The sequence below is a fragment of the Sphaerodactylus townsendi genome, linkage group LG11 (assembly GCF_021028975.2).
Source record: "Sphaerodactylus townsendi isolate TG3544 linkage group LG11, MPM_Stown_v2.3, whole genome shotgun sequence".
NCBI lineage: Eukaryota > Metazoa > Chordata > Lepidosauria > Squamata > Sphaerodactylidae > Sphaerodactylus > Sphaerodactylus townsendi.
In genome coordinates, this window is record NC_059435.1 from 59576999 (window position 1) to 59721177 (window position 144179).

The 144179-nt window shown below is 46.1% G+C and overlaps 1 protein-coding gene across 3 annotated transcripts; it reads left to right on the forward strand.

Moving 5' to 3' along the window:
- Positions 1-12179: 12179 nt before the first annotated feature.
- Positions 12180-101383, forward strand: JCAD (junctional cadherin 5 associated). 3 transcript variants are annotated; one of them, XM_048511278.1, is made up of 4 exons: positions 12180-12423; positions 88816-89173; positions 91431-95107; positions 99265-101383. In XM_048511278.1, exons 2-4 carry the CDS (start codon positions 88875-88877, stop codon positions 99297-99299), a joined length of 4011 nt encoding a protein of 1336 aa, XP_048367235.1. In that variant the 5' UTR covers positions 12180-12423; positions 88816-88874; the 3' UTR covers positions 99300-101383. The 3 variants fall into 3 exon arrangements, with proteins under 3 accessions (XP_048367235.1, XP_048367236.1, XP_048367234.1); XM_048511279.1 differs by lacking the exon at positions 12180-12423 and adding an exon at positions 57016-57185; XM_048511277.1 differs by lacking the exon at positions 12180-12423 and adding an exon at positions 57268-57439.
- The last annotated feature ends 42796 nt before the right edge of the window (positions 101384-144179 follow it).

Genomic DNA, 144179 nt, shown 5'->3' on the forward strand with positions numbered 1-144179 from the left:
GTGTCAGTGATCTTTTAGAAATGGAGAGCTAGACAGCTCTAATTTGCACAGTTCTGCTCTGTTGATTAATCTTGCTGGCTCAGCGGTGTGACTTTTACATCTGAAGCTGAGAAATCCTAAATACTGGGTGTCAACCATTCTGTTGCTATGCAAGGGAACTACAGAAAGTGGAAGAGAGGTGTGAAGCCAGAAAGTGGAAGAGACCTGTGAAGCCAATTTCTTCCTGTCTTAAAGGGACTGACCACATTGCTCTGATCACCTACTTGCTTCTAGACCCATTTCAAAGTGCTAATTATTACCTTGAAAGCCAGGGTGGCCACACCTCAGCCAGCAATCTCTAGGAGGAATTGGGGACAAGTCCTGCCATGCTACAGTTGTGCCCGTGTGCCTGTGTCACTTCTGGTAAAAACTGCAAGAGACATCATCACCCATTCCTGGAGTATTGCTCTTGCCTGGGCAGTACAGTATATGCACTCTTTCTCCTCCATGACCTGGTTATGGGGCCAACATTAATGCTTCATCCCTGTCCCCACCAATTAGCCCCAGCCCCTGGCCCTGCCCCTATGGCCAAAGCCATTATCTAAACGGGAAGAACCAAAGTCCCAGAAATAATGTTTTATCACAGTCACTGTACGCATAAGGGTCTTAAAGTGGAAGTGCTACAATTCCGGATTCCACCTGTTAATGCAGACTCTTGAATCCCAAGCAAAAAAGGGAGAATCTCATGGTAGCCACATGCCAACCAAGGCAGAGGTCTCCTGAATTGTTGCGAGTGTAGGCAATATGATATAGCAATGTGTAGCAGCATAGAATTCCAATCCATCCATCCAGAATGTATTTTGTGATAGTCCGCATTTTTGGGAAATCCCTTCCTCAGTTGCATCCCTGTTACCTTGTACAGGCGCCCTTTAGACCCCTTCCTTTTGAATCACCATTCAGAATCAGACTCCATAAAATGGAGGTGCCACTTGGCCCAGCGAGTGATCCTTCAACAATTCCTGTGCCCACTAGGTGGCACTAAAGGGCACCAGAGGCTGAAATTTAGAACAGGGTTGCAATGGCCATTAAGTCTGTCTATGCCCTTACCGTATTTGGAGTAAGCTGCTCAAAGTCCCAAGCAAGCATACCTAGGTAGGCTTATGTTAGTCGAGACTGGCTCTTCTCAGCCGTGTCATTAGCCTTGACGTGCTGGCCCAGTTCCAGAAATGGTAATTACAATCTCCTCAGCTGCCCTAAATCCCCCCTTGTGGTTTCAGCAGTATGTGCGATCCTTTGCTTCGTACCATGATGGTAGACTGTTGCCCTGCTTTTCACTAAAGAGATCCCGGTCCTTCAGGGGTGGGACAAATTATGCCTCTTGCTGACTGGCTTTCATATGGCAGTTATTTATAGGTCTGGGGTTTGTTCTAAACTAAGTTAAGCCCCGGTGGTTTTCTTTCAAAGGATGGGTTCAAGTTGATTCTTGGCTTCTGTTCCAATTTTAATTTTCCTTCTGTCTCAAATTCAGGGCCGGGGTATGTTTTATTTTCAAAAAGTGGCATTCATCTCAAAAAGACAGAGAGAGGGTTGTTAGTGGTGGCTTCTAACCATTGCCTCTGAGGTGTTATATACAGAAGACTGAAACTATATCTGCATGAAATATAATGGCACCAGGTATAAATTATTATAACCCTAGGATCTAAACACAAATGTTCCAAACCAGTTTTACAAGGCACTTATTTCACCTTTAATTGTCCCTGTAATTATTTCTAGCATAGATGCTTGTGTTCAGACATGTTAGTTGCTTCCTTTTTCTTGTATGCTGCCTACATTTTCATCTGGAAATCTGTCTTTTTAAGGGCCAGTTCACACAACTAAAGGGACTAATGCCACTGGGCTCTAGTCTTTTAGCTGGCTTTTACTGGATCCATTTTATTCTAGAGCTCACTCCAACACTTTCTTGTTGATCAGATTTGGTGTTATTGGCTCCATGGATACACAGAAAGATAGCCTCCCACTGTCTATATATAGGGAAGGCTTCTCGTCAGAAGTCCATGCTTGCCTGCATACACATCGGTTTAGGTCTCTGTTTGCCTGGCTGTCTGTCAGGGTCACACCTTTGTATATCTTTAGTATAATGTCACTATTGCTGTTTGAATTGGATTCACTGCATCCTGTCTTGACCTTGTAGTCGACCCACGTGGTCAGCGCAAGAACGAGACGAGACGCGGAGATAACATCTGGTGGAGATCGCCAGCAGCGGGAGCGCGGAGGTCCGTGTTCCTAGCGAATCTCCCGCGTGCTGGTTCCTGGCACCTTTTATTGTGATTCTATCGGGGGCGTGTAGAGGGGAGGAACGGAGGGAGTTCCGGGAGGTCGGGAGATCATCATGTGATGCATGATCTCACCTGGCTACGTCGCGGAGAGGGCGTAAAGCGTCTGAGCATAATCCTCACCTGCGGGCCAGACCCTTGTCCCTGCCCCCGGTGACTGAGCCCCACACTTCATGACCCGTGACCCATAGGGGGATGAGGTGAAGTGCGGTCTCGACCAGAAGGCATTAGGTCGCTGGTGTGCCAACGTTTCACCACGGTGCTGCTGGGTCAGCAGTGCATTACTACATCTCCTCCTTTTTACGTTTTAAGAGGAAGGCGAAATGCAGGGAAGGCGATTTAGGGGGCGGCTTGTCTCCTCCGGCTGTTTGGTCGAGTTGACCGAGCTGCTTGTGCAACATTAGAACTTGGTTGCAGGGCAGGGGAAAGTCGAGGGGCTTCTTACACAGGTTACAGGCAATATTAGATACACATTGAACGAAACAGGACCCGGCGATGGAGGCATACAATCAAACGACTGCAGAGCTGTATGATAGCACTCAACCATCCTCCCGGCAGCCAGTTCAAGAGCGCTGACCACCAATTGGTCAATCCAGCAGACTTTAGGCTGGATACAACTTTTTGCAATTCACGCACTTTCATATGAATCAATTGGGAGTTATCAGAGAGATTAAAACAACACATATTATGTACATTTTCACAACCTTGGTGATGCAGTAATAGCAAGTAGTCAATAGCGGCACGATTATCTAGAATCGCTTGACGAAGTTCCTGCTGCTCGGAGGCCAGGGCATCCAGAGCGGTGGAGGTGGAGTTGATAGACTTCGCAAGGGCACAGGCCAGGACGGCTGATGGTCTTGGTGCTACAGGAAATAAGTCTGGGGACTCCCACAAGGGAAGTCGCGAGGAAAACATACTCCGCCTTGGCTAGAGTCACTGGCGTCATCCCGGCAAAGGGGCGAAGGGAAAGGGGAGCCGTGGCGTGGGCTTCCGGGGTGGAGCCTGAGGCAGAACGATGGTGAGGCGGCAGCAGAGAGTTCCGGCAGACAGATGCAACAACAACAAATAACATAACTTCTAAAATTAAAGCATGCAATAACTTCCATGATCAGCTGGGTTACAGTACTCAATAATTCCTTTGGAGGTCGGCTCCAAAGGGCATCATGTAAATGGAAACAATAAACATAGCTAAACAGTACATAGGCTAGATGTAAGGAAGGAAGGCAACCCGTGGTTGCATAATTGTCCAATGCATGGCTCTTGCTGTTTGACTACCAAAGCTACAGAGCGATGGCGTTAGAGTCCATGGGTTTCTCAGAGGCGTAGGAGAGCTACTGATAGTCTTTAGCATTGCAGGTTCAGTGACTCTCCACGAGCAAGGTTGTGAGAGAAGGCGTGTTCCAACAATTATTCAAAGCTGAAAACGAGGAGAGTTCCAAGGGTTAATCTATCAGGAATGTTCCTGGCTGCAATTCCAAGTTTCAGCCAGGGGGCGGCAGAGAGGGAGAGAGAATGGCGGCTGTAGATGAGGAGCAGCGACACACAGCGTCAACCTTTGAGCCATTCACGATCTCCGTGGAAGAATGGGTGTACTGGTTCCAGAGGTCCCTCCCATCTTGGCCCCAGGCTGGGGGGTGGTCGGGCTCTCTCTCAACAGCAGGCGTGCTGGGTCGGGATCCTCCAGGAGGCCCAGCTCCATCTCCGGGATAGGGCTGGCCTGGCATGGCGAGCTGGACTCCTGTATGGAAGAGAAAAAAACAAGCGGCACGCTTTTCCCCAGGGTTTTCGCGTGCTGGCTGAGTTAGTTCTTATAGATGACAATGGAAAGCCCGAGCCCTGAGTGGGGGGGGCGGGCAATTTTTTGATGGAGAATAGAGAAGAGTACTTTGGACATGGTCTGCTGGATGAGACCTTGATTGGGTCAATAGGGGGGACTACTCCCCTTTCTTTCGTTTGTTTTGGCCAAGCTTTCCTTAGGTGCAGTTGGCCCATTCCGACAACGATCACTTGCAACACGCAAGGCGTACACAAGGCAGAGAATTGCCCAAAGGCTTAGGAGACGGGAGAGGTCACATCCAGGTCGGGTGTGGGTTTTGCAAAGCAACTTAAACAAGTCACAATTATAGTCATATCGTATTATAGCATCCATACAGGAAAGATGTAGAGAAGATGCAAAGAAACAGTTCCTGGGCTTGAGGTTTGATCACAGGAACAAATTGAGAGGGTTTGCAAAAACCCGCTTTATCAGATCCTAGATCTAGAGGTGGGGTCGTCAGCCCATTAGAAAGAGGGAGGGTGTGCAGAAAGGAGGGCAGGGGGGGAGGGTTTGGAAGTCAGCTCTACCTTCCCTCCTGTAAAGAGGACTTTGGCCGGTTGGGCTAAACTTCCTACCTTCACAGCTGAGGCTGTTAGCCAAGATAGGTAATGGCTGAGAGACCCCCCCTTGGCACTGTGACTAGCCAGGGGAGAGCTCAGCGAAGGGAAATGTGGGGTATGAAAAATGATTTTGGCTTCATATGTAAACTTAGCCCGCGCCAATGTGGCAGTGTAGGCCCAGATGGGCGAAGGAAAAGGTTCTCAAGGAAAGGTTTGAAGAGTTTTGAGGGTTTAAACTAAGATGGAAGGCGGCCTGAAGCAGGTCCCATCGGCCTCCTAGGGAGCATGCGAGCTGCGTCCTGTTTAGGGTTGATGCTGTAATGGGTGAAGCCTTTCAAGGCATTGGCACCACATAGTCAAGGAGAAACTTTTAATTGAAGCATAAGAGCATAGCTTAGAAGCAATGGACAAATCCCTCTGATGAAGGGAAAATTTTAGGGGTCTCTTGAAGGGGTAGGACATACAGAGCATATATATAGGCATACAGAGTATAGTAATGAGGGGAGGATTGCATCTCTGATTTGAGGTCTTGCTCTCTGGATCTTGCGGTCCTTGCAGGCTGTGATCCTGCTTTCCCTGAAGTACTGGCGACTTTGCTGCCACTGGGAGCTTTGAGCTTAGGGCTTTGCACAGGCACCGAGGAGACTCTGAGATCTGATTTGATCCTTACAGCTGCTTGTAGTTCAGTGATTGTGGACTCTGCAGAGATTTTGAAATGCGTGCCACTCTGTGGCACTGGCGGAGGCATGGTGACTTTGGAAATAGAAGGGGCTAGCAGAGCAGGAAGTATAGACATAGGGGGCAAGCAGCGAGATTTAGATTAGCTGAACTTAGATCAGACTCGAGGTGAAAGCATAGGGGCAGGATGATCGGATGAACTTGGCAGTTCCTGCGGGATGTTTGTCCACACCTGGATGTGGATGGCTCCTAGTGCGTGGAGTCGATGACCCCTGGGATGATGAACAATCCCTGTTCAGCGGCAGAAGCTTTTGGGCAAGAACCAGCCTAATGGTCTCCGTGGGGATGGGATCACTATACTGAGCTGGAGAGCGAAGATCGTGGGGAGCTCTGGGGAAGGGTTTGAATGCGGGCCTTGGTTCGGGCTGGAAAGATGCCGAGTCTTGCGGGCCTTCCAGCAGGCTTTGGGAGACACCGGTCTTAGACCTCCCTGGGGTCTTAAGCCCTCTGGGGAGACCCCCCTCCTTCCAGACTGTAAATTTCGCCGAACGATCTACAGTCCCTACGGAGGTGTCCTGGCTTGTTGCCGAATTCAAACCTTCGTCTCGGGAATTGTCTCAGGGCGGAGAGAGGGCTGTAGCTAGAAGGCTGGCTTGATGGGCGAAGACCCGATGTCCTGGCAAGCTTTGAGCATGTAGGCGTTCAGGGTTCCTACCTAAGCCTGGCGGCTGCTGCGGCACTCAACCCGAGGCGTTCTCTTTAGCGAAGCAAGGAGTTCGCCCTGGGCCTCCCTGGTTGTCAACCTGCCTTTTGAGCTTCCTGGAGCCTGTTCACAAACTTCGGCATAGGGCTCTTGGGGTTTGCGGATGGTGGGAGAAACTCTGGGTTGGCTGGCGACATTGGGAACCTTGATAAGCGTAGCAAGGCACTCAGAAGCGACCGTAGAGTGGCCTCGGAAGCAGGACTAATCTGATGGATTGGGGTTGGTGAAGGCATGTCGAAGCCGTAAAGCTGCTTGGCCCGGCGGTGTGAGGCGCCGCCAGGGTGGCTGCCCTGTTGAAGCACTGCTGGCGGAACTTCGCTTTCCCAGATCACAAATTGTGCAGGGCTCAAGAGCATCGCGGAAGGTGGTTTTCCAGTCGTCGGAACCATTAAGTGATTCCCTCGCGATTGCCTCCAGCATGCCTCTCCGCGTAGGGGCTAGTGATTCCCTACGTCCGCGCCAAACTCGCGGAGCTCAGTGAGATATTATAGCTCAAGGCATTTTCGACAACCAGCGAACTATGCCATCCTCCCTACGGTATCCGTGAAGTGGAGCGGGGCATAATGCGAGGATATCGGCTCGTCTTCCGTCAGGAACCTTTGCAGATCGTGGCCTAATACGTTCTGCTAGAGTTTCGAAAACCAGCGCCATTACGATGGCTGGCGGATCGCGGTGAAAACCGGAGAAAAATGAAGCGAACAAAGGAGGCTGAGCCGGAGCGGGAGAAATTGAAAATGGGCGGAGGAGGAGCAAGGGGGGCAGAAGAGGAGGACAGAATCCAATTTAAGCGGATAGAAAATTCGGGGTTGAAATTGAAGGTGAAAGATCGAAAGGAGGCCCTCACGGCAAAGGGAGCCATAGGTCTGCAGGCTGATGGCGACATAACATTGTCTCCCGCGTCCAGTAGCAGTGACATCGTAGCGAGGCTCTGTCGCGAAGAGTGCGCCGATGTTTTCCAGATCCTTAAGATTCAATGTCCCCCCTCTGGGTACCATGGACGGTGAGCTTCAATCTCCTCAACCAATTTCGCGCTCCCTTCTCTTTCACGGGGACCCTGCATTTCAGCTTCGCAGCTTTCAGTTCGTCAGCGTGCTTGTCATAAGCCTGCTTTTGCAAGCTCCCCATACTCACCGGTGTTCGATGGGATGAGAGAAATGTCCTAGGGCAGGCGTGTCTCTGGATGCGCCGATCCAGAGGACGAAGGCGATACTGGTCCCTGGATCGCCGATCCAGCGGACCGGTATCGCTGACCCTTTCGAAGCGGCGGTGAGCAGGGTGGAGGTTGAGGATTCCGGGTTTACGGCACCAGCTTGTAGTCGAGCCATGTGGTCGAAGCGCAAAACGAGGCGAGCGGAGATAACATCTGGTGGAGATCGCCAGCAGCGGGGTAGCGGAGGTCGATGTTCCTAGCGAGTCTCCGTGCTGGTTCCTGGCACCTTTTATTGTGATTCTCCGGTGTAGAGGGGAGGAACGGAGGGAGTTCCGGGAGAGCGGGAGGTCGGGAGATCATCATGTGATGCATGATCTCACCTGGCTACGTGCGGAGAGGAGCGTAAGCGTCTGAGCCTAATCCTCACCTGGGGGCAAGACCATTGTCCCTGCGCCCGGTGACTGAGCCAGACAGTTCATGACCCGTGACTCATAGGGGGATGAGGAGTGGGGGTGCGGTGCGACCAGAAGGCCGTAGGTCCGCTGGTGTGCCAACGTTCTACCACGGTGCTGCTGGGTCAGCAGTGCATTACTACAGACCTACCCTGTTTCCCCGAAAATAAGACATCCCCTGAAAATAAGACATAGTAGAGGTTTTGCTGAAGTGCTAAATATAAAGCATCCCCCGAAAGTAAGACATAGCAAAGTTTTTGTTTGGAAGCATGCCCGTCAACCAGACCATGCAGCTGTGGAGCGGAAAAATAAGACATCCCCTGAAAATAAGACATAGCGCATCTTTGGGAGCAGAAATTAATATAAGACACTGTCTTATTTTCGAGGAAACACGGTAAGTTTATGGCTTTCTTGCTTCTTCTAGACAACTAGGCCTCCCGTGCCATGCCAGCATCCAGGGAAAGAATAATTGTCATTATCTAGTCTCTGGGCTGGCAGCCAGGTGGCTCTCTGTAGTTATCAGCTTTTGATAGAACAACCTTCGTACTGTGTACAACTGAAAAAAGTTCTACTCTGGGAATTTGTTGGGGATAAATGGGTGCCAATTAGCCAGGTTCTTTTGAAACGGCTTTTGAACGTGTATACCCAATCTGTGTATCCATAATAAAAGCTACTAAGCAATATACCAGAGTCTAATTATTGAAACAAGATTCAGGGATCTAACACTCTCCATCCCTGCTCGCTCTCTAGGAGTACCCAACTTGACCTGTTTGATCTACCCAAATTTCTTCCTTCTATGTTTATCGTCTAAAACTGTGTATAACGAAGTGTTTGGAGTTCCATTCTTGGCTTACCTGCCTCGTATCCTGGGGCATCATTTGAGAGCTGGCCTAAAACAAGGGTGCCCAGCCTTTCTGAGCCTGCGGGCACCTTTGGAATTCTCACAATATGTGATGGGTGCAGTCACAAAAAGTCCACTGGAAGAGGTGCCACCTTCAGTCTTTTAGGAAAGATCCTTGTTTTGTGGGGGCGGCCACTGCTGTGAAAACAACATTTTTAAAGATCTGCACAGCCTATCAAATCTTCAGTGGCCAATTAGAAGACTTGCTGGGCAAAAAAAACCCCACCTGGCCCAACTCACTTTCTAAAAATACTTGACAGACTCCAGAAAAAGGTGTTGGTGGGTGCCAAGGTACCCTACTTTGGGGACCCCTGGGCTAGAATATCAAAACTTGGATCTGGAAGTCCTAGGATAAGGACTTGGACCTCTTGCAGATAACACAGATAAGAGACCTTCTGCCCTCAGCTTTCTTTTTCTTATTTTGTGAGTTCAGCAACTGGAAAAAGCACAGCAGGTAAACAGATTTAGAAGTTAGTTCTGTTTCATATATTTTTTTCAAACCTGTTGGTCCATGTGTTGTTTTATGCTTGGGACATATGATTTTATATGTTCTATGCTTCTTTGCTAGGGTCTGTTTTCTGTAATATAATAGTATACGCTTTGGGATTTTTCAACTTTTGTAATATTTTCACTCATGCTCTTCCATTCTGATTTATTCAAATGTGTTTTTAATATCTAGTATTTTGATTGTTTTCATACGATTGTATTTATGTTGTGTTTATATTATGTTTCAGATCTGACAAAGCTGTGGTGAAACATGTAAAGGCCTTTTAGTATTCTGTCAATAGATTTTCACTTTCCCACCACACTCTCACATCAATTGTTTTTTGCCTTCTTTTGTCTTGGTGACCTGTGCAACACCTAGGACAGTGGTGGTGAACCTTTGGCACTCCAGATGTTATGGACTAAAATTCCCATCAGCCAATTGGCCTTGCTGGCAGAGGGGCTGATGGGAACTGTAGTCCATAACATCTGAAGTGCCAAAGGTTCACCACCACGGATCTAGGAGAACTGGGTTTGAGCCCCCCATTTTGCCATGGAACTTGATGAGAGACTTCGTGCCTATCATACCCCCTCAGCCAAACCTGGTTCAGAGGATTATTGTTGCGAGGATAGAGTAGAATAGCGGAGAATCATGTGATAAGCTGCTTGGATCTCCACTGGGGAGAAAAAAATGGGATATAAACAAAGAATGGATTGGAAGATACACTGGAAGATACACTGTTTGAGTCTTTCCTTTGTGTTTTGGACCCAGTATGGCAAACATGCCCCTGACTAGTGGCCTGGTATTTTCTGTTTTACTTTTAACTTTGCCAGAACCTTGCATTCAGTGAACAGATAATCTGAAGCATCCCGCACAACTGCAATCTATGATTTTGCACAATGCATCAAATTTTTCAAATGTGACATAAGCAGAATGTTCTAGTGAGCTGGCCATTACTGTCATGCCCCCACAGAGGCTTTTGTTATTTCCTCATTAAGCTTTGGTTTCCCCATAGTTAGCATGGTTTTAGTTCTTTGTTAAGTCTTCTAAGGGAGGGTATTTTAGTTAGCCCCTGTCCCTTTAAGACATTTCCCAATAGGCAGTTTCCTTTTTTTACCCAGCAATCCCCTGTTTTAGTTCTAGCCAGTCAGTCAGAGTGAGGTGCTAAGAGTAGTTGGAGATCGGAATATTCGTGACGTCCATATTATTGTATGGTGGTCCTTATAGCACAAGTTAAGTTTAACAGTAATTAAATCTAGACAAAGACTGAAGGAACTGAAAGGAAGCAAGACACAGTGGACTTTCTTGAAAGCAACCAAGAGAAGACACAGTCTACAGTTGCAAACCTGCTCAAGACAAGCAAGTATTCTGATTAGATAGACCCAAGGGAGGAGTTAGGGTCTTGTTTCTCTCAGGTAATAAACCCATTGTAAGAACTGTTGAACCTGGCTTGTGTCTCCCCCACTCTGTCCCAGGCAAGTACAGAGCACCTCAAATAGATTCACTTGGGGGGCAGAACAATTACTATGTCCTGTTATATAGATTTTGGGATGTTGTGATGGGGAGAAAATCCTTAATTTTCTAGGGAATTCTTCCTTGATCCATTAGAGCTTCCACATTTTAATCTGATGTATTTTGAAATGTGGAGGAAAATGGAAGAAAGGGGAATGAAATAAGCCTCTTTGGGTTCCCTCTTTGGGAAGAAAGGCAAGGTATGAAAAAATTAAACATGTCAGTAAATCCGTTGATGTACCACTAAAATGGAGACAAATGAACAAATGAATAGGACTTCAAGGCACTAATTCTGAGCACTGTATCACCACCTTCCATGACTACATTTCCCAGTGGGAGACATGCACTCCGGAATCTTCTGCAATGCATATAAGATGTATGGGGGCATCTCTTGGACATGTTGTTTATTCATTAGCATCTCAAGCCCCTTCTAGGGTTGTTTGAATAGGTATGCCAATCCTGCTGATGACTGTACAGTCATGCCTATCTTGCCACCTATTTTTAATTAACCATTAAAAGCAGAGTTGGCAAATGGTCACAAAGACAGCCCAATTATTTCTGCAGCTGGAGCGCATCTCAACAAAGGGTAGCTCCATCCTCTGTTTTGTTATTCATGCAAAATGTATCATTTTCTCATTGCGATTTTCTTCCTGAGGGGCCACTAAAAAGATGATTGAGCTTTGTCCGTGCTGACAATGTGATCCTAAGAACACTTTCCGGAGAGCAAAGTCCATTGAATACATCTAAGTAGAATTCCAAATAGACCTGCTTTGGACTGCTCTCTAAAAGTTATTGGGGCCAATCTCCCAAAATGTTGAATGGAAGGCATATTTCAGAACATTTCTCCCAAAACGTTGAGTGGAAGGCATATTTCAGAACAGCATGGAACCAGGGACCCAGAAGGACACACTTGGTGGGGCCCATCAGTCTACTGGAGCCCTCTTTAGCAGGTGCCGTGAATGCTACTTGGTGAGACATGTTTTGGTATCCTCGCAGAGATTGGTTCCTTGCAGAGACTGGTTCCAGCCAGTGTGGTGTAGTGGTTAAGAGCAGGTGGATTCTAATCTGGAGAACCGGGTTGGATTCCCCACTCCTCCACTTGAGTGGCAGAGGTTTATCTGGTGAACCAGATGTGTTTCCGCACTCCTACATTCCTGCTGGGTGACCTTGGGCCAGTCACCGTTCTTCAGAACTCTCTCAGCCCCGCCTACCTCACAAGGTGTCTGTTGTGGGGAGAGGAAAGGAAAGGAGCTTGTAAGCCCACTTGAGTCTCTTTACAGGAGAGAAAGGTGGGGTATAAATCCAAACTCCTCCTCCTCTTCTTCTTCCACAGAATACGTTTTTACTCTGCCTCCCATGTGTCCATCTCTGGCATGAAATTCCACACATGCCTTTTATTTAGGAAAGAACACAAGCCCATGTTATCTTACTCCTTTGGAATTTTGCACCATCCTATTGCCTGTTAGTTTAAGCATAATTGGTGGGGGGGGGGGTGTCTCGTGAAATGTATCTCTCAACCCCAAGTCCTTCTTTCCATCAGACGAGGAGCTGTTGGCTTCTCCTGCGATGAATGCAAAGCATTAGATTGCAAACGTACCTAATCCATCTCTCCTCCCCCATGACTGGAAATCCTGCGGTTAAAATAACACAGCCTCTATTCAGAGCACAAACTTAAAGCCACTAGCTGAAGCGCGATTGAAAGAACTCTCCGGTGGACCGGTCTGCTAGGTGGCTGTTTATCCTCCTCCTGCCGATCCACGAGAGGAAAGCACAGTCTCTGCTGTTTGCGATCAAGGTAATGCTTTTTCTTGGGCTCTTTATGTGTGTGTGTCTGTGAGCGAGAGACAGAAGGTGGCTGCAGAACTGTTGCTATTAATATCAATTGAGTGAAAAAGGCTTTGGGGCTTATAACTGTTCAGCCAGCCTTACGGCAATCTTTAGACGTACAACCTGAGTGAAATGATGGCACGATTCTCTTACACTGTCTTGGACCGACGGTAGCGTACAACACTCGGGAAATCACATGGCACAGGGCAATGTATTTTGGAAGCTGGGACAGAAACTCAGAACAGTGGCCAGACTCGATTTGGTTTTGGGGAACTCGGTCTGATCCTCCTCCACAGCTTGATTCTCCTCAGCTGAATACGAAAAAGCACCAACTCTGTGGGTTTGTCCATCTCGTACAACCCCTGTGCCAAAGGCGAAAGCTGTGCCTGACTGGATCACACAAGCTCTGTTTACAGTGTCAGTCCTAATGCTGTTATAGTAACAAGACAGCCCTGTGTTCCAGCGTAGTCCTTGAAGGCAGCCTGGCCGATAATTAAGCACCTCTCTGTCCACCAAGCTGCTTTCAAAGACTCAGTGAGGGATCGCTCTGAATGAAAACCTCTTTTATGCTGAAATGCAAATAATAAAGCCGTGTCACGCAAAGCGAGACCATTGAAAAAGAACTCTATACATCGTGTTCAGTTGGGCAAACACTACGAAAGTCCTCCTAGCCCCTCGCCCCGCTGTGCAGATAATGAGAGGGAGATCTTGAACCCCAAGTAGAAAATCTGACGCTTAGTGCAAACCGGTGGCCACAATTTAAATATACATACAAGAAGGGAATTGCTTTGTTGACATTTTGGATGTGGGTGGCACATTCTCCAGAGAATGGGGTCCACTCTGTGTCACGTAGAATTGTGGGTTGATCCAGATCACTTCTGGAAGTCTTTTGAGAAGTTTTTGGCTTCAGCCCATATGGGATTATTATTCCTTTATTGCAGAGGATCCAAACTTCCCCCATCACAACCGAGCATTTTGGTTGCAGGCATATGACATATTCTCATATGATTGAGTGCTGGAGGAAGTACAATTCTTTCATCAGATATTTCATCAGATTAGTGGGATTTCATTTGTTGCCATGTGGTGCTGCATCTATATTTGTTCCTTTATTACATTCATATTCTTCCTTTTCCCCATAATACCACTTGAGCTGAAATGTCTCCCATCCAGACATTATCCAGACCTGGCCATGGTCAGTTTCAGAAACATTCCTGTTATCAGGTGCCCTCAGCCACAGCCTAGGTCCAAAGTAGGCCACAAAGTCCTATTAGATCAGGGGTGGGCAATTATTTTTTCCATGGGGCCGCATAAGAAACAGAAAATATTGTGGAGGGCCAGGCCAAAAGGCAGGGGGGCGAGGCGCTTTTGAAAGCCCCGCAGAAGCCAGCAGCCAAGGCAACCGGCTTCTGCGGGGCTTTCAAAGGCGCCTCGCTCCCCAGCACGGAAGGGGGGCCAGTCAGGGTCATCCGGTGGGCCGGATATGGCCCTCGGGCTGTATAATGCCCAGGTCTGTATTAGATAGTACTTGTGACGTAGATGGTGACTGAAAACCTGCACACGCTTGGGGAATTTTGCAAGCATCTCAAACCATTTCTTTCCAAGCGGTCTCTTCAGTTTCAGAGAAGTGCACTTCCATACATCAGATGCTGAGAACAAACATAAGGGGAAGGGCTGGAATGCCTTGGAAGCTGTAGTAGTGTGGTGCAGTAGTTAGAGTGGGGCCCCCACCCCCCACCAGAGGCGTAGCTCCAAGGGGCCAGGCATGAGCCCCTGTGGGGGTGTGGCAGGACGGGGGAGGAGCAGGGACCGGTGCACCAGGTGCTTTCCCCCCCTTCCTACGCCTCTGCCCTCACAACTTTGCTGAGCAGATGTGCTCTTTTGGAATTTTGATAAAATTTAGTTGGTGCCACTCCAGCATAAAATTGCTTGCGTGGTTCTGGGGCCAAACACAAAATGTCAGTGGGTTCCACAAATGTTGGGAGGCTCTAAGCCAAGTGTCTTTGTGTGATTGAGGCAATTTTGTTCTTTTCAGGGGACAAAGGGGTTCTCTCTCTTTCTTTCTTTCTTTCTTTCTTTCTTTCTTTCTTTCTTTCTTTCTTTCTTTCTTTCTTTCTTTCTTTCTTTCTTTCTTTCTTTCTTTCTTTCTTTCTTTCTGCAACTTTTTCACCAAGGAGGCAAACAGAAGCTAGATTGGTTCCTTGCTTTTCAAAGAAAGGGGAACGTCACTCCAAGCAGGGCCACAGGTTTCCAAGCCCAGAGACAGAACATAGCCTGTGACTATGACCAAACTAAGGAGGCACGACCCTGATGCTCTTACCTGGGAAGAGGTAAGCCAGAAGACCCCAGGAAGAAAAAGAATGGTTTAGAAGAAGAAGAAGAGTTTGGATTTATATCCCCCCTTTCTCTCCTGCAGGAGACTCAAAGGAGCTTACAATCTCCTTGCCCTTCCCCCCTCACAACAAACACCCTGTGAGGTGGGTGGGGCTGAGAGAGCTCCGAAGAACTGTGACTAGCCCAAGGTCACCCAGCTGGCGTGTGTGGGAGTGTACAGGCTAATCTGAATTCCCCAGATAAACCTCCACAGCTCAAGCGGCAGAGCAGGGAATCAAACCCGGTTCCTCCAGATTAGAGTGCACCTGCTCTTAGCCACTGCTCTTAGCCACTACACCACTGCTGCTCCTGGTTAAGAGAAGCAGAAGTAGTTAAGAGAAGCAGACTCTGATCTGGGAACCGGTTCCCCCACTCTTCCACATAAGTGGTAGACTCCTATCTGGTGAACTAGATTTGTTTCCTTTCTCCTGCACATGAAGCCTACTAGGTGACCTCGGGCTAGTCACAGTTTTCTCAGAACTCTGTAAGTCCCATCTACCTCACAAGATACCTGTTGTGGGGAGAGGAAGGGAAGGAGTTTCTAAGCTGCTGTTTTGAGGGTATAAAAATCAACTCTTTTTCTTGTTAAGTCAATTGATACAAAGTGCCCCCAAACTACGTGTTTCTTCTTGCCCCATGCAAAGCCCCGTAGATTTCACCCCAAAGACTCACGAAGCAGATGAGTGACAGGGAGCACCATGGTGGGGCCATACATTACCAAACACTGAGTTTGTGTGCTGGACTGGGGTCTATGAGACCCAAGCTGAAGTCCTCAGTTTGCCAAGAAGGGTTGTTGTGAGGATGAGGATGGCAGCCCTGGGCATACTTCTCTGAGCTCCTTGGAGGAAGAGAAGAGTAAAAATATCCTGGAGAGATCATGGCTGGCTGCAGCTGGAAAAAGCAGAGGGCTCTTTTATTGATCCATCAAGGCTCATGTTCTTTGCTTTATCAGCAGTTCCCGCCTTCAGCGCAAGAGTGCTCTTCTGTGTCATTCGTTGTGAAATCTTATTCAGCTGTTGCAGCAATCCAAGTAGCCTTTCTGAAAGGAACACTTTGGCAGGGAAATCTCACGTCTAAATGCATTATTGAGCTGTGCATGAAAAAAAAATTGCAGTATAAGCTAGATAAGATGATGTCTGCAGTTGGGGTTGCGCAGTGTGGAGCGTCGTTGCACAAGGAACAACGGCAGAGGCGGAGTGCTCATGAGGACATGTAGGGTCACATGTCTCCAGGCGCATGCAAGCTGGTCACATGGGGACGGAGAATCGCCGCCACACCCTTCCCCTCATCCCCGCTGAGCTCGCCGCTTCAAACCAGCGGGCCTCCACCAGCCAAAGCAGCCAGGAGGAGTCGCGCCAGCAGCGCCCTTCCCCTCAACCCCGCCAGACTGCTCCTTCAGCCGGCGGAGCCTCCGCCAGAGCAGCCTGGCGGGGCGGGGCCAAGGGGCGCCTGGTGGTGGCTCAGCCAAGTAAGTGGGGCACAGAGGGGTGGGGGGCATGGGAAGATGGGGGTGCCTGGAGCAGGTTTTTTTCTCGGGTTGTTCCACCACCAAGTGCCCTTGCTTGGCCCGCCCGCCCAGGCCTGCTCTGGCCCGGAGGCTCCGTACTGACTTTTAGAAGGAGCAGTCCTGCTGCCAGCGCGGGGTGTTTGTCGAGATTGAGAAGCGCTTAACTTCCGGTTCAGTTTTCTTTTTGAATTAAACTTCACAAATTTGGATTCCAATAACATGAGCTTCTCCAGGGCGCCACCATTATTTTAAAAGAAGGGTGTGACGCTGGCACTCCAGATGTTATGGACTACAATTCCCATCAGCCCCTGCCAGCATGGCCAATTGGTGGGGCATGCTGGCGGAAAAACTGATGGGGGGCCAACCAGTGCCTCTGGAATATAGCAGGTTTTTCTCCAGGTGCCATTTCCCCCCCCCCCATCTCTAAGTACTGGCACCCCTTGGATAGGGCCCAGAACATCACCTTGACAAGCAAGACTCTGTGCTTCATTAGTTTGTAGCCCAGGAGCACTGGACTGGGGCTAGCAGCATTCCTCTTTGAAAAATGTTTGTCAGGTCATTGTTGAAAGAAGCCAGCTTAGGAACTTCAGTGGAGTCTGGCAGTGTTGATTTCTTTTGGGTGCAGCACTCCAGCCTTCTAAAATTTAGCATTCACCCAGCTGAATAACATATGTAGAGCTATCAGCCCCAGAGGGCCGATGACCATTGTCGGAGTTCCAATGAGGAAGTGCAGGTGAGTGAAAGGGAAACAGACATGTTCCATTTGGCCTCAAGATGTGTATGGATGCCTCCTGCTGTGCTGGTCATCTTTTCCTCCTTGTGATCCTTTAATCTATGGGCGTCCAACTCTAGCCTTCCAGATGTTCATGGACTATGATTCCCATCAATTGGCCATGCTGGCAGGAAGACTGATGAGAATGTAATCCCATGAGACATCTAGGTGTGCTAGGTTGAACACCCTGTAACCATTCTGTAAAGGATTCAATGGTGTTGATGTATGCAGACCAGCCGCCCGATATGACTACATTCCACAGGCGGAGGCGGCGAGGCCGAAAGCTTCTTCGACGGAGACCTTATCTCTCCGAGGGAATGAGGCCTCCCGTTCCATGAGAATCGGGAGGGGAATGGATGCGGTAGTTATAACCTGTCGGTGTTTTTTGGTGAGTCTCATTCCTGCCACTGCGTTATAAACGTGAGCTTTCTAAGATGTCTTAATAAGCGGTCTTTTACCCAAAACCCGCGGTCTCGCTGGTACCACTCTATCCCGTCCCTCTTAAGATCTTGTGCACTGTTTCCCTAGTGTACTCACGTCGACGCGAGGGGCGAAGCGTCATGTGGACTTACATGGAAGTCGTTTGGAGGCTATCTATGGATGAAGCCTGTGGATCGGATATCTGCCCGTTTCCATGTGGATTACAAACCTCGGGTGCAGCCTGTCGCGGAGGAAGGCGGGTCTGACCGCTTTCATGCGACAGCGCAGGAGTCCATTGAGCGATTCCTGGACTGCGTACTTTGGTGATGCCCCTAAGAATCCGTGGCCCCAGATCCCGGATTAGCAGCTGGATCTGAAGTGTCGATGGAGCCACGGTGGGCTTGACGTCCTCGCGGTCAGAAGGAAGAGGAGTCGGAAGAGCCTGCACTCGCCTTCGGATCTATTCCTCTCCCATCGAAAGGCTGGGGGGGATGAGAAGTGGGCTACTTGAAGATGCCCAGAAGCATGGGCCGTGAGCGGCAGCTATGGGAAGAGGAAGGAGAACAGCTGCAGCAAGAGCGTGAAAACCTGCAAAGAGACCGGGATGCATTGACTCGCAAGGAGAGAGAGCTGGCTGCCTTGGAGAGGGAACTGAAGCAGCAGCAGAACAGGACAACCCAAGTTGGAGTCTCCGCTGTCACTGGCACAGCCGGCGCCAGAGGGGCGACGCTGCTGGGTCCTGCCACCTTCCAAGGACCGGCTTCCGCCAGAACGCCAGCGGCACCGGCGTTGGTACCTCCACCTCCACCGACCTGGCAGCCCCTGCGCAACCACCGCCCTTGCGGGCTTGGCCATGGAGAGGGGATATTCCAGCCCTCCAATACCTGCCCGTTTCGATGGGACCGCTTCCAACCTTCCCTACTTCATCTTGCCCCTCGATGCCCACATGCAGGACTATGACGATTTATACCGGTCTGAGCGTGAAAAAATACGGGACATCGGCTCAGTCCTGGATGGGGCAGCAGCCGACTGGTTTGTGACTCTTTTGAACCTGCAAGATGAGGATACACTCAAGACGGTGCCCGCATTCCTCCAAGCCTTCAAGGGCTCGCTTCCAAGATCCGAGGTGCTGAAAATGAAGCTATCCTCGCACCATCAAATCTATCCAGCAAGGCAACCGGCTTCGTTTGCAGAATTTGCCCGTGAATTGTGCAGCGCGCCGCTCGACTCCTCCTGAGTGGCCTGAGCGCATGAAATGCTTAATACTTCTCGGATGCTGTCGACGGCAAGTTGCGTGAAACAGTGTTTTTAATTCGGATCCCACTATTGCTGATTGGATCGAATTGGGATCCCCAAGTGGCGTCGGGGAAACCCGCCACTACGACCACTACTCGCGACCACCAATGAAGCCCAACCCGCTTCACCGAGACCACCTCGGCGTGTCGCCCGGCTGGGATTGTGTCTTTACTGCGGAGGACCAGGTCATCTAGCAGCCAACTGCCCGAAAAACAGAAGCCAACCGCTCCGGCTTCAGCGCACCCCATCTGCCAAGCCACCATCCGGGCCGCCCCCAACAGGCGCGTTCAAGGCAGTTATTGAAGGCTGAATTCCAGAGGTGGGTGCCTTTCTTCAGCCCCCCCCATGGACATGGGTTCGACAGACGCGGTGAGTGAAGGCAGCGCCCTCATCACAATCCAAGCGTTTCTGGCCAACCTGCTAAGCATACTATTATAGCCTCAGCCCTTGTAGATTCTGGCTGCTCCCATTGCATTAATGCCCCAGGTGGCGGAGGAACTGGGTCTAGACTAAGTCCCCATTCACCCAAATGGGCGGCAGTCCTCTCGGGGGAAGCGAAGGACTGGCCCAGTTCAAAATGCAGGTCCTCCTCCGCTGCGCCGACCATTGGGAGAAAATTAGTTTTATTCTGGCAGCCAGTGGCCAAAACACTCCATAGTTCTGCCATGGTTGTTGTTGCATGAACCAAAATTCATTTGGAAAGAAAGGATCTTTAGAATTCACTGACCCCTGCGGTGAACACATGAATTGTTCGGCTTCTCCTGGGACACCCCCCTGGCTTCATCAGCGATGCTCGCTCTAACTTGTTCTCCGATTCTACCGACATTCCACCAGCTTACCAAGATTTGGCCAGAGTATTTCAGGAGCAAGAATGCGATCAGCTGCCACCCCATAGAGACATTGACTGCAAAATCGTAATACAGCCAGGCGCAGCTGTCCAAAGGTAGAATCTACCGCATGAGTCCCAATGAGGGAGAAGGAACTTCGTGCCTTCTTAGACAAGAACCTGGGTTCATCTGGCGGGCTACCAAACACACACACACGCTGCTCCTGTATTGTTTGTAAAAGAAAGATGGCTCTTTTTACGGCTCTGCACCGATTACCGAGGACTCAATGCAGTCTCTCTGTCCAATAAATACCCTTTCGTCGTTAATCAAAAGGACCTTCTAGGACGCGATTTGGGCAAGGGACTAGCATCTTCACTAAGTTGGACTTGAAGCTTACTATAGAGTCAGAATTGCTGAGGGGCTATGAACACCTGACTGCATTTAACACGAAGTTTGGACAGTTTGAATACTTAATAATGCCATTCGGGTTAAGTGGGGCCACTGGAGCTTTCAAGTGGTCTCTTTATCAACTAAGTTCTCCATGATTTATTTTGTACAAGGGAGTAGTTGTGTATTTAGATGACGTTTTAATCTATTAGCAAACCATGGAGGAACATGGCGTTGGTTCGAGAAGTATTGAAACGTTTGCTCAACAACTCCCTCTTTGCCAAACTTTGAAATGCTGTTTCCACCAAACCTCTATTGACTATTTGGGTTACCGGATCTCGCCCGAGGGCCTCAAGATGGATCCTGCTAAGATTGATGCAGTCCTCCAGTGGCCTGCCCCTACCAACCGAAAGGAGCTCCAATCTTTTCTGGGTTTTGCTACTTTCTATCGTGACTTTATTCACCCAACTGAACTGACTCTCCCACTCACAGACCTCTATTCGCACTAAGGGTAAAGATCGATTGACTGCCAAACCCGGGGCCCCTTTCCTGGTCTAAAGAATGTCAGACAGCCTTTCAGCTTTTAAAATCTGCTTTTACTGCCGAACCTATCCTGAAGCACCTCTGATCCGGATCTCCCATTTGTGGTTCACGTGGATGCCTCGGACAAAGCGCTTGGGGCAGCCCCAGAAAAATAAAGATGGTAGGCTGGTTCCGTGTGCTTATTTATCCAAGAAATTCTCCGGTGCTGAGCTCAACTGGACTGTAGGGGATAAAGAGACTGCGGCCATCAAAGTAGCAGTTCCACTTGGCGCCACTGGCTGGAAGGGGCTAAACAGACATGTTCAAGTTCTGGTCAGATCACAAGAACTACGCCCTCTCCACCCCCCCAAGATGTCCAGCGAAGCAACTTCGTTGGGCGATTTCTTTTCTCGTTTCTCTTTCACGGTCCACTTTTTCCCCGGAAAGGCCACCCGGGAGGGGTGGAGCTGCCTCACGGGACATTCCACGCACTGTTCTCTCCCCTTCCCAATTAGGGCTGGCTGTCACCCGATCTCAGACATCCGCTCCTCCTTCTCCGCCCATTCCCAGCCTGGTCTCTCCTTTCCTACGGGAACTCGAGGGAGGCGAGGGCTCGCGCGAGCCTCCGACGGAGGAAGGTGACTCCCAATTATAGCGTTTGGAGAATGGCGTTTGGCGGGGATTGTTGGTACGATGTCTCCTCCGTGAAAGCAGGTTCTCGAGGCCTGCCATGACGCCTGCTTCGGCTGGACATTTTGGCTTTCTAAAAACTCTGCATTTGGCCCGCCCGTCAGTTCTGGTGGCGGCGCTACGCGCAAGGACATTGAGACGTATATTAAAGGTTGCTCTGTTTGTGCTGAAGCCAAGAGCGTTCGGGGAAAACCCCATGGTCTGTTGAAACCTCTCTCCGGTGGCCTCCCGCCTCTGGGAAGTCATCTCCATGGATTTTATTACAGATTTGCCAGAAAGTCATGGCAACGCGGTCTTGTGGGTGGTGGTGGACTTATTTTCTAAACAAGCCCATTTTATTCCCTGTGCTTCCATCCCCTCCGCTCCTAAGTTAGCTCGTCTGTTCATTCAGCATGTTTACCGTCTACACTCCGCCCCCGTTAAGGTGGTCTCCGACCGCGGCCCCCAATTCATTTCAAAGTTCTGGAAAGCTTTTCTAGGGTTGTTGGGGCTCGCTGTCGCCGCCGTTCAAAGTGACGGTGAGTCGGAGAGAAACGAACAGAACCCTAGAGCAGTATTTGCGTTGTTACACCAACTATCACCAAGACAATTGGTGCGAAGCTGATTCCGTTTGCAGAGTACGCCTATAACAATGCGGTTCATAGCAGTACAAAAGCATCTTTGAAATTGTGTCCCGTCAAGGCTCCTTCCATGCCACAACTACCTGCATGGAAGCATTGGATCCTCGGAGTTTCAACAATGGATTTCTTCTCTGGCCGAGGGGTGGAAAATGGTCCAGGCTGCCTTACAACAGGCTAAAGACTCCCAAAAAACTTCAAAGCGGATAAGCACCGCCCGGATTTCCCTCTGCGTGTGGGCGCCTGGGTGTATTTGTCTACCAAAAACCTCAGAGACGTGCATAAATTTTCAAAATTAGGCAAAAGATTCATGGGACCTTTTCAGATTACTAAAGTAATTAATGATGTCACTGCCCGATTGGACTTGCCTAATTCTCTTAGTAACATCCATCCTGTCTTCCATTCCAGTTTACTCAAGGAGGCTCCCATTTCCGATGCCTGGCACGACCCGCCAGAGAGGCCCCCACCGACTATTATTGATGGTCAGAGATTGACGCCATCCTGGACTCTCGCTTTAATCGCAAACGCTTACAATATTTGGTCTCTTGGGTGGGGTATTCCTCTGGGTATAATCAAATGGTCTACTCCGAAAATATTGACGTCTCAATTTCTGCTTTCCATCGGGCCTTTCTGGAGAAGTCTTTAAGGGAGGCAGAGTGTAAAGGATTCAATAAAGGTGTTGATGTGCGGGCCAGCCTCTACCTTGACTACATTCCACTGGCGACGCAATAGCTTCTTCGACGGAGACCTTATCTCTCCGAGGGAGATGAGGCCTCCGTTCCCATGGGAATCCGGGAGGGGGAATGGGATGCAGTGAGTTATAACCTGTGTTTTTGGCGGGAGGTCTCATTCCTGCCACTGCGTGTACGTGAGCTTTCTAAGATGTCTTAATAAACGGTCTTTTACACCCAAAAAGCCTTTTATTTCTGCTTCTATGGAATTCCTTACACATTCCTTATACCGAAACTCTTGGTATGCACTGAAGTGTATTCATTTATGCACTTATTTGTTTATATCTTGCTTTTCTCCCCGATCGGCTTTCCAAGTCACTTCTTGGAAATGAATCCACAGAAATGAATGGGCTTAGACTGGAGTAACTCTCCTTAGGATTGCATTATAGAGTGTTGAGAACATAAGGAGAGTCCTTCTGGATCAGACCAGTGGTCCATCTAACCCAGCATCCTGTCTCACACAGTGGCGAACTAGTTCCTCTGCAGGTCCTACAACTGGGCATAGAGACACAGGCCTTCCTCCTGGTGCTGGGATTCCAAGGTTGATTGCTTCTGAATGTGGAGGTTCCCTTTAATCATCAGGGCTAGTAGCCGCTGAGAGGCTTATCCTCCATGACTCTCTAATCCCGTTTTAAAGCTGTCTAGGCTTGTGACCATCGCTTCATCCTCCGGCAACCAATTCCACATATTAACCTCTCACTGTGTGAAAAAGTGTTTCATTTTGTCTGCCTTGAATCTACTGCCCATCGGCAGCCAGCGTGGTGTAGTGGTTAAGAGCAGATGCACTCTAATCTGGAGAACTGGGTTTGATTCCCTGCTCTGCCACTCGAACTGTGAAGGCATAGCTAGTGAACCAGATTAGCTTGTGCACTCCAACACATGCCAGATGGATGACATTGGGCTAGTCACAGTTCTTTGGAGCTCTCTCAGCCCCATCCACCTCACAGGATGTTTGTTGAGGAGGGGGGAAGGGAAAGGAGATTGTAAGCCCCTTTGGGTCTCCTTACAGGAGAGAAAGGGGGGGATATAAATCCAGACCCTTCTTCTTCGTTGTCCTCCCCTCCATGTTTTCTCACAACAATAGCCCTGTGAGGTTATGATGAGAGGGTGCAGCCGGTCCACCTAGCAAATTTCCCAAGATCCTAGTCTGATACTCTGTCCATGAGGCCTTGCTAGCTCTGGGAGACAAACGATCCATAGCCACAAGGCACTTGCACAGAGCAAACTGGTCTGCTGTATTATATAGGGCTTGTTCAAACTCCACTCTCCATTGAAACTCATTTTGGGCCAGTCACTTCCTCTCAACTTAAGCTACTTCATAGGGCTTCTGTGAGCAGAACTGCCAACCTTCAGGTGATGCCTGGAGATCTCCTGGGATGACAACTGATTTCCAGGCGACAGAGATCAGCTCACCTGGAGAAAACGGCTGCTTTGGAAGGCAGACTATGTGCCCCATTGAAGTCCTTCCCCTCCCCCCCCAAACCTCCCCCCCCTCAAACTTCAGCCCCCAAATCTCCAGGTATTTCCTAACCCAGAGCTGGCAGCCCTAATTGTGAAGATAAAATAGGGCCAGGAGTAGTAGTTAAGATGGGATAAAAATGGCTAGGTCAACGGAGGTAGTCAAACCAAAGTTGGTAAGAAAGTCACACAGTGAGTTTGTGTGTGGAAAAGTGTCTGCGTCTGCCTTTAGCTGGCTCTTTAACTGTCACTGGCAAGAATGTAAGAGGCCAGACTGGATGTAATCTCTGAGTTGTCCAAGGTTCACATGTTCTTCAAGCTCACAATACTCCCAGGCCCTCCTGGAAGGAGAAAATGGTGCTTTGGGCAGTCTCTGAGTCTGTGGTGTAGAAATCTGAGTTACTCCAAATACAGACGGTCACTTTTTAATCCCATCCTATCCACAATAAAGGCTGTACAAAAGATGGAATCCCAAGCCAGTGTGTTCAGAACAAAGAAATGTGGTTAGGTTTCAATATAGACAGTAAAACTGATGTCATTTCAAATCCACACAATAGTGCCAAGAATTCTCTAAGTTCCATATCAAGAATTAGGTTTGTTTGCATTGTGTTTTTTTTTTTTTTGCACACACACACTCACGCACATACTCAGAGTTTGCTCATGTGGAAAAATGAACTTTTGTGGAAAATATTTATGGGAACCTGCCAGAGAAGTATGTTAGGCTTTTTAATATGGATTTGGATTACATATATAGAAGAAAACAAAGGGCTTATGCGATTTTGCTTTCTAGTTTGCAAGAACTCCTTGTTTCCACAGTGTCTTGCAAGCTTAATTAGCAGTTTAAGGAAAATGCGCTCATTCTTTTTGACCCAGGGAACAGATCTTCGGTAATGTGGTCGTCATCAGAGATCCAGTGGGGCCTTTTGGATTTGGGCCAGATGAGGGACACATGAGTTAAAATGGAATGAATTTGGAAATGAGCTAAAATCCCTGTAGTGATGGAAGGGAATGGCAGTATCCTACCCTAGGGAACAAAGCTATTCCTCTCTAATTTTTCATGGCCACTGATAGATTCCCCAGCTCTTGCATTTTGCTTCTGCATTGTACAAGGATCCCAGGCTATTCCAGCACCTGAACTTCATACCCTCTTGCTTGTTGTTAGGATTTTGCAAGTGCCTGTCACAACTCAGTCATACAAAGGGTTAACTGTGTTTATGTAAACAAGTCGCTGAAGTCTCTTGGGTGCTGTGTGGTTTCCGGGCTGTATGGCCGTGTTCTAGCAGCATTCTCTCCTGACGTTTCGCCTGCATCTGTGGCTGGCATCTTCAGATGGATCTGAAGTCTGAAGTCTCTGTTTATGTTTATTGTTGATTAGCTATTGGTCAGTCAGATAGCCATTGCTTACATATTAGTGAGCACGAATATAAGGAGTTATATAGTTAACTTGGTTTCTTCGCTTGAGGTGGATGAAGACGTGAGAGAAATGGAGCCATGTGCTGAGACAATAGGACAGCACATAGTTAGCAAAATGTAACCAAATACATAGTAATGTTGACAAGTAACAGGAAAGAAAGGGTTTCTTATTTTGTCTCCATGTAACCCTCCCTTATAGTTAGTAAACTTATTTAAAAACCAACTGAGAATCTGTCTCTTTTATTCTGCTCTGCTTAGTATATGATTGGGGTGTCTTGCTGGAATCAGCTCCCCACGCTTATATATCTTCCAAACACTCGCCCAAGACCGGACCTTGTTGTCTGATATGCTATTTAGCATGGGAGGATCTAACTAACTAACACTTGTAAATTCACTGAAGACTATGAGTTTAGTTTTTTCTGCCTCTGTCTCATTTGAAGATAATAGCAAAGGCCTCCAATAGCATTTAGACATGTCCAGAGGTTAATGAAGGAGAATTTGTCCATTTCTAGGTCTGTCTACAGACCTTTCCTGACATTATATCCACACATTCCGAGAGTCTGGCAGCCATGCACAGATCCTCTCTCCCTCCAGCCTTCTAGCAGAACTGTGGAGATTAAAAAGAGCCTTTTGGGCTCACCCTTTGAAAACTGTTTTGTTTTAAACTGTGTATGCAATGCGGTAAGCCACCTTGGGCGCCAGTGTTGACAGAAAGGAGCAGGGAAAACATGAATGAAAGAATAAACTATATCACCCTGTCCTCACTTCCAAAGGCTCTCCTCCATTGCGGGAAGACTAACATTGGACCTGGCAGTTAGATCGAAGCCAACTGGAATCATTGGGACACCCATCAGTTTCAATCTAAATACTTTGACAAAAGGGAAATTGCAAGTTAGGCAGTTAGACACATTTCCCCCCACGATTTAATTTCTGGTGTAGAAAGAACTCTTCATCTGCATCAACTCGCCGAGCGCATTGACCTCGCAGGTACGCTTGTAGCCACTGCCTAGCCGTCGCTCATGTTCAGCCGAGCATCTTGCAATTCTGTCAGTGTTGATTATTTTAGTTTCCCCCTTCTCTGATGGCAGCATCCATGGGCGGACCTGCGACTTCAGATGAACCTGGCTTAGCCAAGGGGATGTTCTGGGTCAAACCCTTCGGGCTTTGTACAGTTGTGATTCTGCCTTTTTCTCTGGACACCTGCAGAAGGAGCCATTGGTGATGACAGTAAATACATGAAGGCATGTGCAGGAGGTATTCAAGAGCAGAATAATGTTAGGTGCCACATGGTTCAAATGTTTGTGTGGGGGGAGGGGGGTGCCTTGCTACTGGATTACCAGAGCTGCTGGCTGAAGGAAAGAATGTTAGGCCATTAGAAGTGGGATATGAGCATCACAGACTGGAATCCTCCTGATTTTAGGAAAAGTGATTCCAGAGAATCAATCCTAGGCCAAGGACGTAGGTAAGGGGGGGGGGGGTTCATGGGTTCAAACCCCCATTACATGTCCGATGTTCCGCCCCCCCATTCCCCTAACTGCTCCCACCCCAACCGACAGGGCTCCCAGCCGGCAGTCCCTTCTTCCCTCCCCTCCGGGGAGAAGAGACTGCCATCCCTTGCCTCGGAGAACTGCTTTTATAAGCACTGAGACAGGGGGTGGGGTTTGGAAGGCGTAGCCCCGCCCCCGGCCTCAGTGCTTATAAAAGTACCTCTCTGAGGCTGAGGACCACAGTCTCTTCTGCCTGGAGGGGAGGGAAGAAGGGACTGCTGGCTGCAGGCTGGGCTTCCAGCTGGTGGAGAGGGTGAAGGGGGTGGGGGCGGAGGCTGATCGGGCAGGCGGGTGGGTGGGGCAGGGGAAACTGCCATCCTCTGCCTTGGAGCACTGAGGCAGGGGGCGGAGCTTGGGGAGGTGTGGCCACACCCACAGGGATGGATGGGAGTATGGCCACGCCCCCTTACCCACCCCATTAAGAATCTATAGCTACATCACTGTCCTAGTTCATTGCTTACTATAAACATTCTCATTCTACTCAAGTCTGTCAGCATGAGGAACTTGTCTCAAAGGAAGACCTTTGTCCTGGTCAGCTGACTGATTGCTTACCTGTCTGCCTACTCGTCAGATGCTCCACTTTGCCATCAGCCCTTTTGGAGGGTTGGTATTAAAAAAATCCCTATTCCTGTCTGTGTGGTATGGGGCAAGTAGAAACATGGGAACACATCTTACTATGTAGCCCAATTTAGAATTACCTGCATAGTAAACGGATCTCTCCAGTGTTCAATAAATTTCCAGGCCGAACTGATTTTGAGCTGAATAAGAAGCTCTTAAGTGATGAAAACTCTCAGGCTGCTGCTATTGCTGCTAAATTCCGTGTGGCTGCAGTTAGACTTTGTAACAGTATAGCAGGGTGACACAAATGAATGGCTGATTACTCACTGGAGGGTGTTCCCTGCCCTCGCTCTGCTCTGGAGCGAAAAGTCACGCCAGAAATGCTCTCATTTTCCCTGCCGAAAGTGAATAGCACGTGCAGGGCAGGAGGAAGTGAATTGGGGCAAGAAATCTTGCCCCAACACGCCTCCTCTCTCAGCGAGGCACAAAGAGGAAGCGCGTTGGGCCAAGATTTTTTGCCCTGATGGATCTCGTCTCTCAATGTACCACAAGGAGGAAATGCATTGAGACAAGATTTCTAATCAGCCAATGCTTTTACTACATTTTTGGTGGACCTTTTACATTGGGTACATTGGTAAAGTTTTATCCACAACTGCCGATAAGCATTTTAAGCTTTTTTGGTTTAGATTTTAAAATATTATATTATGATACACACATACACACACCTGTGTGCCTACCAACCAGATAGTCTCAGAGGTTCCAGATGACTTCCTTCCTTTTGCTGGGCACAATCAACAAAGCTTTCATGCTCAGAAAGTCTCTCAGAATTGAACAGAATGGTTTAAGATCTGTTTTTCTGTACTGCGCTATTTCATTATGCCCTGAAAACTCTCCCACAGTATTCAAGAATAATTTAAAGACCAGGTGAATACTGAGTGCTGAACAACACGAACTGGGTCACAAAACAATCACTTTCCATGCATGTGCGCTGTGATCAGCATGGCCGTCCTCCTCCTCCGCACTGAGCACAAGAATTAGTCATGATAATCTCTGCCCACCAAACGGCTGTTGTGTTAGCTGCCTAGCTCATGCCCAAAGAACTTTCCGTAGTTTGGTAAATAAACATTTTGAAGTTGAGAAATCCATAAGTGACCCACGGTTGACAAGGGGGATTCTGGATTTAAAAAAAACATGTTGGCTTTCTCAAAGTCATTCCCCAAGCCAAGTCATTCCCCAACCAGCCACCAAAGACTAAAATTCACCATAAATGTCTCTGAGAGTCAAAGCTTTTAACAGTGAATAGCTCTTTCAAAAACATGGGCTGATAAGATTTTTTTTTCATTTTTGTGAGAAGAGACAAGAATTACTTCCAGATTTGAACTCATAAAGAAACACAGCATCAAGGTCTCACCGAAGGCACCCTGGAAGAGCTATCTTCAGATCCGCCAGTGTTTTTCAAATCACTTGTCAGATACTCTGATACCTGGTTCAGGTCAGGGATGTAATGAAGTGGAGAGTTTAAGTGTCTTACTCCCCTTCGCCAAAGTAATATGGCCCCAGAGAAGCCACTGTGGGGGGAACCCTACCTGTACACTGTTCAGTGTGTTTTCCCAACAGGATAAACAGCAGCTCCTCAAGGCTATTTTAGATGGTAAAAACAGCAGAGGAGAATTAAGCGCTGCCTTGTGCTGCAGTCCCATTCATGTCTGACCGGTGTGTTGAAATTGAAACCTTTAATGGTATTTTGATAAGTGTATTGTAAAAAATGTTGGGAGCCCCAGACCTGAACTTCTACAGCTCACCTTGTTCATACAAGTGTTTATTCCTCCAGTAGACTTGTGTACTGCCGATCTTCTTTCTGTGCTCACGTTTTCATTTGGGATGAGGCAAGGTGACCATATTTACAGGCACTGATTGATTTTTTTTTTCAGATGGGTATCTGCAAAAGGTTGGTATTAATACTACTGGGGGGGAGGGGGAGGACGTTCCCATGAGTTAAATTCCCTGTGGTGCATGTGTTAAGCACCCTCAGGCAGAGGTGGGATCCAGCAGGTTCTTGCAGGTTCCCGAGAGTAGGTTAATAATTATTTGTGTGTGCTGAGAGGGGGTTACTAATTGGTGATTTTGCCACGTGATTCTTGCCTTAGTTACGCCCCTCCTCTCAGCAGTAGTGTGCAGAACTTGAAGCAGTCTAGCAGGAAGTGCACTGGCGTGCGTGGCAGCCTGCGTGCATTCGTTTCCCGCCCAAGGACCGGCGCAGCAGCTGTGTCCTTGCCACAGCCCCGCCCAGGAATGCCCCGTCCCCGGAACGCCCAGCCATGCCCCTGTCGTGCCCCGCCCAGCCCCATTGGCGCTATGCCACAGTTTGAATCCCACCACCATGGGAACCTGTTACTAAAATTTTTGGATCCCACCACTGCCCTCAGGTCTCAGCTGACTTATGGCAACCCAAACAAGGGGCTTTCAAGGCAAGCGAGAAGCCAGAGATAGTTCACCGTTGCCTTCCTCTGCAGAGGTCTACCTTCCAGAAATTGATCCTGCTTATCTTTGGAAATCTGACAAGATGGGGCTATACCATGCTGCCTTCCCTCCCAGTTGCTTGTAGTCACTAGTCCCTCTTCTGGGAATGGGGCAAGCACATTTCTCCTGGCTCATGAGTGGCCAGGGCCGTTTTCATCAGTATAGCAATGCACACCCAGCCAAGCATGAAGCAAGGTGATACGTCCACTCAGCAATCCTTTCTTATTACGCAGCAGTGTCGTTCCATCATTCTACAGCCAGCTGTCATTTGCCCACACGTTGTTGACAGGTGTGCTGCTTTCCAGACACCTCATTTACATAATGGGCTTCAAGCCACTCCCACATTCCATACCTATCTGCCTTAGAGAAAAGGAGAGGAGAACTCAGATATCTGTCGATGAAAATGATCAGATCTGTGAGCCCTGAAACCAAGTGTGCCGTGCGCTTCTCAGAAATTCATGGCATGATTACTACGTGTAAGAACTTGGCCTTAAATATGTTGCAGGGAGAAAAGCCAGGGTCTCATGACTCCTTAAAGACTAACTGGTTTATCATCATCAGAGGTGATATTTGGCTGTGGGATATGTTGGTTCAAGCATATGAGAGGTAGCGTAAGAGATCAGTTTGGTAAAAAGACACACACAATAGAGCAATTAACATAGCTAAATCTGGCCCATGCTTTAGTATACAGCAGTGTAATTTCTCTTCCCACCTCTGCTAAATTTCCATTTCCCAGTTGCGTGTCTGTTGGAAATTCCATTCCTGCCAAGGAATTCTTCTTATCTATAACTCCAGAAGTGGTTAGCGCAGGATTAGCATGTCCCTGCCTGCATTTATCAACTTGGGCATTAAGTAATCTGGGGTGAGCTGACCTTTCCGAGACCCAAATAACTCCAGTCTGCCCTCCAGCCCTAGAGAGTGACTGGAGCTAATTTCCACCATCTGAGACGTGCTATAGTGAAGAGCACAGCAGATGACCCTATTGGCTCGGGAAGGATTCGAGCTTCTGATGCAGAATTGCTTTCTCTGTAACCCTTCCAGATAGACCGAAACAAATATTTATCCATTCATTTATATCCTTCCTCTCCCCAAATAGCTCATGGATAGTTCACACTAATTAACATTATTTTTGTAAAAACACGTGAACCCGTAAAAAACATCAGACAAATCAATAAAGGCAGGCGCAAAAGGACCTCACAGGAGAAGAACTCATCGTATGTAAGATTTGCATCTGATCTGTAACCTTCGCCCAAATAGAATTAGAAAATAAAGCCCGTTTAAACTGCTCCCAATTACAGCGCGGCCTTTCATCTCGATCCAGAATGTTTCCTGGAATCCAATCTTCGGTCTTGCTGCACACAATGATTGAGTTCTGTTCCATCCCTTTCATATGAAGTGTTGCAGCCGCTGCCTTCCCTACCCTCGCTTGTCAGAAATGCGTTTCCAAGCCGTGAAGCCAGGAACCCTGGACAGCAGATCCGTGCGCTTGTTGATTACCCTGCCCAGCAGGATCTGAGGTCTGCCAGCTGCCGGGGTTCACCTGTCTGGGGGCGGGGGGAGAAAGTCACAGGTCACAGAAAGCCAAAGGAATCCAGCTGTGAGCTCCATTATCCTCTGGGCTTGACAGCCTTGTGGGATTTTGGCAAAGGGAAAGCCCCTCAGCCTTGGGTGGCTTCTGACACCGGCATTTTTTGATCTGCAGTATGACTTTCTGTGTTGCTTTTATGAGCAATCTTTAATATCTCCCACTATTAATTTTGTTTCTTTTAAGTTCAAGGTTCACCTCCCTGGCTAGAAGGATATTGTATTACAGCTAGAAAAGCTAAAGTTAACTGCATTGATGTTTGTTTTGAAATAGAGGAGGGGGCGAAAACCAGGGAAAGACCACCAAGGCTCTTCCTCCGTTTATATGTATGTATGTACGTGTGTGTGTGTATTTCATATATGTATGTGTGTGTGTATATGTGTGTGTGTGTATAGTGTTTCTTTGTGTGTGTGTGTGTGCATAAATATGGATTGATTAGTGGCATTTTTAAATAAAATATTTTGAAAGCAGATTATGCAAAATAAAAACAAATGTAAGCAATCTAGTGCACAGGTGTCAAACTCGCGGCCCTCCAGATGTTATGGACTACAGTTCCCATCATCCCCTGCCAGCATCCATAGTCCATAACATAGTCCATAACATCTGGAGGGCCACGAGTTTGACACCTATGATCTAGTGCAACAATTAGAAAAACACAATACATTAAAGATACTCTCATTAATAAATAAATAAATAATAGCACCCCAGCTCCCATTAATGCATTCACCGGACGATTGGCAGATCTGGCTGGCTGGAGGATTCTTCACTGTAGGGGCCATAGCATGGAAGGCTATGCCGTATCTTTGGGGCCATAGCACGGAAGGCCCCAAAGGCCCCTACATAGCACTGTAGGGGCCATAGCACGGAAGGCGTGCTGTATCTTTGCCCAACTCAACTTGATGTTTTGTAGGGTGTCCAGGTAATTCAAATAAGTGGTTCACCAGTGGTAAATGGACAGTGTGAACACAATAATAGACATTAGATTCATGTGTGCTGTACCATCCCTCTGAATTTGACAACTGTGAGTGTGAACTTCCTGTGCTGACTTTGGAACTGGACCTGACTACTGCGTATTGCGTCTTTGGGTACGTAACGGAGGTTCTGCTGGGAACTGTGATGCCCACATGAACAACAGCCACATAAGGGGACTACAGTGAGGAAGGAAACTGGGTGGAAAAGCTGGGAGGATGCCACCCAAAGATTCCAAGGTACACTGAATGTACAGCTGATTCCCATGTCACATCAAGATCTCAGTTTCTACTCTGAATATCCCTTGGTATGATCAGCGCCATATGGGAGCAAGTTAATCACTAATTTGGGTGTTGCAACATCTCCCACTGCCAGCTTTCCAATATGCAATGGGATCGCATGTTATGTTCCTCACGCACTATTCCTGTGAATGAAAAGGGGGTGGGGGCAGAATACCTGAAACAGATTTGAAGCTTGCATGCTTGCAGCACTGGAATCAGGGGTTGGCATCGCTGGGCAGTGCCAGCCCCTAGAGCCCTCCTAGGCGTGCAGTATCTACTCTGCTTTTCCTTCCCACGGAGAGGAACCAGAAGAAGGGGGCAGCTACTGCTGGCCACTTCATCTCTCTAGATAATAGGGTGGGTCAGGCCATTGGGAAAAGGAAACAATAAACATTAGAAAGACTGTGGGTCCTCAGGAGGGAGGGCCCAGGGAGAGCATCGTATCTTGCCTCAAAGGAATAACAGGAGCTGGTGCTGCAGAATTCGGCCAAATACAATGAAGCCAATTTATGTATGGGATGGATCATGGATGCATGCAAGCAGAGACCAATTGACCATGCTGGCAGGGGATGATGGGGAATTGTAGTCCATGAACATCTGGAGTGCCACAGACAGAGGTGGGATCCAGCAGGTTCTCACAGGTTCCCGAGAGTAGGTTACTAATTATTTGTGTGTGCCGAGAGTGGGTTACTAACTGGTGATTTTGCCACGTGATTTTTGCCTTAGTTACGCCCCTCCTCTCAGCAGTAGCGCGCAGAACTTGAAGCAGTCTAGCAGGAGGTGCACTGGCGTGCGTGGCAGCCTGCGCCTGTTTGCACTCGTTTCCCGCCCAAGGACTGGCGCAGCAGCTGTGTCCTTGCCACAGCCCCGCCCAGGAATGCCCCGCCCCTGGAATCCCCGGCCACGCCCCCATCATGCCCCACCCAGCCCCATTGGCGCTACGCCACAGTTTGAATTCCACCACCATGGGAACCTGTTACTAAAATTTCTGGATCCCACCACGGGCCATGGGTTCACCATCACTGAACTATACTCTCAAACCACTGCGGTTGTCTGCAGGCCCACTGACAAGCTTATATTTGCGAGATGTCGTCAAATCACAACTGACTTCTGGCAACCCTAGCAAGGGGCAAGTGAGAAGCCGGAGTGGTTTGCCATTGCTTTCCTCTGCAAAGCCCGCCTTGACCCTCTCCCATCCAAATACCAATTCTGCTTAGCTTCCGAGATCTGGCAAGATCCACTATATCATGTCACCTTCCCTCCACAAGTAAACATACAAACTTCAACCACAGAACTCCAACTCTAACAGGAAGCACTACTGTGAAGGTGAATTTAATCCCCAGGATTAAATTAATTAATAGTGCTTCCTGTTTGGATTCTCCTGCAGGTGCACTGTTTGTTCTCTTTGGAGATTAAACTCACCTTCGCAGTAGTGCTTCCTGTTTGGGTTTGTATGGCTGAACCTGCCCTCCACATTCATGATTGATATCTTTAAGATACTTAAACTGGAGATACGCTGAAAATGTTTTAGGTGTTCACTGTAAACATATAATTATGAAATGGTGTTTCAGGAGCTACATGTTTTGCTTAACTACTGGAATGGTTCTGGATAATTTTTGCTGAAAGGGAACATGTAATCCAGGCTTTATTTTAAAAAAAATCAAGAGCAACTAGTCATAAATTAATTCGCTGTAAAATACTATATATGATTATACAGTAGTAAAGATAGCTGCTCTGCCTCCAGCTGCATAACAAAGATTTACAGAGCTCCATTGGCTGCTCAGAGCCAGATGTGTATTATCTCACCACATATATATGCTGGGGGGGGTGGTGGTGGAGAATGGCTGAGGATGAGATATTCCTTCCCTACTGAAGAGGCATGACTGGTACCACCAGTTTGTACTGACATAAATAACAACCTGTCCAGCTATCTCCCATCTCATGCTGTGGGAGGGATTGGTGGGCACCCGTTCCAGGTAGAAACAAAAATAGAGATCGCTCATCTGGCATTTCACTTACGTAACTAATCCCTTTGAGAAATATGTCAAGTTTTCAATGTCTGTTTACGTTTCCATGGCAAATGCAGATGGGAGTACAGGTATAAAGGTGCATAAAGTATGCAGATGTGTGTTTTGCTGTTCCCTGGCCAATCTGCTTGACAAGGCCGTATCGAGCAAAGGTTGTAACTGTGTCGCAGGGAAAGTCAGGAAGGGACTACAGCTCAGTTTGCATGCTGAAGGTTCCATGTTCAATCCCCAATATTTCCAGTTGATGTGAAAGAACCCTACCTAAGGGCCTTTCCCCACTTACCTTCTGCTGTGCGCTTCTCTGGCCAAGTAGCGCGGGGTCCCGCGGGACTCCCCACTACAAGGGCGGCGACAATGCAGCTGCCCTGACGCTGCTGCTCTCGCGCCCCCTCAGCGTATGTCATTCCTGGCGCTCTTCAGAACGGCATCTTTTGATGACCCCGCGCAGAGGGGAAGCCTGGAAGCACACCAGAAATGCTGCACGCAGTGAGTAGCACGCAGCGATGGTGATAGAAGGAAAAGTGGGGAAACGGCCTAAGACTCTGAGGCCCCTCCCGCACAGCAAATATCAGACACCTCTGGACTAGAGAGTCGAAGAAGAAGAAGAAGAAGAAGAAGGAGAAGAAGAAGAAGAAGAAGAAGAAGAAGAAGAAGAAGAAGAAGAAGAAGAAGAGGAGGAGGAGGAGGAGGAGGAGGAGGAGGAGGAGGAGTTTGGATTTATATCCCCCTTTCTCTCCTGTAAGAGACTCAAAGGGGCTTACAATCTCCTTGCCCTTCCCCCCTCACAACAAACACCCTGTGAGGTAGGTGGGGCTGAGAGAGCTCCGAGAAGCTGTGACTAGCCCAAGGTCACTCAGTTGGTGTGCGTTGGAGTGCACAGGCTAATCTGAATCCCCCAGATAAGCCTCCACAGCTCAGGCGGCAGAGCTGGGAATCAAACCCGGTTCCTCCAGATTAGAATGCACCTGCTCTTAACCACTACGCCACTGCTACTCATAACACTGGGCATTCTTTCTCCACTGTTCTTTGTGTCTGAATTGTTTAAAAATTCTATTTTGCCACTCCTACTGACGCTGAACACACTTTGTTCTTGTACCAATATATGTGCACAGCTTCTTGAATTATGGGTAAACATTTCCAAAGAGCAGTTCTTAGTGTCCAAAAGGTTCTTAAAGTGCATTTTGCCACTTCTGCTGATACTGTACACAGTTTGTACTTGGAATCAAAATATGTGTACAGTTTCCTGAATTACGGTTAAACATTTCTACAGTGCAGTTCTCAGGGTCCAGGAGGTTTTTAAATTCTTCCAGAGTTTCCATCCTTTCTGTGCCACAATCCCATTTCAAGAGAAGTTTAATTGCTCCTTCTTTTTCTCTTGCCAACAGCGCATACCTGAGTGCCTTTCTTTATTGACCTCCATGATTAAGTTCAGGGTGATTATGTGTTTTTCAATGTGGAAATGCTGTTCCACACAAGAAAGTTCTAAGAACCCTTTTGGCTGGAAGACAGTAGTGGGACCAAGTTGAAAAGGCTTGCTAATGTCACGTCCACCTGAGCTGAGGTAATAAACAGCTGGACTTGGAGAGGGAAAAACGGGCTGAGTGAAATTTTTCAAACCATTCTAATGGTGTATTTGGAAACCCATTAGCTACTAAAGCAGTTCCCATCGATACTTACTTGACAGACAAAAGAGTATATTGTCGTTTCTCAAATTTATGACTGTTCTTAAGTGGGAGAGTGGAACTTGTCACACAGTTTCAAGGCCATGCGTAATATTAGGATTGCTGGGATGGAGCCCAGAGAATGTGGTTTTGCCTTTGCCTTTAGAAATGCAGTGGAAGGCCCACCTCCTGTCGTTTTCTTAGTCCTTCTGTCTATCTTCTTCTCCTTCAGCTGTTCTAGAAAAGGAGGTCATGATATGGATTGGCAGGGGAGGAGAGCAGGCAGAAGGACCACAGAAGGACTGGGTGGGAGGTATGGCAGCAGTCCAATCTCATTGAGTGGCTAACAGTAAAACAATATTCTCTGGGTTGTACCCTGGCAACTCAACTCTCTGACAGCCATGCATGGTGCCCAATTAATATGTTTACATCTGACAGCAATCTATGACATCGGTCCAATCACTCTTTTGTTCTGTAATTACAAGCCCTGGAATTATTTCATGCATTAATATTCATTATTTAATGACTGCAGTATCTAGTGATGACCCGCCTCCTGGCTGTCCCAGGTGAAACACCACAGAGAGAACTTCTATAGCGGAGTGTTGTGGGGTTTCCAGGCTGTGTGGCCGTGTTACAGTAGCATTTTCTCCTTATGTTTTGCCTGCATCCATGGCTGACATCTTCAGAGGAACCTCCGAAGATGCCAGCCACAGATGCAGGCGAAACATCAGGAGAAAATGCTACTGGAACACGGCCATAAAGCCTGGAAACCCCACAACACTCCAGTGATTCTGGCCGTGAAAGCCTTCGACAACTGCTATAGTATCATCCACTATAGGATGGTTGGAAGGCACCTGATACATCAACTTTGCGGAAGATAAACGGATCTAAATGCAGTCAATGTCTGGCCAGGAGATTTCCCAGGAACCCCTTGAGTTTCTATGATGGACAAAGGAAGGACTGTAAATGCAGTTAATCAATCACCTGAAATGCCACATGTTTCACATTGCAAGCTGGAAGTCATCAATAGAGGAGAAACCAAAACAATGTACAATGTACCTGTATTTGCAAACCAGCGATCAGAAGCAGCAAGGCCTACTCTGTGTCCAAATTCCTACCTGCCAGGCAATACAGCACTTTCATAACGCATCACATTCTAGTGGAATCCTTATCTTGGTCACAGGAAGTTTAATAGATTGATGAAGCCGTTATACTAAAAAGCTGAGCCGGTTCCATGGTAGTCTTCAGGAAACAGAAGCAAATACCTCTTGCCTAACAACTTTGACTTAGAACCATTCCAATCATGTATTATGTACTGTGTTCCAGAGACTGCTGAAAGGTGAAATCCCTGTAGGGAATGATTTGTGAGATTCTGCAGGAAATTGGTATTATATGTAATTTTGTCCTGCTGAGAGAGATCTAAGAGAAGGTTGAAGGAAAGCTGTTACACTTTTCAACAATTGCCTCTTCAGTGTAGATCGAAAATAGGTTTCACTAACTGTGTGCCTTGAATATGGCAAAAATGGCTCATGGAATAAATTTTTACTAGAAAGCCATTCAGTTAGTTACATGTATGACACAGGTGAACTGCAGAGTTGTATTACATTATCATGTAAGTCACACATGTTTTGCATTTCACTTAAGCAAGAATGTGTGATAGCGGTTATTTCTCAGTTAGCATTACCTGATAAGAGCTAATGTGAGAACGTTTACCTAGAAAGGAGGAAAAAAAGATAACTAAAAGTGCAAACTAGAAAAACAAATCAGAGTAATGTACATTTAACTCCTGTTTTCCTGTAAATTAGGTTTCTGCATCTAGGAGCTAAACTAAACAATTTTTTTTACAAGTTGAGTCAGGTAAACCTCTCCCCCGCCTACCCTGTCCTGTGCCATTTTCCCAACCTGAAATGTGTCCAGGTCATTGAAGCCTCTACTCCCTACTGTACCGTAGTCCTAATCTGACCCTGCAACACTTGGAAATTAGTTCTTAGCAGGTGTCCAGTATTTGAGGAAGAAGAAGAAGAGTTTGGATTTATATTCCCCCTTTCTCTCATGTAGGAGACTCAAAGGGGCTTACAAACTCCTTGCCCTTCCCCTCTCACAACAAACACCCTGTGAGGTGGGTGGGGCAGAGAGAGCTCCGAAGAACTGTGACTAGCCCAAGGTCACCCAGCTGGCATGTGTGGGAGTGCACAGGCTAAACTGAATTCCCCAGATATGCCTCCACAGCTCAAGTGGCAGAGCGGGGAATCAAACTCGGTTCTCCAGATTAGAGTGCATCTGTTCCTAACCACTACGCCACTGTTGATAGTCTCCAGAAAACATAATGATAGACTAAAAAAATAACAACATAATGTTGAGTTGGCCCACGTCAGATCTGGTCTGATTCTCCCTGGTAGATTAGGTGACTAAACCATTTGTTCTTTCCCATCCTTCATGTATGATGATACCAGAGCCCTCCATCATCAATCTAGATTTCCAGTGGGGCTTTTAAAGGGGTCGGCATCTTTCTTCCCCTATGAAAGTAAATAAAAATGCATAACCATTTTTCCTCCGTCTCAGAGCTGGTTTTTTACCAAGCTGCACTGCTGCTTGTGGGCTTGCTGCAGTGTGTTCTTAACCATGGAGGTGTTCTGGTACAGTCTGGCTTCCCCCAACTCCCTGCAGATGAGCTAAAGTAGGCCATTGCTAGCTGACAGTAAGGGTGCCCCTCCTTGTTGAATGTAGGTCTTGTATTATTTATCTGTGGCTGTTCTAAACTGGAACTCAAGAAAAAATAATAGCCTAGCACTGCTATAATTATCACAGACATAAAAAAATATTCTGTTTAAAAAACAACACTTGTTTTCCTGCTTCCAAGCTATGCCAGATCTGTGTGCTTAGATCTCAAAGAAAATTGCTACTTGGACCTCTTTCATGTGGACATTCACTCCCCCCAAGCATGCGAGCTGGCTGTGTTTCTCCTGGTAATTTTAGAAGGAATGATGGTCCCTTGGAAAGAGGGATTGTAATCCTACCGCTTGTTGAAGGAAATAAACCATATCACACAAAGACAAGAGCGCAAGGCTATTAAGTCTTCAGAAGTTGTTGCTGTCATGCTTATTATTATTATTCCATTATTATGATGATGATTATTCCATTTCCCTGATACTTGCACATAGGATGTATTTCTATGTCAGTTAGCATAGAAGTTGCTGAAGCAGAACATGATGATTCACGAGGAAAGGCAATTTCTTTTCCTACCCCCCTTGTTCCCACGTCAAGCCTCAACTACTGTGCCATGAGAGGAGAGAGATATTTAGACAGAGATGTATAATGAAAACGTTGGGGTGTTGTGTGGTTTCCAGGCTGCATGGCCATGTTCTAGTATCATTGTCTCCTGACGTTTCGCCTGCATCTGTGGCTGGCATCTTCAGAAGATCAAATGTTGAAAATGAAAATGTTGCTGTTGTTTCAGAAATGCATTAATTGGATGATTTGTGCAGGTAGGGCCCCTTCCACACATGCAGAATAAAGCAATTTCAGTGCATTTTGTAGCTGGATTTTACTGTGTGGAACAGCAAAGTCCATTTGCAAACAATTGTAAAAATTGGATTGAAAGTGCATTATCCTGCATGTGCGGAAGGGGCCTAGGAAACCCATTTGTTAGAAAGTACTGCAAAAAAGATCCCCAGATGGATTTGGTCTGGCAGGAATATATGAAGTTGCCGTCTCCTGAGGCAGCCCATGGTCTCTCAGAGTCAGTCTGGTCTATTCCAAGAGATAGATGATCCAACGAAAGAGCTTCATGTGTGAATCAGTGCTAAGGACTGGGAGGGCCTTTCTAAAACTTTAGTGGTCGAATCCCCACTACCGTCTTAGCCAGGTTTCAGAACACAAACTAAACAGGTTTGAGGGATGACCTCCCCATTGCTTGCGTGGCAGATTCTGTTTCTGGCGCTCGTTCTCCCTATTAATCCGCATTTTGGCAGGACCTGGTTGCAAGTGGCATAGACCCCATTAACACGGTTCAGAGCTGATCCAAGGGGAGGGATGAGGGTTGAAACCCTGACTCATTTCCCGCCCTGGAGTGTGACACAGAATTTGGGCAACCAATCAGCGCTGTGATGCGCGCGCAGCCTTTCCTTGGTTTTGTTTCCGCTTTTGCGATTGGCCAGCAGAAGTGGATGCAAATGTTAAACAGTCAAACATGTAACTTTGAATCTTTAATGGTTTACACAGGTAACGATTAACTGTTTGCACAGTTAAACAGTTAAACGTTAAACTTTTACACGCTGGTTTTTTTAATCACGCCCCTACAATGTACGTTTCCGCAGTGGGAAAAGGTCCCGTCCCATCAAGGCATGCCAGCCAATCAGAGGAGACCAGCGAAGCGAGATCGCCTGGTAGTGGGGATTGCTAAGAGTTCTGCAACTGGGTGTGTCTGCTGTGTGCTCGCTGCGGTGGGGAGGGAGAAACTCCAATGAAGAGGACACGGTTTCACAACGAACAGGTTTGGATCTGCGTGCAAATTTCAAGTGGGGATTCAACCAGTGTGTATTTAAAGAAGTGGCACTGAACGATTCCCCAATCTAGAAAATTTACAGTGCTATCCTAAACAGAGTCACTCTCTCCAAAGCCCATCGATTTCAGTTGTCTTAGAAGGGTGAAACTCTGCTAAAGATTGCACTGCTAATGACTAAAACATATTTTCCAGGCAGGGTCTGACCAAAGGCAAGTCCCTGAAAAAGTCCAAGAGTTGCTGTTTCATGGATCCCTAAACGCTTTATCATATGGGCTGAGAAATCTGGCACCACTTCTACAGCAGCCTATGAACTCATTCGAAAGGCTTCTGTCAGATCACCCAACCAGATAGTCAAATTCCAGCAAAGAGGCATGGCCACGGGGACAAAGAAATTGCCTGCATGAATTTCTCAACTATCCATTCCTGCATGAGACTCAAATAAAGGGAAATCAGTCCCTGCCCGCTGTCCCCACCCCAACACACACTCAATGTAGCAAGAATACAAGGGAGTCTCTTGGGTCTTGCTAATGAGAGCTGTGTAAGCTCTGTCCACAGGATCAGGAACTCTACAAAAGACACGTTCCCTGATAAGGCATATAAAGGATTGAATGTGAAAAGGATTGTATTTACATGTATAAAGGATTGAAATGGATTTCATGCATGCCTGAACACATACAAGGAAGGAGCGGAGCTGGCCACTGTAGACCTGTTTCTCCCTCCCTTGTATTCACTGCACATGATTTGAATGTGTGTGTGCGCATGCACATGTGCACGGACAGAGATAGATTTAGGTACAATAAATAACCTCCTCCCTGATCACCTGTGGACAACAAGTGTCTTTGCCAGCCAGGTAAACAAGCAATGAAATATTTTTTTAAGTAGACTTTCCTATGAGACCCAGCGTGGTGTAGTGGATTCTAACCTGGAGAACCAAGTTTGATTCCCCACTCCCTCCACCTGAGTGCCAGAGGCTTATCTGGTGAACCAGATGTGTTTCCGCACTCCTACATTCCTGACAGGTGACCTTGGGCTAGTCACAGTTCTTTGGAACTCTCTCAGCCCCACCTACCTCACAAGGTGTCTGTTGTGGGGAGAGAAAGGGAAAGGAGCTTTTAAGCCTCCTTGAGTCTCCTTACAGGAGAGAAAGGTGGGGTATAAACCCAAACTCTTCTTCTTGTTCTTCTTCTATGTTTTAGTCTCCCCAGGCTAGACTGAGCTCCTCAGATCTCAGAAGCTAAGCAGAGTTGACCCTGGTTAGTACTTGGATGGGAGACCATCAAGGAAGTCCAGGGTTGCTACTCAGAGGCAAGCCATTGGAGACAACCTTTTGCCTCGAAAATTCTGTGGGGCCACCATAAGTCAGCTCCCCCTTGACGGCACTTTCCACCACCATGTTTCAAGCCAGAAATTACTAAAAGATGTATAGTGAATGGGCAGGCTGGGATTTGTGTGTGTGTGTGAGTTAGCAATTGTTGACTTGTTTGAAAGTATGATTTTGGATCCTTTGCAGTAAATTCTCCACTTCCTTAGCTGAAAATAATGTTATAAAGTTCAAATATTTAATTCCAAAAATATTCCTAAACATATGTATATGATACTTCAATAAACGGCAGATTTAGGGATGTCGGGGGACTGCCAATGAATTCTGTTTGGCTGCTACTGACCTATTGTTGACGTCACCTGCTTTTAAAAGGGAAACAGAGGTTGGTCAGTGCATTTATCTTAGTAGTTAAATATTTAGCATTAACCATAGGTCAATTCAGATAACTAATCTGGTTGCCCCGGATTCAGAGCCGTGTGGTGTAGTGGTATAATGGTTAAGAGCAGGTTGGATTCCCCTCTCCTCCACATGAGCGGTGTACTCTAATCTACTGAACCAGGTTTGTTTCCCCACCCCCACCAATAATGCCTCCTGGTGACCTTGGGCTGTAGTCACAGTTTTCTCCGAGCTCTCTCAGCCCCACCAACCTCGGTTGTGGGGAGAGGAAGGGAAGGAGTTTGTAAGCCGCTTTGAGACTGCATATGGTTAAGAAAAATGGAGTATAAACCCAAGCTCTTCTTTTTCTTCATTGTGATCTATAGGGGCTAGATCCCAAGGATCCACTTTGCAGTATTCAGTCCTGTAGTAATGCACTGCTGACTCAGCAGCACCGTGGTAGAACGTTGGAACGCCAACGGACCTACGGCCTTCTGGTCGCACCGCACCCCCACTCCTCATCCCCCTATGAGTCACGGGTCATGAACTGTCTGGCTCAGTCACCGGGCGCAGGGACAATGGTCTGCCCCAGGTGAGGGATTAGGCTCGGCAGCTTGCAGCTCCTCTCCGCCCGTAGCCAGGTGAGATCATGCATGCATGATGATCTCCCGACCTCCGCCTCCCGCTCTCGGAACTCCCGTTCCTCCCTCCTACCGTGATAGAATAACAATAAAGGTGCCAGGAACCAGCAGCGGGGAGCTTCGCTAGAACCACCGGACCTCGGGCTCCGCTGCTGCGTCTCCACCAGATGTTATCTCCGGCGTCTCGTCACCGTTCTTCACGCTGACCCGTGGAGTGCGACTACAAGCTGGTGCGAAACCGGGAGATCCTCGACCTCCACCCTGCTCACCGTCGCTGGGAAAGGGCGATACAGTCCGCTGGATGAGCATCCAGGGACCACCCCGTTTCGGTATACGCCTGTCCCTCCCCTGGATGAAGCGCATCCAAGAACCAGCGTCCTAGGACACTCTCTGCGTCGGCCGGAACACGGTGAGTATAGAGACTTCACAAAAGCAGGGCTATGACAAGCACGTTGGCGAACTAAGCGTTAGCGAAATCACGGCAGGAGTCCCGTAAAAGAAGGGAGCTCATAAAATTGGTTGGAAGATTGAAGCTCAGTGTCCATGGTACCCAGAGGGACATTGAATCTTAAGGACTGGGAAAACATCCGAGCACTCTTAGCACAGAATTTCAGCGGCGCGATGTCACTGCTATGGCGTGGAGACAATGTTATGTAGCCATCAGCCTGCGGGCCATGGCTCTCTTGCTGTAGACGCCCTCCTTCGATCTTTCACCTTCAATTTCAACCCGAATTTTCTCTATCCACTAAATTCGGGCGCCTGTCCTCCTTTGCCCTTGCTCCTCATGTTTCAAATTCTCAGCGGCTCAGCCCCTCCCCACTGCTCCGCCTTCATTTCCGGAAACCACCGCACCTCCGTCCAATACGTAATGGCGGGTTTCAAACTCTGCTTAGGCGTATTATTACGCGATCTGCAAAGGAAAGAAACCTGACGGACGGCGATGCGATATTCGCATTGTGCCCGTCCATTTCACAGATGCCGAGGGATGGCGTTGTTATTGTGAGGTTGTGATACCGCCCTTAAGCTATAACATCCTCACTGAGCTCCATAAGCGATGCGGGGCGGTAGAACCATAGCCCCTCGTGAGAGGCATGCTGGAGAACTTGTCGCGAGAATCACCTAATGGTTCCGGACGACTGGAAGACCACCTTTGCATGCTCCTGGAGCCCTGCACAATTTGTGATCTGGGAAGGCGAGTTCCGCCAGCGGAGTGCTTCATGGGGGGGCAGCCACCTCTGGCGGTAGCCACCACGCCAGCGCAGCTTTGCGGCCGATGCCTTCACCAACCCCAACGTCAGATTGTCCTGCCTGGGGCCACCTTCGGTGCGCCTCTGAGTGCATACTACAAAGGCGTTTATCAAAGGTTCCCAATGCCCGGCCAGCCAACCCAGGATTTCTCACCATCGGCAAAAAAACCCCAAGGAGCCCTATGCGAGTTTGTGAACAGGCTCCAGGAAACTCTCAAAGGCAGGTTGACAACGAGGAGAGGCCAGGGGCGAACTCCTTAAAAGCGCCTGCCAAAGAGAGCATACTCTCCGGCTAGTGCCGCCAGCAGTCACAGGCAGAGTAGGAACCTGAACTGGCGACTGTGCTCAAAGCTTGCCAGGACGCCGGATCTTTAAGCCCATCAAACCAGCCTTCTAGCTGCAGCCCTCTCCGCCTGGGGCTGGCCCGAGGCAGTGTTTCGAATTGCAACAAGCCAGGACACCTCCGTAAGGACTGTAGACTGCCCGGTGAGACCTGCAGCCGAGAGCAGGAGGGTCTCCCCAGAGGGCGAAGACTCCCCAGGGAGTCTAAGACGGGTGCTCCCAAAGCCTGCTGGGAAGGCCCGCTTCCCGGACATCTCCCAGCCGGAACCAAGGCCCTTTCCTCAAACCCTTCCCGGGCTCCCCGAGATCTTGGCACAGCAGCTCAGTATAGTGATCCCATCCCCACGGAGACCATTAGGCTGAGATGCGCCCATCCGCCCGCTGGACAGGGGTTGTTCATCATCCCGGGTCATCGACTCCATGCACCAGGAGCCATCCCATCCAGGTATGGACAAACATCCCGCCCAGAAACTGCCGAGTTCATCTGAACACCCGCCCTGCCTCTATGCTCTCACTGAGGTCTAATCTAGTTTAGCTAATCTAAATCTCGTTGCTGCGCTCCCCTCGTCTATACTTCCTGCTCTGCTAGCCCCTTCTATTTCCAAAGTCACCATGCCTCCGCCAGTGCCACAGAGTGACACGCGTTTCAAAATCTCTGCAAGAGTCCACAATCACTGAACTACAAGCAGCTGTAAGGGATCAAATCAGATCTTGTAGCCTCTGAACCCTGTGCAGACCTAATCAAAGCTCCCAGTGGCAGCAAATGCGTCAATACCTCAGAGCAAGATCTCAAATCAGAGTTGCAATCCTCCTCACATTACTTTATCTGGCTCTGTATGCCTATATATATGCTCTGTATGTCTTACCCCTTTCAAGAGACCTAAAATTTTCCCTTCATCAGAGGGATTTGTCCATTACCTCTAAGCTGCTCTTATGCTTCAATTAAAGTCTCTCTCCTTTTGATTATATGTGTGCCAATGCCTTGAAAGGCTTCACCCATTACAGCATCAACCTGTAAACGGAACGCCTTCGTGCATGCTCCCTAGGAGGCCGATGGGATTCTGCTTCAGGCAGCCACTCCATCTTAGTTTAAACCCATAAAACTCTTCTTAAACCTTTCGCCAGGAACCTTTTCCTTCTGCGTGCCAGGCTGCACTGGTGGCGAAATCGACATTGCTCCCGCACGGGCTGTGGCTCCTGGCCTGATCACAGTGCAAGAGGGGTCTCTCAGCCACACCTATCTTACACAGCCTCCCGGCTGTGAAGGTGGGAAGCGAGCTCAAACGACCAGAAGTCCCTTGGGAAGGTAGAGCTGACCAAACCCTTCCCCCCCCACTGCCTTCCTTTCTGCACCCTCCCTCTCTTTCTAATGGGCTGGCCTTTTTTACCTCAGATCTAGGATCTGATAAGGGGTTTGCAAACCCCTCTCAATTTATCCTGTGATCAAACCTCAAGCCCCAGGAACTGTTTTCTTTGCATCTTCTCTACGTCTTTCCTGCCAAATGCTGCCTCAATGCGATATGACTATAATTGTGAATTGTTTAAGTTGCTTTGCAAAAAACCCACACCTTAGATGGTGATTGGGATTGTTTTACAAACAAACATCCGACCTGGATGACCTCTCCCTTCTCCTAAACCCAGCGGGCAATTCCCTGCCTTGTATCTCTTAACGCCTTGAATGTTGCAAGTGATCGTTGTCGGAATGGGCCAACTAAGCCCTATGAAAGCTTGGCCAAAACAAATGAAAGCCTTTCAAAGGTCTCATCCAACCAGACCATATCCAAAGTATCATTCTCTATCAATCATTCCAAATTGCTAAGCCCCTCCGGGACTTAGGTCCTCTATTGTGCATCTACTAACCCAGCCAGTGGCAAACCCCTGGGGGGAAAAGCGTTGCCCGTTTTCTCTTCCATACAGGAGTCAGCTCGCCATGCCGGAGCCAGCCCCATCCAGGAAATGGAGGCGGGCCTCCTGGAGGGATCCCAACCCAGCGCCCTGTCGGGAAGGGGCCGGTGCCCCAGCCTGGAGCCGAGGATGGGAGGGATCTCTCCTGGAGCCAGCACACCATTCTTCCACAGGATCACAGGCCCCGCTGCATGGAGGGCGGCAGCCCTGGAGCCGAGACAGGTGGGAAGAACAGGCATGGTGGAAGCTTGGAGTTGCAGTAGGGACATTCCTGATAAATTAACCCTTGGAATATCCATTGTTCTCAGCCGGCTTGAATATTGTTGGAACAGCCTTCTCTCTAACCTTGCTTTCGTGAGAATCCACTGAACCTACAATGCTAAGACTATCAGTAGCTCTCCCTCGCTCTTGAGAAATCCATGGACTCTACGCCATGGCTCTGTAGCGGTAGTCAAACAGTACAAGAGCCATGCATTGGACAATTATGCAACCACGGGTTGCCTTCCTTCCATTACATCATCAGCCTATGTATCGTTTAGCCATGTTTTATTGCTTACTGTGAACCAACTATTGCTGGTATTGCACCTTAATTCTAGAAGTTATATTTATTTGTTGTTGCTGCATTTCCTGTATCTGCAGACTCTCTGCTACGCCCTCACATCGTTCTGCCTCAGGCTTCACCCCAGAAGCCCAAAGCATAGCCACAGCTCGCCCTTCCCTCGACCCTTGCGGAACTCCAGCCAAAGGCGAGTGTGTTTCCCTCGCAACTTCCCTTGTGGGAGTCCCGGACTTGTTCCTGTAACACCAAGACTATTGGCGGCTGGCCGTGCCCATCTCGCGAAGTCATCAACTCTACCTCCATTGCTCTGGATGCTCTGGCCTCGAGGCAGCAGGAGTTTCGTCAAGCGACCCTGAACAATCGTGCGCTATTGATTACTTATTGCTATTACATCACCAAGGTTGTGAGAATGTACATAATATGTGTTGTTTTAATCTTTCTGATAATTCCCAATTGATTCATATGAAATGCGTGAGCTGCCAAAGAAGTTATCTAATCTGAAATATGATGTTTTGCCCATTGGTGGTCAGCCCTCTGGAACTGTGGCTGCGGAAGGATGGTTGAGTGCTATTGTGCAGCTCTGCATTGGTTTAATTGTGTGCCCTCGTTATGGATCTTGTTTACGTTCAGTGTGTGTCATATTGCCTGTAGCGATGATAAGAAGCCCTCAATTTCCCTTACCCATAGCCAAGTTCTATTATTTTAAACAGCTCGGTCAGCTTGACCAGGCGGTGAGGAGGACAAATGCTTAAATCACCCTTAGCATTTGGTCCCCTTCTAAAATGTAAAAAAAGATGTAGTAATGCACTGCTGACTCAGCAGCACGTGGTAGAGCGTTAGGCATGTGGACCTACAGACCTTTACAATTGCTTTGCTTTATCCTCATCCCCTATAGTCGCCGGGTCATGAACTGTCTGGCTCAGTCACGGGCAGGGACAATAGTCTTGCCCCAGGTGAGGATTGGAAACAGGCAGCTTCGGCTCCTCTCGCCGTAGCCAGGTGAGATCATGCATCACATGATGATCTCGACCTCCCGCCTCCGCTCTCCGGAACTCCCGTTCCTCCCTCCTACTGCACAGCCCGATAGAATAGCAATAAAAGTGCCAGGAACCAGCGGGAGACTACTAGGAACACGGACCTCGGGCTCCAGCTGCTGATCTCCACCAGATGTTATCTCCGTCTCGTCGTTCTTATATGCGCGACCATTAGATTCGACTACAAGCCCTATGTGATTCTTTGTTGATATCAGCAAAGTCTTGATAGTTCCTTCTCAGCAGATTATCGCTGAGGTGTGGTGAATCATTCGTTCAGAGATACGCTCTGCCTATGTTCTTGCCTGCTGGAGAGTAAGTGATTTTGCTTAGAGAATATCTATGCTGTCTCTCCAGAGACCTGCTTGACACGTCTATAGCCAGAGTCTGACATCTCCACTGGGAAGTCAAGCAGAGGACACAATTTATTACTAAAGAGAAAGTTGACATTTCCTTTTCATATATGTTCTAATGCAAAACAAAAAAAACCCCTGTTATCTCAAACGATGCCTTTTTATGCAAGCTAGCAAAACGCCAGGTGATTGTACCAAGGGATGTCTCTGTCTGAGTGAGTCTGTGGATTAAAAATTCAACTAAATGAAATAAAGACACCTCCTCCAAGCAGACAAAAACAGAGAAGGCAGGGAGACCTGCTTCTTCTCTTATAACCAGCAATTCTAGAGGCAAGCTTCCCCCCCCCCTTTCTGATATATGGAAATAAGCCAAGGGCACATTAACTAGAATTAATAATGTATTTAGAAGACAGTCTTATTTAGAAGGATGTCTCATTTTACAGACATCCAAGCTATTTCATGGTGGTAACATACATGACATTATACTGAGTCAGACCACTTTCTAAGAGAGCCAGCGTGGTGTAGTGGTTAAGAGGAGGTGGATTCTAGTCTGGAGAACCAAGTTTGATTCCCCACTCCTCTACCTGAGTGACAGAAGCTTATCTGGTGAACCAGATGTGTTCCTGCACTCCTACATTCCTGCTGGGTGACCTTGGGCTAGTCACAGTGAACTCTCTCAGCTCCACCTACCTTACATGGTGTCTGTTGTGGGGAGAGGAAAGGAAAGGAGCTTGGAAGCCTTCTTACAGGAGAGAAAGGTGGGGTATAAATCCAAACTACTACTACTCCTTCTCCTTCTTTTCCTCCTCCTCCTTTTCCTCCTCCTCCTCCTCCTCCTCTGGTAGGGGCTCTCTTGAATTTCTACCTCTCTTGAGGCTCTCTTGAGTTTCTACCACAGTTGTTCCTATGCCTGTTACCTGAGGTCCTTTCTGAAGATGCCACAGCTTAAACTCAGGACTATGTGCATGCAAACTATATGCTACTTAGAATTTATATGGCACTTTGCAGTACAATAGACATTGTGTTAAAGGCAGTACCTGCCTTATAAGGGATCATTTATGTCATTCCCAGCATACCGCAGGCAGGGTGCTGAAGGAAGTGGTTTGCCTAGCAAAAAGCTGCAACTTCCCAGTTGATCCTGTTAGAGTCAAACAAGGGAAGAGGCTGGAACTTGTGAGTTTGGTGTTCCAAACGTTGGTGCTCCAGTGAGGTATACTGGTTAAGATCGGCGGACTCTATTCTGGACAAATGGGTTCAGTTCCCCACTCCTCCACATGAAGCCTGCCGGGTGACCTTGGGCCAGTCACAGTTCTCTCAAGAGGGGTCAAGGCACTGGGCATCCTTTCTCTGCTGCTCCGATACTATCCCTTTGATGTGTGGAGAGCAACTTTCAAATAAACCCTTCCTTCCTTCCTTTCCTTTCCTTTCCTTTCCTTTCCTTTCCTTTCCTTCCTTCCTTCCTTCCTTCCTTCCTTCCTTCCTTCCTTCCTTCCTTCCTTCCTTCCTTCCTTCCTTCCTTCCTTCCTTCCGTCCGTCCGTCCGTCCGTCCGTCCTCCCTTTCTTCCGTCCGTCCGTCCGTCCGTCCGTCCGTCCTTCCTTCCTTCCTCCCTCCCCTTCTTCTGTCCGTCCGTCCGTCCGTCCGTCCGTCCGTCCGTCCGTCCGTCCGTCCGTCCGTCCTTCCGTCCGTCCGTCCGTCCGTCCGTCCGTCCGTCCTCCCTCCCTTCCTTCTTTCTTCTCACACCTCCACTTCCACACAGACTTCTGCATCTTGCAACCATGAGGGCAAGACACAAGTCCTGTATTTCCTTCCATTCTAATTAGTTAAATTAGATTGGGATACTATATTTATTCTATCCTATCTAGAAATGGAGTTCATACAATAAATTAAGTATATTAGTTTGAATAGATTAAAAAAGCTGTGAGTAATTTTGTTCAGAGATGGGGCTCTGCTTCACACACTAAAACCTTGTGCGCTCTACTAAACCACCCGTTTGGAATCTAAGGCTCATTCCGCACATGCAGAATAATGCACTTTCAAACTGCTTTCAGTGCTCTTTGAAGCTGTGCGGAATGGCAAAATCCTCTTGCAAACTGTTGTGAAAGTGGTTTGAAAACGCATTATTTTGCGTGTGCGGAAGGGGCCAAAGAGTCTGAGGAGCCCAGATTCTCAATACGTATACCAACATTTGGCAGAAATGTACAAGCAAGAAGATACAGAATATCCGTATGTTTGCCCCATAGATCAAATAGTTGCTTCCGGAAGCCATTTTAGATTGTGAAAAGGAGGGAGGTGGGTTAACCCCTTTCCCCTTGTGCATGCCCCAACTGGTAAAGCTGTAGAACTGCTTGAGAGCGCTGAGTGCAAAACCTATTATGTTTTATTTTGAAAATTTATACGCTGCCTCTCCAGAGACCTGCTTGAGGTGGCTCACAATAATAACAAAGCCATGCAAAGTCATTTTTTTTAAAAAAGGTCTTCCTTTCAGAATTATTAAACAGACACAATGGGACATTCTGGAGCAAATGGCTCGTGGATTATAACCTAAGTACTCCTTGCAAAGGAGCAATGAATAAAGCATGTGTATCGTATCATGGAACACCTTCTTAAAAGAATTCCTTCTTGGTTTCCCTGCCACCCAGAGACATCCACAAGCTGTTATGTTCCACATGTGAAACAATATTAGGAAACTGTTAAAGCTGTTAAGAAATTTAATCATTGTATGACCAGGTCAAAAATGTGCTAAAGAATGAGCGCCACAGTTCCTTCTCTGCACACTGCCTCAGTGAAATATTTGGAGCTGCTCGGCTTCAAACACAAAAATGGGGCGCGTGTTTTCCTAAACAGGTGGCAACTCATAGGGGCATTTTTCTTGGGAAGGGAGAACACAAATTTTGTTTTTGAACAGTATCGGTGGAGCATGTAATGTATTGAAGCTGTAATATCCACCATGAGGAGCGAAGGGGGAAACCACTGGGGATTTAATCTACATATGTGACGAGTTAGTTATGGTAACCTTCAGGTATTTGGCGGTCTCAATATGTGCTCTGAAATGTAAACCAGGCCTTGAGGGCAACAGAGAAAACTGTAAACAGTTTTCAATGAAAAATTAACACACTTATTAACTGTGCAAAGTGAAAACGGCTGTGTGGGTTCCCAAAGATAGTTGAGACCTTCTCTCCTGTCCAGCTAGTATGGACGACTCATACCGAAGGTCATTTCGAGCAACAAGGTGCGAGAACGTTAATTAGCAGCAAAACTAAGAGTATGATTGTTCTAGTTCTCAGCTGACATAGTGCTATAGTAGGTGCTTTGCATTTCAGATATAAATTCCCAAATGTCTTGAAGTCAGAAGGAAATGACACAGTTGCAGTCTTGTATGCATGTGATACAATGGATAACTGAACAGGTTAGGCCAGGGGTCTGCAACCTGTGGCACTCCAGATGTTCATGGACTACAATTCCCATCAGCCCCTGCCAGCATGGCCTCCTCCTCCTCCTCCTCCTCCTCCTCTTCTTCTTCTTTCTTCTTCTTTCCCTCACCTTGGGATTTGGGGAAATCTTAAACTAGCTATTCTTTTGCAAAATCCTGGGTTGGAGCGTGAATGGCCAGGCGCTTTATTTCCCTCCCTTCTGCTGCGCCATCCACAGTCAAGGAGAATCCACCTGCCACAGCGATACGTGCATTATTGCCCTGTCGTTGCAGGGAGGTCCTTTTTTCTTTTTCTTTTTTGCACGTTGTACCTGTGCAGTTACGCAGGTGCAGCCAATCATATTGTGGGATGATCAGCATGGCTGTGGATGGTCATTTCCGTGTGCCTGCGCAGCTATGCATGTGCTGCAGGAAAATAAGAAAAAAGGGAAGCATCTTTGTGCAAAGGTGCGAAAGCAACCCGTATTGTTTCCATGGGCTCCAATCGCTGCCTGCACAGCATGCACGTGAACGGCAAAAAGGAAAACGGGTTCCTCTATAACGACTGCAACCCGTTATACACTTGCTGTGCGAAATCCACCTCTGATGTGTCTTCCCAGGGATTTTGCAAGTAGTTGTTCCGACAAGCCACTGCCCATGTCCCCTTCCTGCCCAGGCTTGCAAACTCCTTTGATGTTGCGACAGATGGCTGGCGGGTGTCATTTCTCGACAGACTTGGGACCAGTAGGACCTTGGAGACCAACAAGTGTTTCAGGATATGAGCTGTTGAGAGTCTCTTCTTCAGACCCAGCAGTCAAACACAGCCGTGCTCAAATCTAAATGTCCCGCTGCTACCTTCTGAAACATTGGCCCCTTCCGCACACGCAAAATAATGCGTTTTCAAACCACTTTCACAACTGTTTGCAAGTGGATTTTGCCATTCCGCACAGTTTCAAAGAGCACTGAAAGCAGTTTGAAAGTGCCTTATTCTGCATGTGCAGAATGAGCCGTTGCTTGACGGAGTCACTTTTTCAGGAACGGGGGCTGCTGTGTTCCAAAGCATGCCCCAGTCAGCTGCTTCCAGCCCATTTTGGAACATCCAGCTGTTCTTCTTGGTAGAGATCAGGGCTTGAAGCTGTCCAGACCACAGGGGTGTTCACTTGTGTTGAGATGCTCTGGTGTGGAGGGCTGTCTTCCCCACTTAGTGCACTCAAATCTTTTGCCAAAGAAGCAACTCTTTGAGGGTTTTTTGACTCAAGTACTGGCTGTTAATGTGCCTCGGCTGACAGGAAACCCATAAACCTCAGGCAGAGAATTTGCTCTGCGCTGATAACACCAGTCAAGATGTGAGTCGAAGGGTGGAGACGCCGTTCCTAGGAAATGATTCCATCATGGCCAGGAAATCCAAGGATGTGGGAAGACGAAGATAGCAGTGCTAGGGAACGGAGCGAAATATTAACCATGGCCAGCCTGATGCCTCTGGGCAGCTGATAGTCAGAGCTTGAAGACAACAGCCCTTTCCTGCTGTCTGTCTACGGCAGTGGTTATCAACCTGCGGGTCGGGACCCCTTTGGGGGTCGAACGACCCTTTCACAGGGGTCGCCTAAGACTCTTTGAATCAGTGTTCTCCATCTGTAAAATGGATAAACGTTAGGGTTGGGGGTCACCACAACATGAGGAACTGTATTAAAGGGTCGCGGCATTAGGAAGGTTGAGAACCATCTGGTACTCAGAGATTTGCTGTTTCTGAAGATACAAGATGCATTGAGGCCGATACAACATGCAATGGCCTGGAAATCTTGATAAGTGGGGACCTACGGGGACGTACGTGCGGGCTCCATTTCCCACTCTCCTGGTTCTGTTCTCCCCATGTCTCTAATCCCTCTCCCTTTACCTGCTTCCAGAAGTGTATCTAGGGAAAATGTAGCCTGGTGCAAAATCTAATTGTACCCCCCCCTCGCATGGGCAGCATCCCTCCCCCACCATAACCAAACAACTTTTTTTTGCAACAGGTCTTGAAGTCAGTGTGTGGACCTGGGGGACAGAAGAGGTGTGTGGGGGCGATTTTCCGCCCCCATGTGACTAAATGGCCACAGCCTGGGGTCATTTGACCTATCTGTCCCCCTGGGCAGTATGCCCCACCTGCTTCTCGTGGTGCTTGTGGCTGACTCAATATTAGGGACCCTTTGGTCCCATTTCCTCTTATTCCTGATGCCTGTGTATGTTAGGGAGGGTCCGATACTCCTCCCTCCCCCCACTTTTTCAACAAAGGTCGCACCTATATGGAGAGATTTCCTGCACTGCTTTCATTGCCACCACAGATGCCTGCGTGTCGACCACAGAGCTCCCAGAGTGAAGATTTCCCTTCTATGCGTACTTCAGAGTCAAACTTGACATTCCATTTTAAAAGGACTTTGGTCCAGGAAATCTGCTTGCCCTGAACTCACACAGCGGCTGCAGGGAATGTAATTTTTTAAAGAACTGCAGGGTCTGGATGTGGATTGGGACCGTGATGCAAGATGAAGGCCCTTTGCCTCCTCCCCTGCTGTTTTCCTACACCAAAACAACTTCATCTTGTAACAGGAGGTTCCATAGATGTGTGCATTCATTTAGAATGTACTGAACAAACATTGCCAGAGGAAGGTTCAGCTGGAATCTTTCCCCTATCATTTTGTTTCCTGTGTGGAACATATCTTTTGAATCAAGGGCTGATTCCACATGGGCCAAAAACAGCGGTGTGAAAACGGTATAAACCCTTTTACAACAGGGGTGCTGTGTGGTTTCTGGGCTGTATGGCCGTGTTCTAGCAGCATTCTCTCCTGACGTTTCGCCTGCATCTGTGGCTGGCATCTTCAGAGAATCTAGAACACGGCCATACAGCCCGGAAACCACACAGCACCCCAGAGATTCTGGCCGTGAAAGCCTTCGACAGTACCTTTTACAACATTTTAATCCCTTTTACACCATTTTCACACCGTTTTCACACTGCTGTTTTTGGCCCATACGGAATCAGCCAAGGATCGTTGAGTCAGGGGAGCCCCTTTCCTTGCAGACTGAGATGGTAGATCTTCAGTTAGTGTTGCCAACCTGCAGGTGCGGCCTGGAAATCTCCTGGAATTGCCACTACGGAGATCGGTTCCTCTGGAGAAAATAGCTGCTTTGTGGGTGGTCTCTGCAGCATTATACTTCAGAGGTCGCTCCCTAGGTTCTATTCCCAAAACTCCCGGGATTTCTCAACCCAGAGTTGGCAACCGTATCCCCAGGGCAGGTTTATGATCTCACTGAAATCTTAGCCATGGTGTGTGTGGAGCAACAGATTCCACGAACCGATTTATACATTTGTGACCAAAAACTGTCACTTCAAAGTTTCAGTACGTCCTCCAGCCAAATTGCTTGATTCCGTACCAGGGTTTTTTTTTAAGGTCCAGCCAAATAAGGGAGGAACGGAAAGCTCTATAATAGGCATCAATGCAGAACACAATAGTGTATAATTATATAACTTTCAGTGGGTATGAAAGGAGAACAGGATATATTCTAGAATAGTTTTCCCAAGAGTTCTGATATCTTGGTACAGAGATGCACATTTTGCAAGCTGTCACTGTGGAATATCTCAATTAATACTGACTCTTGATACTCCTCCGTTCTCTTTGATGCGTCAGTCGGGGCTGAGGCGTTGAGTCATCAGTGCCATGATAAGAGACCAGGGGTTCTCCACGCCTGCCAGGAGGGCGCCCCTGCCAATGCGTGGCAGAGGAGGGAACACACTCCCTTGGATCATGTGAGGATAAAGGGCTGGCAAGTCGCAGCCGACTGATGGCGACCGTTCTTAGCAAGGGGCTTTCCAGGCAAGGGAGAAGCAGAGGTGGCTTGCCAATTGGCTTTTTCTGCAGAATCCTCCTTGGTGGCCTCCCACCCAAGTACCAACCCTGCTTAGCTAACAGGATCTGATGAGATCAAGCTGTACCATTTGCTGCCCTCCCCCCTCCCCCCCCAGTGAACGTGGTGGTGTAGGAAAGTGCCACCAAGTGGCAGCTGACTTGTGATAACCCTTTAGGGTTTTCAAGACAGGACATGTTCAGAGATGGTGATCTGTCTTTGCCTGCCTCTGCATAGCAACCTTGGGTTTCCTTGGTGGTTGGAGATTATGCAGTGCCGGAGATTATGTTATATTATTGTTTTAATGCTGTTTTATCATAGGAGCCCATTGGGGAAGGGCGGCCTCAAAATCAAATCGATCCCCAGCGATCCCTGCTTGCAATCCTTTCCGCTTCAGCTCCGCTGCATTTAGCCATCCAAAGGTCCCCCCTGTTCTCCCAGCCTGCCCCAAACCCCTGAAACTGCCTCTGTCAACAGTGTGGGCCATTCTGCCTTCTCCTCTTGCATCCTTCAAGTCCCCCCTTTCCCGAAAAGCCCCGGGAAACTTTATCCCTGTTGAAAAGAAGCCTGAAGACAGGGCACTGCAATGAATGCAGAGTCTTCCTTGTTTGAGACCCGGTGTGGGTGGTTGGCGTACTAGGATCTGGGATCCGTTTTGCTGTGGGTGACCTTGGGGGCTCTCGGTATCTGGCCTACCTCGCAGGATTGTTGTCTAGACACAACAGAGTTGGCAAAGACACAAAAGTAAACCAGGCAAAGTTCCACCCCCCGCCCCCGCAAAGCTGAGCCGATGGCCTCGAGCGAGCCGTGCTCTTTTCCCTCCCCAACGCGCAAAAAGAGGTCGCCTCTGCAAACCATCCTTCGGCTCCGCGTCGCCGCCCGACGATCAAGAAGTTTTTACCCAAAGACTCCCTTCAGCAAAAGTGATCTCGGGGGTGGCAACAGAGCAGGAACACACCGGCAGGATTATACAACCGTGTCGCCGGGCAGGTTGTCTTCACGGCAGAGGTTGGTTGTTCAAACGGGGGGGACACCCAGGGCGGTGTTCCAGGGGGAGGCGGAGGGGGAAGCCTTTGGAAAGTTGCAGGCAGAGGCGCTTCCCAGCTCGTTGCAAGCCCTTGCAGCGCCGGAAAGGACGGGGCGGGGGGCGAGGGCGCGTTTCCACCAGGCATGCTCCGCATAGTTTACTTCTCGCCGGGCGCCCAAGCGGAGGAAGCGGAGCCAGCCATGGGACGGGAGCCACCCAGCCCACCGCGGAACTGGTACTGCTCTAGATCGGGGCGGGGAGGCGAGGAAGGCTCGGTTTTCCTTGCAAAGGCACGCAGCCGCCGATGGTTCAGGTTTCTGCTCGGAAAAACTTTCTGCTGTCCCCAGATCGGGGCGTTTGGGGGGGGGTGGGGATGGTTTTTTCGCCCTGGCTCTTGGCGAAGTGAGGATCCTGCCGCACGTGCAGTGGAGGGGATTCCTGCTTGTTTGGCAATGGGGCGAGGCTGGTGTGTGTGTGTGTGTGTGTGTCTTTCTGTGTGTGCGTCGGCTCCTTTTCCTTCCTCCCCACCACTCCCGATTTGGTTTGCTTTTGCACTTCGTCGGTGCCCGCCCGCTCCGCAGGCTGGCATTTTACGCACAGGGTTTGGGTTTTCATTCTTTCCTTGATGGGGAGAGTGTGAGAAGGAAGTCCATCGGGGTAGATGTGATCTGTTTGGGAACTTTGTTGTCGGCACGCTCCAAAGTAGTCAGGGGTACCGCGCCCCAGAGCATGTGCAGAGAGTGCCTTCCCGTCGAGCACGAACCGCCCCTGTTCAAAGGAAGGGCGTGACTGTGAGGCAGCGCGGGGCCCTTGGATTTCTAGAGGTCCCCCTTTTGCCTTTTTTCCCTCGGAGAGGCAACGAGAGCTGCGAGTCCGTGGAAGGGATGGGAAAACGATGCAAGGTTTGCTAGATCCCCTTCCTTCCTGAGCTTGGGAAACGGGAGAAGCAGCCAGTACTGTAATGTCCTTTCTGCAAGTTCTGGCAACCTAATGGGAAATGCGCGGCTGGTGATCATGCGAATTTTTCATGGGCACTTAGGGCCTCTTCTGCAAATGCTGAATAATGCACTTTCAATCCACTTTCAATGCATGTTGCAGCTGGATTTCACTGTGCGGAACAGCAAAATCCACTTGCAAACAATTGTGGAAATGGATTGGAAGTGCATTATTCTGTATGTGTGGAAGGGACCAATGTATAAGGGGTTAATAGCCAGCCTTCAAGGGGAGTATGCCCCGCGTGGGTAACGATGCCTACAAAGTGACAGACTGCCATGCTAGAAAGAGACCTTTAGGAGAAAGCTTTTGCATTTCCTTCTTTTGGGTTTGGGATGAAATTCATTGGCATCCTTTATAAAAAAAAATACCTATAGGCTAGAGATGAACTGAGGCTGTTCTGCTTGGGTCATGTAATGACGTGATGTCATGGTGATTTTATGCCCATAAGGCAGGCTCTCATGGGCCATCTACTATGAGGTGATGACTTTAATTCATAATAAATGCATCAGTGTTTTTGCTGTACAGCAGCTGTTTATTTAGCTACTTATTTATTTGGCTATTTATTTATTTAGCTGTGTATTTAGCCCTGGGCTATTCTGGACCTTTTGGGTACTTAATTCACATTATGAGAAGACAAGAGTCAGTGGAAGAGACAATAATGTGAGGAAGAGGTGAAGGCAGCAGGAAAAGAGGAAGGCCCAATGTTGAGGTTGGATTGGCTCTATGTGTAAAAAAAGGCACTACCCTCAGGCTTTGTAGTATTTCATTCTGAAGCTTTTGCCCCTCAGGGTGTGAGGAGATCAGTTACCGACTCCTCTTTCCTTGCTTTTCCCTCCACTTTTCCCCATCATTTGCTGTGGGGCAGCAATTACTCTCTGGAGGGGATTCTGGTTCTGATGGACCAGGTATCCGCCTAGTCCCCATGACGTTGATCATGGAGGCGTTTTGTTTTACTGTTTTTCAAATTTGCATGCAGTTGAACAATCGCATCTGCGCGGCTCTGAAACGACGCTCTCGCATTGGTTGCCAGCACATGCGCGCAAGAAGAGTGAGTAATGGCCCCTCCTTTCTTGGTGGAGAGAAAGAGGGGGAAAGTGGGGAGGGAGGAGTCAAACGAACCTGAGGCAGGCATGGCACACCTGTGCAGGTTCAGATTTCCCGTCAAATTGGAGGGAAACATCCTGGTTTGCCCGAATCGGGAAAACCCGTGCTTTCGCCCATCAAAGCACAGCGGCTTTGGGGCCATTGTGCAAGTGAAAATCACACCCAGATAGTGTAGCGAATACGTTACGTAATTGAAAATCTGCCCCAACAAAAAGATAGGCTTGCTGCGTGGAGAAGCCCTGTGCGTAAATGGCCTCAGTTTACAAAACCTGAGCAAGGCGATTAAGGATAGGATGTCTGGTTTATGGGGTCGCCACGAGTCAAGCCGCAGAACATCCACAGGGGCTCATTCACACTTACTTGGAAATAGTTGTTTTTGAACCTATTAGGACATACATCCCCGTAAACATGCAAATTTGTCCAAGTTTTTCAGTGATGTCTTTAAGATTGCCACCGTATTTCTAGAAAATGGATACTCAGTCATTATTCATGTTAGCAAAGCTTGGAGTACGACGAAGCCTTGGACATTGTTGGCTATAAAAGTGCCCGCTTACCCTAAAGGGACAGCAGCTCTTTTGAATGTTTTGGAGAATGCCATCCCTTACTAAGTAACTAGGGAGGGGGTACTCAGGAAAAAGACAAATTGTTCCCGTGTTTCTTGGAGCCCTGGCAGCAGGCAGCCTTGAAAACATTTCTGGGAAGACAACGCCCTGCTTCATTTCTACCACTTTTTCCTCCCAGCGTGGTATTGTGGTTAAGAGCAGGTGGATTCTACTCTGGAGAACCAGGTTTGATTCCCCACTCCTCCACCGGAATAGCAGAGGCTTATCTGGTGAAACAGATGTATTTCCGCACTCCTACATACCTGCTAGGTGACCTTGGGCTAGTCACAGGTCTTTAGAACTCTCTCAGCCCCACCTGCCTCACAAGGTGATTGTTGTGGGGAGAGGAAGGGAAAGGAGCTTGTAGGCCACCTTGAGTCTCCTTACAAGAGAGAAAGGTGGGATATAAATCCAAAACCCTCACTCCATAGGGAGAATCCAAAGTGGCTTACAAGAGCATTTTCCTCGCCTCCGTTTTTTCCTGAGAGATAGAATGTCTTGCCTGAGGTCATCTAACAAACATCAGTGGCCATGTAGGATTTTGAACCTGGGTCTCTCTAATCACAGTCTAACCGCAGCACCACATTGGCTGTTAGCCTTGAGCCATCCCTTCATCATCTTGATAGACAGGGAGGGTGGTCCTTTCATACTTCTTCCCTGTTGCTTCACTGGTCCCTCCCTTCTCCCACTCTTGTTGTCCTGCCTGCAGTATGGAGCTGAGGAAAGAGGCTATGGGTGGGCCACTGATGGTCTCCTATACATTCCTCCTAATGTCTGCAGGATGCTAGGTTAGGACCTGGGAATTGGGGATGGCTGGGTGTGAGGGAGAACCAAACAGGCCTTTGCTGACATCAGATGTAACTGGAAGAATGTACTTGGGTCCCCAGGAGAAGCAACTGTGCTTTCACTCTGATTTTTTCTTGCTGTCACCCAGGAGTAAAAACTGTTGCTGAATCCTTATGACTGAATGATTAGAGATGTACATAAAGTCCTAAAACAACATCAGCTGACTTGAGCCAGAGTTGGAAAGACTCTGCTTTGAAATGTTTCTCTGCGCATATGATGTTCTTCTGTATTAATGAGCATCTGAGTAGTTTGTGTGTACTTTGTGCATGTGTACGTACGTGCAAGGTTTCCAGTATAGTTTGAACACTGACACAACTCCCCCCACCCACACACCAGAGAAACAGTAAGTCATCCCAGACTTCCACAGGGCTCTGTGATAATGTTAGCACATAAGCACATTTCTTTATTTATTGTTCAGCTTGATGGTAAATATCCAAATCAGCAGCTGCAGCAGCTTATATATGAGACAGAACATTCAGCCAGATATCTTGACAGTGGTTTTAGTAGGCCCCAGTTGGATTCCACGCATTAAGAATCTTCAAGAAGTTTAATGAGTCTGTTTTATCTCTTGGAGAAGACTGACACATCTTTATTGTGTCATATACAGAGAACCAGCCAGACGATAAGCTAGAGAACAGGGTTTGATTCTCCACTGCTCCTCATGAGGCCTACAGGGTGTCCTTGGGACAGTCACAGCTCTCTCAGAACTCTCTCAGCCCTCACAGGGGCAACCAATGGCAAACAACCTCTGAACATCTCTTGCCTCGAAAACATTGTGGGTTCTTCAGAAGTCAGCTATGACTTCATTACACACGCACACGCACACACACAAACACACACTGTTCTTTTCACAGTGAAGAAAAAATTAGATCTTCCTAATTACATAAACTTCTGAAATATGCTGTTATCAGTTCTCTGCAGTCCCTTTCTACCTTGCACTGATTTCCTTGTTATTGTCTTGAACTAATCGTAGTGCTCTGAGGTCTTACTGCTTCCTTTCCGTGCAGTTTTAGGTTGGTTTCATGTGCTTTCAAAGCACCTTCAGGTTTGTGAAGCTGCTGGTGTTTGCAAAGGCTGTTGGTCTTAGGACCTTAGTGTGTGACGGTGTCATCCTAAGCAGAGTTATCCTTTTAAGCACACTGACTTCAGTGACTTTGGAAGGGTGTAATTGCTTGGAATGGCACTGTTATGGGCATGGAAAGTCTCCTGGATTTAGCTACTGTTGCATTCTTAGGGCATTTATTGTTCATCATGGACTAGAAAATGCCGTCAGTCCTCTGATTTAAAAGGTTGTTGAGGTCTCTGGTGAATCCTGGAACTCTCCAGGCATTTCTCCTAAGATGTAATCAGTGTCAGCCATAAAATGCCACATGCTTGTTTTCTGGTGTTGGCATTTTATAATAGGGAGAGGGAACTGGGAGTCTTCAGGAATCTCACTTCAAAAGACTTTCTTCCAATTGTCTTGAGGAATAAAGGAAAAGTCCAATGGCACCTTAAAGGCTAGCAAAATATCTTCTATCACGAGCTTACCAGCTATTTTTCAAAACTTCAGTGCCCCTGTATGTTGCAGGTCCTAAATTCATTGTACTTTCACCAAACTTTCTACTCGAGATAAAAGGTACTACTGGCAGACCTAGAAAGCCCACAGGACATGGCATCCCAGCTACCCCAAAGAAGCCATAAAAGCAGTACAGAACCCAAGTAGTGATGAACCAACACTGTTGTTCTAGTCCATCATAGGCCATAGGCAAGATACATGTAGAAGAAGAAGAGTTTGGATTTATATCCCACCTTTCTCTCCTTTAAGAAGACTCAAAATGGCTTACAAGCTCCTTTCCCTCCCTTTCTCACAACAAGCTCCCTTTCCCTTCCTTTCCTTTCCCACAACAGACACCTTGTGAGGTAGGTGGGGCTGAGAGAGTTCCACAGAACTGTGACTAGCCCAAGGTCACCCAGCAGGAAAGTAGGAGTGTGGAAAGACATCTGGTTTACCAGGTAAACCTCCGCCACTCAATTGGAGGAATGGGGAATCAAACCCGGTTCTGCAGATTAGAATCTACCTGCTCTTAACCACTACACCACACTGTAGGAGTCACCCCATTTACAAAACTAAATGCAGCTATATGGGGTGCAGCCCTATAAACATTTTCCTGGCAGTAACCCCTACTGAATAAAATGGGACTTACTTCTGAGTAGATTTGCTTAGGATTGATGCCCAACAGATCAGTCCTTTGCAGAGGTACTCCATTCTAAGCCCATTTAAATGAATGAGTTTAGATTAGAGAAACTCTTTTTAGGATAGAAATGTGTATCGTATAAATTTGCCTTTTTTCGTCTTGTGGCATCCTGTCGCTGACCATAATGCGGGAGGGAGGAGTCCAAACAGAATTCCAGGAAGATTCGCAGAAAAAGTATTTGTAGCCTTTAGGCTGCCATTCTATAAGAACTTACTTTGGAATAGCTCAGTTGAACTAGTGGGACTAAAGTGATTTGGGGATTTATTTTGACAGATTACAGTGGCATATTGTTCTGAAGATATATAATTGGACTCGAATCTCGTGACCTAAAGAACACCCAGGGGAAATAAACACAGGACCTTTTGTTCTGTGGGAATGGAAGGCAAATAATATCTACAAAACAATTAAGGCAGGATCACTGGACAAATAATGGGGAGGGGGGCGCTGCCCAAGCAGCCCCCTGAACAAATGCAAACGTCATTTTGCCCAGAGTGTGTTTATCTTTAGTGGGATGTGATTCTGAAATTCCCAGGAGACTGATCTGCTCGTTGCGAAATGCTGCCCAAGTTTACCGTATTAAAAGCTTTGGCTGCAGGCCACCCTAAATTAACTTTGAGATTGTGTCTCGGTGTGTGTTCATGTGTGGAGGAAATGGTGCAATGTGAAGTAGTTATGTTTTTATTTTCTTTGCCTAACTGTGCTAACTTATCCAGTCCTACACTTCCCAAATCTTTTTGGGTGTCTTACAGTCTCATCAAAGACTTCAGGTAGCCAGTCGGCTGCAGCGCCACAGCTACCCCTGCCCTCTGCTCCCAAAGGGGCTTCCCGGTGGCACGGAAAGGCTTCGCAAGGGTGAAATACTCTTTGCTGCCCCCCCCCCCCCGTTTAAGCAAGGCTCCCTTTAAATCCTGCGCCCCCATCCACCCCAAAAGGGCAACACTTTCCACATTGTTTAAAGGGAGGCCAGAGACTCTCTTTAAATCCACCCCCTTGGGGCTCCCTTTAAACATCCCAAAATCCATTTGAATGCCCGAATTGTGATTCGGATTCGGGCATTCGAATGTATTTGGATTCGGCTTGCATTTGGTCAGTTTGAATTTGGCCTGAATGCAAGCCGAAAATGGGCCAATTCGACTTTTTTGGTGATTCAGCCATGCCGAATCGCCAAGCCTAATTTTGATTGATGTGACTGCTTCAGTGCTTGGTTTGTGTCTCTCAGGTTCCTTCTATGCAGCAAATGTATAGCAGGTTGCAGGTGGGATGAAGTAACTTGTTTTCCTGTTTTCACGTTCACGTGCATCTGTGAAGGCTGCGATTGGAACCCACGGAAACAATGCGGGTTGCTGTCGCGCCTTCACACAGAAACGTGTCTTTTTTTTTAAACTTCCCACCGATGCTTAGCTACGCAGGCATGCACAAATGAACCCCCACAGCTATGCTGATGTCTCACAATACGACCATCTGTACCTTTGTGGCTATGCAGATGTGAGCCGCAACATTTTTAAAAGGAAAACGGAGGCAAATAAAGCGCCTCCTGCCCAGCTGTTCTCTCGCAAGCAGCTGCAGCTCGGGATTTTTGAAAATACTCGCAAATAGCGCGATTCTCAAAAAACCTGGTTTGGGGAAAATAACATGGGGCAAACTCAATTTAAGGGAAGGATCTGTGCAAAATTCTTTCCCAAAATGGTTTTTTTAACCTTTCTAAACCCGTGTGTATTGGCCCATGTGGAGTGGGCTCCAGTGTCTCCCTCTGCTGTGTGTGAGGGACTTTAATTTGCACCTATGGCAAGCACTAACACTGTGGCCATGTCCTCCTGCTGGCGGGTCATATACCTTGTTGCTGGCTCAGGGCAGCAGGAGCCTAGTCCCAAAGCTTGGCTCAGCATGGGGCAGGCATGGCATCGCCAGTGGCTGAGTGGTGCCAAGGGTCCAGATGGCAGGTGGAATAAGGTGAGGCACTTGGATGGGGAGACTGCGATAGGTGGGCAGACAGGTAGGGATGGTGGCCCTCTTCTAGTGGCCCTCAGGGCACATGCCATACGTGCCATGCCTTAGATACATGTTTGGTTGCAATACCGTACCTGTCTCTTAAATAGCTGGAAGAAACTGTGGGAGAAAATATATAGAGCACCTTTACTGCCAAGCCTCAGTTCACATATATGCCCTGCTGGTGTTTAATCTTAAGGAATATGTAGGGCACAGGTGTCAAACTCGCAGCCCTCCAGATGTTATGGACTACAGTTCCCATCATCCCCTGCCAGCATCATGCTGGCAGGGGATGATGGGAACTGTAGTCCATAACATCTGGAGGGCCGCAAGTTTGGCACCTGTGATGTAGGGGATCCGGTCATGCATTTCGCACATAGCTGTACTGCAATAATTCATCCATTTTGGAGAATGTTTAGCTGAGTCACGTTACAACTGGTTTGTTCAGTACCTTTCAGTACATCCTCTGTGGAATCCCTGTTAATAATACAACTTCAGAATCCTCTTTTCTGCTGCTTGTGATCTAAAATGAACTCTGGGATGTCATTATTTCCTCTAACAGTGAAATTAAAAGCCAAATGCCGATCAGCACGGCAGCAAAATGGGGTCATCCACTGATGTGTTTGGGGTTTCAGGATGCTTGGCACACTCCTCAGGAATGTGGGGAAACATTATTTTGTCATTGTTTTTTTTTTTAAAAAAAGATCCTGCCCATCAATGGCCTAGTGAGTATTGATTCCATGAACTGAAGAATATTGAGGGGAACTAGCCTCAGTTAAAGAGAGGGAAGGAAAATGGAGAAGAGGACAAGTTGGCCTACTTGAACACCTAATAAGTTGCATTATCTTGGGAGGAAAAACTAAAGTTGGTACCAAAAGGAACAGGTAAACATTCCCCTGTCTTGTATAGCTGGCACCTGCCGGGGAAAATTGGGGGGCGAGAAAATGTGATTGATACTGCACCAATGTGTGATATGTTTTCTAGATGTGACAATATCACATTGGGGTGACACTCAGAATTTTGGGGTGAATCCTAGAGCATTGCCCCCCAGTAAGATGGCATCTCTTCCCTCTTTTGCTCCAGAAGTTACGTCACACATTGTTGCAATGGCCAAGACTCACCTTATTTTCTCCACCAGCGCGTAAATTGACAGGGGGGAACAGGGGACCACAACACTGAATTATTCAAGAGAGCTTTTCCATGCAGTCAATAGAGTTGCACTGTCCTCATCCTTCACAAAGTTACTTAGAAAAGTTATCAAGGACTGTGATCTATTCTACTGGGTTTAGCTCACAGAAACTAGGATCCTCTTATGTAATTTTTCCATCATCTAATGTGTCATGCTAAGCATTAGGCTTTGCTTCAATGCTGTTTTTAGATTTCTGACTGGTTCTGGATTGTATATTGAATACCCCATCCTGTCAATTGTATTGATTCGCTCTGTGTCTGCCTTGAGTCCAAGTGAGAAAGGCAGACTATAGATGATGTAAATAAACAAGGCACAAGACATGACCCACTAGCTGGAGATGATTGGTCTCCTGCAGTCAGGCCTGTTGTAGTACAGAACTATACTCCCAAGGGTCAAGGCTGAGATGAACAGGAAGCCTTCTCACCTAGCACCAGAGTTCATCAATGCCACTAAGATTGTGGTGAGGGAGGGATAATATCCGCCTACAGATAAAGTAGGTGATCCTGCAGGGGGAAAATTATCTTGCTTATTTCACAAAGACCTTTTGTTTCTTTTTTGATCCTCTGAAGATGCCAGCCACAGATGCAGGTGAAACGTCAGGAGAAAATACTACTAGAACTAGAATATGGCCATATGTAACGAAAAGCACTTATATATAAGTTCTGCTTTCTGCGCTGCCACCAATAATATTTTTACTAATCGTAGTGCTCTGAGGTCTTACTGCTTCCTTTCCGTGCAGTTTTAGGTTGGTTTCATGTGCTTTCAAAGCACCTTCAGGTTTGTGAAGCTGCTGGTGTTTGCAAAGGCTGTTGGTCTTAGGACCTTAGTGTGTGACGGTGTCATCCTAAGCAGAGTTATCCTTTTAAGCACACTGACTTCAGTGACTTTGGAAGGGTGTAATTGCTTGGAATGGCACTGTTATGGGCATGGAAAGTCTCCTGGATTTAGCTACTGTTGCATTCTTAGGGCATTTATTGTTCATCATGGACTAGAAAATGCCGTCAGTCCTCTGATTTAAAAGGTTGTTGAGGTCTCTGGTGAATCCTGGAACTCTCCAGGCATTTCTCCTAAGATGTAATCAGTGTCAGCCATAAAATGCCACATGCTTGTTTTTTTCTGTTGGCATTTTGCAATAGGGAGAGGACTACAAGGAGGTCTTCAGGAATCTCACTTCAAAAGACTTTCTTCCAATTGTCTTGAGGAATAAAGGAAAAGTCCAATGGCACCTTAAAGGCTAGCAAAATATCTTCTATCACGAGCTTACCAGCTATTTTTCAAAACTTCAGTGCCCCTGTATGTTGCAGGTCCTAAATTCATTGTACTTTCACCAAACTTTCTACTCGAGATAAAAGGTACTACTGGCAGACTCTAAGCCCACAGGACATGGCATCCCAGCTACCCCAAAGAAGCCATAAAAGCAGTACAGAACCCAAGTAGTGATGAACCAACACTGTTGTTCTAGTCCATCATAGGCCATAGGCAAGATACATGTAGAAGAAGAAGAGTTTGGATTTATATCCCACCTTTCTCTCCTTTAAGAAGACTCAAAATGGCTTACAAGCTCCTTTCCCTCCCTTTCTCACAACAAGCTCCCTTTCCCTTCCTTTCCTTTCCCACAACAGACACCTTGTGAGGTAGGTGGGGCTGTGGTTCCACAGAGCTGTGACTAGCTAGGAGTCACCAAGCAGGAAAGTAGGAGTGTGGGAAAGACATCTGGTTTACCAGAGTAAACCTCAGCCACTCGAGATTGGAGGAATGAGGGAGATCAGGCCGATTTCTGCAGATTAGAATCTACCTGCTCTTAGCTTACTACACCCACACTGTAGGAGTCACCCCCATTTACACAAAACTAAAATGCAGCTATATGGGGTGCAGCCCTATAAACATTTTTTCCTGGCAGTAACCCTACTGAACCAAATGGGGGGACTTACTTCTGAAAGGTAGATTTGTAGGATTGATGATGCTAACAGATCAGTCCTTTGCAGAGGATTACTCCATTCTAAGCCCATTTAAATGAATGAGTTTAGATTAGAAGAAACTCTTTTTTAGGATAGAAATGTGTATCGTTATAAATTTGCCTTTAGATCTTGTGGCATCCTGTGGCTGACCATGTCTTGGGAGGAGGAGTCCAAACAGAATTCCAGGAAGATTAAGCATAGAAAAAAGTATTTAGCAGCAACTAGGCCTGCCATTCTCAGAACTTACTTTGGAATAAGCTCTCCAGTTGAACTAGTGGGACTAAAAAAAGTGATTTAGAGATTTATTTTTGACAGATTGCAGTGGCATATTGTTCTGAAGATATATGGTGGACACAAAGTCTAAAATGACCTAAAAAAAGAACACCAGGGGAAATAAGCTTTAGGACACTTTTGTTTCATGTGGGAATGGAAGGCAAATAATATCTACAAAACAATTAAGGCAGGATCACTGGACAAATAATGGGGAGGGGGGCGCTGCCCAAGCAGCCCCCTGAACAAATGCAAACGTCATTTTGCCCAGAGTGTGTTTATCTTTAGTGGGATGTGATTCTGAAATTCCCAGGAGACTGATCTGCTCGTTGCGAAATGCTGCCCAAGTTTACCGTATTAAAAGCTTTGGCTGCAGGCCACCCTAAATTAACTTTGAGATTGTGTCTCGGTGTGTGTTCATGTGTGGAGGAAATGGTGCAATGTGAAGTAGTTATGTTTTTATTTTCTTTGCCTAACTGTGCTAACTTATCCAGTCCTACACTTCCCAAATCTTTTTGGGTGTCTTACAGTCTCATCAAAGACTTCAGGTAGCCAGTCGGCTGCAGCGCCACAGCTACCCCTGCCCTCTGCTCCCAAAGGGGCTTCCCGGTGGCACGGAAAGGCTTCGCAAGGGTGAAATACTCTTTGCTGCCGCGCCCCCCGTTTCAAGCAGAAACCGCTTTAAATCCTGGCCCCATCCACCCCAAAAGGCAACACTTTCCACATTGTTGTTTTTAAGGGAGGCCAGAGGCTCTCTTTAAATCCACCCCCTTGGGGCTCCCTTTAAACATCCCAAAATCCATTTGAATGCCCGAATTGTGATTCCGGACCGAACTGACCAGATATGTATTTCAGGTCGGCTTGCATTTGGTCAGTTTGAATTTGGCCTGAATGCAAGCCGAAAATGGGCCAATTCGACTTTTTTGGTGATTCAGCCATGCCAAATCGCCAAGCCTAATTTTGATTGATGTGACTGCTTCAGTGCTTGGTTTGTGTCTCTCAGGTTCCTTCTATGCAGCAAATGTATAGCAGGTTGCAGGTGGGATGAAGTAACTTGTTTTCCTGTTTTCACGTTCACGTGCATCTGTGAAGGCTGCGATTGGAACCCACGGAAACAATGCGGGTTGCTGTCGCGCCTTCACACAGAAACGTGTCTTTTTTTTTAAACTTCCCACCGATGCTTAGCTACGCATGCACAAATTATCCCTCACAGCTATGCCGATGTCTCACATTACGACCATCTGTACCTTTGTGGCTATGCAGATGTGAGCCGCAACATTTTTAAAAGGAAAACGGAGGCAAATAAAGCGCCTCCTGCCCAGCTGTTCTCTCGCAAGCAGCTGCAGCTCGGGATTTTTGAAAATACTCGCAAATAGCGCGATTCTCAAAAAACCTGGTTTGGGGAAAATAACATGGGGCAAACTCAATTTAAGGGAAGGATCTGTGCAAAATTCTTTTAAAATGGTTTTACAACCTTTCCTAAACCGATGTGTATTGGCCCATGTGGAGTGGGCTCCAGTGTCTCCCTCTGCTGTGTGTGTGAGGGACTTTAATTTGCACCTATGGCAAGCACTAACACTGTGGCCATGTCCTCCTGCTGGCGGGTCATATACCTTGTTGCTGGCTCAGGGCAGCAGGAGCCTAGTCCCAAAGCTTGGCTCAGCATGGGGCAGGCATGGCATCGCCAGTGGCTGAGTGGTGCCAAGGGTCCAGATGGCAGGTGGAATAAGGTGAGGCACTTGGATGGGGAGACTGCGATAGGTGGGCAGACAGGTAGGGATGGTGGCCCTCTTCTAGTGGCCCTCAGGGCACATGCCATACGTGCCATGCCTTAGATACATGTTTGGTTGCAATACCGTACCTGTCTCTTAAATAGCTGGAAGAAACTGTGGGAGAAAATATATAGAGCACCTTTACTGCCAAGCCTCAGTTCACATATATGCCCTGCTGGTGTTTAATCTTAAGGAATATGTAGGGCACAGGTGTCAAACTCGCAGCCCTCCAGATGTTATGGACTACAGTTCCCATCATCCCCTGCCAGCATCATGCTGGCAGGGGATGATATGAGCTCCGCTTTATCTGAGAACACTAATTGGCACCTGTGATGCTCAGAGATCGGTCATGCATTTAGCACATAGCTGTGTACTGCAATAATTCATCCATTTTGGGAAATGTTTAAGCTGAATCCCCGCGTTACAACTGGTTTGTTCAGTACCTTTCAGTACATCCTCTGTGGAATCCCTGTTAATAATACAACTTCAGAATCCTCTTTTCTGCTGCTTGTGATCTAAAATGAACTCTGGGATGTCATTATTTCCTCTAACAGTGAAATTAAAAGCCAAATGCCGATCAGCACGGCAGCAAAATGGGGTCATCCACTGATGTGTTTGGGGTTTCAGGATGCTTGGCACACTCCTCAGGAATGTGGGGAAACATTATTTTGTCATTGTTTTTTTTTTAAAAAAAAGATCCTGCCCATCAATGGCCTAGTGAGTATTGATTCCATGAACTGAAGAATATTGAGGGGAACCTTTAGCCTCAGTAAAGAGGGAAGGAAAATGGAGAGGACAAGTTGGCCTACTTGAACACCTAATAAGTTGCGTGGCAGGAGGAAAAAACTAAGAAGTTGGTACCAAAGGAACAGGTAAACATTCCCCTGTCTTGTATAGCTGGCACCTGCCTGAGAAAATTGGGAAAAAATGTAGTTGATACTGCACCAATGTGTGATATGTTTTCTAGATGTGACAATATCACATTGGGGTGACACTCAGAATTTTGGGGTGAATCCTAGAGCATTGCCCCCCAGTAAGATGGCATCTCTTCCCTCTTTTGCTCCAGAAGTTACGTCACACATTGTTGCAATGGCCAAGACTCACCTTATTTTCTCTCCGCAAATAAATTGACGAGGGAGACAGGGGACCACAACACTGAATTATTCAAGAGAGCTTTTCCATGCAGTCAATAGAGTTGCACTGTCCTCATCCTTCACAAAGTTACTTAGAAAAGTTATCAAGGACTGTGATCTATTCTACTGGGTTTAGCTCACAGAAACTAGGATCCTCTTATGTAATTTTTCCATCATCTAATGTGTCATGCTAAGCATTAGGCTTTGCTTCAATGCTGTTTTTAGATTTCTGACTGGTTCTGGATTGTATATTGAATACCCCATCCTGTCAATTGTATTGATTCGCTCTGTGTCTGCCTTGAGTCCAAGTGAGAAAGGCAGACTATAGATGATGTAAATAAACAAGGCACAAGACATGACCCACTAGCTGGAGATGATTGGTCTCCTGCAGTCAGGCCTGTTGTAGTACAGAACTATACTCCCAAGGGTCAAGGCTGAGATGAACAGGAAGCCTTCTCACCTAGCACCAGAGTTCATCAATGCCACTAAGATTGTGGTGAGGGAGGGATAATATCCGCCTACAGATAAAGTAGGTGATCCTGCAGGGGGAAAATTATCTTGCTTATTTCACAAAGACCTTTTGTTTCTTTTTTGATCCTCTGAAGATGCCAGCCACAGATGCAGGTGAAACGTCAGGAGAAAATACTACTAGAACTAGAATATGGCCATACAGCCCAGAAACCACACAACACCCCACCTTTTGTTTCACCTGCCCAATAGACATTGACTGGACCAGTTGAGTACTGGTTAAAAGGAGTGGGGGAAGAGAAATTGGCTTGATTAAGCCCCTGAAAGTCTATGTTGTCCTAGAGGCAGAGATCTGGATCAGGAGGATATTCCCAATTGTTCATGTGCCTCCTCCATTCCTTGCAAATGCCTAATTTTAGGTTGCCTATTTTCCATCCTTCTGTCACAATTTAGTATGACCAAAATATTGAGGATGGGAGAGGAAGAGTTGGGGATGTATAGACTTGAAATTAATAAGAACAGTAGAGTAATTCTTGAACCTTCTCTTCACAGCTAGGCAGATGCAAGAGGAGTTTGGATTTATCACCCCCTTTCTCAACCTTTAAGGAGACTCATACAAACTCCTTTTCTCTTCCTTTCACCTTGTGAGGTAGACGAGAGAGAGTTCTGAATTAACTGTGAGTAGCCCAAGGTCACCCAGCTGGGATACAGGAGTGGGGAAACTAATCTGGTTCATCAGTTAAGACTCTGCCACTCAAGTAGAGGAGCAGGGAATCAAACCTGGTTCTCCAGATTAGAGTGCTTGCTCTTAGTCTGCACCATGCAATTCTACTCTTAATGACTGAGCCTGCTGGAGTGACACTTAAGCTTTCTCAATCCCAGTAATATTGCTTTGGTAGGATGTTCCTGATGCTTGACGGCTCACTGATGGTGATCCACCAGGGACAAAATGTACACAGACCTTGCCAAAATGCTCTGTATTGTAACCAGAAATCTTTGCAATATTCAGGCAAGGAGATTCCCAGATTTTCCAGCAATATCACATCCATGGCTGTTTTTCTAGGACAGTGGTGGCAAACCTATGTCACGGTTGCCAGAGGTGGCACTCAGAGCCCTCTCTGTGGGCATGCGTGCACAGAGTTCGTCATGTGGGGGGGAAATTGCCCCCCCCCACACACAAACATCTAGGCTGCCCTGGGCTGCTGGACTTGATGTGCGTGCACCTCAGTGAGCATGGAGGACTCGGCTGGCAGGCCTGGTGCCTGTGCTCCAGGTGGCTGCTGCCTGGGAGGGGGGCGGGCAGAGATGGCAGAGAGGCGCAGAGCGGCGCATGTGGGACTTGCTGGAGTCTACACCAGGCTGGCCCCTGCTTGAGGGGGTTATTCAGGTTAAATTGCCACATTGGCACTTTGCGATAAATAAGTGGGTTTGGGGTTGCAATTTGGGCACTCAGTCTCAAAAAGGTTCACCATCACTGTTCTAGGAGCTCAGCATAAGGAGTGTTTAAGTGCAAATATGGTTCTTCAGAAAATCCTATGACAACGGCAACATATTTATAACATCAGAGGGATCAGTGTCATCCTCATTTCATAGTTGTGAAACCTGGGTTTTACCTTCCCAGTCTCTCTTTATGTAACTTCAACACAAGTGGGCGTGTTGCCTTAACTGGATCATATCTTTAAGATCCTCTATCTTGCGTCTCTTTGCTTAGTGAAAAATATTTTAAGTAGCTGGAGTTTATCATTCTGCAAGTCTGAGGAATCGGATTATTTCTGGGCTTGTCTTGCTGTATCTCGTTGACAGAAGGGAAAAGAACCTGTCTGGCTCTAGGGCGAACTTTAAAACTCTATTTTTAATTAAAATAATTAAAACATTTATATAACAGAACCGCAACTCTTAATCAACAACAAAAGCATACATATCATAAATAACAACAACAATAAAACAATGAATAATACACACACAGGGGGTCCCAAATACAATAATATCAAGTCTCTGAAATACAGTTACTACTTTGAAAGAGATCCACTAATGGTGTAGAAGTGAATTTAGACCAGAATTGATGACCCTCCCAGGTTCGATCTGTCCCATCCAAGTTGTGTCTCCTCTTCTTTCCCTCTTCTTTTCACCAATTGTGGTTGATAGGTCTGGCTTCTGTTCCTCTCCCAACTACCTCTAGGTGCTTCCTTTTTGGCCCTGTCTGACTTCTCCAGCTTCAGTTTGGTATTGCCCTGCATGAACTTTCTTTAGGCTTTCCCTCACAGGTTCTTTGGGAGCTCTGTACGGTTATTAGCATTTAGAAAACACTCACAACCCCTCTGCAGAGGCTTGCTAGAGGTGGTTCAAAAGGTTTAAAAAGCAATCGAATTACACCAATCCTATACCATCTGCACTGGCTGCCGATTGAGTTCTGGATTATGTTTAAAGTGTTGGTTTTGACCTTCAAAGCCGTTTGCGGTCTCGGACCTGCATACCTGAGGGACCGCCTCTCCCCATATTGCCCCAGTAGGCCCCTCCGCTCCTTGGAGGAGGACCTACTCGTGATCCCTGGCCCAAAAATTATCAGGCTAGCCTCGACGAGGGGCAGGGCCTTTTCAGCCCTGGCCCCTACCTGGTGGAACAGGCTCCCTAGGGAGATCAGGGCCCTGCGGGACTTACAGAGTTTCCGCAGGGCCTGCAAGATGGACCTGTTCCACCAGGCGTTTGGCCAGCCTGGTTAAAAATACATCTACCATGTCATCTGGCCTCCCGTGGGCACAAGGGGGGGGGGTTAGGGGGGTAGCCAGGCGCCATCCACATTTTTAAATGGGTTCTATTTTTATGTAATTAATAGTTAAATTATGTTTTAATGTTTTAACCTTGTTGTAAACCACCCTGAGCCCTCAGGGGGAGGGTGGTATATAAAATTAATAAATGAAATGAAAACAATGAAAACAACCACCAAAGCAATGACCAATATCAGAATACGCCATTGACATGTCAAGCAATTCATCTTGGTGATCATCTTGCAGCTGTGTGTATGTTTGTAAAATGCCCTCAAGTCACAGCTGCCTAAGGCGACCCCTTATGGAGTTTTCAAGGAAAGACATAGCCTTCCTCTGGTATTCCAGCAAGTCTAGTATTCCTTGGTTGTCTCCCATGCAGTTACTAACCAGGGCTGACCCTACTTAGCTTTCAAGATCAGACTAGCCTGGTTCATGCAGCTGTGTGGTGTCCTCTAGTGTTTGGCCTAACCCCTTTACAGAATTTGTGACCTCCCTTGGCCCCAATCAAGGAGAGGTGGGATATGGTCAGCTCTGCTCTCTGTTGGTTATTGCAAGCCAGGGCTTGTGTTCGAGGAAGATAAGTAGAGAAGCCTGCCATTATTTTAATTTAGTTAGTTAGTTTTTATCCCGGTCATCTTCCCTTCCATTCATGATTCTCCCTTCCTCTGTTTCATCCTCACCACAACTTAGTCTAAAAAACTTGGTCTAAAAAGAATGACTTTCCAAAGGTTACTTAGTATGGTTCATGACAAGCAGGGATTTGAACCAGGGTCTCTCAGCACTAACCACTACACAACATTGGCCAGATGCTCACAGATCTGGTCATCCTGGCTAAGTTGATATTTTTCTGCATAGTAGGTTGTCTTGGGACAATCAAGGTGTGATTTAAAATATGTTGAGCAGGGAAATTGGGTTGCTTAAGCCCATAGTATCTTAAGTACCCTGAAGGCAGAGCAGAGGTGGGATCCAGCAGGTTCTCACAGGCTCCCGAGAGTAGGTTACTAATTATTTGTGTGTGCCAAGAGGGGGTTACTAATTGGTGATTTTGCCACGTGATTTTTGCCTTCGTTACGCCCCTCCTCTCAGCAGTAGCGCGCAGAACTTGAAGCAGTCTAGCAGGAGGTGCACCGGCGTGCGTGGCAGCCTGCGCCTGCGTGCATTCGTTTCCCACTCAAGGACCGGCGCAGCGGCTGCATCCTTGCCACAGTCCCGCCCAGGAATGCCCTGCCCCCGGAATGCCCCGCCATGCCCCCGTTGTGCCACGCCCAGCCCCATTGGCGCTATACCACAGTTTAAATCCCACCACCATGGGAACCTGTTACTAAAATTTTTGGATCCCACCACTGAGGCAGAGATTTGGATCAGGGGGACATTCCCAATTCTTCATGCACATTCCTTGCATATACCTAATTTTAGGTTGGAACAGGGAAGAAACATGGAATTCACTGTAGAGGGAAAGACTGATCTAGTCTGATGGAAAACAGTATTTAAAGTGAATGGATGAGGAGGAAGTGGCCTGACACTTTGGAGAACTTATTTGGGGGTTGGTTCACTTCTGGATGGTTGGATCGAATCACTTTGAAAGGCGCCGCAGCCAGGCACACAAACAGGTCTTGAAACCTGGTAACTTTTCTGTTCACGGTCTCTGAGTCTGTCCTGTTGATTTGACGGCAAAGCAAATTCTGTCGGTGGTTGTATTACACCAATCCAAATCAAAACAATCCTTCCCTCCCTGACCCCCTCTAAAGGTTGTGTGAATCAGCCCAGAGGCTTTTGAAAGAAAGCAAAATATTTATTTGTGTGAAGGATGTGCTCAGAATATCCTCCCACAAGTGTATATGATCTCTGCTTCTTCACCCAGTTGGTAATCTGTTTCAGCTCTGTCTACATCCCAGCCATCTAATGCCTTTGAAAGACATCCGGAAAGTATTTGTTTAGGTCTCTTCTCCTCCAAACATCCACTTAAATCCCAGCCTGAATGGCGGATCAATCCTGCTGTGGTTAGTAGAATGCTAATGTGTACGTTCCTTTTGATCAGAGAATCTAGGCTTTGTAACTCGTGTTACTTCTCGTCTCAAAGAAGTGAGTACTTCATGATGGATCCTTTATTAAATTCTTGTACTTTATGAGTAAAGTGCCAGTATTCTTGTTTGCAGCTTGCAAAAAACAGGAGTGAACTTTTCAAGTGCTTGTTGGGGGAGAAATGCAATCTAGGTATTTCCATTAGTTCTCAAAGGCTTAGAAGAATTTGCAAGTTCCACTAGTGTTAATGGGCACTGTTGTACTTTAGAAATGACTGCACCTCCACTACCTTGCCTATTGTGCTTTTGTTGTGCTATAGCAATCAACTGCAACTGGACATTTCTACGTAGATGAGAAAATCCTAGGGCAAATAATTGAAGCAGCGCAAGAGCCAGTGCTGAGTACGGACAGCCAACCCAGCAGTGACTGGAGCAGTCGAGAACGTTGCTTCAGCAAGCATGTTTAGTATGGGAGGAACAGGGTCAATATATCTTCCTAGAGTTGGTGGTTGGCAGCAAGTTCTGCCTCTGAGACTGCAGCCCTCAAGCGTGCTTACTAGGCAGTAAATTCCATTGAACTCTATTCATTATAAGTCTTGTACTGTCTGTAGTGTTATCGGTGCAGGTCCTCTTGTGTGTGTAAAATGCCATCAAGTCACACCAACTTATGGCAAACCCAGAGGGTTTTTAAAGGAAGAGACCTATAGTTTGCCCTTGCCTTCCTTTGCATAGTAATGCTTGAATTCTTTGGTGGTCTCCCATCCAGTTACTAACTGGCTGATTGGCTTGCTGCTGAGATCTAAGGACATCGGGCTAGCCTGGGCCATCCAGGTCAGGGCACAGGTCCTTTTAGGAATGTGGAAAGGAGACACCTCACAAGTCCTTCCTCTGACTTTCTGTAGCATCTTAAAAGCTTGCTTGGCAAGAAGACCCCATTCACTAGTTTCCCCCATTTCCCTCAATTTCCTTTAAAGGCTGTACGTTCACACTGTCAGTGTTTAAGCACATGCTGGCAACACATTTTCTTTGAACCAGCTCCTGATGTAGCCAGGGTGACTTCCTGCAATGAAAATAGCCTTGCCTCACTTCCTTTCGGCCCATGGAAATAGAGACTGCTGCTCCAGGAAGCCAGCAAGAAGCAGAACTTCTGTAGTAGTCACTGAAGGAACCCCCCCCCCCCGCCCCATTTGAAGGCACCTGCAGCTTTCATTTAGTCATCATGCAAAGAAAATGAAATTAGAAATACCTGGAAAAAAATGAAGCTTTGTGGGGTATGTGGAGGAAGCCCCCCTGAGTGATTTTGTTTCGATCAGATCTTCTTGTATTGTTTTCCTTGTTGTTATTTTGCCATACAGAAGCTTCCCGAAGGCACTTTCTTGGCAGTACGAACGCCTGGTACATATTGTCGAAAGCTTTCACGGCTGGAATCACTGGGGTGCTGTGTGGTTTGCAGGCTGTATGGCCGGGTTCCAGTAGCATTTTCTCCTGACGTTTTGCCCGCATCTGAAGATACCAGTCACAGATGCAGGCGAAACGTCAGGAGAAAATGCTGCGGCAACATGGCCACACAACCCAGAAAACCCACAACGCCTTAAAGCCTGGTATGATTGGTTTGGTGGGTTGTAGTGCCGTGGAAGCTTGCTGAGTGACCTTGATCCCGTCACGTATTCTCAGCCTCGATCCTGGCAAGTATTTGAATGGGAGACCTCCAAGGAAGACCTGGGTCGTGATGCAGAGCCAGGCAAGGCCAGGTCATCTCTGAACATCTCTTGCCTGGAAAACCCTACAGGAGTTGTTATCACTCAGCAGTGGCAAAAACAATGTGGGTATGCTGAGTCATATGTTTACACTGCAGTCAGCGATACCCTGTTTCCCTGAATATAAGACATCCCCAGAAAATAAGACGTAGTAGAGGTTTTGCTGAAGTGAGAAATATAAGGCATCCCCCAAAAGTAAGACGTAGCAAAGTTTTTGTTTGGAAGCATGCCCGTCGACCAGAACGCCAGAGCATGCAGCTGTGGAGCGGAAAAATAAGACATCCCCTGGAAATAAGACATAGCGCATCTTTGGGAGCAAAAATTAATATAAGACACTGTCTTATTTTCGGGGAAACACGGTAGTAATCAGAAGCTGTGAATGGGAGGTTGTTCGTGGAGGGAAGGTGCGGTGCCCCTGCCAAGCACTGGAGGAGCCCGTGGCATCTTCAGTGTGGAATGCCAGTGTCCTTCCTCCTTCTCCTCCTCCTCTGCAGGAACCAACTTGGACTGTTCTCCCAATGGGAATGCCAGGCACTGTCACCTCTGCCAGCTGCAGGAGTGTTTGAAAACCCCACTGAAATGGATGGTGAAGCTGAAGGCTTCATTTTCCAAGTGGGCAGAGGTTAGAAATGGTTAAGTTTTTTCTCCTGACATTTTTTCTCTCTCTTTTTTTTCATGGGATCTTTAAATGAAAAACAAATGCCCAGACCGTGCTTTGAAAGCCCTTTCCAGATGTTTTTGCAGGATGTTGGGCTGCTGGGGTGGAGGGAGATGAGCAAGGGCTTGGACAAGGATGCCAAGTTGGGTTTGTGGGGTGGGGGATGAATAAGAAGAAAAGTGTTAGCAGGGAGTGCTGAGGGTGTGGAGAGAAAGTGAGTGGGATGGGAGCTAGCCACAGCCTTTCTGCAAAAAAAGGAGATGAGCTAATGGGTTGAATTGAACAGCAGAGAAGGTGACTCAGCTAGGCAGGGGAAGCAGATGGGAATTCAAAGCGGCTCTATTTTGGAGGGTTATGGAGCGGGTAGTCCATTTGGGAGCTGTCGTTCAAAGGCTGCTGAATGACTCAACCTGAGCCAGTGCTCACGACTTTGAAACACCCTGGAATCCTTGCAAAACCAACCAATGTGGCGCAGTGGTTAAGAGCAGGTGCACTCTAACCTGGAGAACCAGGTTTGATTCCCCACTCTGCCACTTGAGCTGTGGAGGCTTATCTGGTGAACTAGATTGGCTTGTGCGCTCCAACACATGCCAGCTGGGTGACCTTGGGCTAGTCACAGTTCTTCTGAACTCTCTCAGCCCCACCTACCTCACAGGGTGGTTGTTGGGGGGGGGAAGGAAAAGTAGATTGTAAGCCCCTTTGAGTCTCCTTACAGGAGGGATGGGGGGATAGAAATCCAAACTCTTCTTCTTTTGGGTGCTGTGTGGTTTCCGGGCTGTATGGCCGTGTTCTAGCAGCATTCTCTCCTGACGTTTCGCCTGCATCTGTGTCTGGCATCTAACGATTCTTAGCAGAGGTGGATTCCAACAATGCGAGCACAGCTTTCTTTTGCCCCCTGGATTTTGCGCTTGAAGAAGTATCGTAGATCCATAGAGTTGGAAGAGACCCCAAGGACCATCAAGTCCAACCCCCTGCAATGCAGGAACACATAATCAAAGCACTAGTGATAGGAGTGGTACAAAGTAAAGTCTGACTCCTGAAACTCATGCTGGAATAACTGTGGCTAGTGTAAGATGGCACTGCAAATAATGGGTCTCCCCTAGGGCTTTCTTCGTTGGGTGTATGGGATTCATCACCCTCCGTCTACTAGGAGTTTCATCTCACATTGATGCCAATGTAGTGAGTCCTGGTTGTGGGTGTTCATATAATGCTTGATTCAGAGCTCTCAAACCACAGGCTATCCTTTTACTGTTAATGGAGTGGGGCTGGGGGGGTGGGTCAAAAACTTTCATTCCAGGGTGGGATTTTTTTGTTTTTTGTTAAATGGTATTGGCTACAGTTGACTTATTTTTTTAAAAAAAAATCCCACATCTTCTTCTTCTTCTTCCCCTGTCCTTCCAATAATATTTTTGTTGTGTGAAAAATGAGAAGGTGGCGCTTGCGGATAGAAGTTACATTGTTTTCATTATGTTCCCAGTTATTTATGCAGCTCCAGGGGCATATCAATGCGGAAGGTTCGTGGGCCGTGCATTATAAATTAATGTTCTGTTCTTTCACTTCAAAGAGTTGGAAAGAAATCTCATGTTGCTTGCCTTCAGCTGGGATGGAAAGAAGAAATGTAGGACATGAAGTAGCAATTTGGACTGAACACCTTCCCATGAGGAGGGATCCTACTTTGATTCCCAAAGATAGGCTTTGTGTTTAATTCTGCATCAGAGAGAAGTTGGTTCTGCAATCTGGAAAAGCACACAAGTAGCATTTTTAAAGTTCTGATCTGGGCCTGTCTGATGAGGGTGTGGTTGAAAGATTTCCATGGAACATACTGTTTATTTTTGTTGAGTTTCATGGAAGCAGAAGAAAGTTGGAAATAACTGTCAGTAAAGGAATTGGGTTTATTTTGTTTCCCCGAGTCGCAAGATGGTTGATACAAAGCATTAAGCTTTTGCCCTGTGGCTGTTGCAGCCGCCAGTCCTTTTCTAAAGTATCACTAAGACCTAAGAGCAGTGCTCAAACAAATTTCAAAAGGAAATTACAAAGCAGTTTGCTAAACTGGAGATAATGCACAAGTTCAGAACAATTGACTCCTTCCCCAGGCTGAATGAAATACAGGATTTTTATATCATTACAGGTGCTAATTTTCTGCCCCAAAGCATTTCTCCTGTGCTCTAATCAAACTGATAACAATATTCATTGTACCTTTGCATCCTTTACAAGCATTCTTTGCAACATTCCTCCCACCTTCTGACTAGGATGAAAGGACCCAAATCTCTATTTCTACTCTACCGTGTCTGACGATAGCAGCTTTGACTCTCAAAAGTTTATCCTGTGAAATTCTCGATGTCTCTAAGGACTCAAGTCTAATTATTCTACTGCAGGCCAACATGTGAAGTCCATAAGAGTAACTTACTCTTTTGCTATAGACAGTTTTACTAAATCAGGGGTCTGCAACCCACGGCTCCGGAGCTGCATGCGGGTCTTTCAGCCTTATACTGCGGCTCCGCATGGCCTGGAGGTTGGAGAGTAGGATGGGCGTGTCCCTCTAGGAAAGGTGAGTGGAGGGGCCAAACTAGAGGCGGCACTGTGTGGAGCCACCTCTCCGGCTCGGTAGATCTTTGGGGCCGTGGAAAACGGGTCCAAATGGCTCTTTGGGTGGTAAGGGTTGCTGACTCCTGTACTAAATGGTACAAGTTTACATTGGTACAGGTATCAGTAGATGCATTGTTTCCTCACCTTCCCACAGAGTTTTCCCCCACTTCTTCTGCCAAGTGGAGTTGAACACATCACTTGTATACATGTTTGATTTCACTTTACATACTAGGTTGGAGCAGGAAAAACCACACCCTGTTTTTTTAAAAGCTGTTGCGCTTTTTCTGTTTTTTTTCCCTGCCCTTTTTCTGTTTGTTCATCATCCGCTTTAGTTTCCTTAGGATGATCCTCAGGAATAACACTGTTGCAGAATGGATCATTTGATACAGGGATGGGAGAACGAGCACCAGGGATCAATCTGATTATCTCTTCTGATTCTGATGAACGTTGTGATGGTTCCTGTGGTGCTTGTGGAAGAACAGATGCTTGGGTTGTCATATGTGATGAGCCACGTCCACTCCATATGCACACAGTATCCTCCATGGAATAGACTGGCATGTCAGAAAACTGGGTCATGGGGAAGCAGTTTTAAAGAATACAGTGTGTTGGGATGAATGATGCAGCAAAGAAATTTTGCAGTTGAGGACAGTGAGCATTTTGTTGGATGTTCTTCTCCAGGCATCTCATTTTTTGCTCACATAGAAGAAGAGTTTGGATTTATACCCCACCACTCTCTCCTGTAAGGAGACCCAAGGTGGCTCACAAACTCCTTTCCTCCCCCCACAACAGACACCTTGTGAGGTGGGTGAGGCTGAGAGAGTTCTGAAGAACTGTGACTAACCCAAGGTCACTCAGCTGAAATGTAGGAGTGCAGAAAGCCATCTGGTTCATCAGGTAAACCTCTACCACTCAGGTGGAGGAGTGAAGGATCAAACCCGGTTCTCCAGATTAGAATCGACCTGCTCTTAACCACTATGTCATGCTAGTCGAGAAGTGAGCAGTTGCCAGAAATTTATAAGTTGAGTGCTGCTCTAATAGATTTACCTTCAGTATCATGCCTGACTGCACTCTTCTTGGCATTCGGCCTGGTGAAGCTGGGTGCAAACTATGCATTCCTTCAGTCCAGAACACCTCCTCTTAAAAATGTCATATTATGGTGCAGAAGAACCAGCGTGGTGGGGCACCTAAGAGTGGCAGACTCTAATCTGAAGAACAGGGTTTTATTCCCTGGTCTTCCCCATGAGCAGTGGACTCTAATCTGGAGAACCAGGTTCAATTCTCCACTTCTCCATATGAATCCTGCTGGTGACCTTGGCTAGTCACAGTTCCCACAGAACTCTCTCAGCCCCACCCACCTCTCAAGGTGTACGTTGTAGGGAGGGGAAGAGAAGACAGTTGTAAGCTGCTTTGAGACTCCTTAGAAGCAGAGCAAAGCAAGGTATAAAAACCAACTCTTCTTCTTCAGATGATGCTGTCTTCCACTAAGTCAGAGGATTGATTCAAGTACATCATAGTCTTCTGTGGGATCTCAAATGCAGAAGGATCTTTCCACATGCTTGATGCTTTCACTAGAGGTGACCACGGACTTAGTCTGAGACCATCTGCATAAAAAACATGGACTCTGCTGAATGTGCCTATTTATGCGTGTTATTATGGTGTGGTGAAGGAAGAAAGATCAGTAAGAAGAAGGTGATCTCATTGTTTCCTCTCTCCCATTTTTTGACAAAGCCATGCGAGCAAGTCTTCTAATGTAAGCACGTCTGACGGTGCTTGGAGAGAGCCCAAGAGGGTCTGGCTCGTGTTTCCACTGATCCACAGCGCTAGTCTGGCTAAATTTTGACAAGTCGGAAACTCTGGGGAGATAACAAGCATCCTGAGGAAGCGAAATCTATCTGACATCTGTGATGTCATTGGCAAGCAAAACAAAGGAGCTCCGGGAAAGCATGTTGGCTTCCAGGATTTTTACTGCTGCGTTGAGTTAGGAGGTCTGCATATTCAATTTCTGGTGGGAAGAGTATTTTGAAAGGCAGACGTGGCTGACTGTAAGCCCTTTGCTTCTTGGATGGCGTTCACTTTTAACGGAGTGCCTTAATTACTTGAAAGTAAAGTCATAAACTGTGGAAAGGGGTGCACAAGATCCAGTGATCTTTCAGCAAAATATACTGATGGGTGGGATCTTCCCTTCCCCCAGCCCTCCTTTCTGACTGGCTTGTTTCCAGCATCTATCTGATACCTGTTAATTTACCAATGTACTTTGATGGCTCACACAAAGGAACAAGTTTGTGTCATCTTTCTGTTGCCAGCGAGGCTGCCAATTCAGCCCAGTGGCAACAGGGTTTCCACATTGCAGATTTCCGTAATGTTTCCTGGTCCTCGAGCACAGCCATCGCCCCTCCCTGACCCCCTAAGCTGTTGAGCTAGCATCTTCCACTAATTTTAGAAATATCAACTGACCAAAATTGCCCATAAGCAGGCAATTCAGTATGTGACAGATAGTCCTTCCATCACTTGATACAGGCCAATGTAATTTCATTTACACCATAATTGAGACAGCTAATATTATTGGTCTCATTTTCACATTGCTTATATAGCAACTTCGTGATCAGAAAAGACACAACTGGCCCTGTTCAGGACAAAATTCTGGTCAGGGGATCCAGTTGTCAAGAGATCGATCATTTTGTTGAAGTCTTCCCAAATGACTGTAGAAATTAGACTTGAAAAATAAGAAGTTGGTATGCTTGTCACTTCCTCATTTTCAGTTCTTAATGCATTTGCTATCTGCTCTTTGGGCCTAATTCTTCATCGGATGCAATTTCTTTTGATAAAAATAACTGAGCTAAGATGGTTCTAATGTATAAAAGCCAGGTCCGCAGTTTGAAAAGGCTCATCTTGGCCTCTAATGTTCAGAAGATATGCATTGTACTAAAATTGATGGTTAGTTTATCCCTCTGTCCTTTGCAGCCTGTAGACCAGCAAGAGTGGCAGTTTTTGTGAAAGATAACTGTGTGTGTTTTAGGGAGAGGGTCATATGTCACTTCTACTGAGGTTGCTACCTGTATGCATTCTCTGCTTTTAACATTGCCTTGCATGTGTGCATGAAGAACGCTGTAATTTTATATATTTTAATGATGTCAATTATTTTAATTTTATTGTTATTGTTATATTGTTTTGTAATATTTGTTGTTCACCGCCCAGAGCCCTTAGGGAATGGGACGGTTTATAAATGCAATAATAAATAAATAAATAAATAAAGATCCCACTCTGCTTATACCAAGGTCAAATGTAACTGGTATAGATGCCCATATTTACTCAAAAGCAAAGGGTTGAATGTAAGCTGTTTGTCTTAAATTACTGTTCATAACTAATTCATATACAAATTTAAGACTGTCCTTTCTTTTTTACAGCTCATGTAAGGGAAAAACTCATCTTCCTTTCACGTAATAGGATTATCTTGATTTCAAAGGGCTGAAACTAGGTTTTGACTCTATTAATGTATGTTGTATCTTGTGGAAATAGATGTATGTTGGTTTTAAAAAAACCAAATAAACCCCATTGATTGTCTGGTGTAATCCTATGCTTTGTCATTTCTGCTGAGAATAGGAACAGGGAGAGGCATATCCCCTGTGGTTATTCTTTTATGAAATTTTGTGGCAGCATATCCTACTTGTTAGTACTTTAAATAAACAGATTTAACTGCCATGTTTTAACTGTCATTCTCCCCCTTCTTCAAGACACTTATAGTTCTCTGAGCAGGATATGGATTTCACAGAGAATTCTTGGTTTCTATTCTAAAGTAGAGTTCCCAGTGTCTCCTTGTGGTAAATAGCAGAAATGAATGCTGCTATTAACATTATTATGCATTCATATTCCATCCCATATGTTGTTATAGTAATGCTAATGACTGTTGATGTACTTCAGGGTTTATATTCATGTTGCCTATTTGGAACCAAGCATATTTTCAGATGTCACAATTTTGTATTCATGATGGGCATGAATCTGGTTAACAGTTAAACTTCTGTGTGCTGTCTTTCCCTCTCTCATAGAGATTTCAGCTGACTCCAGTTAGTGTGTTTCTCACAAACCATACCTTTAGTGAAGCTTCATATTTACAAGATTGTTGTACTATTGTACTATTCTGATATTCTATTGATGCTCTGAAAACAGTGAGCTAATGGCAGGAAAACGGATGTTGCTCATGCACCGCCTTGATCATTAGTCTACGTATAACTATCAAAAATGCATTTCTTCCTTGCATCTGTGACCTGTCAAATGCCATGCTGTTGTTTACAATAGTCATAGTAGATCTTCCTTGAAAAGGGTGAATTGTTCTAGCAACCAGCTGCTCCATGTTCTGTGCTTACGTGCTCCTCACACAATCCCAGGTGTTTCTGCTAAAAAAAAAAATTGAGAATGGAATATAAATGATGGTGGCTGAAGCCAACCTCCCCTTCTGTTTGAAAATGGTCTCAAATGATGCACTTCCCATACTGCTTCCTTTCATGAAAGCGATTCCTGTCTTTTGTTAATGCAACTTCTGTTTATTTCACCAACCCACCTGAGGGAAGAAATTATAGAACCTGGATTTGTTAGTGGGGAGGTATGTGGCAAAAAACAAACTAGGGATGCTCCCTACACACTGCCCTCTGCTTCTAAATGGGGGGTGGGGGGAGGGAGAGGAATGGGCAGAAGGCAAAATGAAAAAAAATAATTTCACAAATAACATCCAGACTCTCTAATTACCTATAACCATTCTCGAGTAAAAAATAAAATACAGGTGAAGAATCAAATCAGAACACACATATGTTAAACTCAAACGTAAGAAGAAGAAGAAGAAGAGTTGGATTTATACCCCCTTTCTCTCCTGTAGAGACTCAAAGGGGCTTACAATCTCCCTTCCTCCCTCACATCAAACACTTTGAGAAGTAGGTGAATCTGCGAGAGCTCTGAAGAACTGTGACTAGCCCAAGGTCACCCAGCTGGCATGTGTTGGAGTGCACAAGCTAATCTAGCCCACCAGATAAGCCTCCACAGCTCAAGCAGCAGAGTGGGGAATCAAACCCGTTCTCTAGATTAGAGTGCACCTGCTCTTAACCACTATACCACGCTTAGGCAACACAACTTAAAGTGTGAACCCATGAAGGGAGTCTTCTATTCCCTCTCTGAGGCCTTATACTCTCATTTTTGTTGCTGCAGCTTAGCTGGCTCTGGGTGCGAGTGCTGCTTCAGATCCCTGAACGCTGCAGCTCTCTCAGGGCGCCTTCTCCGGCATTTCTGTTATCTGCCCCAAGACCCAAGTGACTTCCCTTTCCCCTTAGAACTCCCTCTTTCTCCCTCAGAACCCTCTTTTTCCACAGAGCTTATCTTCTTCTTTAGCACCCTCCTATGGCTCCCTCTCAGGGACAAAATACCTCCCCCCTAAATACTGATAGAGAGCCAAACCCTAAGGGTTGCACTAGGTATCTGGCAGTTCACAATGGTATAGTTCTATACTTGTGGAGATTAAGTATAGCTTACTCTGTCTCAGGGCAATGGCTCCCAATGTAGAGTATGTGTACCCCTGGGGATACATGCCAGAGTGTGTGGAGGTACGCAAAAAATACATAATGGGTTTGCTAATATGGGTTTTAGGGAAATGGGTTGCCAAGGGGTACGCAAGTGAAAAAAAAGTTGGGAACCACTCTCTTGGGGATTGTTTTGGCCAGATGGGAGAGGGAAGCTTTTCCCAATCTAGTAAATCACATCATAAGATATGACTGAGATGTTTACTGCCTTTAGTTACACACAAGAAGTTGGGAAGAGAGTTGCCTTGCCAGTGTGTCTTTTGAGTCCTTTTCAGACATCACATTTTCGTTGCTCCGATCTCACATAGCATGGGAGAGTTGTACACAATCTTCCCAATGTGCGTGGTCATTGTTTTATAGGCATAGGGCAAAGCATCTGTTTTCACGCTTCAGTACAAGTGAATGCATGCCTGCAACAAACTGGACGTTCAAGTTGTGTGTACTGAAATTGGGAAACACATGCATTGCCCTGTTAAGACAAAATGGCTATTGAGAGCATCACATCTGTCATAATATTCCCGTACGTGTGATGGCGGGGTCAAAAAAGTAATAACTTGATAGGGCTTGTGTAATTTTGAGGAGTGGGATGGAGTTCTGACAGATTCAGTAGGTGGAGCTCATTGACATTGGGGTGCCAACTGAGTGTGTTAATGTCTAAGTGTGATGCGAGAAATCTACGATCAGGATGCTATGCTTTTGACTTTTTAAAAACTTCAGAGTGGTTTTTTGTTTACAGAAAAAGTCTCCGGGAAGTGTGTGTGTGTGTGTGTGTTTTTTAAACAAAATCCTCCCCTCCTCTGCTGGTTCTACAGTACAATCCTATGCAGCAGTGGCGTAGGAGGTTAAGAGCTCATGTATCTAATCTGGAGGAACCGGGTTTGAGTCCCAGCTCTGCCACCTGAGCTGTGGAGGCTTATCTGGGGAATTCAGATTAGCCTGTACACTTCCACACACGCCAGCTGGGTGACCTTGGGCTAGTCACAGCTTCTCAGAGCTCTCTCAGCCCCACCCACCTCACAGGGTGTTTGTTGTGAGGGGGAAAGGGCAAAGAGATTGTAAGCCCCTTTGAGTCTCCTGCAGGAGAGAAAGGGGGGATATAAATCCAAACTCCTCCTCCTCCTCCTCCTCCTCCTCCTCCTCCTCCTCCTCCTCTTCTTCTTCTTCTTCTTCTTCTTCTTCTTCTTCTTCTTCAAGCCCACTGATTTTGTTGAGCTGAGATCGACGTAACTCTGCATAGGATCGTACTATAACTCTCTCCCTTCTTCCTTTTCCAGTTGTTGTTAACTTCATGAGGGATAATAGTATAATCTCATTTTGATCATTGACAATCTCTTTACCTCATGAAGCAGCTTCAGGAGGTGAAGTGGGAGGTGATCGATTGTAGAAAATCCTGATTGCACGTGATTACTACAAAGTACACAACAAATTGTGGAAAGCTCTGATCATGGATCCCTCCCAGTCATTTTCTTGGTCTAACTTACAGGGTGGTGGTTGTGAGGATAAAATGGAGGAAGGGAAAATGATCTTATAAATACTTTGGATCTTCATTAGGGAGAAAAGTAGGGTATACACAGCTAAATAAAATTACTGCACTATAAGTAATGCAAGATCTACTATGATTCTCTGAAATCTCCACATACAGTTATGAGGTGAAGAAATTAGTTTTTCCTCACTTACAAAGCCCTTTTACTTCTTCTTTCAGTGATGGCCCCAGCTCAGGAGAACTTCTGGGGTCAGAGGAGTTAATGAAGCCCCTGCAACATGTTCAGTGTTGAGGACCTCCTGATTTCTCATGGATACAAATTGTCTAAAACTCCTTCTAGTTTGTATGAGGACCGATGTGATGGGTATCAACATGAAGTTGTGGAGAGGAGGTCAGCTCATGGAACACTGAATGGATTTCCAACCAACTCTGGATCCTATGCTTGTGCAAAGAAAGCGGCCACAAAAAGCTACCTGAATGACAATGAAAGTAGTTATATCAGCAAAGGGCAGCAATCTGGCCCCAGTTACCAGAAGGACTTCCGGAGTCTGGCCAAAATTCATGCTTCAGAAGGAAGGTAAGTGTCTCAGGTTTTTTTCTCTGTTTTATATTCAGACACGTTTAGCTTTCCACCATCCTTTGTTTTATGTATGACTGTATTCTGACATCAGTCTTCACAAACGATATGCTGTCCTTCGGTCCTTTTCTAAAGCCCATCTTTGTATATTGCCTGAATCAAAATACAGCTGGAAATGCTAGAAAGCGCCTCTTAATCAATTTCCCCGCTGTTTTAAAATAATCAGTCTGTGATTATCTGTCTGGGACCAACACAATGTGTATGTAAAGTGCCACTGAGTTGCAGCCATCATGTTGCAGCTAACTCAGAACTTGGTTCCTCAGGACTTGGTCTTGTCTCCTATGTTACTCAACATCTATATGAAGCTGCTGGGGGAGGTCATCAGAGGATACGGCATGGGGTGTCACCAGTATGTGGATGACACCCAACTGTTTCTCTTGGTTCCATCTACATCAGGTGAAGCTGCCCGAGTGCTGGATTGCTGCCTGGTGGTTGTCATGAATTGTATAAGGGTCAATAAATTATATTGAATTCCAATAAGGCAGAGGTGCTCTGTGTGCCAAGCTCCCGAGTCCCGGGAATCGAAGGACACCTGGCACTGATTCTACCCCAGAAAAAACAGGTGTGGAATCTTGGGGTCTTCCTGGTTGGGGTGCTGTCTGCAAACCCATGTGGCAGTGATGACCAGGAGGGCCCATCAACATGGCTGGCTTGTGCACCAGCTCCTCTTTTTCTTGGACTGGGGTGACTTGGCCACAGTTCTCCATGCTCTGGTAACTGCCAGATTGGATTATTGTAATGTGCTGTGTGTGGGGCTTCCTTTGAGTACCGCTCGGAAGCTTGAGCTAGTGCAGAATACTGCATCTCATCTGCTGACCGGCGCTTTGCATCAGGATCACATCAGCCCTGGTCTGAGGAGTCTGCACTAACTTCCAATGTCTGTTGGGCTCAATTCAAAGTGCTGGTGTTAATCTACAAAGCCCTATATGGCTTCCATCCTGGGTACCTGAGAGACTGCATCTGCCCATATATTCCTGCTGAGATCAGAATGGGAGGCCCGCCTGGCTGTCTTGGCCTTGTCAGAGGCAAGGCGGCAGGGGGCACACCAGAGGGCCTTCTTCTTTTGGTGCCTAGAGAAGACCATCCTCCACCCAGAAGTTTGGCTGAACCCAACCCCTTCTGGGAGGGCCCTCCAGGATGTCCGTACACCCCTCTTTTTGTGAGTGGGTGGGGTAGACATGGGAGATTTTAGATTGTGTGGGGATTTTTAGAGTAGGTTTTATTGTGTTTTTAGAATGGGGGTTTTAGAATGGGATTTTTTGTTTTTTTAAAAAAATTGAGTTTTATTATGTTTTTAGAACGGAGTTTTATTGCGTTTTTACTGTCATGATTTTAAGGTTGCGTGTGTTCTTGTAATCTGCCCAGCGACTGTGGTATAGGACAGATAATAAATAGAAATAGAAAAATAGAAACTTGTTGCAACCTTAGCAAAGTTGAATGTCAAATAGAGGTGGTTTGCTATTGCCTGTCTCTGTGTAGCAATCCTGGAATCCTTTCGTAGCCTTCTATCCCAGATCAACCTGACTTAGATTGCAAAATCTGGTGAGATCAGCTTGGTCTAGGCCAGGAGTCTGCAACCTGTGGCTCTCCAGATGTTCATGAACTACAATTCCCATCAGCCCCTGTCATCATGGCCAATTGGCCATTCTGGCAGGGGCTGATGGGAATTGTAGTTCATGAACATCTGGAGAGCCGCAGGTTACACACCCCTGGTCTAGGCCTTCCAGGTGATGTCAGAGAAATAAACTAGGGAAAAATAAACACAACTGATTTTTCCCCTTCTATAATTCTCTGTGGCTTGAGCAGGCATTTTTCCTTCTTCTCCCTGTCACCGCCCCCTTTATCTGACTCTCAGTTGCCCTCAATGTTCCCTGGACCATTCTCAGTTCTCCGCAGGTTGTTTTGATTTTTCTCTCTGGTTAATTATTTTTCTGCATACCTGTGGAATCCCCTGAGTGCCGTTAATGATGCTCTGTTCATATGCCTCCTCTACAAAACATTTCTAACACATATGCATTGCATTAAATAAAGTAACTATATTGTTAATTAAGTACAGCTATAGCCAGAGCTGCTGGCATGGCTCCTCATGGGAAGTCCATATGAATAACTTCTCCTGAATCCTTAGTGTGGAAAGAAAACACACATGTTTGTAAGAGCCTATTCAGTGATATCTTTCTTTCTTTCTTTCTGTTTGTAGGTTTTATGACCAGCCTGAGCTAGTTTCTTCTTCGCACCCAAAGACAGATAAAGACCTGGCCTACTGGAGAAGAAGGGGCCAAGATTTTAGTGCATTGTTTGGCTATACTGACAGAGGAGACTCTGAGATGAAAGGAATAGCTGCACCCCGTGCCTTATATGGGCATGACAAAGATGGCCAATGGGAGGTAGGAGGAGGTACAGAGAAGACGAGGGGAATTGGCTTGCAGGAGAGCTGGAAACAGCCAGGTGACTACAGATGGAATAGTTTAAGAACAGAAGGCTGGAACTTACCAACCAAGTTAGGGAGGCTCATGTCTGACGGAGACATGCTTCAAGATCCATACTCAGTCAGGCACGGTGGAGAAGCCACTGTTGCTTCCCATTCTAAAGGGAAATCTCAATCTTTGCCGAGAGTTCTTTCACCAGAGAGCCTGAGGTGTGTTGAAATGCCCTCCTTGGTGAATAATCTCTCACTGAGTGGATTGAAAACAATATCTTGTCCCCAAACTGGACTGGCCCAGGAAATCTCCAAACACTCTGAGCCGGCAACTCGTTGTCTTCCTTTGCCCAAACCAAAGTACGGCCGACCCCTTAAACCTCCTTCGTACGAACTTCATCGGCAAACCAGGGGGATGTTGGCCATGAACTCACTTCAGGATGGCCAACAGAAAGAGGAAGCCACCTCTTATTTGACTAAGGGTAATGAGCACAGTCAGGAGAGCTACCCTCAAGATTCCAGCCTGGAGCCGCCTGTGTACATCCCGCCTCCATGTTACAAATCTCCAGCTCAGCAAAGTACGGATCAAAATTTGCCCAGCGAAGTGCCTGAGTACAATGTGTGCTTTAATAACGGTTTGCAGAATCCAATGGAAAGAGCCATCCTAGGGTATCAGCCCTCTGTAAGTAATTTTGGGAGCAGAGAGCAACACTATAAAAACGAGCAGGTTCCTCATGAGGAGAAAAGGCATCGTAAGCATGTGGAGAGCTACTTGTCCTCTGTCCAGTACATTCCATTTGATGACCCTCGAATAAAGCATATTAAAATAGCACACTCAGATATTCTCCAGGAGGGCAAAGCGACTGGAGATGCCAACAGGTTAAGTCCCCGTGCCTTCCAAGAGAGTGCTCTGGAACTTGAGTACGACAGTGCCTTTTTGGATACGTCAGGTTCACTTGATAGTGCTGCTGTGAGACTCCACCAGGTCTCTGGCGACTCTGTAAACAGTAGCAGATGGCTAGCAGACTCGAACGCAAACCAGGACAATTGTGCCTTACCCATCCAAAGGGACTGTTATGACGCAGGTAATGACACAAGTCACAAATATTCCAAAAGCGGGCTGCTCGCACAAAGCCCCCGTGCGGAACTGCCCTGTGAGACTGTTACTAAAGTGAAAACGTTTGAACCTGGAACGGAGGTCCACAGCAAGAGGAGTTCAAAGAAAAAAATGAACGAGACTATATTTTGCTTGGTCTCCGTCCCAGTTAAATCAGAACTCAACCTGCCAGAGACTGATAGGAACAACAACTTAACACAGGGCGCTGTTGAGAAGAATGGGTTTGATAACAGCGGGGTTCTGCAGGAACAAAGTCTTCTAAGTACCTCTTCCACAGACTTGGAGCTCCAAGCCCTGACAGGAAACATGACCAATAAGAACGAGGTACAAAAACAAGAGTTGTGGAGACCAGAGTTCAAACAAACAAACGACTTCAGGCTTTTGCAGTCTGCGAAGCACAAAGAACTTCACTACTCTGGCTCGTGGCCAGGTGACCAGTATAAAGACCAGGAAACGCAGACCAGTTTCACAGAAGAACCAAAACTCTTGCAGCTTTCCCGTGGCTCAGAGCCCATCGGATTAACTAAGGGGCCACCTACTCAGTGGTTAAGGAATGCAATGTCCACCACAGAACCAGTAACATTGACTGTGTTACCTGCTGATGACAGAAGATGTTGGCAGGATGCATACAGGGTGAAAAGTGAAGGGTACCTTGACACCTCGAGCAGTAGGGTGTGTTCTAGGACTGCGGTAGCTGCCCCAAAGGCATACCAGAAGGATCCGCTTTGCACATCGAGTCCTCCGAGGCAGGAAAGAGAAACCAGTTCTGTTCTCAGGGAGGAAGCCAGGAGCAAGGAGCTGTTTGGGCAGTTCCTTCTGAAGCCTGTTGGCCGACGCCCTTGGGATGTGATAAGTGAATTAGAAAGTTTCAATAAGGAGCTCCAGGAGCAGGAAGAAAGTAGCGAAGATGGGTTGGAGAATGAGGAGAAGCCGAAGAAAGGCAAGGAGAAGGAGGGGAGTCGAGAGGGTGGGACTTGCAGAATGGAGGGAATGAGCCAGGACTGCAAACCCACTAGGCAGTCTGAGACAGACACGCTAGTTGCTCCCGTATTTCAGCAGGCCAGAGAGAAAAGCAAAGCTGAGCATTTGAGTCAATCTGAAAGGCCGGGCACCAGGGGGATAGGTAGCGACCTTCATTTTCATGACAGATCACAGCATTGTTTGCAGGCAGAAGAGGCTGGTGAATCAGCTAGGCCAGGAGATGGGTATGTTATTGCAGAACAAAGAAAACAGGAAACCGGGGAAAGGATAATAAAAGCAGCGATTAGTTCCTGCCCAGTTAAAAAAGTTCTGTTGGATAGCTACGCTGATGAGAATCATGACAATCCATTCAGTGGGATCAACTCCAGGGAAACAGCTCAAGTTAAAACCCACAGAAATGATGTGGTTCAGTTTGATAGGATTAAGAATAATACGGTGCCCTGGAATAACCTAGCTTTAGAAAGAGGGTCTGGAGTACGCTTGTCTCTAACAAACAGGAATCATGGTCTGTCTGAGCCAGATTTGAGATCTGTAGGCCTTGAGAGTGGCTGTGCGCTGGGCACTGTGGAACTTGATTCTGGGATGCCTGAAGTCACAGAGATTCCCTCAAATGAGTCACTTCAGGAAAGAGCCGTCAGGATTTTGGGGATAGAGGTGCCTGTGGAGTCACTTGTGCCCAATAGTAGTGCTCTTCCAGAAGAGCCTTTTAACTCTGATAACGTTCCTCAAAGCTTTGAGTTGCCAGCAGAGAGGGCACTTGGCCGCAAAGAAGCCACTTCTTATGAGGGAAGGAGGAAGTGTGGCTGGATGGAAAGCTCCCTTTTTGTTGGAGACAGGAAAGTCCTGTCAGAGTCTTTTGAAGACCAGGGATCTGATGAAGAAGTTGTGTTAGATAAGCGTCATTGTGACCCTCACAAAAGTCTCGATAGTCAAGGAGAAGACCAAACTCCCCTTCCTGAGTCAACCGTTCTTTCATTTTCCGAAAGGAATTTGGTCCTGTCAGGAATGGAAAAAAGAGCCAGAAACACCTCAAAGGTGATTGAGACTCTGCAAGGTAAACTTGCTTCTCCGCCCAACCGAGCCGCCATGGATCGCTTGGTGAGGATGAAAGAGGTTGACTCCGTTTCTCGCATGAGGCGCCTGAGCATCAAGAATGCTGATTCTGTGGAAGAGGGAGATGAAGACAAACAGGCAAAGAGGGCGGAAGAAAGAGGAGGCGGCACCTCCTCCGGTAGTAACGAACTGGCCCGCAAGATGTCGCACGGAAGTTCTGTTTCCAAGCGCATAATCTCACTGGCTGAAAATGGACTCTCTGACAACATAAGTGACAGGAAAACGGGAAGAGATCTGTTTTGTTTAGGTAAGATCTGAACTTCCCCAGGGGGGTTTATGGCAAGTTCTTTGATGGGAGATGAGTATCTGCTTCCTCTGGAGGGTCCTTTGAAGGAAAGCCCCTCACAGCCCCTCTTGGGTACCCTGCAGCTGCTATTCAGTTGCAAGCAAAAAAAAGGAGTATTTCGTGGCTGGAAGTTTTACCTCAGTAAAATCTGGTGCATTGAATTATAATGGACTTTCATGTCAACATGACTGCAAACACACACACACACATGCATGCATGCAAATACCTCTCATTTACATAGCCTGGAAATATAAATACAGTTGGCAGTGTTTTGTATAAAAACTGTAGAAGGTACAACCCCCCTCACATTGCTAGTTTCTGGGTGGGGGGTGGGTGGCTAAATCCCTATTGGAACCATCTCTGTCCCTTTTCTGATTCTCTGTCCCTTTCAGAATGAAACTGGTGGCTACTCATAGAGCTGAACCAATAAATGCAATGGCTATTCAGCATGTGACCTTGGAGTTCAGTGAAATCCAGATATGTAGTTTGCCCCCTCCCACCCCAAAAAAGCAGCTATTGGAGTGGGGTGAATTGGTTTGGGTCTGGTGTTGGTGAGGATATTAAGCCTTTCTCTTTTCAGATCTACCTTAATTGAAAATGCGGCTCTCCATCTGGCTGCTTCTCTGCATAAAGTAAAACAGTTTCCACAATTGGGGAAACAAATCAGTGTGGGGAGAGTCTACCCCCCCTCCCATGCTGTGGCTCTGATCTAGCCATGTAGTTGCTTTTCAGGGCCAGAGCACACATCTGGAGTACCAGTGTCCTGTGAAATTTTGCCCTGAGTCATCTCAGACCTTCGACCACAAAGTTCACAACAGCAGTTCTGTGAGCAAATCTGTATGGCGCTCGGAGGAGCCAATCCGTTAGACCAGGGGTAGGGAACCTTTAACACTCAAAGAGCCGTTTGGACTCGTTTTCCACGGGAAAAGAAAACACTTGGAGCCGCAAATAATTTTTGACATTTAAAATAAAGATAACACTGTATATATTGCAGTTTTTTACCTTTTACTCCACTCATTCTGAGAAGCATCCGCCCTGCTGCCTGCAGGGCGGGCAAGGATGGGGCCAACGGCTTGGCCTTGCCAGCCGCTGGGAAAACGCTGCCCTTCTCGAATGGGGTGGGCGAGAGGGGAAGCCCGCGGCACTGCCGAGCCGGCCACGGGCAGTTGGTGCGCCCGCCCTGCTGCCTGCAGGGCAGGCAAGGATGAATCTGGCGGCTCGGCTCATGGAGCCGCAGTGCAAGGGCAGAAGAGCCGCATGAGGCTCTCGAGCCGCAGGTTCCCTACCCCTGCGTTAGACAATGGGATCTCTTTAGTTCTAATCCTGTACTTTAAAGAATTGCAATTTTGGAGTTGAACAGTGGTGAGGGATTTGAGTGGCAGAAAGGAAGGAAGATTTCAGAGCAAGGTTTCCAGTCCTGGTACAAAACTGTATTTTCTAAAAAAGTATTTACTGTAATTACTTTTTTGTGCCTTGAGAATAGGCAATTACACAGCAGCAGCTCACTCAAAAATCACGTCTGAAATACTGGGTTGGGGATTATGCCACACCCATTCCGCTGCCGCCTGGTTTCAGTGGTGCCCATGCTTCAAAGAGAGTTGTCATTTGCAAAGTAACTTTTAAGGTAGCTATAAGAAAGGCCTATAATTGTAAAATGAGAGAGTTGGTCTTAGAGAAGAGCCATGTTCTGGAGACTGTGCTTGTTTACATAGCCTGCGGTCTTAAGAAGTTGCCAGATCCTCGGAGCCATCCTTATCAGCAGACAGATGCAAAACGTGGAAGTTAACAGCAGCCTGGTGGTCATGGTTTTTCTCCAGTGGGCAAATCAGGTTTCACTGTGTCAAAAATGACCAAAAGGGACCTTGTCAATAGAAAGATGGTCTTCACCTGCTAGAGTTGAGCATAATCTCTTGGAACTTTTAAAATTTTGTGTAGATTTTTGATCTAGGGAAAAAACCTGTAGTTGGCTATTGTCTTCTGAGGTAGACAGATTTTGTGACGCATGCGGATAGGAGGATGAATGGACTCAAGCAAATATCCCTGAAGTATCTGTAGATGAAATTGGGACTCCTGGTACATTGGCCTGCATTGCATGCCTGCTGGGTCCAAGTAGGACAGCTTAATACAGACTTACCTGGCTTTGACCCCCTTAACCAGAACAGATTTTCAACTGAAATAGAAAGGCTTCTTCTTAAATATTGAGCTTGCTGCTTAGATACCAACATGTAATCGTACAGGTGGAGAGTGCCAACATGCACATCCCTTAAAAATGGGATACAGGAGGTTTAATGGGTCAGTGGTATGGACACGTGCACACATCCCTTTCTGCATTGTGAAAGAAATTCTGTGCACTATAATCAGAGAGTGTTTGTGGCTTCATATGAGTGAACAACGGAGTCCAACTCGTGTTCTAAAATGAAAACCTCCCATCTTTCTGATCCATAAAGAGAGATCCCTTCTTAATTTCAGGTCAAATTCTGTTTTGCCAAGTCTTCCAAAAGGAAATGTAATTAGGAACATCCCCATTTACCCATTAACTGTATTGCATCCTGCTCTCTCAGTAGAACAAGAATCTTCCCATTTCTACCCAAGATTGTTTGACACAGCTTGGGTGCTATTGCAAAGCAGGAGTTTTTTTCCCTGCTCCCCACAGAATCTTGGTGCATCTGTGACACACATACACACACCACCCCGGTGCTCTTTTTCCCTGGCTTTTCTGCTTTCAGGCCAACCTTGCTCCAGCAATAAGGCAGAATGAAACGTAGGCCCCTTCCGCACACGCAGAATAATGCGTTTTCAAACCACTTTCACAACTGTTTGCAAGTGGATTTTGCTATTCCGCACAGCTTCAAAGAGCATTGAAAGCAGTTTGAAAGTGCATTATTCTGCATGTGCGGAAGGCGCTGTAGAGAGGGGCACCTATCCTATGGTAACCTGACCGCATGAACGGTTAACATAGTTATCTCAAATATTCCTGGTTTTTAGGTCTAGTGCAGGGGTAGGGAACCTGCGGCTCTCCAGATGTTCAGGAACTACAATTCCCATCAGCCCCTACCAGCATGGCCAATTGGCCATGCTGACAGAGGCTGATGGGAATTGTAGTTCCTGAACATCTGGAGAGCCACAGGTTCCCTACCCCTGGTCTAGTGTTTCTCTTACTGCGGATAAATCCTGCGGATTTTCTCTTGCTGCTGATTTTCTCTTGCTGCGGATATGACAAAGAGCATTCCTTTTCAGGGACAGGGTTCCATGATGGCTGGATCATACACACACACCCACACACCCACCCACACACACACACACCAATCAGTATACAAGTGCTCACGTGACTTTTCTGCTGTTAATATAACATGGGGGTGGGGCAGAATGTCTTCTCTGTTCCTACACATTGGTTGGATCTGACATCAGAATAACTTTGTAGTGAGTAGAAAAGGGAAAGAAAAGATCGCCAAGGTGTTTTCCACACATTAACAGGCATGCATAGTTTCTTCGGCTGTGGCTGAAGAGGTGGCAGAGAAATATTCTAAATAAGTAGGTCAATACTTCCATTCCTGGCATGAGGACTGTATCTCAGGGAGACTTGCAGCCTGCCCGCTCTCCAGTCCAACGAAACAGCAAATGTTTCAAGGTGGCAACCACCTACCAAGCCCCGCCACCAAATTGAGAGCCAGCATGGTGTAGTGGTTAAGAGCAGGTGCACTCGATTCCTCGCTCTGCCACTTGAGCTGTGGAGGCTTATCTGGGGAATTCAGATTGGCCTGTACACTCCCACACACGCCAGCTGGGTGACCTTGGGCTAGTCACAGTTCTTCTGAGCTCTCTCAGCTCCACCTACCTCAGAGGGTGTTGGTTGTGAGGGAGGAAGGGAAAGGAGCTTGTAAGCCCCTTTGAGTCTCCTTACAGGAGAGAAAGGGGGGACATAAATCCAACTCTTCTTCTTCATTTGCGAACGGTGCTCAAAAGAGCCGCTAGAGAGCCATATGAGACTTCTGAGCCACTGAGTGAATATCACTGAGTTAGGCCCTTAAACAGGCAGATTCATCAATTACTGTCAAGCAAGGAGACAGGAATATAAATTCTAGTTGTTAATGCAAATGGCTGCCTTTCTTGTTTTGCAGGTGCATATGATCCCACCAGAGTGGAAAGGGTGTGACATGAAAGAGAGGCACAAGAGATGTCCGCCCTCCACGGACCATTTTGCTGGTTTCCATCACCTGGGAGTTGCTTTCAGCTTGAATGTCCTTGAGCGTACTGACAGGGCCTGTCTTCTGCCAGAGGAGAAATAAGTGCTTCTTATTCCCACTGCTTTATGGAGCTCGCCCAGAAGAGAAGGGGGGGAAATCCACTAACTTCAGAACCATCTGTCTTTTCTTTTATAAGTATTAAGACTTAATGCCTCCACTTGGCATGAATTGGTCATTTTAACAGTGTTCAGCCAGGATGGGGAATGAGGGGTAGGGAGCCTGGCTTATTTCTCTGTGTGAAGTATAAACACAGGAGATTAGCAAAATGATTTTTGAAAGAATGTGAATTTTCTTAGCTGAACCTCTGAACTCTGAGCGCTTTTTTTTTTTAACGCCGGGCATCAGCAGCATTCGAGGGCTGCTGCTCTTTCAGCTCAAGTGAACACAAGCCAGTGGGTAAGACGACTGATTGGAAACTCGACTGGAAAAAAAAGGGCCTACGATTTGAGTTTCTCGCTTGCCATTTGCAAAGTGCATAAAAGCTAAAAAGCTCCAGCAGGAAAAGGCCAGGCCGTTATACTAATGAACGCTGAGCCCGCCGCTGCTATGAACTTGCAGCTTCGAAACAATCACGATGCCATCCTGGCTCTCCGTTTGCACTCAGTAATATGTCAGTCCTGTTCCCTCGGCCCATGTTTTCATTTCATAGCCAAACATTCCTTCGGTGACCAAATTGTGCATTTAACGTAGCAGAACAAAACAAATCTCTCTTTCTTTTTTTGTACGATGGGAATCTATTTTTCTACTGTGTAAGCAATTGCTAACCATTGACCAAGCCGAAAGATGTTCCCTGTCTATTTTTAAGCAGTTGTGGCTTTCGGAGAAGCAGAAGGGTTCAAGAAGGATTCACTTGCTCATCTGTGTGCTCTTTTTACGTTATCCTCCTATTTACCACTGCCACTTTCTGTTGTTGTATAAAAAGAAGTATGCGTGTGTGCTTACACGTGTGTATACATATAAATCTCGCTCTAAAAATACCTGTGTATTTACGCAGATGTTTGTTTCCTTGGTTGGATTGCTGCTTTTCAGGTAGGAACACAGCTGAAAATGATCTGAGTTGGTCTTCCAGCCAGAACATTCTAGACTAGAATTACCACAAAAAAAAAGAGTCAATGTGAGTGACAGGTTGTACCCATAGACCCTGGAATGGTTTTTGTCTGCAGGGTGCAAAGTCATGACTTGTAGCAGGGCAAACTTTTCAAGAGACCAGATCTCAGGATGACTGCTCCATCATTTGCTACTAGCTTTAAGAAGTGCAACTTCACACCTGTTTTTCTTGGTACTCGCAGCACCTAAGAGCACGTGCCCCTGCCCTCTGGCTTAATAGCTTTTGGCTGGCATTTTGGTGCTGTGCAGGATCTGAGAGCTCTACAGGTCTTTGGTCTCAAGGTCTTTCCTGCAGCAGAAGCGGTCATGTCCATGCCGGGACCATTAAGCCAAATCTTATGAGCAGCTTTCTTGACTCAGTAGCTTATAGATTGGGCTGTTTCTCTGTTGGCTTTTATATAATGATTTGTTTTAAAACCAGGATTCCGTGTCTGATCCACTCCTACAACCGTAAAGAGAAAAAGCCATATTGTCACCTTAAAAAAATGTTCAAAATATTTCATGTGTATAGAAAACCGTGTACATTCTTTTAGGATTAAAACCATTTTAGCCTGCTCCACACTTATTTATATAGATCATTTGTTATCTATGCTTTTATGATTTGTTTGCTAACACCCATCTGAACATCTATTTGTGTTTGTTTATATTGGCCTTTTTATACGTTGGTTCTGTTCTCTAAAGCCATGTTATCGATTAAGCATTTCATGTTCCTTTATCTTAATGTTGCAGTGGTCCTACAATTTGGCCAAATATTAAACTATCCACCTAATGTGCTTTTGGCAGCCATAACTGCTTATCTGTAACACACGATTCTATTACGTAGAATCTTTTTAAAAAATATTTAAAGTTTGTTATACGTTAAAATAAAGCTGTATGGCTTGCTTTATTGGAATGTGTGGATTTCCTTTCTTCTGTAGTTGGAAGGTGGTGTCTGTCACTCTCATTTGGTTTATCAAAACTTCAGTATCATAGTTGGTGTCTGGGATTGAGCAGAATATTCCTACCTGCCCGAGCAGCTGCTGCTCCATCTCTCTGACATCTACCATGCATTGACTGCGTGGCAATCCAGCATTCTGGTGCAAAAACTGCATCTTTCTGCAGCTCAGCGAGTTACTAGGGGCTCAGCCAGGAGACGCAGGAATGCCAATTACATCTCTGTGTGTGTGTGTGTGTGTCTCTCTCTCTGTCTCTCTCTCTGTCTCTCTCTCTCTCTGTCTCTCTCTCGTTGCTGACAATTCACAGCTGACTTTTAGCGACCTCTAGTGGAGTTTTCAAGGTAAGAGATTTTCAGAGGTGGTTTGCCATTGCCAATCTCCTTATCAGTCAGTGGCAGGAGAAGACCTGGACGCCAAAGAATATGATGGCTAGATACCATAAAAGCTGATACAGGCATGGACATCAACCAGCTGAAGGAAGCAGTACTTAATTGAAAAATGTGGAAAGAGCTTGCATATCGGGTTGCCAAGGGTCAAGAACGACTGAATGGATAACATCATCATCTCATCACACCCCGGTATTACTTGGAGGTCTCCCATCCAAATACTTGGCAGGGATGAGAACATATCTCTGTGGCCCAGCTATTCACCAGGGGCATGTCCTTGAGGGGCAGCAGTGCCAACTTTTTCCTCACGGTCCACTTAGTCAGTAGGGGCACACCTTCTGGGCTTGATGGTGGCTCTGCAACCAAGAGCCAAAGCAGGAGCCATGGGGCTGGCTTTCCAGGAGGAGCTTCCAGTGGAAGAAGCCTCATTGGGCCAAGTGGCAGAGGTGGGGCACACATGGGCTACCATGCGTGGGCCTATCCAAACTTTCCCTGGCTGCCATCGAGGGTTTGCTGAAACCTTTTTGTCAAAACTTTTTCAGCAAAGCAGATTTGGGACAGATGAGAGAAAATCCAGGGAATACTGAAGAGGTTAAAGGCTTGCAACATGACACTATGAAGAAGCAGGGAAAAATGCTTCCTGAGACATCCAACCCAGCCATATATCTCATCGGGGAAAAGTCCCCTGTGTCCTTGCTTGGATTTGCACCCCATAGAAAAAGGCTGTGGGTGCTTGGCTGGTTTGCCACTTTTTTGCTTTAAAAATATTTTCCCTCTCAGCTCACTTTATATAAAGCAGCTTCCAAACCAAAATGAAATACGATGCTGGAATAAAATCGTAAGCAGCAGTGACGCCAATCATGGCTTATACATGGTACCAAACACACATGCACCCAATTGAGAGATCCACCTGCTGAAATGAAGAAGAGGAAGAGGAAGAAGAAGAAGAGGAGGAGGAGGAGTTTGGATTTATATCCCCCCTTTCTCTCCTGCAGGAGACTCAAAGGGGCTTACAATCTCCTTGCCCTTCCCCCCTCACAACAAACACCCTGTGAGGTGGGTGGGGCTGAGAGAGCTGCAAGAAGCTGTGACTAGCCCAAGGTCACCCAGCTGGCATGTGTGGGAGTGCACAGGCTAATCTGAATTCCCCAGATAAGCCTCCACAGCTCAGGCGGCAGAGCGGGGAATCAAACCCGGTTCCTCCAGATTAGATACACGAGCTCTTAACCTCCTATGCCACTGCTGCTCCTGAAAATACTCAGCCCAGAGAATGAACACAATCCCACAGTCCTCCAAGCTCACTCATATTTTTTGAGAAAGAAATCCATGTAACTTTCAAAAAGAAACACCAGAAGTGCACAGCAAGGCTTTAAAAACCTGACAGGTTTTAAAAGTCTTGTCAGGCACCTCTGCTGGCAAGGAAAGAGGCTACTGTGAAGAAGGTTACGGATCTTGTGACGGTTTAACATACCTCCACAAAAGAGAACATGCCAAGATGGTTGAGCTACGCTGCTGGTCTTAATGAGCCGGTTGACTGAATATGAAGAGGAAACACAAGCAGGGCATTGGCACAAAAGGTCTAAGATAATTAAACCGATTAAAGTCAAAAAGATTTGGGGATTACCTCAGCGTGTTCTGTGGTGGCCACGGTTCTCAGGGCTGCTGTCTTTGGGGTAGGGAAGGGGTTCGATCTTGCCACTGAGGAGATGATAGAGACCCAGGTTAGATAGATTGATTTAGTCATAGACCACTAATAAAACACAGAATGAAACAATACAAATTCCAGAATGATAAAATAAAGGGCCGTCCAAGGAAACTAATAAAATATTCTAAATTTATAATTTGTTAGAAAAGTGAATATAATTTAACCACTAAAACTTAACTGAGGAAACCCAAGTGATACATTATGTGCAGATAGCATTAGCTTCGACAGCTGCTTATGTGAGTGGGAACCACTTGAAGGGGGGGGGGGGGAAGAAGCAGGGAAGAAAAGCAACTGAGGGGAAGAATTAGGACTAATAAAAGGAAACACTTCTTCACGCAACGTGTGATTGGTGTTTGGAATATGCTGCCACAGGAGGTGGTGATGGCCACTAACCTGGATAGCTTTAAAAAGGGCTTGGACAGATTTATGGAGGAGAAGTCGATATATGGCTACCAGTCTTGATCTGCCTTGATCTCAGATTGCAAATGCCTTAACAGACCAGGTGCTCGGGAGCAACAGCCGCAGAAGGCCATTGCTTTCACATCCTGCATGTGAGCTCCCAAAGGCACCTGGTGGGCCACTGCGAGTAGCAGAGTCCTGGACTAGATGGACTCTGGTCTGATCCAGCAGGCCAGTTCTTATGTTCTTATGTTCTTATGAGGCAAAGGGTGTAACCCTTTTCCTGTCAGAATTCTTGCAGCAACTGATTCTTCTCCAGCAGCTTTTTGACCCGTCGGGTTTTCAGTGTGTTTGTGGGTCTGTTCCTCATTTAAAACCCTACAAGGGAAGGGCACGAGGAAGCTGCTTAGGGAAGCAGTTTGGAGCAGGAATGAATGCATCGTGCGGGGAATGAATTAACCACCCCCTTCCCCCTAGAACTGACTTTGCATTACCTCAGCAGGCCATTGGGGCCTTGATTGTTTTGGCCTGAGACCAGCGACAGATTGAGCCAATGTGCTGTCACAGCTCACTCATTCGGTGAGATTTAGAAGTCAGCCTGAGGTAATGGTGTCAGACTAGGATCTGGGAGACCCAAGTTCGAACTCTCACTATGCCTTAGAAACACATTGAATGATGTTGGGGCAGTCATTCTCTAGGATAACATGGAGGAAAGAAGAACAGTATTGTAAGCTGCTTGGGGTGCCCATTGGAAAAAAAATGGCGCATAAACAGCTGAATAAATAGCTGAAAAGGGAGTGGGTGATGTACATCCTATTTTGTTTTTGCAGAGGTGTAGCTAGGGGAAATGGAGCCTGGTGCAAAATCTGAGTTTTGCTGGGGGGGGGGGGGGGGGCTCCCATGTTTGTTTGTGTTTTTTCAGTTTTCGGCCTGCAGGGTGCGCAGTTTAAATATCTCAAGAGTAAAAAGTTTTTTAAAATATGACTCTCAGACTTCTGAATGAAGACAGAAGGAAATGCTGCCCTGCGTTCTAGTGCCCATATTGACAATAACACAAAATGCTGAGTTATCATTAGTTTTTACAGCCAAAATTAAGTATCCCCTGTTCCTATGTAACTTCTTTATAGGCTATCCTAAAGTGTCCAACCTTAAGAGAAAGGAGAGAAATGGTGTGTTTTACAGACTTGTCAAGCTTTCACCCTGTGGTGCTTTAAGGGGCTTGGAGAATTTTCTGATTCATGAGCAAGCAGCACGGATCACATGTTATTCAGAGAGATAATTGGCAATTCACACCCAGTCTGTCTGCAGATATTGGCTAAACTTCTGGAGCTATTGAGGTAAACCAGAGACAGTTTTACTGCTAATTGCTTTTGTGTTTGCAATTATCTGCTAAATCTCTCTGCGGGGGAATGGAGCAAATGCTGCATACTCTGATCTTTCCTGTTCAGTTTGCTGGAAAAGTCTAGTGGTTCTGCAAAGCGGCCTCCCACCCACTCAGAACAATGTGCTTGCAACATGGGCTGGAGAATTGCATGCATGTGTTGGGGGTGATGGAGGAGGGGGTGGGAGGAGAGATTAGGCAAACTCCGCATTCTTATTGACCGACACATGGCAGAGATTAGAAATAAAAATGAAATCCTCCAGCCAAGGAAACCACAATAACATAGCGCTTATGAAATAAACGAGGAACTTTCTATTCTAGACGGCAGAAAAATACAGTTTTCTTGCCGGAGCCTGTTGGTGAGAATAACCAGATACATCCTAGGAGCCATGGCTGAACTGAGGGAAGATGAACAAATGGAGCTGCCAGACAGACAGTGCCTGACAGTCCATGTGCCTATGGATAAGTAAAGCAGGTGTTCTTTTCCAGGGAGAGAGTTTGTATGTTTGTGACCTGTTTCTGCTGCCAAAACTAAATCATTGCTGGGGATCTTGACTCAAGACGGACGGCTCAGGAGAGGATTTTGAGGGTTAAAAAGAAAGAAAGTTGAGGCTAAGCAACCACAATAACATTTGGATAACATCACAGAACTAGTATCTTCCTTTGTTCTCTCTGCAGTGTCAATATAGTCATAGAGGCGGGCTACCTTTAAAAAGCTGGGCAATATTTTTTCTCGTCCTTTTATTTATTTGCTGGGCAGCATAAGCCTGTCCCAAGAGGGTTACGGTGTAGCCTGTGCAAATGATGACAGAGAGAAAGAAGATAGGAAGGAATCAGTTAATCAAATAAAGAAACTGGCCAAACCACTGGCAAGTATGTTGGAAAAGGCAAGAAAAGTGATGCTTCCTCTCAGAGGCATAGCAAGGGGGGAAAGTGCCCAGTGACCAGTGTGTCCTCCGTCCCTGTCCTGCCCCAGAACCCCCCTGCCCTGACCCCAAAACGCCCCCCGGAAGGCCCTCGCCACACCCTCATAGGGGCACACGCCCGGTGCATCGCGCACCCCCTGTCCCCTTGGAGCTATGCCTCTGCTTCCTTTGCTTACATAGTTGAAGACCGTGGAAGAGGTGGAATGCATGTCAACCAAGAAGCAGAAGCAACATCTCTCCATGGCAACCCATCCGGGGTTTCTTCATGTGTCATCATCTCCAGACTCATTCCTGTGTCCCCCTGCACCAGACTGAAGCCCACTCACTTTAGCAAAATTACTCTTTGAAACTGTGCTGAAATTATTCTTTTAAGTCACAAGAGAAATACAATTGCAAGGAAAAGATCTATTTATAAGATTTTCTGTTTGATTTTCTGTACCTCTCGTGCCTGAAGATCTTGAGAAGACAGGCCTCTGTGAAACACAGAAGGCAAGAGTTACCAGCTGTGAACTGGCAAATATCTGGAGATTTTAGTGTTGGAGCCGGAAGATGGTGTGGTTTGAGGAGGGGAGGGAGTGCAGTGGGATATAATACCCCAGAGTCCACCCTCCAATGCAGCCATTTTCTCCATTGGAATGGATCTCTGTCACCTGGAGATCAGTTATAGTAGCAGGAGATTTCCAGTCACCACCTGGACATTGGCAGCCTGAGAGTATGCCTGTTGTTTTAGCTCACCTGGCATGACTGACTGATTGGCTTCATACTGTGAAATAATAAAAAGAAGTGCAAAGGTTGTCTCAAGAAAGGTTGTCACAAAACAGCTGGCAAAACTGAGGGCACAGTGCAAGGTCTCAACTGAAGCCATTTACAGGATTTAGGCTGATCATAAGTTGACCATCTAGCCACATATCATGCAGGGAAAAAAGGGTGTCTTTCTCAATAAGTTTTAAGAACTTGGCATTTGAACCAGGTCTATTCCATCCAACAATGGCTTTAGGGTGGCTGAACTAGTGATGCCTGACCCAAGTGTTTTTATTCCAGTTTCATTTCCCTTTGTTCCACCCCCCCACACACACACACACCCCATTTCCACGCAGCTTCATTAGCAAGGCTTTGTTGTCCTTTCCCCCTCAAGCTTTCTACCCACTCTTTCTGAAACCTGCAGAGAAAAAGTGGTGAAAAACCAGGACTAAGCTGGTTGTGACAGTTGTGAGGAAATGGGGGGAGAGTGAAAGACAGTAACAATGTGAAATGAATCTGGAACTAGTGACAAAGATCTCTTCCCTTGGAGAAACTGCTTGGTTAAGACGGTGGACTGCATAACCTGCTGAAGTCCCTCCCATCCCCATGCCCCACCCCAAAAATCTCCAAGAATTTCCCAACCTGGAGCTGGCAACCCATTCTAGAAATGCTTGCCAACGCCAAGTCCCTCCTTGGGGGTTGGGGAGCTAGATGCGGGTGGGGAAATTCCTGGAGATTTGGTGGTGGAACCTGGGAAGCACAGAAGAGTTGCTAGGTCTGGGCTGGAAATACCTGGAGTTTGTGGGAGCTAGAGCTTGGGAGGGCAGGATGTAGGGAGGAAAGGGGCCTCAGCAGGGTATAATGCCATAGAGCTCACTCTCCACTCCAAGGCCCTCTCCACACACACAAGGCGACTCAGGTTTGACTCGAGTCCGCGGAAATCGTTACCTGAGCTCGACTCCTCTGTTTCTCCACACAGCAGCTGACTCGTGTCTTCAGAGCCGAGTTCAGAGGGCGGGATTACCTCCTTGCATCTTCCGCTCCTCATTCCCAATTGGCTGCCATTCTATGGCGGGAAACGTGAGTGCGCATCCCTTTTTTTTGTTCATTGACGTAGGAGCTACGTAGGAGGATTTTTTTTAAAGGCGCGCTTCTCGCTGCCGCCACGAGTCTCCCATTCTGCGCATTGCCGAAAATACTGTACTGTGATTGGGAGATTCCGCACTCTGCCGGCTTCGGCTTGAGTGCAACCCAAATTCGCCAGGAAGTTCTACCTCCCAGTCGAGCTCAAAAATTTAACGGTGAGAGGGGGGTGAGTCGAGTCAGACACGAGTCCAATGCTAAGGCTGTGCGGAGTACCCGGGTCGGACCAATGTCAAACTAAGGTCGAATCCTACAGTGCGGAGGGGCCCCATGGGAGCTGATCTTGGTGGACTGGAGATTGTAATTTTGGGAGATCTTCAGGTGCCACAAGCTCTTCAGGTGCCACAACCTTAGAAGACAGGGACTTCAGCCTGATACAATACCATAAAGTCTATCCTCCAAAGCATCCATTTTCTCCAGGGGCACTGATCTCTGTAGTCTGGAGATGAGCTGCAGTTCCAGGCAATCCCCATGGCCCACCTGGAGGCTGGCATCCCTGATTAGAGAGATATAATTCCTTGGAGGTTGTGCATGTCCCACAGGAGTGCATTTCCTCAGCTTTCGACTCAAAGGAGTAGAACAAACGTCACTTCCTCCTGCAGTGGTAGATTTGCCCTTTTGCTAGGAAAGGTCCCAGAGACCTGCTTCTGGAAGAAGCCAAGCCAGCTTCTCTGCCAGGGTCTTCCTGATTCATTTGAACAACCTGCTCTGCTCTTGGTGTTACGGAGACTCTCTGCCAGTTGGGTTAGATTGGTTAACTCGGAATAACTGTGATAACTAAGGTGGCAATCTGACAAACATTCAACGGGGAAAAAAGAAATCTTATTGGACTCTGTGGGTTTGCTTAGGAATGAAGGTTGATCTGTTTGGGTTCTGTAACAATCGCACTACTGTAACAAGGAAGCAAGTATTTCCTGTACTCTGGGAAAGCCACAAAATGCTGTTCAGATAAAATATACACAAACACACTTTTTGCATCTCCCATGCAAACATGAAATAGTAGATCATACTCTGTCTCCAGATTTCAAATACCTCTGTAAGGAGTGGTACTCCCCACCCAGATAATATGCTTTTGGATTATTTGCTCATTCCAGTATTTCTCTCTCCCTTTGAAACATGTCAGGAAGTCATATTTGTGTAAACTTTCCCTAAACTAAGATTAAGGAGAACATAAATAGTGTAACTTTATCATTCAGGGACTAGTAATGGCACAGATAAGATCAAGTTGTTTACTCACAGCAGGGTTCCTAAAACCTAGATGTAGATTAGAAGGAAGCAACAAGAACCCTTAGCTCTAATACCCTTTAAATTGCAAATTCATGGGTCAACAGAAAAGTTTCACTGGCAATAAATCCTCATCTGTTTGTTCCTCGCCTGAGCATTTTGAGAACAACATGGTAGCTTTGCCATTCAACAATGTGTAAAGCCTTCCTTCACACTCAGGATCTTTCCTTCTTAAGAGGACAGAAAATTAAAAGCAGAGGACACACACAGCCAATGTGGTGCAGCAGTTAAAGTGCCAGACAGGTTCAAATCCCCACATGAAGGTTGCTGACCAATCTTCACCAATCATTCATTTTCATCCTAGCCTACTTCACAGGGTTATAATTGTGGGGATGAAATGAAGGTGGGGATAACAATGTAGCCACCTGGAGTTCCTACATTGAAAATGCAGGGGGGAAGAATAAGGACTAATAAAAGGAAACACTTATTCACGCAACGTGTGATTGGTGTTTGGAATATGATGCCACAGGAGGTGGTGATGGCCGCCAACCTGGATAGCTTTAAAAGGGGCTTGGATAGATTTATGGAGGAGAAGTCGATCTCTGGCTACCAATCTTGATCCTCCATGATCTGAGGTTGCAAATGCCTTAACAGACCAGGTGCTCAGGAGCAGCAGCCACAGAAGGCCATTGTTTTCACCTCCTGCATGTGAGCTCCCAAAGGCACCTGGTGGGCCACTGCGAGTAGCAGAGTGCTGGACTAGATGGACTCTGGTCTGATCCAGCTGGCTCTTTCTTATGTTCTTATGTTCCTTGGAGGAAGGATGGGATAAAGCCATATTCCAACTGTCATAACAGCCACAATATCTCCATGAGGTAGTCCAAGCAGAGGCATCCCGAGAGTTTCCTGACTTGAGAATAGAAACGATGCAAGAAAAATGGGTCTTCTCTTTTTGGCAGAGTTTAAGGCTAACACAAGGTGTGCTGTGACATTACCAAGCTGTTTGTCAGAATTCAGGAGCCACTTTCCTACTTCCAGACAAGCAGAAACAACGGCAAAATAAGAAATTAAAACAGCAAAAGAGAAGAATTGTTAAATTAAAAATCAGATTAAAATCCAATAAGACAGCAGAAGATCCATTCAGCCTGAACATTTTGGAGAATAAAAAATAGAAAAAAGATGCCAAAATGAAAAAAATTTAGACACTCCTCAGCTGCCCTTTCAATGGGCATTGGAAAGAGCCTCTCTGATTGTCACCCCTCTGAGGGACACTGGAGAAGGATTTCAGATGCAGTTTATTAAGACTGGTCAGGTGCCCGTGGTTATGCTAAACATTACTCAAAAGAGAGTCGTAGGAAGGCGAGACTATCAAAAGTTACTTGTGATATCAATATTTACCTAGGTAAAGAATTCAAACCCAGATCTTTCTAGCCTAGCATTCCATTGTGGCTCTCTACAGTCAGTTTGTGGCCAATAGAAACTGGAGACCTGAATGCAATTTCTAGTCCCCACCCCCTCACAAGGACTATTCTTTACCTGTTCAATGTCAAAAATCATTCAGGTAAAGTATAGGTTTTCCAATACCACCACCTACTGGCTGCTCAAAGTATAATGCCATCACCTAGAAAAGCCTCTTGAATATTTTTCATTGCTAATCCTTTAGCTTGTCCTTGTTCTGGTTTTGTGGTACAGACGCACCAGTTTCAAGGAGGGTTGGTAATATGCACAATGAATAGGATCAAAACATATTTTTCCCAGACTTCATTACATGATACTTTTCATTTATTTCCATAGAATCTAATAAAGTTGATAAATTCCTCTACCTGCAGACCAACAAAGCTTCTTTGTTTCCTTCTCCAAGATGGGTTCATTAAAGATACCACTAATTCAATGACTTAACTCGCGGCCCTCCAGATGTTATGGACTACAGTTCCCATACCCCCTGCCAGCATCATGCTGGCAGGGGATGATGGGAACTGTAGTCCATAACATCTGGAGGGCCACGAGTTTGATACCTGTGAGCTAGAGATAGCTTGAGCATACTAGCTTAGTTATGATTTCTTTCTTTCTTTCTTTCTTTCTTTCTTTCTTTCTTTCTTTCTTTCTTTCTTTCTTTCTTTCTTTCTTTCTTTCTTTCTTTCTTTCTTTCTTTCTTTCTTTTGATATGCTATTTGTTACCACGTGCACCTGACCAGTCTTTGATATGCTATTTGTATTAGAATGTCAGATTAGACTAGCACCACTGCTTTGTGTACACGTGAATTCAGCATTACATCATCTCTTCTTGGAAAACTAAATGGCATTTGCAGTGCCACCCTAAACAGAGTGATACCTTTCACAGCCCACAGCCTTCAGTGAACTTAGGAGGATGAAAGTCGGCTTAGGGCTGCACTATTGGCCACTTTTATCCATGCTCAAAATGCATTTTCATTCCTTGTGATTTGTTTATTGACTGTATTCAAGAGATCTTGAGGAACAGAAAGCTTTATCCATGGCAGCTCTGGCAGGAGCATATTCTATCATTCAGAGCTAGTATGGCTGGGTGGGTAGGAGGAAATGTAAAATCCTCCTATTTCCTCTTTCCATCCTTTGATAGCCCTGTTTCTTGTGTTCTTGTTTCTTGTGTTCCAGCTAACCCTATTGTCCAGGTTCAGCTGCAGCACCTGGACTTACCCCACGGAGTCCCGCACCAGCTGACACTGCGGGATATAGGAAGGCGGCAGAGGAGCCTCTTGCAGGGAGGGTGAAGGCCTTAGAGGCCTCAGAGGCCTTGTTCAAAAGGGAAGGCAGGGAAGAGAGGAGGCTTAGGCCCAGCAAGCCCACTGCTGAGGCGGCTGGAGAAGATGGGCTGGAGAAACAGCTGGGACGAGGGAGAGGAATGAGAGGGCAGAAGGTATATAAGGAAGTGGGAAAGGGCGAGTCTGGAGCTGCTGCAGCAGCAGGGAATGTGGGTGGTGGTGTGAAGAGACAAGGGAAAGGGACAGCTCAATGGTGAGAAGTGGAAAGGAGGGAAGAGGACCCTGAAGCCCAGATCCCCTTTGAGAACCTAGACCCCGGTTCAAGCTGGTCCTCACCCTCTGCAGTAACAGGGTGGGAGTCTTTCACGCAACCTGTAAACACCTCTCCCTGTGAGGCCACAGGGGAGAGACAAGGCCCTGGAAACTCCTCTCCCTGTGAAGCAACAAGGGAGAGAGAGAGGGGGGGGGTGTAAACTCTCAAGTCAGACAGGGGAAGGGAGGCAAGGAGACCTACTAGGAGGAGGGTGGCGTGGGCAAAGGCTGCCCCATACACCCAGTGCTTTGTGGGTGTGATGATTTCTTGGCCCTTGGGCCAATTGGGAAAGTCATCGACTGGGGAGACCAACCCCCAGGTTAGAGAGGAGGGAAGGATACACCGCCCAAAGGGCCTGGGTGAGGGAGGGGACGCCACACCTATGTACCAAGGATGTCCTTGTTTTCTACTACTTGCTCTTGACAAAGCAGCGTTCTTATTTTGTGCCTATGTTTGCATTCTGGAGTTCCCCTATCAAACAACAACAACAACAACATGGTAATAAAAGCATCATAAAATTAAACCCAGTAGCCACTCCCTCACCCCCACCCCCAAGACCAGTCACTGTAGAGGGACTTCCAGGGAGTCTTGCCAAAGGCCAAAGACAAAGCTAGCAAAAATGTGCTAATGCGTTAATGTTGTGCTAATGATGTGCTAATGTTGTGCATGCAAGCAATGTTGTGCCTCTGATGTGCTAATGTTGTGCCTCTGATGTGCTAATGTTCTGCATGCAGGCAATGATTAGGTTTTTTTTAAAACAGAAAGCTGTCTAAAATTCCATCTAGTAGCTGTGGCATGAAATGGTACAGTCCAGCGGTGGATTGATAATGCCGATTGGGTGTTTCAGCTCAAAATTGCATATAGTTGCACCCCAAGAATCTATAACACAGCTCCTCCTTGTTCTCTTCATCCTCTGCCCTGCTGTTTGTTCTACAATGTCAAAAGCACAAGACTCAGGACTGTGCAACGCTCATCTCATAAATGCAAGTGCTGTAATGGAACCCTATAACACCCATAAATCTCCTTTTAATGAAATGGGACTCTTTTTTCCCCCCCAGTCTGAAGCTGAGCTGGGCCGGCTGCTGTCTGGTCCAGGCCAACAACAATACTGGGACTAATCATTGTCATGAGAATACCGGGGGTGTCTCAGGAAAGGCTGGGGTTCCTCTTGCACACTGTCACATCTGTATTGGATTACAAAGTCATCCAGATGATTTTGCTAAGATCAGCAGTGTTCTCCGAAGTATTTACTTTATCAGACACAAAACCACTAATTTATTTGCTCAGCATGAATATAAGGAGATTCCCTGGGGAAAACGCCTCCCCCCCCCATCACTTTTTTGGTTTTGGCTTTTTTCAACTTCAGCTCTTTTTTTTTCAGGTTTGACAATATGTATAGAAGTCAGCTTCGCAGATGTGTTTCTTGAGTTCCTCAGGACATCCTCCGATCCTTGCTTGACAGCAGAAAGAAGTCTAGTGGTACCCTAAGAAATATACTCTAGCATACGTTTTCGTGAACCGGTTTACACTTCTCCAGAGGCATGAAGCATACACGCACACAGAGAAGAAAATTCATAAACAGTGTTAATTATGCATGATCTATTAACTTTGCTGCCCCTAAGAGCGTTGGGGTCTGATTGGTGCCTAGATGGCAAACCTTCCAGACCCCCATGTCTGGAAGGATACAGCTGTAAAAGATAAAATCTTGAACACCACTACCACCCCACACATCCACTGTTTACTTTTTTCCCTCTCTGTATTTGTATCTACCCAACAGAGGATACACTTGACCAGGGGTAGGGAACCTGCGGCTCTCCAGATGTTCAGGAACTACAATTCCCATCAGCCCCTACCAGCATGGCCAATTGGCCATGCTGACAGAGGCTGATGGGTGTAGGTCCTGGCCATCTGAGCTTGGAATTCTTATAACTGTCCAAGGAAGTGGATTCTAGCCCACAAACGTTTGTGTTCAAATAAACCTCCTTGCGTTTATGATGCCATAGGTATCTTTCGTGTCTTCCATTCCTGTAATATATTAGCATGGCTACTTCTCTGGATTATTTATTCATTTGTTTACTTTTGGTTTCTTGAGCAACACTTATCGTCTGCAGTTTATGAAGCAACCTTATCCCATGTCAGGCCCAGTGCTCCTGACGCTGACTGGCAGCCGCTTTTCTCATTCTCAGGAAGATCTTCCCAATTTTGTCCTCCGAGATTCTGTTGGGGGAATCGCTTCCCTGTTTGAATGATAAGCAGAGTAAATAAGAGACCAAGAGACTGTTGCTGTGATTGTATAAAAAGAAGAAAAACTTTACTTACTAAATGGTATACATGGAACATAAAACAATAAATCCTTACTATTCTAGTACAAACTGAGTTTACAGATCTTAGGCATATGTGAGCCCACATGTGGCCTAGGCATTTACCTCTTAAGGTGAATCCATGGCCCTTTCCCCACTTACCTTAAGCCCCGCGCTACTCTCCTAAAGTAGCACAGGGTCCAGCTGTACTCCCCACTTCAGGGGCAGTGAGAACGCAGTGGCCCCGACGCTGCCTCTCGTGCCCCCCCTCAGCGTCGCCAGTTCCTGGTGCCTTTTTCAAATGCGTACGATGCCTTTAGATGGGGAAGCCGAGCGAGAATTAGCAGCCAGGAATTGCGTGCGCTGTGAATTGCCCGCAGCAACCCTCCGACAAGGGTAAGTGGGGAAAGGGCCCATGTTACAGGTACAAAAAAAACCTCGTGTGCCTCGAGACAAAGAACATAGCTAACTTTTATAAACTCTGACCCACATGCTCTGTCTCACATAGGTGATGTCGGATTAACTACCCAATGGCCTAATCAATGAACTGGTCGCAAGACACTGACCTCACTAGCTAATTAACATGCACACGGTTAACCCCTTCTTGTCAGGATTGTGACAGACACTTGCAATTCCTAACAGTATCTTTAACCAACTATTTTGGGTAGGGCTGAACTTGGAACTTTCAGAGTGTCACCCCCTTCCAAATGCCCAAACAAACCTTCTTTCCAATATTTGATCCTTTGGAATATTTTTTTAAAAAAAACTCTCAAATAAAAAGGACTCCCTTGGGTATTTTAGCCAAATGACAAAGTTGGTGCTGGGGGGAGGGGGGGTTGTTCAGCAGTGGTTCTCAACCAGTGATATGCATACCATTGGTAGGATGCAGACGGGGTCTAGGTGGGACATGCAAGGTTTTCATTTGCTCTCCCTCACTCCCCATGTCTGTCTGAAAGTGGGATGTGCCATCTCCTGGTTCTTTGATGTAATCATAGGTGGGATGTAAGATTTAAAAAGGTTGAGAACTGCTTGTGCACAGTGGTAGGAGATGGCTTCTGGTAGAGAATCTGCTTGGTATGCACAAGGTCCTGGGTTCGATCCCTGGCATCTAAAAAGAATCAAGTGGAAGGTGATGTGAAAGACCTCAGTCTGAGGCCCTGGAGAGCAGCTGCCAGTCTGAGGAGGCGATTCTGACCTGGATGTATCAGGATGTATCAAATTCAGTATCAGGCAGTTGTATGTGATAGCTGCCTTCATGGAAACTGCCCTAGCTGTCATCCCCACCTGGGGGTGGGTGGGCAACGGGGACCCCCAGTTTGCTGGGGACTGAGGAAGGAAGACCGCAGAGCGGAGCTGTAAGGACAGGTTAACCATGCACAGAAGGATCTCCAGACGTGGGGATCCATTAACTGTTACTCTGTTGTTGGGATATCCTAGGTCAGTGGTGGTGAACCTTTGGCACTCCAGATGTTATGGACTACAATTCCCATCAGCCCCTGCCAGCATGGCCAATTGGGAATTGTAGTCCATAACATCTGGAGTGCCAAAGGTTCGCCACCACAGCCCTAGGTGGAACTCCCCAGCGAAGAGAAACCTTCTACCTTCCTCAATAAGCAAAGAGGAAGAAATAACCTTTGATTGCTTTTGAGTACAGCTGGAGAGTATATTAAAAAGAGGGAACGAACACATCATTCCAGAGAGGCTTATGAGAAATTTTCTGAGATGTTACTGCTAAAAAGCTCAAGACCAAGGCTGGAAAATATTGAGTCCTTTGCAGACACCCAGCTGGATTCATAAGAGCCCAGCTAGCAAGTGGTGTAGGTATAATGTTCAGCTTAACATAAGCCACTTTGATATGGAGAAGCAACCGTTCTAGACGTCCAAAAAAATTCAACCTGGGAACACTGGAAGCAAATGGTATTTCGATTTGTTACATCCCAGGCAGAAAACTGATCTCCTGCACTTTCTTAGGGGAATGGCCTTTTAGAAGCACCTAAATGAGGTGAAAGTTCCATGCTTGGTTATGGATCAGGTGTTTTATCCCCAGCATCGCAATTAAAGAAGCAGCTCAGCGATGGGAAAGAGAGGAGGAAAAGGACAGGTTGTCTCAAGAGTACATCCAGTGAGAAGGGGGCAGAGGAGACAACAGAGGAGGAAGTAACTGGGAGCCCTTTGCTTTGGAGCACATGAAAGCAAGACACAAGACCTTAGAACAGAGGCGTATCTAGGGAAAATGTAGCCCAGTGCAAAATCTGAGTGTTCTGCCCCCCCCCCCAGTAGGCGCAGCCACTCTCCCCCACCATGACCAAACAACTTTTTTTGCACCAGATCTTGAAGTCAGTGTATTTTATTTATTTTATTTTATTATTAGATTTAAAATACTGCCCTATCCCCGAAGGGCTCATATGGACCGGGGAGGAGAGGTGTGGGGGCAATTTTCTGCCCCCCACATGACGAAATGGCCACAGCCGGGGGACATTTGACCCCATATGTCCCAGTGGGCGGTACTCCCCTGCTTTAGAAAACTCTTCACCTTGGGCTTGATGGTAGAGGTGATCTCCTGTATATTGAACAGTTAGATAGATGAGAGAATTTCACCTCTAAGAATTATGGGAATATTTTAAAACAAAAATAATATTTTAGGCAAGATGTTCATTTTTATTATTGCAATTCTACCCATCAGAGAAATTGCAAGTTTTTGCCACTTTTCCATATCTTGTCCGATTCCTTTCCACATTTTCTCAAAATTATTTTAAAAGAGTGTGCTATTTCTTTTTAAAATTATAATTCCTAGGTATTTTACTTTGTAATTTGCTGTAATTCTAATTCTTTCCTTTTTGTTAATTTTTTTCAGGATCATTTTTGTTTTTCATCCCCCCCCCCCCTCCCCCAGTTTTTGAGGTTATTTGACTCTGGTGTGTTATTCTGAAAGTGCACAAACATGAAAATATTCAGATGAGCCCTTTTATTTTGTAACATCTGTACTTTCGTTCTGTAAGCTGAAAGTTCTGTTATAACCTACAATACAAAGCCAAACGATAATAAGCAAATTTAGTACAATTCAATAAGGTAATAGGTTAAAATGCAATGATTAGCCTATAAATTCTGCAGTCAGTTTCAGACACCGTGTGTAGCTTCCAAGCATCCCTTTGGGCTGGCAGAGATCCTTAGTTCCTTGCTACTTTATTGTCTGGATGAGAATGTTAGCACATCTGTGCTGCAAATTAAAGTCTTGTCTAAGTGATAGATGGGGAGAGTGTCTGGACGGGAAACAGATTTCTCAGTCTTATTTCAAACTGCCCTTAGCATTCTATCACTCAAGCAGATGGTTAACCAAACACTCGGTGAAAAATGTGTCTGTCCTTATGCAAAGTGCATAAAGGGTGAGAAATGTGTGCATATTAAAAACATTTTCAATTTTATTTTGCATCTGTGCTTGTCTTGCCCCATGCTCCATTTGCTAGTTAAAGAGGATTCCCCTTAACCACACATTCCAAAGTGTGCTGGATTTCTATGGAACTGTTCCTTTGACTCTTAGATCTGCACACAGGCCATTAGTTATGAAGGGTTACATTCATGTTCAAATGTCTTTCCTATTTACACAAACTAACTAGTGGGAAAGGATTGCACTGCTGCAGTTTCCAGGTTATTTGGTTTAGCAATTCAAAAATTTCTGTTCTAACTCTGTAGAACACAGAGGAATTTGTTAATCCTATGTAGTATGCTAGACCAAAAATAGTGGCTTGCCCAATAAGATATATCCTAAATAGAAATTTAAACCCCCTTCTCTCCAATCTAGGGTAAATGTGAGCTGGTGCAAGACAGTACTGAACACCTGTAATAAAGCAGTTTTCTGCTTCCAGCTGCTCATGAAATGCAGGGCTGATGAGAAATGTAGAATACTCTCACTTGAGGTTACCAAGAGGCCTTCAGAAAAAAAAATGTCCCGCCCTTTAACAGAAGCTTAAGGGATGGAAATCAACAGGTGAAGTTTTTCATGGCATTTTCCCCCCAGCAAGTCACAGCCGGCTTACGGCAACCCCACAGCATTTTCAAGGCAAGAAACATTCAGAGGTGGTTTGCCATTGCCTGCCTCTGCATCATGACTCTGGTATTTCTTGGAGGTGTCCCATCCAAAAACTTGCCAACTCAAGGCTGAGTTGACTCGCCCAAAGTCACCCAGCAAGTTTTCCTGGCAGAGTGGGGATTTCAACCAGGGTTTCCCAGATCCAGTACCATGCTGGCTCTCTTCTCTTTCATGGCATGAGAGGTAAATCAGTGGTGGCGAACCTTTGGCACTCCAGATGTTATGGACTACAATTCCCATCAGCCCCTGCCAGCATGGCCAATTGGCAGGGGCTGATGGGAATCTGAGTCTCAGTCCTATAACACTGGAGTGTAAAAGAATTACATCTACGGAAGCCATCTCAAAGTCTCCCACTAAGCCTCTATTAAAGGCTCAGAAAAGGACAGCAAAAAGATACATCTCGCAAATCAGATGTAATAATTTCCAATAACTCTCCCAGGTGAATGTTATGTAATTCCCTGTTGTTCCTAAAAATGCAGACTCATATCCCTGGGAAATCTATTTGCATATAAATGGTGTTTTATTTATAACATGGGTATGGATCTGCTCAGAGTCTGCCTGTTCTTTGTTGACAGTTTCCTTCCTTGTCCTCTAGCAGGAGAGAAATAACATGTTCATCATGTGCTGTGAGCCACAGCAGGAAAAGTTTGGTTTATGCTGAAGCCAATTTGGTTTTTTTCCCTCAGTGTTTTGGAATCTGGGCTTCTGTAAAGGCTGCTTGATGGCTGCATCTCTTGGTTTTGTCTGAATGGACCAATGTTTCCACAGAGGGTGTTCTGGACTTTGGAGGTCAGGCCTGTAGGGTTACCATTCTCTGGGTTGGAAAATTCCTGGAGATTTGGAAATGGAATCTGGGAAGGGTGGGGAGGAACATCACAAAAGTATAATACCATAGAGTCCAGCCTCCAAAGCTGACACTTTCCCTGTGGCAATTGATCTCTATAGGTTGGAGATGAGTTGTAATTCCAGGAAGCCTTTCCCACCTGCACACATTGGATGAGGCAGTTAGCCGGTGATGAAAATACAACTGTTTTGTATACTGCTCTGTGGCAACACGTTTCTGCTGCACTTCCTTCTCAAATCTCCCCACAAATCTCCCCCCAAATTCCAGGAATTTCCCAAGACAGATTTGGTGATCCTAGGAGAGAGGAGGTACAAGAAAGTGTCTAGGAAGTACAATCCCACCAACCCCAGTACCTATATTTTGTGTGGATCTCTCATATCTCACCTGGGGAATAACTTTACATGACTATAAAAGCACGTGTATGCACAGAGATCTAGCAAACAACCCATTTTTATTCATGATTTTTCAAAAGTTTACGCATGGTTTGTTTTTTTATGTTAGTAGAATAGGATCATATAGTAGGAAATACTTCAGTAATAGGATCACATTCCATATCTGGGGCATCACAAAAGCCTGCCAAAGCCTGCTTGTCAAAGTGGAGCCGTCACTTGAGACAACACTGATATGAACTATTCAACTTCTACTGATGAATGATGGTTCCTTTATCTAGCTCTCTATCTTGTGATTCTGTATTTGAAAAATGCAAAATATCCCCAAGGGCTTATTAAATTTGTCTTGTCCTTCCTCTCTCTACGCATACCGAAGAGTTGTTGAATCCCCTTGTTTGCCTGGCAGGCTGTTGAGAATCTATTCATGGGTTGGTGGTTTAAAATAAAAAGAACCATTGTTGTGTGGATGCACGGCCTGAACAGTACACAGTAGATTATCAGGAGGGAGACTAACTGAAGTTCAGCAATGTTAAGGTCATAAGGTTCAGCACTGCCAAAATCTTTCCCAAGTCTCTGCTTCTTATCAAATACACATTGTTTAGTTAGTAAATTAACAAGGAGGGGAAAAAATCCCTCTTCTGGCCTGTTCACAGAGAAAACAGAAAAATATTTACCACATGATCATCACTTGAAAATATTCCACGTATTGGCTCCTGCCACAAGGTAAAGTAAAAGTAAAGTTTTCCCTTCAGTTGTGTCCGACCCTGGGGTACCACTGCGAGCAGTGATTTTATAGGCATGCCTCTTTTGCGGGGTAGTTTGCCATTGCTTTCCCCAGCTATTCTTTACCCCCTAGCTTTGAGCTAGATACTCATTTACCGACCAAGAATGGCTGGCTGGCTGAGTTGACCATGAGCCAGCTGCCAGGATATCTGACCCACAGGGGCCAGAACTCCTGGAACTCCCGGTGATTGTGAGTGGCAGTGCAAGCACTTAACCACTACGCCACGCAGCTCCTGCCACAAGGTAGTCTGACATTATTATGCCTTCTGCTTGACCAGTTTGTATGAATGTGCTAACACCAGGCTCATTACTTAACTGAAGCCTAAGGGCAGTTTCTGTAATTCCAGCCAACTCATGGAAGATTTTCAGACAGCTACGTGGCCCTCTTGTTGACCTTTCTCACTGCATACTGAATTATGTAGAATTGTACTATTGAATTATAGAGCCCTAACTACCCACTTACCAGCATACCAACCACATAAACATATCCTGACAGTTTTATCAATGAGATTGCATAACTTAGAAGTTGCATTGGACCATCATGGTTTACACCAGTAGGGCTGTGATTGTGTGTCTGAATTTATTAGTAGTAGTATTATTAAAATAGCTCAATTTATTTAATATTATAGAGCCTTGTAGGTGTTACATAAAAGAAGTTCCAGCCAGGAAGGTCTGAGGGTTGCCTCCTAAATGCAGCTGGAATAATTCCTGTCTCTGTAAAGTGTTTATGATGACATTAGTCATTGCAGGAAGTGGAAACAATGGCCAGCTTTCGGACACTGTCAATCACGTGTCCGATAAGAGAAGATAAGGGCCAGCAGGATTTGGTCCATGTGTTGCCTTCCTCTTCCTTCCACCTAACGTGATTTATGAGAAGGAAGTCTTGTCTGACACTGTACTTCTGTTTCATTATGGCTTGCAGAGCTGTTGAAGTTCCATGGACTGGAGCAATAGCGTCCAGCTGGACAATGCATATTTCTTGCACATACTGGAGAATCTCATTCACAGATGCAAACTGGCTGTTTTCTTCCTCTGCTGAGCACAGCATAGGTTGGCTGTGCATCAGCTTTCAACTGGTGCGATCACATACTGCAATTTCCATGTGACAGAAATCACTACAGAATGCATTTATGGGGAGATGGTTCACACATTTCATTTATTCAAAAGGCATAAATACACTCTGTAGTGATTTCCATCACATGCACAGCCAATTTCCATCACATGCACAGCCAATTTATGCTGTGGTGCAAATCACAGAGTCCTGTTCCAGCCCCGTGTTCACAGGATTTGTTGTGAATCAGAAAACAGCCAGCATTATAGCAGTTATAATACAAGGTCACTGTCGGATCTAACCTAAATCTGTACTACTATCTCAAAGATTTTGAAAGTGGATGCCTCCTTGTTTTAAACTCCTCTAATGAAAATAAAGAATCAAATAAAATGAAGAATACGATTAAAAAACCTAACCACGCCTTCAAACTTTATCGTCATTGGTGAATGAGGATGTAACATCTGGCTGTGTGTTTCATGACTGTCTGTTCCTGTCTCCATTTTCAACTGTGATTCTCTGGAGAGTCCGTCTGGCTGATTGCTCCATTCAGACTTTTGTTGTTGATGTATTTAATAAGTTTATACACCCATCTAATTCCAGGCATCGGAGCAGAATGGGAAGAGCCTATTCACAAGAACTGGGGGAAAAAAGAGATTTGCTTAGACATGTAACACTGTGGGCCAGTCTGGCATGTGTAATTGGTTATCACAAAAGATATTATCAGCGCAGGCAGAGAATTTGGATTTGGATTTGAAACACTGCATAAAGGGTGGGCAGAAGTGCTTAAAACCCCATGTCTTTGTTTAGCAAACATTAGAGGAAAAAGTACTACCTTGCATTGTTTTCCCTGTGGTGAAAGCCAATGTTGTAATTATCCACATAATGGGATAATGGTAGAAGCAGATGTTCATGTTTGTCTGTTATTTTTGTTAATCTCCATTTAAGTGGTCTCTGCCTGTCACTTTTGCTCTGTCCTTTCTTCTTCATGTTTCCCTCTTATCAGTCCCCTCACCCAGAAAGGAGGAGGAGGAGAGAAGGAGGAGGAGGAGGCCTGAACCCTGAGATATCACAAGACTGGGGCAGGGGAGAAGGAAATGCAGATTAAGTGATATCTAGTGCTTCCTTTAGTGGATTAGGGTAAATTTAATTTCCTGAGGAACTACAGACAGAGATTTCAGAGGATGTGGCTACACAGAATGGCTTTACATTTATTTTACAAATATTTCACCGGCACTTTTTTTTTGGGGGGGGGGGGGGTGTTATTCATTATTATTCACAACATTTATATTCCACTCTGAGGCACTGAAGCAGAATAGGAAGAGTCTGTGGTGTGGTGCAGATCACAGGGTCCCGTTCTAGCCCCGGGTTCACAGGATTTGCTTTCTCCCCTTTAGCCTCACGATAATTCAGTTCCGTAGGCTAAAGCTGAGAGGCAGCTGCTGGCCCAAGATCAGCCGTGTTGTTTCATAGTCGAGTGAGGATTTGGTCTAAATACAAGATCACTTTGAGGAAGGGGCCTTTGAAAGACAGGCAGGGAGAATGATGAGGAGAATGGGTGTTTGCAGTAGAAAATGTGACCTACAAACAAGCGATCAATAACATTATGACTACAGTGGCCAGCTAGGGGTTGGAGCATACCTGGAGATGTGTGGAGTGGAGCCTGGGGAAAGCAGCGGTTGGAGAAAGTAAGGACCTCAGTAGGGTAAAATGTGACAGAGTTCACCCACCAAAGAAGCCATTTTCTCTAGGTGAACTACTCTCTGTTGCCTGAAGATCTGCTGAAGTCCCTGGGGCTCTCCAGCCACCATCTGGAGGCTGGCAACCCTAATTATAACATCCAAAATAGGGTGCCTCCTCTAGCTAAGGTTTGTCTCTTTTTTAGGATCTGGCTTCTTAGCCAGGATTTGGGCATAGTTAGGAATCCTACTTACTGTTTGAGAAGGAACCCGAATTTGGATATCCTGACTAAGTGGAGACAATTGAAGACTTCCGTCTGCAAAGTCAACACACCACACAAGGGGAGACAGAGGGAGCACACAGATATCTAAAATAATATATCTAAACTTAAACATTAGAGGCAATCTTAAAGAACTTCCAATACAGTACAAGCACGCACACACACACACACGCACACGCACACACACACACACAAGCAAGAGTATCCTCAATTAACAGTAATAAACCTTAAATCAACTTGAGAATCTAGCCAAAGTATAAGCCTAGACATTGGGCAAATAATAGATCCAACACTGAGGGGGCTTACATTAAATCTTAAAGGGATAAAAGCAAGAAGGAAACCATGTAAAACATTGGCACAATCACATATACCCGTGACCCGTCCTTTCCAGGTCTTATGGAGGCTTCTGGACAACACTGGTCTCTTTGCTCTGATCCTTAGCCAGTGTAGTTCAGCGATGGGCTCAGGAAAATATTTTTCCTATTTTCCTGGCGGTAACAATCTCAGATCAAGGAGGATCAAGATTGGTAGCCATAGATCGACTTCTCCATAAATCTGCCCAAGCCCCTTTTAAAGCTGTCCAAGTTAGTGGCCATCACCACCTCCTGTGGCAGCATATCTTCTTGCAGTACAAGGAGTATCTCCCTGCCAGAGATAATGAGTCACCCTGCCCTTGCGGTCTGACTTGGCCAGGACTGACTCACTGATACTGCAAGAGGAAATACAAAAGAAAATCCAGGTAGAGTTTTTTGCAGTCCAATCAATAATCCATCCCCACCTCCACCCAGACTCCTGGCTCATTTGGATATGCAAATGGTTTGCATGCCTTTGAATCTGAACTTTGCATAGCAAAGGGAATGAGCTTTTTAAAAAAGATGGTAAACACTGTTGTAAAATTGAAAGAAAGAAAAAAAGAAAGAGAGAGAGAAAGAAAGAAAGAAAGAAAGAAAGAAAGAAAGAAAGAAAGAAAGAAAGAAAGAAAGAAAGAAAGAAAGAAAGAAAGAAAGAAAGAAAGAAAGAAAGAAAGAGAAGGATCCAGAACCATTGATTTCAAACCAGTCTGGTGCAAAAGGAAAGAACACTAACATAAACAATGTACACTGAAAACGATAGAAGCATCCCTTAGTCATTCTACAACCTACTGTTTCCTCACAATGCATTCAGGTTATTGGTGTACAGATCCATCCTACCTAACACTGGCCAGCTTGATTAGTGCAACATTTTGGAACAAACATCCAGATAGAATTAGACATTTTATCCACTTGATTTCAACATGCGCTTAAGACCTTTTTATTTGAATCAATGATGCTGATTTAGGGGCTATTTAGGCTAACCTCGTGCATGTTCATTAGCCCTTGTGACTTAAACTCCTTACTCTTGAATAAGTGGATTTAGGACTGCTGCCTACAGTGCAATCCTAAACAGATTTACACCCGTATAAGACCATTGAGCCCTGACCTGGATGGCCCAGGCTAGCCTCTGATCTCATCAGATCTCAGACGCTAAGCAAGGTTGACCCTGGAAAGTATTTGGATGGGAGATCTTCAAGAAGGCAGGCAATGGCAAACCACCTCTGAACATCTCTTGCCTTGAAAAACCCACCAAGGGTCTCCGTAAGTCAGATGTGACTTGACAGCGAAAAAGACCATTGACGTCAATGGATTGAAAAGGGAGTGAGTGTTAGAAACATAAAATTCACGCGTTGCGTTTTAACCAGATAATTAATTCCAGCTTGGCTTCCTGGTCTTTCGCGAGATTTACATTTTTTTCTTGTGTTCACCATTTTCATATTAAGGTCTATGGACTTGGCCGTCCGTGCTCTATTGTGTCACCTTTTAAATCAGGATGATATTTGGTGTAATACCCAGTAAGTTTGCATAAGGGTTGCTGCAGAACTTAGGTTGACAACCGTTTAACATATATGGTTCTTTCTAATTACAATTTAAATAGCTTATAAAGAAGTTCCTACAGAAATAGTGTCTAATGGTCCATATCTTGTATAATCCAACACCTGTAGACTATATTATGCTATTAGCATCGTAAAACAAGAGACGACAGTGTATTTCTGATTATTAACAAAAGAATAAAAAATAATTGTTTTATATCTTCTCTTTGACAAGTATTGAGTCAGAGAGGTTTTCCATGTCGAGTCATATTTTTCCTGGATTATTCCTTTTAGGATGGAAGATAATCATCGTCCATTATTTTTCTTGAATTCTAGTACAGTGTCCAAACCAGTCGCTTTGCATCTTAGGGGCTTTTGGTGGTTTTTCCACTTTGGCATAAGCTTTCATGTAGTCCTTGGCAGCCATGGAAAGAATTAAAAAAATAGGAATTAATATTGGGATTTGGAGCTATATTGTCCCTAGAAATATTCCCAAAGAGATAATAGTTTTCTGGGAGCATCTGGAATTTATGTCCCAAGAATCACTTAGTGAAATCTTGTGAATTTTTTCCAATATTTTTTAAGTTTGGGGCATGACCACCACATATGAAAGTTATGTACCCTGGCTTTTCCACAGTTCCAGCATAATAATGAGTTAGAATGTTTTTTATCCATATATGAGCTAATTTTTGTGAGTGTTAAAAGCTTGGCTTAACTTTTTAATTGAGTATCTTGGGATTTTAGTTACTAATATTAATTTGTATTAAACTCTCTTTTCTAGCCTTTCACGCCTTGTTCCATCCTAATCTTCCCTATCTCTTTTTTTCTTTATTTTAGGCTTTTGTGAGGATCAGTATTTATGATTTTTTATGTAAATTCCTCTCACTCTTATCCTTTCTCCCCCTTCCTTAACTTCCTTTTCCCCAAACAACAAGAGCCTTAAGACCTTGGACCAATACTTAGCGAAATGTTATTGTGTACATGGCATTCTATGTTGTTTGCTAGAACTCTGTATAACACTCCTTTTAAATCTCCAATAAAAATATTTTAAAAAAGAAAAAAGAAAAGGGAGTGAGTGTACTTAGGGCTGCACTGTGAATCTCACAATTTGTGGTAGGTAGGATGCTCTTATGAACTTAGTTTTCAAATAACTGCATCAGTGTTTTAGCCTGCGACATGTAAGGTGGTGTATAGGAATCTACATCCATGCATAAAAGGTCTACCAGCAAAGCCTACGTAAGGAGTTTGCATGCTACAGAGCGGTGAAATCTTTATCCTCCTACATCTTCTCCTCCAGCCCTTCACAGGGGAGATATACTGCAGGTAGAAATTTGAGACTGAGATAAGTAATGTCCATCCATGGCAGTCCTCCCAGTATCTCTTGTGGCAATTTATGGTCTTAATTAGAAAAATCACTGGAGTGTATAAGAGCCCTTTCCCTGTAAGATCACTCCGTAACAATGCTCACTACATTTGGCCCAATCGTTTATTCCTTGAGTTCATGGTCTGAACCCATCTCATCATCAAATGAGAAGAAAGGTCAAGGTAAATACACTGTGGGCCTTCCATTGCTGAGATGGACATTTTCCTCAGGCCATGCATCTAATGGCTGCTATGATTCATGACTGAGCAGAAGCTCTCAAAGGTCATTAGCAATGTGACCTGGCTTCTTCTATTGCTAAATGGAGCTTGTGCATTGCCTCAGGCAGCAAATAGCCAAAGGACATAGTGCTGCTGGCAAACATGGTGTGTATGAAATATATCAGCAAGGAACTGGATTCACTGGGATGGTTAAAAAATGTGAGCTGGTGATACACTGGTGGAATTCCATATTCTAGCAATTAGTTTCCACAGAAGACCTGTGTTCTGTGTGGGATTGTATTCTTTGCTCTCCTGCCCCAAATATTCACTCTAATTTGAGTATTCAGATATTTTCTTCACTTCTAACTCACTTATGATTATGGGGTAATTCAACACAAGAGGTGGTGGCTTGGTACAAAAGGGTCAAATATGGAAACAATTAAACTATTGAGCTACTACAGTAGTATCTTTACTAAGTAAGTTATCATCAAATGCTTTACTGAACATCACTTCCCCAATGAATCATAAGAGGTTGGATGAGGACTCACAAAGGGGTAAGGTGACCGAGATGGTCACCTGCTTGTGAACAGGAGACCCGGGGGTAGGCAGCTGCAGGCATGTGCCATGGTACACAAAAGAGCGCACTACCTTCTGGGGCTTGCCCGAAGGCCGATCATTCCTACGGCAGCGTCTTGGCGGGAGGCTGCCCATGCTTGCCTTAGCCCCAGAGAGAGGCAGTCGCGGCCAGCCTCCCAAATTAGGACAATAATTGTTAAAATGACCAGCGGAGGCGGCGGAGACAAGAATTGTTTGAAGGCGGAACTGTCCCGCCAAAAGCGGGATGTCTGGTCAGCCTGCACAAGGGCCATCAAGTCCCACCCGCTGCAATGATTATCAATTCAGCACAATCATCCTGGACTTCAGTATCTCTGCTTGTATTTAAGAAGACTGTTCCACTTGGCCAGAGTTGCATGTTTCACCGGAAGAATCAGTAATAACACATTTCAGCAGCACCGATATCTAAACAATTTTCCTCCAGAGGACAAAGATTTCCTCTGATGGGGACAGACATGGTGTAAGAGACAATTAGAAGTGTTAAAGAGGAGGCAGATGAGGAACCTCCAGTTGATTCAGTGTGGATAGTGGTAATGGCAAGCTGAATTACACCAAGGGGCCTACACATAGAGACAGAACAAGGAACTAAAGTAAAATATGGCTGGGAAGTGCCAACGTGGTAGGATAGAAGGATCACCTACTTCAGTTAAACTCCTTTGAACGCCTGCCCTATCAAGGTCGGTTCCATAGAATGATTTTAAATTTTTGACTCCTCAGCTTGTCCCTGCACTCTTGCTCCAGGAAGAGAGAATATCTTGCCAGAAGTTACAAACGCGATGGCTTCCAGGGAGGGTCTTCAAGAATTACACAGTAGAATAAGCTTATGAGTCAATCAACCACGACAAAAGAAAGTACCAGGAAGGTGAGAGCCTCTACTTAGCCTGTACTGACAGAGTTTTCTGCAATGCCTACTAACGCGGCCTCTACTGGTCCCAACAATTGAGAGTTTGACAGATGAATGGAGGAATATTATTGAACAACTAAGCCCGGAAGGGAGGCCATGGAGTTAAGAGCATCCACCTGCCAGTCGAAGGCTAAAGGCAGCCCTTATTCAACCAGCCCTACTACAAAGGCCTTGAGGCTGCACCTCACCAGAACACAGACCACCCTATTACAATGCCAGAGCCTGTGAAATCAAAGAGCCACCCACAGCAGCTCCGCGATGAAACATACTGTTTCCCAACAAATGCTGATCTTACTCCAACACCTATCCGAGTAGGCTACCTCTCTAGCACTTGAGAATGTATGTCATCAGCAAACCTCCCCCTTACATTGGGAGGTGGTAGACCTCAGATCCCACAAATGTGTACTGGATAAAGATACTCTCCTAAAAAACTCCAAAATCTTGGTTCCGAGGAACTAGAAAAGAGCTGAGGGATGACCCCACTTCAATCAGCAGAAGCCCACCCAAACATCAAGCATCCCTCACATCAAAAGGAGGGGTTACTCTACGTCTCAGAAGGCGGATCAGGTTATAGATAATAACAGATCATCTGGGACTTCCATTCAAGTACCGATTGAAATACATGCATTTAAGAGCTTCTTGGATAATACAACTCAGTCAAGCCCCTCCAAAGAGATTATAATTGACTATTCTTCCACGACTTCAGATACACATGCAGCCGCCATACGCAGGCCCGATTAGGGGCTACAAGAGTAATGGATGTAATGGTCCAAGATGACCCGACAATTACAACCATAGACCAATCTCGAGTAGCGCCAACCCTTATCAAAATCTCTTAGCCAATCCTGGGACCAACACAGCATGGGGGGTATCTCAAATCCAAGTCCAGAGAGAATCAGTGTGATGGTTCCCTCATCTGCGTGGAATATAGCCAGGATGGATCAAAATCACGATAACCGTGATTTCCCTCACCTATCTACAAAAGAATTACGTTTATAGCCTTACAAAGAAACGTTGGTCCAGATTCAAGAGCTTGCCTTGTAGAAGTAAATGGCTACCAACAATACTCTCTTCCTGCTACAAAGAGTATCTAAGTTTGAAATTACCGTTGATTCTGGAGGGACTTTCACTATTTGTAGCCAACAACATCAAAGCAACTCCTCTTGACTCGCCAATGTCCCCCTCTTGCACCAGGCTGTTTTGGTAGGGAAGCTCTACACTTTCTGATTATAGTGGAACTTGTTTATACCTTAACTGGATTGACCGCGAGACTCCTTAATCCAGCACGTAGGAGTAGGATATCATCATTTTGTAGAAAATTTAGAAAATAAACAACCATCTACGGAGGTGATCCTGGTGGGAGATTTTAGCGCCATGAAGTGGAGTGCAGATCTTTCACCACCACTTTGGCCCATTGAATCAGGAGGATGATCTTGTGCAGCTTCTTCTAACCCCCAAGCTCTTAAGCTCCTCAAAAGGGACTCTCTCGTGAATCACGGCAGGAATCCAGTTAATCAAATTTGCCATCAAATTTAACAAATTATCAGTTAGCTGACCTCAAGTGCTATAGCGGGGTGGTCGGAACCCGCGGCTTCATAGCAAGCGCATCTGCGTCTTCGCCCGCTGTTCTGCGGCTCCATGAAGGCGAGCAGCGGGACCCTCTTAAGCCCTGCCCTGCAGAGCGGTAAACCTGTTAAGCTTCGGTGACCGGCCGAATCAGGCATGACGCCGCTGAGGACCCTCTTAATACGCCCATGCAAGGAGCAGGGCAGGCGGCTTCACTTTCGCCAGTGACCGGCCGAATCGAGTATCGGAGGACCCTCTTAATGCCGCCCTGCAAGGAGCAGGGTGGGCTTCCTCTAGCCAGGACTGACCAGGCCGAGCGCCGCGGGACCATAACCGCCCGCCCTGCAAGAGCAGGGCGGAAGCAGCCTCGCTCAGTGACTGGCCAGGAATCGAACCTCAGGATACCCTCTTAGCCGCCCTGCACCACAGAGGCAGGCGAGGCGGTAGCCTCGCCAGTCGCCAGTGACGGCCAGGAATCGGACCAAAAGCCATCGCCACCTGCAGGCAGGCCGAGGCTTGAGCGAACTTCGCCGGTGGCGAGCAAGGAAGTGGGCGGGAGGGCGGGGGGAGGATGAGCCAAATGGCTCTTTGAGGGGAAAAGGTTCCCGACCCCTGTGCTATAGGAATGCAGATTGCTTTACCTTGGTAAGCTTCGCTAAACGGTGCTAAGGCGTGATTGATTACATCTTAATATCCCCCTATCTACACCAGTTGGTGTCACGCATCTTTTAGCATTGGGGACTTATTGCTTTAAAGTGATCATCTTCCACTCAATGTAACCTTTTTCATCTGAGGTAAGGAAGAGCTAATACTCAGTGGACCCCACCAACTTTAGGCATCAGAAAATAACATGGTCACCCCAGGTGGCAGCTGCTACAGAAACACTACTTAGCTCTTCTACATTTTAATAAATTAAAAGGGGAATATATTACAGGCTGACACACCAGGGCGTTGGAATACATCACTTTGAACAACTAGTTTTACCCCAAATTTAGCAGGGGAACTTCAGAGCTGTCTCCTACCGACCAAATCCCTAAGGCTATAAGCGGTCATAGAGAATGGTTTGATAAGCTGCTGGTATTGAACTTAACAACTTAATATCGATCATTATATAGAAGTTACGCCCATGGCACAGGTGAGGAAAAGCTACTCAACAATATAACCCAACTGAAAAAGGATTACTTCAAATTATGGGTACAATGGAAGCAGAAAAAATCCCGAATTCAGAACAGCAAGGTGGGAACTTAACTATATCAAGCCACTTTAACAAAATAACATTAAGCTTAATTCTGGCGGATCATTAAATAGAAGAGGCCCAAACTTGCAGAAGTATCCAGTTTTGCCCCATATTTCACTAGACCCGATGGTTCAGTTATTTTTTTCTAATCTGTTCAATGCTAGCCTAACTGAATACCCTGATTCCACTTTAATACCAGAGGAGCTACCAGATTGGCCTGAGGTTAACCCTCAAGAAGTGGAGTAAACTAATCAGTGGTTTTGTGAAAGCGGTAAAGGCCCCAGGTCCTGATACAATAATGCCAGAAATGCTTAAATCCTCACCACTTGAGGTGGTGGGCTACAACTCTGGCTTCCTTATATACCCATGTAAATAACACGGGAGGCATCCCAAAGATAAGACTGGAGTCTATAGTTGTCCCAATCTAAAAAAAGGGTGATATTACTAATCCTTCAAACTATCGATCCCTGCATGCCAAAGCCTATTATCTGTAATTGGCAAACTACTATGCAAAACTACTCCTTAGGAGAGTGGAAGAGATTGGGTCAAGCGAGAAGCAGAAGTAATAGGACCAGAGCAAGAGTAGATTCACTAAAAATAAATCAACACTGGATCATGTAACGGTTTTAGCACACTTAGCTAACAAAGTATAATTCATTAATAACCCGTCAAACTTTTGGCAGCTTCCCTGGATTTAAAGGGGCATTTGACTCCATATCTAGAGCCCTACTGTGGAGAAAATTGATGGCGTTACACATCGACCCCAGACTACTGTTTCTTATAAAACAGCTATACACTTGCACTAGCTGCAAGAATAAGAGCCTCAACAAAGGACAGCTCACAGAAAATATCATCACAACCAGAGGGGTCATAGAAGGCTGTACATTGGCCCCACACTTTGTTCAATATATTCCCTTGAGTGATCTAGGTGCCAACCCTCCAGAAGGCCAATGGAGCATGTTCCCAAACTAAAGCGTAAACCCGTGCCCAGCGTTACTTTATGCTGACTGACACCGTTCTTCTTTCCCACACTAAAGTTGGTCTCCCTTTCGTCTCTTAAATTGCTGTGCTAGTGAATTATTGTAAGAGAGCGAACTAGTAATTAACTTATATGAAAAAAAACCAAAATAATGGTCTTGGCTAGAAGACCCTGAGTCATACATGGACCATCAATAGCAGACCCATAGAAGACAAAGTCAAGCCAGTTCAAATATTTGGGCATAACTCTTACCAGCAACCTTAATTGGGCGAGTACATGGGAAATTAGCACTGCGCTGCAGCTAACAACAACAGTGCCCTAGCAATTTCCAAGCGTTTCTTTTTCACTGTGGGCCACCAGTATATACCATCCGCATTGAAGGTGTTCAATGCTAAATGCAGACTCTCGAAGCTCCTCTATGGAGCACCAATTTGGATCGGACTATAAATAAAAATATAAAACCTGGCCAGTCCGTTTCTTCCATAAAATTATGGGCTTTACCAGGTGTGCTTCATATGCAGAAGCCCCTATGTTTAGGGAACTTTTCGGGCAAATATCGCCATATGCCACGATGGCCTGGCTGAGAACTGTATCCAGATACTGGCTTCACTTTATCCACTATTTGCAGGATCACTCCAGTTTGCTACACCTCATGCTTTCCGACTATACCAGAATTCTAGGTGGCTGGAAACTGGTTGAGGGAAAAAATCAACACTCTTGGCTTTTTCATTAGAGTTAGATTAGTCCCTCTTTCCCTATCAAGAAGCATATAGCTGCTTGAAACTAAGCTATTAGAGACAAAAGAGTATCCGAGGGATATGATAACAGCTGCGAGGAAAACGTGTTCCCCCTGACCCTGCTTATTCCAATTGAACAAGGACACATGGCCAATTATTTACATTGGATCACCAACCCTAAATTAAGAAGAGCTTTAACACTGGCAGATTCAATCTAAATGCCTTCTATGCTGCTCTATGGCAGATATCAACAAATTGATAAACAGAGGAGGCTATGTCCATGCAATATGGGTCGGGTGGAGACACTTTCCCGATCACATACCCTCTTTCATTTATTATGGGTTTGCAAAATCAGAATGTATGAGCAATCTGCACTTACCCCATTTTCTGTATAACAATCTAACCGACGTGCTCTTAAGATTACCTATGCTTTTGAACAACATGGATCCCACAGTGTCTGAGAATGTAGCAAAATTTCTGCTAACAATGTAGGCGGTAGAAGTCCTAGATGAATACCAATCAAAAGCGTCTATGTATTATGACCACATATAGCCAGCAGTAATTTTTCTAGCTTCTGTCAGCAGCATCCGAGGGGGCGTTTAAGAGTGATGAGTCAACTTAGCTGAAGGAATGTCCTATAGTTACAGAAGGGACCATGTATATATTTTTTGGTATTTAGTATTTTTTAGTACCAGTGTCTATAATTGTGAGCAATAATGGGCAGAATTTTGTATGTCTGTATTTTGTATGTTTATTTTTTAATGCCAATAAAGAAGCATTTGTTACTTACTTACTTTACTTTTTATTGTTTCCTCCACTGGCGACTCAGGTACAAACCGTAATGAGATTTTTACCTTGTCACTCTTCTGGCACAGTTTAGACCAGAGGGTAGGAACCTGCGGCTCTCAGATGTTCAGGAACTACAAAATTTCCCATCAGCCCTCCTGTCAGCATGGCCAATTGAAAGCCCATGCTGGTAGAAACTGATGAAGTGAATTCCTGAACAGTGAAGAAGGTCTGATTTAGACAGTGAACTTTTGAAGGAAGTTCTGGCACACATCATCAGCCTTACTTGTGTTGTGAAAATGGACTGAAGTTCAAAAAAAACAATGCAGCCATACACTTGTAACATCAAAGAATATCAGGACACGACTGAGCTAAAAAGATCTCAGCCATGTGGCAAGATTCACACCCCACACTTGGACTTATCAGGCTTATTCAAAAACTGAATTGAGAAAACAACATTATAAGGACACCTGGCTACCTGGCTTTTGCAGAGTTTCTATTAAGCCAGTATGCTGTCAGGATTGGACTGGAACATCTGAGTTCAAATCCACACAGCCATGCAACTCAGGACACATTGAGACAAAGGATAGGGTGAATCCCCCTGCTTTCTATCACTTAAAATGGGCATGGGAGTAGGGTTGCTAAATCTAAGATGGGAAATTCCTGTAGATTTGGGTGTGGTGTCTGTGGAGGGGAGAACATGCACCTAGAGTTTGCCTTCCAAAGGTGCCATTTTCTCCAGGACAACTAATTTCTGTATTCTGGAGATTCTGAGAGAACTCCAGGCTCCACCTGGAGGTTGGCAGCTCTTCATGGGATGGAAGCTCCTTCTTCCCCCTTGTAGCATTTGGACCCATGCAGAGCAATAGAGGAGATTTAAAGGTTAGTCCCTGCATGAACATGTGACTGGAATACATTCTGCTGATCACTCATTGGGTGACCTTGGGCCAGCCACACTTCCTCTCTGCCTAGGGCTGTCATGAGGATGGATGATGCTACCCAGAATTCCTTGGAAGAAGGCTTAGATAAAATTGTGATAGGTATTGATAGACAGCTAACTACACTACCTTGTTCTAGATTCATTGCTTTTGCACTTAAGACTGACAGTTTGGGAACTGGTCAACAGCAATGTCAACGGGTCAAATGCTGTCCCTCTTTATTGAGTTTTAATACAAACCTTGAGTCCTTCAGCGAGACTTCTTCCTACACAAAGCAAATGTAAACTGTTATTATCCCTCATATGAATAAACCTCCTGTCCATGTTCCAACTGGATTTATTTAGCTAGTAACTTTATAATTGCATTGGGATTTTGATTGTTTTCCAGTGTTTTTGTTACATTACAGATACTTCAGTGCCTTGAGGGTAGACGCCACTCAGAACACAGAGCTTATCCTCTTGTTTGCCTTCAGTCTTTCTGTAAGGCAGCTGGAGAGAGCCACGCTTAAGTAAATGAGTTCCAACATGCAATCCACCCTCGAGATAATTTATGTAGCAGTTACAAAAGTAAGCGATCCCCTGATGATTTCCTTTATGAGGTCAGGAACGGACGCGGAAAATAAATCAGATTTTATAATGCCACTCAAGCCGTTGGGAAGATTGGGCCTGCAATGCTTGCGTTTGCATAGAAATAGGACAGTCTCCTGATGCAACCTCTGCAAATGCTCTTGGGGTCTCTGAGAGTCCCCTTACAGCAGCCGAAGTGGAAGCAGAGGAGTGGGTTGGAGCAACTGAAGGAGCAGCCCAAGAACTGTGTGGTGGGCACAGTTCTAATCTCGGGGTCTTCCCTGGGCCAGCACAATGAATGTGAACTTGTGAGTTCTCTGCTGGGAACTCCATTCCTAGGTGTACGGGACCCAATTCAAATTGGGATCACAACGTGCAAGGAAGAAGGGCTTCCTCAGGAGCTATTTTCCCAGCCTGAACCAGCCTCAGAGTTGAAACTGTATGAGGTTACCTATGGGCTCTTCAAGCCTTTTCCCCCAGTGGGGTAAATAGTGCTTCTACAGAGCTATTTCTGGTTGGGAATCTCAAGCATATCTCTGACTCATAGGCTCATTCCGCACATGCAGAATAATGCACTTTCAAACTGCTTTCAGTGCTCTTTAAAGCTGTGCGGAATAGCAAAATCCACTTGCAAACAGTTGTGAAAATGGTTTGAAAACGCATTATGTGCGGAAGGGGCCATAGACTTCATGGCAGAGTTGCGCTTAACCCAAGGATTGTGTCTCATGTAGTAAGTCTTCTAGCTTCGTGCTTGTCCCATGACAGGCACATAGGTAGCCATGTTTGAAGTGGTAATGTTTATAATTTAAAGACAGCCCCTTACATGAGCACTAGTTTACATTGTTAAGGAAACCTCTCTTTTTCTTTAAGCAACACTTTAAATATATGAATACAATTCCTATTTATTTTATTTGCAAGATAACAAAACAGATTGTTGATGCTGGGTTAACACAGTGTCAAAACTGAAAAGAAACTGGGGAAAGAATTTTAAGGGTGGCATCTTGTTACAGCCATAATACTAAGACTTTCTAAAGTTAAACTCCTAAGGGTCACATTAGTACAAAAGTAATTTGTGGATAGCCCCTAAGGTCACATGGAGCTGCAAGCACTGAGGGAGAATCTTGGAGACAATAGTACCCTGATTATCTCAATTCATACAATTAGGAATATTGTAGTACTAGCATAAGTTTTTGCAGGATCACTTCATCACTGCATGAAATGAATTCCCTATAAACAGAAGTCCATAGAGTTGGATCCAGCCAGCTTCTGAGCCAGTGAAAAAGGAAAGGGGGAGGGGTCTACTCTAGCTAAGAAAAGAGCCTACACTGGAGACTGTGAGATCTGCATGTATGAACTCATATCGGATGTTGGCGTACTAAGCAAGGGAATTGAAATTGAGAAAAAAGCTGGCTGGATCTAACCCACAGAGAGAGCAAAATTATGACTGCTGAGATTTAAACACCAAGAAATGCAAGATGTAAAGCCCATGACAATTCTATGCAAAATTTAAAGCAGAGGCGTTCCTCCCATTGGGCAAAGTGGGCAGTTGCCTACTGAGCGGCAATGAGGCGTGGAGTTGCGTTTATTGGAATTTCTTGTATTTTTTCAATGTTTTTTTTTTTCTACTATTTTTTGGCCTGCAGAGGGGAGCTGGTTTTTTAGGCCAAGCAGCACCAAAATTTCCAGGGGATTCTTCAGCGAAGAGACTCTCCTGATGATGTACCCAGAGTTTGGTGAGGTTTGGTTTGGGAGTCAAAGTTGCTTGGACTCCCCAAGAGAGTGCCCCCATCCTCCATTGTTTCCAATGGGGGCTAATAGGAGATGAGAGCTACGCAACTTTGAGGGGTCCACGCTTTTGGACCCACTAGAACCACCAAACTGCAACCTAGAGTATTATCATCAGTAAGTCTCACGAGGAATACTCTGAGGAAATGCACAGTGTAACTCCTATCAATTATTGCACCCTGACAGCAGAGCACCCTAAATTTCACCCAGATTCTCCTTCTAAATCCACCCTTCCACCAATGCTTGATTTCTTTCTTTCTTTTATTCTCTCAGTACCTAATAAGGTTATTATTATTGGCCATTGATAAAATTATTAAATCCATCCCTTTGGCGTAGATTTAAAAGAAGAATCTGAGGTCCCCGGTTTTAAGCATTTGACAGTGATGCTGCAGTGCACCGAGTTGAGGGGAGAATCCACCCCCAAAGAGCATCACTTTTCAATGTCAGGTTTAAACTAGGGACCCAAGATTCTCCCTTTTGGGTGATTTAAAAGGAGAATCTGGAGCTCCCTGGTTTAAAGCACCATTGAAAAATAATGCTTGTTTGGGGGTTGGATTCCAGCATCCTTGTTTAAACTAGAGAACCCAGATTATCCTTTTAAATTCACCTTAAAGGAAATCTGGGGTCCCTCTGTTTAGAAAATAACATTAAGAAAGTGATGCTATTTTCCACAGATTGGGGATTGGATACAAACACTATAAAGATGTTTTTTCATAGCAGTAATGAAACATTTCGAAGCATTTGAAAATGTTTTAAAGAAATATTTCTGCTACTGTGTTCAGATTTGTGAGTTGGGGCATGGTGTTCTATAATGTGATGGTGACTTTGGAAACAACCTGGTGGAAAAATCATTGTTTTGGTTACTTGGAGAGGGTTGGCCGCCATTGGAGGCATCAAACTCAGGTTTTGCCGGAGCTCCAGTTTGCTAGGTAAAACCCCTGAACTAGGAGGCGTTCCTCCACATTGTTGGGCCAAAGTGGGCAGGTTGCCCTGGTGAAAGCCTTGTGGAAGTGGGTTAGGTTACCTGTGGAATTTCTTGTATTTCAATGTTTTTTTTTTCTATTTTTTATGCAGGGCGCAGTTTTATTCTTAGCACCAAATTTCAGGGATTCTTCGAAAGACTCTCCTGATGATGATGATATCACCCAGGTTTGGTGAGGTTTGGTTTTAGGGAATCCAAAGTTATGGACTCCCAAAGGGAGCTAATAGGAGATAGAGAGCTACACCTTTGAGGGGTCCATAACTTTGGACCCCTAGTTAAACTTCACAAACCTGGGTGGTATCATCAGTAGGGTCTCACGAGAGATACTCTGTGCATTTTCTGTGCACCTGACAGCAGAGCACCCCTAAATTCCCAGATTCTCCTTCTAGATGCACTTCTGTGCTTGATTTCTTTCTTTCTTTTATTCTCTCAATGCCACAATAAAGGTTATTATTGTGTATTATTAAATCCATCCCCTTTGGCATAGATTTAAAAGAAAGAATCTGAGATCCAGTGGTTTAAACATTGACAGTGATGCTGTTTCAGGGAGGTGGGGAGAATCCACCCCAAAGAGCATCACTTTCAGTAATACCGTTTAAACTGGGGACCCAGTTTATCCCTTTAAGATTGGATTTAAAGGAGAATCTGGGCTCCCTAGTTTAAACACCATTAAAAGAAAATAATGCTGTTGGGGTGAATTCCAACATCACTGTTTAAACTAGGGGAGCCCAGATTCTCCTTTTAGAATTCTGCCAAAGGAGATCTGGGTTCTCCTAATTTAAATAACATTGAAAAGTGATGCTGTTTTCCCCCCAATTGGGGATTGGATACAACACTTACAAAATGTTTTCATAGCAGTAATAAAAACATTTGACTTGTTCCCGAAAATGTTTTCAAAATATTTTTTTTTTTTCTGCTGTGTTCAGATTTGTGAGTTGGGGCATGTTCTATAATGTGATGGTGACTTTGAAACAACCTGGTGGAAAAAAATCATTGTTTGGTTACTGTGGGAGAGGTTGGCCGCCCGTGGGGGGGGCATCAAACTCAGGTTTTGCCCGGGGCTCCAGTTTGCCTAGGTACGCCCCTGATTTAAAGTATACAAGACAAGTGGAGCGGCCAATCACAAGGGCTGTTAATTGGTGAAACACATTCTTCCAAGTGGGGTCAAAATAACCTGTAACCTCCTCTATCTTTAAGCCCTGATAAATACAACTAAACTTACTAGAATTCTGCAACTGCATACTGGAAACCTTCACTGAAGTTCTATTACTAAGAACAGTCAGTGTCAGGTCATAAGGAGAGTGTCCTGGAGGCTGGACTATCTTCTCAATGGTTTCTGAACATTCCTATCTTTGATGTCAACTCTGAAGTTAAGTTAAAATTTAACTGATGAAAGCTGTGTTCATGGCCCGTTCTCTGGTCTCTGTTTATGGACCCTGGAATATTACGGTGTCAGGAACCAGACCTGGAGTGTGCATTCTTCAGCACGGAGCCCTTGCAGGAAGGAGCTGGAATAGGAAGAACACTCACTTCAAACAAGCTGCATTCTCAGAATTTATACAGTGCCTGGCTTCTTAGCCAACTCTAAGTTCTCCAGTTGCTTGCCAATTACCTGTTCCAACGTTGCACCCTTAGTTGCAACTGGAAAAGCTCCAAAAATTTAAGTACTATAAAAGTTCATTATATGGGTCAAAACATTGCCAGCACTTAATTAGAATATACTGTGCTTGCAGGGTATGAAATTATACTTGCTCCCCCGCCCCCCGTTCTCGTGCATCTATTCCTTTTCATTAGTATTACTTTAATAAAAAAAGGAAAGAACAGTTCTTTGAACAAAGGATCAACTGAGCCGTGGTGTGGCTCAGCCAGAAGGGGGAAAGGGAGGATTCTGGGGACCGAGGGCTGGATTTTATCAGCCTGTTCAACTAACTGCCCCCCTCTTTTGCCAGCAGGGGCTAATGGGAATTGTAGTCCATGAACACCTGAAGCACCAGGGTTGGACACCCCTGACATACAGTGTGTCACTAAACAGAGGTAGAGAAAATAACCAATAGCCTAGGTTTGTGAATGGCTCACTGTAGACAATGATGCTTGGTTCTGTTATTCCAATGCCACACTTCCCCCAGTGCGTAAACATCTGTCAAAACCTCTGGATCCTTAAATCATGTAATAACACGAATCACTCTTATGTCCTTCTTTTTCAGATAACGATCGAAGATGAAGATGAGGGCCGAATATCAATAGTTTTCAGCAAAAAAAATTGTAAAGTAAATGTCCTCTGATTCTGTATTATTTCCACTGAGTAGCACTCAGTGGTGTGCTGCAACACAAGGCCGTTTTTACCGCCAGGCTATAAATCTTCAGAAAGGAAGGATTTACAATCAAAGGACGCTGGAAACAAGGAGACACACATAATGCCTCCAGCTGTGCTGCAAGAGTTCTCAAAAAGTCTTGCTATCAAAGGGTACTTTCACGCTGGCAGTTTACTGCTGATTTACTGCTAGAATTGCTGCCGGTTGTCTCCCTGCGCTGGAAGGTTCAGACTTCGCCACCAGTTCTTTGGTGTAACATTACTTCTGCCTGCTTTATTGGCGTTTGGCCGAAGATGCTTGAAAGAGACAGTGTGGGCTGTAACCATGTCTGCCCTCCAGCAAATAAAGCTCCAGCTTCCTGGTTTTCATCCATCCGAGCATTATTTTGACTTCACTTGGTCATGCTGGGGTTAAGTCAACTTCGGCAGTTGCATGTAGACATTCAGTCGATCGACTTCCACAAAGCTCCACTTTCATTACTCTGAGCTTGCAAGCTTCAAGACAAACCTGGCTTTTGCAAGAATATCTTCCACACTCCCTCCTAGTCATTTCTGTTTGTTGGCAAATGGATACCCTTAGCTGCTTTCGCACTGAGTTGATTCCCTACTGAGCATGCATTGTTGCTGTAAATGTAAAGGCATTCACGGCAGAGACGTTATCTAGGGAAAATGTAGCCCGGTGCAATATCTGAGTTTTCCGCTCCCCTCTCCCGAATGGGTGGCCGCCCTCCCCCACCATGACCAAACAATTTTTTTAAGTCAGTGTATGGACCCGGACAGTGGTGGGATTCAAATAATTCAACAACCGGTTCCGGTGATGGGATTCAAATAATTTAACAATTGGTTATTTTCAAGCACCATTTTAACAACCGGTTCTGCCGAAGTGGTGCGAATTTGCTGAATCCTACCTCTGGACCCAAGGGAAAGGAGGAGGGGTGTGTGTGTGTGTGGGGGGGTGATTTTCCACCCCCCACGTGACTAAGTGGCTGCAGCCCAGGGATATTTGACCCCATATGTACCCCTGGGCCAGGGCTCTCCAGATGTTGATGGACTACAAATCCCATCAGCCCCTGCCAGCATGGCCATCAACATCTGGAGAGCCACAGGTTGCAGACCCCTGCCCTGGGAAGTACGGCCCTGATTCACATGAAGCATCCACATAAGGGGATTCTTTCCTCCATTTAGTGCTCACCATTCCCCCAACCAAGTAGCCAGAGGACTTAAAAAAATTGTAGTAGCTACATCACTATACTATAATGACACTATAGTGATACAGCTCCTACTGATTTGGAAAAAGATAACAGATAAAACCTGCTAGTGGCATGGGCAGGGAGAACTGTGGGTGCAAAGGGAAATGGGGTTGACCTGGGCTCCCGTGAAGGTGCAGAATCTGTATCTTCCCATCCACATGGTGGCCTTGTGGAAAGATTATACTGAAACTGGTTTTGGAAAGAATGGATGAAAACAAGAAACCACGAAAGTGCACAATTGCAGGAAATGAAGTCATGCAGAGCTCTGAAAAAGGGGCTGCAGTTTCAGACCCAAGCCAAAACATGTGGAAGTGTCCCCTTCCCCGTTCTCTTTCTCAGGATCTTCAAGACCAGACTTCTTTGAAACAGTTCGACCATTCTTTTGACTCCTGTTCTCAGAACCCTCACATGATGCCTTCAAACCTTACCCCAACACCTCGTTTCTAAAGTGTCTGTTCTAACACAGAGATCTTCAATCACAAGAGCCCTGTTGAACCACCAGACCAAAAGTCCATCTCACCACCATCCTCTTTCCCATGGCAGACAAATAGATTTCCCAATGCCAAGAAGGGATTTACCCATTCACACTGTATTCAGCAGCTTACTGACTGAATATGAAGTCTTCTTATAAGAATTAGGGTTGACAGCCATTAATAGACCTCTCCTCCGGGAATTTTGAAGCCATCAGGCCCTGATGGAAGTTGTTACCACAAGATGCAGGACCTGATGATCAGGACCTGCATCTTGTAGTAACAATTCCCATCAGGCAATTCCCTGTGTGTGAATGGATCCCTAACTAAAATGAACCCTAAATGTGGTTGTCCCCTTGCTGTCCTGGCCTTCCCCATCCCTTCTCTCCTTCTGTTTGTTTCTCTGGTCTCTTCTTTCCATCTGTTGTCTCTGGTATCTCCTCCACTATCAACATTTAGATGTTAAGCTTCTTGTCTGGTTTTGCTTATGATTTTCCCTCCGCTGATGGCGCAATATACATAAACAGTCCTTGCAAACTAGTCCGATGTTGTGTGTTTTGCTCAATAAACCTCGACTGGAGTTTTGTTTGCCTAAATCCCCTGCCCCACAGTTTGTTTCCTGAGCCAACTTCTTGCTTACATTCTGTTATAAAGCTGCCATAAACCCAGTCATGGTCATAGGGGAATAACATTTTAGAAATCTAACTGCTGTTAGCAAATGGTTTTCATCAGGTAGAAACCTCTGCTGCATTCCATATATCACAAAGCCAAGAACTGCGGGCAAGAGACAACCCCTCCTGCTCTAATGATTATTAATTGATTGAAGTGAAATGGAATGGCCAATGAGTAACCTACAGGTCAGAGGTTTGCCTGCCCACTCTCCCATATGACTTACCACACTGGCATATGGGGTATGATCACTGAGAGTCCACCACTGACAGGAAGATATTAACAGTAACCAACACGAGCACTTTCATCTCAGACTGGGGGCGCATCTGGAGTGCATTAAGTCTGTAAAAGTTCCTTTCAAGCCCCAGTTGCCAGAGTTGAAAACCCAGCCTCCCAGAAATGATGGCACTTGGAGTAATTCAATATTTTTTTCATTAAAAATTACTTAAGGAGATTTGCATCTTCTTACTTCAGCTGGCGTTGGTCATGTCCCTTGCTGTACCAGGTAGCCCTGCCAGATTGGTACAAAGGGTGAGAGTTTGTTCTTCCTGAAACTAGGGTTCTCACTGACTGTCATCATCTGCTAGTTGCATCTGCAAAAACCAGTGTGTGATTTTACCCCATTACTGGATTATCAGTACCACATGGGATGCTGCTGCATCTAGAGGTATGAGATAAGTAACAGATTTTGATGGGGATATACAGAAGCCATGAAGAGCCTTCAAGGATAAAATACTATTCAATACAAGTAGAAGAAGAAGAGCTTGGATTTATACCCCCCCCCCTTTCTCTCCTGTAAGGAGACTCAAGGTGGTTTACAAACTCCTTTCACTTCTCTCCCCACCAACAGGCACCTTGTGAGTAAGGCAGGGCTGAGAGAATTCCAAAGAACTGTGACTTGCCCAAGGTCACCCAGCAAGCTTCATGTGTAGGAGAGGAAAAACAAATCCGGATCACCAGATTAGAGTCTGCCACTCATTTGGAGGAGTGGGGAATAAAACCCAGTTCTCCAGATTAGAGTCCGCTGCTCTTAGCCGCTACACCAACCCTATAGCAAATCCATTAGCTGACCAAACTTTGTAGGACAATTTGGGAATGGAAGTCTTGAGCTATGTGAAG

What these genes read in the sequence shown, in the direction of transcription:
- JCAD (XM_048511278.1), top strand. Translation starts at nt 88,875, where the DNA reads ATGTTCAGTGTTGAGGACCTCCTGATTTCTCATGGATACAAATTGTCT. An exon ending in ATTCATGCTTCAGAAGGAAG is followed by an intron (nt 89,174 to 91,430) that starts GTAAGTGTCTCA and finishes TTCTGTTTGTAG; the next exon opens with GTTTTATGACCAGCCTGAGC. An exon ending in AAGAGATCTGTTTTGTTTAG is followed by an intron (nt 95,108 to 99,264) that starts GTAAGATCTGAA and finishes CTTGTTTTGCAG; the next exon opens with GTGCATATGATCCCACCAGA.